Source organism: Adiantum capillus-veneris, chromosome 9 (genome assembly GCF_014529385.1).
Source record: "Adiantum capillus-veneris isolate H3 chromosome 9, ASM1452938v2, whole genome shotgun sequence".
In the NCBI taxonomy this organism is placed as follows: domain Eukaryota; kingdom Viridiplantae; phylum Streptophyta; class Polypodiopsida; order Polypodiales; family Pteridaceae; genus Adiantum; species Adiantum capillus-veneris.
The window spans coordinates 18,103,253-18,247,431 of NC_140939.1; the positions used below are offsets into that span (position 1 = coordinate 18,103,253).

Consider the following 144,179-nt stretch of genomic DNA (forward strand, 5'->3'; position numbering starts at 1 on the left):
TGTGTCTCTGATACGCCTTCGGGCCCTCTAAGTCACATAACAGTTTAAAATTTAGGGTATAGAAATTACTATGCATTGTCTGATTTTATATCTTACTCCCATAGTAATCTAGAAAAAATTAGAAAACGTTCTCTTGTTCTGATATGCTTTGCAACACTCTTACTTGAGTCAATGTTCTAGGAATTTAGATAACACCGTACATTGTTTTGATATGCTTGTCGGCACTCATACTTTGTACAGTGTTTTAGGAGACCGTTAGATAACACGTGCATTTGTTTGATTGTCTCACGACACTCTTACTTTGTACGATGCTTTAGGTAAAATAAGCTCCAATGAAATGTGAGCTTACAAAAAATCATACTTCTTCCTACGTCTGAGCCTTGGTTCTTACAACGAAAGAAGTTACTCGTGTATTTGTATGACTTCATCACATTTCTATTGATAGCATCTCGTACATGCGAGGTTTTTGATTCAAAAAATCATAACATATTTTTTAATGATATGAAAAATCATAATTAACATCATGCATAATTGTGTGAACGTTCTTGTGTATGTTAATCATAAATTACATTCATGTGGACCTGTGGTTTAGGGTTTAGGGTGGTTGCTTCATGGTTGTGTTGCGTATATAGGTTGTAAAGAATGACTAGAATGTGTTGCATTACATGTCACTTATACTGATGAGAAGTTATGGATTTTTTTTTCTTCGTTTTAGCTTCTATGCACATCATGGGTACTATAGGCAAGATAACGAAAGTTGAGCGCAAATATGTCGAAGAATTCGTATGCACATCTTTATGGATTACGAAGTGATCGCCTCCAGGAAGTCTTGCAAGAGACCTCGTACAAATCATTTTTGGATGAGTTATGTAGTGCTACATATGCAACACTAGTTGCAAAATTTTGTAGTGGTTCAGGTGGGATTGAAGTCCTTACAGGTGGTCAGTTGGCCCACGACGTGACTCAAATCATAGGACAAGTTTGCAGAGTTGCAGAAACCCTTGACAGAAAAATTAAGGGGAAGTCTAGCTTCATGGACCACATGAAGGAAGTAGAGGTCCTCTATAGAAGCATGAAGCAACAGGGAAAGAGACCACGCGTAGAAGAGCCCAAGGATGTACTCGAAGTGCCTGCTGCTTTGGAAGTACCAATCTCTAGCAAACCTCGTCATCATGCGCATGGCTTGCATTGAATTTCCACAAAATTGTAAGCATTGGAGAAGGTAGATAGGGCATGGTCATGAAGGTGAAAGTCAATCATGAGACCTTCACATATGAATTTTACATCGGCAAGCTAGTCAAGGGTGATGGCCAGAAGAGTGCCAATGACATAGCGTTGCATGAGGCCACAATTATGAATATCACTCATAGTGGAATCATTGCTGCTTTGGGATTGGCAAGACACGCCACGCGAGCTCCCACCCTCATCTTCAAGATGTGGAATGGTGGAAACCTTGACCATTGGCTAGAGAGACTCCAAAAGGAGGGGAAGAATGTGGCCATGAGCAAGGGTTTCAAAGACGTTGAGGGGACCGTTGAAGCCGTCAAGCAGAATAAATTTCCTATCATTAATGGATTGCTCCGAACCTTCATCTTTTTGCACGCGAATAACATCACTCACAATGATGTCCATGGAAGTAATATCTTGTTACATTTTGGTTGGGCTAGAGTATATGTGGGCGTATGTGATTGGGGTACTGCAACCTTGTTCCCCACAGAGAACACATTTTTGAAGTTGCCAGATCTTCTCACATCAACAAGTGAAACCTGGAGCAAGCAATATTGGTGGGTGGCTCCTGAATGTATATCCACAAATCCTCCAGTCTACATGCGCAGCCAAGATATCTACTCCCTTTGTAAATTCATTCAAGAACTCCTTAAATATTTACTTAAGGACGATGACACTAATTATATTGCTTTCCTCATACGCTTTCAGGTCGTCCTGCGCACTTGCGTATCTCCCAATCCCACCCAGCGCAAGTCCTCACATGACCTCCTCAGCATGTTACAAGGCATTCAGCGTGTTGGTTGCACGCTCCCAGACAGTGCAAGCTTAAGGCCATCCAATGATTGAAATCATAGCTTGTAATTTGAGAATGTGTCTATACTTTGCAATGAAACAGTTTTGTCTTGTCTCATGTCCATTGTCTTGAAATTTCATGCTATTTTATTACATTGGTGTTGCCAAATTGATGAGAGAGATGTGAATTTTAAAATTGTGTATATTGAACATCGATTGTAGTTTTTTAATCAATGTGTATCTATCGTTTCGATTTAATATTTTATTATTGTGTGATTCGACAGGAAATGGCATCCACATACGCTCCTCCCAATGTTGACGGTGAGCTCGACCACGAGGAGTCTCAACGCATCCTCAGAGAGGAGAGCCTGCGTTACGGGGCTCAAGACCTCTCCTTATTCTTTGTCGAGGCTGTGGAGCGCGAGGGTTTGGAGGGCGAACCAATGAAATTGGAGGACGTACGCAAGTGTTGTCCCTCTTTTTTTGTGAAAGACATACTGTTCAGGAGGTCAGGTCGTGCCAAGGCAACGACACCATTGAAAATCTCATATTTGTAACACAAAGGGCTCCCGCATGTGTTGCTTCTAGGATTCATCCAAAAGGAGCGCACTCTACCTAATAATAATCAAGTTGCCATGTACTTCATCCAGCAAGTCTTCGTGCAAGATATAATGAAGAAGCGCGTCCTTTGGACAGACCGTCCTTTCAATGCTAGTGTCGGACTTGGAAGAGCTAAAGGAAAGTCACAAGCGTGTCGTGGGGAGGTAGATCCACCTGCACGAAAGAGGCCGGTGGTGCTCCTACCACATGAGCATGAACAAATTGTTAATATCGTGTCTCAGGGGGCTATACTAGCCAGCCAAGGAGAGAGCGTTCTCTCGTTGTAAGAGAAGTTGGCAGCCAAAGAAGCAAAAGTAGTAGTTTTGTCGCAAAAACTTGCCAGATACGAAGCGCGATATGGTCCTCTCTCTCCCCTGCCTGAGGAGGCAGGACCAAGTCATGAGGCAGATATTCACGAACTGTGGATATGCTTGAGGAAGCATTGAACACAAATCTTAAAGAAGCGGTGGATATCACAGTTCTTAAAGACATTGTAGAATGTAGTTGGAAATTTTAATGGCAAATTACCCCGTCCTTTTTTGAGACGCATTGTATTCTCTCTATGTTTATGGCAATGAATTCATTTTGCAATATTTAATTGATAACTTTGTTGAGAATTTGGTTTATAGATGTCATTTTGTTTAGGATGTGTTAATGTTATTTTATTTGGTTGCCACATCATGTCCTCGATACTTATGTTTATGCTACAGTGAGATAGAGTAGATACATTATCATGAAAAGATGTTTACATTTTGCCATCTATCACCACAGACACCAGGTCATCAACCTCCTCATTGCCTGAACATTCTGAAGCCACTTTCCACTCCATCTCATTGTCGCTACACCTCTGTTCCGCCACCATTTCATGACTCTAAAGCACTCCAAAGTGTACTTTGGTCACTCGTGTGGGTGCATGAATGAGAGGCATGTTACAAAAGATGTACACAAGGTCTGCGGCGGCACGAGCATGACTTAAGCGATTTTTATGCTTTGAGTGCACAAAGTCATAAGAAGACCAATTGCGCTCACAGCTACCACTGGATGCCACGACCGAAAGAATCCTGGTCGCCACGTGTTGTAACTCAACTACGGCTCCTCCATATTCTTTCCACCATACTAGGCCTGAAAACCTTTTTATGCTATTAAGAACCCAGGGATCTCTGAAAGTTCCTTCCCTATTGGCATAATCCACTTTGCTGGAATGCATCCATCCCATCGTCGCCTGGTAGCAATTGCGAGCAGACGTTTCTAAAGTCTCTCATTACCTCTTTGTTGGAATCTTGTCCGTTCAAACCCTGAATCCAAGACACATGCAGCACCATGCAATGGTGTGTGCATTTGAGCCCATCATTTCTCCACAAGTTGCACGATCTATATTCTCCCCCTTGCACTGTAGTGGTTGTATTCTTTGGTTTGACGCAGTGCCTCAGACATGATTCAATAAATCTTACCAATGATAAACTTATCTGTGTCGACAACACTTAGTAGTTCCACACATGACTTACTAACCCCAACAAGTTTGTCAATGTTCCGCCAAAAGAGAGGAGATTGCACCAAGGACATACATTTTTGAGCTGCTTCGTGGTGGCTTGGATACTCGCTGAGCCAAGCCTCCCAAAGGCAATCTGCAACAGTTTCTGTAAGAGCCGCTCGTACTTCAATGAGATTATTCAAAACATAGTATGCTGTAGAGAATTGTGTGGCACATAAAATTTGAAGTGCTCTATTCGGAGACTTGGAGTGAAATAAAGCATATGTAAATTGATGTTCCCATATAAACTTGACTACTGATTGGCGTCAATAAGGACGTGTTTTATAAATGATAATCTGCCTATATCCTTTAGGAGTAAATTTAGGGTGTGTGTTGCACATCCAAGCCATGTAATTTTTGAGTACTTTTCCATAATGGCTAAACCCGCTCCTTTGTAGTTGGAAGGATTATCTGTAACAATAGCTGTCACATTCTTTGGTCCACCCAGTCGAGCGATAGCTCACTCATATACCTTTGTCAAGTAGAGAGATGTCTTCTATTTCATTGAGGTATCAATGGCCTCCAAAAACATTGCACCTTTGGACAAATTACCACGACATTAATCAATGGTTTTTTCTGACGGTTGGTCCATCCGTCGAGCGCTATGGTACAGCCAAACACTGGAACAAAGTCAACCACCATTCGCTTAAGGATCGCTTATGTATTGCTCTTGACTTTGTCCACATACTCTACTCGCATTCTATTATAATCAGGATAGATGAATCCTTTTTTTGCAGTTTACATTAGTGCATCTTTGAAAATAGGATTTCTTATGACATTAAATGGGATTCCACAAGCCATGAAGTCTTGTGTCCACTTTAGATGCAATTCGAGCATGTCCTGTTGAGTGAATGCTACGTGTAGAGTCCCAGGTGTAGCAGCTCTGCTGGATATCCCGAGACTTGCATCCATCCCTCCCATGGCACCATTTGGAAAAGTGTAAGGACTTTGAGGTGGTCGGCTTGTTCCCATTGAAGGTCCTTGGCTAGCTCGCACGTCCTCTTGATCTACACTCACTTCTTCTATGTTGACAGTTGACCCACCTGTCATACCCTTCTATCTCTTAAGAAGAAGTCCTGCCTGTTTGCATCTCTTTCCATACCCTGCAAAATGGACCCATATGTCTTTAGGTGGTGCTCCACATTCTTTCACATTGGGGCTAGTGCTGACTAAATGTTCCTTGATGCGAGTTGCGTTGCCGTGCCACTTATGCCCACAATGTTTGCATTCCACAAACGAAACTGTTTTGTCTTTCTCTGTTTCCTCCACATATGTCCACTCTTTTCCTCGTACCATGCTTTCTGACTTCAACAAAATATATCCTACAATCAATAGATACACTATGATTATAATTTTTTACCATAATCGTACAATGAGAAAGATAAAAGGTTATAGATATGATTTGCTAAATTAAGATGATGAATGAATAGTGTTAAGGCAATATTTTAAGGAAAATCACCAATGAATATGACATTCCTGGCTACTACGAGGTAAAGAGCGTTTGCTCCAGACAACCTAAATGAGCGATGGAGTCATCTCACATTCCACTATGTATGTTTCTTGGAGGTAGGGGCTATTGCTCAAACACAACCAATCGACCCTAAAATAACTGAGGTCTCTAATTTTTATATCAACATAGAGGTAAGAGCATGAGCTCGATAACATCCATGTGACTCCTAATACTATGCATGACTAATATTCACTAGGAGGTAAGAGCTTTTGCTCGATCACAACCTAGTGAATTCTATAGGTGATCCACCATATTCACTTAGAGGTAAGAGCATAAGCTCAATAACAACCAAGTGAATCCTGCTTCATACCTTAAACCTCACTTGGAAGTAAGAGAATCATCTCATAAGAACCAAGAGGCAGTAAGTGGACCTATTCCATATCTATATGGAGGTAATAACATTTTTTCATGACAACCAATAGACCCTACATGTATGTGTATATCTTATCCATACTTAGAAGTAGGAGACCTTGCTCAAACAACCAAGTTTAGAAGTATTACAATTTAAATAACCTTTGGTAATCGTTTAATTGCACATAGAAATGTTTATTTTAATCTTCTAAATCAATGTCTTATTTACCTAGTGAATGATATGTTCCAAAATGTATGAATTAACACTACATCTATCACATATTATAGCTATGATAGATTTTAACCATCAAATATCACTTTTAGTATCCATTCTAAAACAAATAGAGCTAAGAGTATAGCCTCAAATATTTGGAATAATACATTCACACCAAGACACTATAGCTTTAAAAATAGCCTCTAATGCTTAGAATTATTTATTTATATATTCTAAAATAAATAGAGCTAAGAGTATAACCTCTAATGTTTAGAATTATATATTCGCACTAAGACACTAAAGCTGAAAGGATAGCCTCTAGTGCTTAAATTATTTAATTATACTACAACAATAGAGTTAAAGAGTAACTTCTATTGCTTAGAATTATAGATGATTCAAATCTATCCATTTTTTATTTTTTAATGTCCTAATATTAAAAATAATCTATTTTCTTAAAAAATCAAAGGATTTTTTAAGTTGACAATTCAACCTTTCTATGTCAGGGTCAACCGGACACTTTGGTGAAGGGAATTGTGCTTGAAACACGCAAATCTAGGTTTTTTATACTTGTCAGAATCAATCGATACCTATCGCCATTAATAGTCTTTCGATCGATACAATATCGATCGATAGTTTTTTCATCGATATGTAAGCAATAAAACGTTATTTTAAATAAAGCTGACGTGGCAACGAATAATACGCGCGAATAAATTTTTGAAACGTATTAATCGACCATTATTCACGAATAAAACGAATGTCGAATAACGAATCATGCAACCCTAAGAAAGAAAGTGGTTGTTTCCATTGGTAAAAGGAAAGACTCAAACAAGTGGTATAGGACCATCAACGTCGTACTTGACCGAATTGTGCTAACCAGAATATGGACAATTTTTCGCCTCTTGTTGAAGCCATGTAGCTTATCAATGTATTACGGGATCCCTCAAGGCTAGACACGAGCTTGATGCTTCTTTGTAAATTTATTTTGGAGAAATCAATACATCCACTGAATGGCACACAAAAAGAGAGTTTGCAATTTTAAATGGTTAAAAAAACATTGAAGATTGGTTTTCAATAAACACATATACACAAATTTGTCGAGTTTTTACTTCAAAATGTGAAGTATTTGTGGTTTTTCTTCAAGGAAAGCTTTGAAATCTAGCCAAGTGTTTAGAATTTAAAAAAAAAATTATATAAAAAAAGAGATTGGTTTTTAGCAAACACGAGAGGGGGTGAAATTGTGTGTGTGTGTGTGTGTGTGTGTGTGTGTGTGTGTGTGTGAGAGAGAGAGAGAGAGAGAGAGAGAGAGAGTGCTCCTCCTTCCTCGAGGTTTAGCACATTGGTTCGGATATGATCACATTTAATACACACTTCGCACAGTTAGTGGGATACAATGAGTGGCTTCTAGTGTACCAAGAGAGCGTTACAGATTCTTTCTCATGCACTCGATTCGCACTCAAAAAAATTTCAGTATAAGGCAAAAACGCCTTACATGGCACTATGCACCTCCCCTATGTTGCATCTTACATTCCTCATATATGCCATCGTGATGTACCGATAGCTCGTGCACATTGGCCTTTCTCGATATGATACACTTACACGAGCTCTCTCCACTTGGAATAGAACTTCTTTCCAAAAAAAACAAATATAAGAGAGAGAGAGAGAGAGAGAGAGAGAGAGAGAGAGATGGCGAGGGGTGTGGGTACCAAAAGAGTTTAACATTGTCTGCAGGTTTACAATCATGTTGAGCTATTCTTGCTCCGTACTACCTTTGACCTCTCTCTCTCTCTCTCTCTCTCTCTCTCTCTCTCTCTCTCTCCAAACACCACAAACTAAAAACATAAGAGTTTTGGTGACATGGGTACCACCCAATACTTTAGGTTGCTACAATAGGCCATTGATGCACTTCAAGTGACTGCTATCATCCATGCGTGCACTACGCAATGTACAAGATGAGGTCCAATAAGGCCTACAACCCATGCATAGACATGAAGTGGCACTGGCCTAGAAAAAAATGTACAACCAAGTGTGCCTACACTCAAGGTCTCATGAAGCCATTAATACATGAGTTTTTTTCTCAAAACAAATTAGAATGGCCCTCACACATTCCCCCCACGCCCCCAACCCCTCTCTCTCTCTCTCACACAAAGATGGTTGCTGGTAGCACCACAGAGCTCGCAACCCAACAATGCTTTGGAAAAACCTAGAATTATAGTCTTATAAAACCTACAACTAAAAATGGAAGTAGATTTTTCTATATTTCCTTAATTCAAAAAAGTAGAAAACATACGTTAAGTTCATCCCAAATTTTGGGGTTTCAAAAACCTAAAACTCTTAACTATACACTTAACTTTTCAAAAACAAGGTGAAAGTTCACTATGACCTACATAAGGTATGAGAAGAATTTAATAATAAAAACTCTGAACCCATGGTTTGTGGGTTCAAATCCCCCATTGGGTCACCCTAGAGGGACACCTTGTGCTCACTTGGTGTTGACATTGTTAGGGCTCTTGCCCTTGGACACCCGAGGAGAAGGTTCCTAGCAAGTTGCTACGAGTTCTCTCCGTCATTCCTAGCACGTAGTGCATCAATTAGGTGGCCATGGTGATGACTATGCATGGCTCTTGCCCGATGGTATGCAGCTCTTGCCCTGTTTCATGGCTAATATTTGGAAGGGATAAGCACCTTCCCCTTTGGGCTGCCACATGGCTTTACCAACATAGTCCGATGCAACCCATGCGACTACTATGATCAAACAATTCTGAAGGCTCCCAAGCTCTATGGTGCTCGCCTGTGGACAAGAAACGCATCCACACTCTCCCATAGCCCAAACAACCCTCACAAGCACTGAAAAATCCACCTAATTCTCAAACAACCTATGATGTGTTGAGGGGCGTTGACACAACAGGAATACACGATGACTTTGAAGATAAACCCTCAGACTCACAAACTCCATCTTCAAAGTAATAGACTCTCACGAATGCTCTTCAAGTAGGCGCTAGATTAAGAGTAACCATAGTTGGGTTGGGTTCGATCATAGTCGTCAACCTCTATGTTGGCAGTAGAGGAGGCAATAGAACCGTGGGGGATACCCCTTAAGGTATCAATTAACACATCGGATTGAAGAAAAATGGGAATTTTGAGCGACACAAGCTTGCCAAAAATGCTAGCATTGATCAAATTGAAGCAGCACCAAAAATTAATCAGCAGGTGCTACTGGCGATACAGAGGCTGTATTGTGTGGCAAATGGGACTTCCATTTTTGCTCAAAACAGCTCTTACAGCTACAAAATTTCCTGAAGAACAAAGAGCCCTTCATTGCTAATTCAGCAGGAGTGAAAGCCTGCTCTGCTATAATAATTGCTGTGGAACAAGGCCTGCTGCATTAAATGCTGGAGAAACCAATTGAGGCCTGTCCTTCTACTCATTTTACATTTGTGGCATGCACATTGCCTTATCCTGGTTGACAGATCTAGGCTACCACAAGCAAACCTGTCACCTTCGGTGATCACCACACGGGCAACCAGAAAACCGCAAGATACAATATGTTACAAATCAAACAGCATACGATTTACGGTAGCCTTCACACTTGCACTGCTGACACCTTCTTTTTCCGGCCCAGCTTGTTGGGCTTCTCCGAGTCATCACTATCCGGATCTGCAGATGATCTCTTGTACTTGATGGCCGCATCCAGAGAGTAGATCCTCAGCGCCAACGAGCACAGAGTTTTGATTCCAAATCCAGCCGACAGGGATGTCCAGTTACACCATGACTCTTTCAAAGAACTTGCTTTAACCATCTGCTCCAGCAACACGATCGATTGCACCAACTGCAAGTGAACATCAAGCATAAATTTATTTGAATTGAACCATCTAATCGAACACATAAACCGACTAACAGCGCCATGATAAAAAATAACCCCTTTCGGTAGATTCCCCTTCACTGTGGAAAATTGGTTTTACATTTCAATTCACATCAAAGTTTGAAAACAGAACACCATCTTCTACTCAATTTATCTTGGGTCTTTTGTTTCTAAGCTAAGCATGATGAACCCCATACCTAGCTAACATTAATCGTGATACACTTATCTCAAGGCTCTATGCACATTCCACATCATCTGGGTAATGGCATCTGTAAACCTAGCGGTAACGTGCCTAGGTAGGTCCAACAGAGCCAACTTCCCCTTATATAACCCTGCTTGATAAAATTTCAATGAGGAAACGTACTTAGGGAGAGTCCAACCGAGCCATCTTCCCCTTATTTACACCCCCGGTTGATGAAATGTCAACGTCCTAGAGCTGTCTTATGCATGGGCCAAAGGTTCTTATAGTGGGAAAGTGGCGAAGTACATCTACCCAATATGCATTGCAGAATGCTAAATTCTTGCATTTAATAGGAATAACGTGTGTATATTTTAGGGTTAAAAAGTATGCTTTTTGCCCAAGAAGAGCTCCCCATACTAGAACAATCCTCTCAAGGAACAAGGTGAGGTCTCACGATGGCCTTCAAAAACGAGGAGAGAGATAGAGGTACTGTCAATTGGCAGAAGAAACAACATTAGCCCTCCACATTAGTCCTTTGAAGAAGCGGTTGGGACAAAATGAACAAGTCGTTCCTCTTGAGGAAATCCCAAGTTTGGAGGATAGCACACGTTACATGCCACTTAACCCAAATTGGTTCTTGATCAAAGGGTCAAACATGAATCCACTGCTACTTGGGCATTCGTACGATCATTGAAGAACCATTTCCCTGGTTACGTAGCCGAGGATATTGATGACAACAATTAAAAATAAGGGGGAAGGTGTTACCCTCCCAGACATCACGATGGGCACCTGAGCTATGTCCGGCCAAGTGTGAACATGGCCACATATTAGGTGAATCTTATAAATAGCACAAAGCTCTCGTGAGACATCTTGTGTGATCACCACACTTGGACTCTAGGCATTTGGCACCTCTACCTGCACACCCGTATTGATGTGGGCTTGGTGGTATGAATAATGAGACACCCATATTGGCTCTATGTCTCAGAAGTGAGCCTGGTGTCTGCTCTCTACACTTGTTTATGCGTGAGTATGGCTTGTCATGTCACAATTGCAAGATGGATCCTGTCACAAGACCATGACAAACACTAACTTTATTTGTTGTCCTCGTTCCCTTGATTTTTATCTGATTTTTGGGACCCTCTCTTTGAAATCACAAATGCTCGGACATTGCATGGCTAGTGTGAAACGGCCGTTTGCTGAGAGTTTTACCCGCAGGAGTCAAGGTCAGGCAACCACGAGATGGTTGGGCCGATTGGCACTGAGAACTGACTAGTAGAGAAGTGGCTAGGCTAAGTTAAAGTCTTTTAGGCCCTACAGCAAGACTTCATAAGTTGGAGGGGGGTTAGGAATTCAACCATATGGAGCAAACGGGACTCTTGTCAGCAGGAGAGCTACCTACTGGTCAACACACACTTCCGAAGTCTCTTCCCCGCTAGGGGCCCCCAAATATGAGTGTGGAGGCTGATTTTCAGTATTGTAAGTGGATTTTCAGGTTTGAAGCTTCAATGGGAAGCTTGCCTTCTTCCCTTGTCTCATGTAGCGCAATGATTTGCTCTCCCATTCTCATCTACCACTAGTCCCCCCTCATGTTCTTCACCTTCTCAGAGGCCACTCTGATAGATGGTTGTACAAGTGGAATGTTTTGTGTCAGATACTCGGCTTGATGTGAAGCACTTTCTTCCTCATTGTTGACAAGGCTTATCTGTTTTTGCTTCTTCCTAGATACTGTAATATTATCCCCTTCAACTGTTGGGTGTTGATAGAGAGGAATATCTCCAATTTGATCCTCAATCTCTCTGGCATTAGTTGCAGGTGTTATTCTGCTCGACAAGAAAACTTTTCTACAAAAGGACCAACACCATGGTATCTCCTCAAATGACCGTGTATAGTTTTGTGGGTTTTATGCATGTTTGCCAAGAGCCTTCTGAATAGGAACCAGATTAGCTAATTGCTAAACCCCCACAGGTACGCACAGTTCCATCGCGACAAATAGTTGGAGAAGAGTAAGAGCCTTTGTCTTGTCTTAAAAACCACTGCACGTGTCAAACTTCACAACTGCACCACCTTCCTTCTATGGTTTCAGCTTATCAAGCACTGTCAAATTATCATAGGGAAGTGTCTACAACATGGGTACAGTGGTTGGGATCATCTCTGCTCTTTGGCCACTAGCATTTTGACTTCCTGATGCCATATTTGCTTGCTGGTTGGCAAAACCAGCCATACCAAAATTGCCATATGGCACCCCAAACTAGCCTTGAGTACTCTGAAACCCTAACTGTATGCCGATATTACCATACATGGGGTTAGGCATCATGCCTTGCATACCCCCAAACAATGTTCCTAGCATGTACAACTAATTTCCAAGCGCATAACCAACAATGCTTTGAAACACAGATCCACCTATAAAATACCCAAGATATACCGTAGGTGGTGGAAATACCTAATGCATAGCCTGGAAGGTAGTTCCCGGACCATTTAGACCAACATTTGGACGTTCAAAGGTGGCTGGATGAAATGATATAGCTTGATAAATTGGCATCCTAGCCACCTGTTCATGGACAAAAAAGGTTTGCCTTGGAGCCTCAAGTGACTCTGTAACATGCCAATGGTCCCTGTCCTACTGAGTAGCATTTGGGGCCCGCCCTTGAGCCTCAACAGACTCAACTAGATGAGAATGTTGCCTTGCTTGCTGTGACTCTAGTGGAGCTTGCAAAAACTCCATAAACCTGGGAGTCTACATCAACCGAGTAAACACATTCAGAGCAGCTATCAATTGTGTCCTGAACACATCCTCATCTAGTTGCCCAATCATTATCCCTTGAGTTTGTGGCGCATTCACATCAATAAAAGGTACAGACAGTGGTGGCCCTGAACTTTCGCCAACCTTATGCTCTGTGGGAATAGCATGTCTATCCTTTGAAGAGGATCCCTCTTCTCTAGTGTCATCAATCATGTGAGCCATAGTGGAATTCCAAGTATATGTGCTTTGTTTCTTCGCCCAAAACAGACCAAGGCTTACTTCTTGAGGAAAAAGTGATGCAGTCCGGGCCACGGAACCATGAAACCGGCTTGTAGTTTTCCTCAAGGGCGGTAAACTTTAGCATTCACCCGTAAATAATTCATCAAACTTTCTCTGCACCTTAGGACACAAAGAAACTTTACAATTGAACCTGCAACTGGAATTCACCACTTCAAACAATCTACGACTTGGTAGCTAGAGTGCTCCCAAGTAGACAATGACACCCTGTTGGCCTCAAAGGTTGGCACCCCTTTCGGTATTTCTTTAATCTTCTTGCACCTGAGAAAACCTGTAAACTTCTACAAGCTGTACCACTAAGATTCCCTACTTTAGCCCAATTTCAGCAGCATAAAAGCAGTAGAAGTCTCCATGGACAAAAACCCAATTAAACGGTGATTTTCCACGCACTTCAGAACACTTTCATAAATCTGGCAAGAAACTACAGCACGCTGAATTCACTTTTTTTGGCCACTAAAATACATCAAAACACTTGTATGGCAGTTCCCTAGCTTCCCCAAAGCTCCGGGGACATTTAGGCATGAATAGTGACCCAAACCCTAAACCTTTAAAAAAAATTACAGCACACTGTAATTCTCTGTTTAGGGCTCCGATTTGCGTCTCGGTCGCTATTGTGGGTAGCCCTCGAGCTCCAGCACCTATAGTTACTTGACCTTTGATTTAAAGGAGATTTCTTGCGAGAAACCTCTCTTAATCGTCTTGTTACTGCGTGTACCTACTTGAATCGGTGATTAGCTGATTCAATCCTATGCAAGAGGCTCTTGCCTCGGCAATCAAGCATAATATCCCCACATTTGTACATGACAAATGGATAGCCATTGAGCTGGGCATCACGAATATATATGCAAAGGAGGGGAGAGATGCATGAGAGCGGAATCATGGTGCTACATAAGACAGAGGAGAAGGCAAGCTTTCCATTAAAGCACATACAATGTACAGCACAATGAAGCTTCAATTCAGCCCCAAATCGATCTTGGGCGACCCTCTTGCTGAGGTATCTTGCAAATGACTCTCTAGTTGCCAAGTGTCCACTTTGCCCATTTGGTTTAATTTCTTAATACCCACCAACTTAAGAAGTCTCGATGAGGGGCCTAAATGATTTTAACCAAGCCTAACAATTCTTTTACTAGTCAGATTTTAGTGCCGATCGGCCCAACCATCTCGTGGCTGCCTAGCCTCCTACGGGTGAAACTCTCGGGCATCGGCCCGACATGCAATGTCTGGGCATTTGTGATTTCAAAAAGAGGATCCCCAGGTTGACAGACAATCCACTATCACGAACAAATGTATGCAGAGCATCCAAATGACGTTGCATCCCCTGTGAAGAGTCAAAAATCAGCACAATATCATCAGCATATAGTAACAACAAAATCCATTTCCCTGCTACTTGAGCCTCCCTGTCTCCCTGGCACTCTACATAGTCCGAAAACTCATCCACATACATCCCAAAAAGAGTCCGGGGATAGGGGGCATCCCTACTTTACTCCAACAGTGGAGTGGACCATGTCAGACATTCCTTCAGTGGTGCATGCCCGCCCCATCACTGTCCTATATAGAGCCAGAATACCCCATATCAGCTCTGTAGGCACATCCATGTCATGGAGTCTGCGTATAAGTCTGGCTCTCGGCACTGTGTCAAAAGCTTTGCAGAAATCCACAAAGCTACAATAGATCCTCTTGCCATGGTGTCTACCCTCCTCAATAATAGCTGTAAGTGTCAGGATCTCGTCAAGAGTGGAGAAACCTCTCCTGAAACCTGCTTGCCCTGGTGCTCTTATGCCCTCTCGCTCTGCCCATCTACTCAGCTCCTGCTCAAGAACGGATGCATACAGCCTAGCTAATGTGTGACCAACCATGATGGTGCAATAATTCCCGGGAATCATGGGATCTCCTGACTTGAAAATAGGCACAATCGTAGCCATACTCCAAGTCTCAGGGAAGCCTTTATGCATGGCTCGATTAAACATCATAGCCAGGAGCTCTGCAAGCATATCTCTAGCATGGATAAAGTGCTCTGCTACCAGACCATCATGATCATGTGCTCTCCTTGTCTTCATCCTGTCAATGGCTTTCCTTACCCTCTCGGCAGTAAAGAAAGAACATGTCTTCGGGCATGTCTCTAGTGGGAGAGCACGGGGGAGCAGAGACAGGGGCAGCGGGAGCAGCAATGCGGGGGGGGGGGGGGGGGGGGGGGGGGGGGGGGGGGCGTGCAGGAGCAAGGGCAGCAGGAGCACGGCGTGAGAGAGAGGGGAGCAGGGGGCCGGGGCAGCGGGACAGAGGGAGCAGGGGCAGCGGGAGAGAGAGGGAGCAGGGGCAGCGGGACAGAGGGAGCAAGGGGGCAGAGGCAGCGGGAACGAGGGAGCAGGGGCAGGGGCACCGGGATAGAGAGAGCAGGGGAGCGGAGAGAGAGAGAGAGAGAGAGAGAGAGAGAGAGAGAGAGAGTACCTTGAGGAGTTGTATTTGGTGTTAGCTCAAACATATCCGAGGGTCATTCAATTTCCATATCGAAGTCCGCCTTATATGTGTCTCTCACGTACATGCCCAACGTCAAGTTGTCCTTGTGCGCGACTTACCGCGTTTATTCCAAGTGGTAATATCTTCATTAATTGCATCGCTATATTTCCCAATTCAAAGTTGTGTACGTGTATTTTGAGGTCACTCCTATAGAAATCCCTATGTTGCTGTTGTAGCAACTATGCCTCAATTTGCCCTTACACACACGTAATGTCAGAATAGGTAGCGGAAGATGCAATGAAGACGAGAACTAGCCTCCGATCCGGTGGACACATCGTCTTTGATATGGCTCGACTCCTACAAGATCCTCTGAGACTAGAGTACACCTGCAATGCCACATACATGAACAAGGCAATTGTGGAGAAGAGAGATGACTGAGGTAGAAAGAGACTGGACATCTGAGAATGAGAGAGAGAGAGAGAGAGAGAGAGAGAGAGAAATGAAATGAAATGTTATATTAACGTCTTCAAAAGGCCAAAGTGACCTATGAGACCAAAAAGTTACAATGCGGTGTATCTGATACAAAGTCAGATTAACAAAATAAATTAATCTAGGATACCAAAATATAAATACTGCGGAAACCTAAACTAAGCTGACAAGTGTGAAAGGTGAAAGGCGTGAAATGTGTGAACTAAGCAGTACAATGTGTATACAATATGGGAGGGAAGTGGAGATCCATCTTCATAGAGATCCATCTTCATCTGTACTCTAGACGACGAAAAAGTATGGCTCGAATCCTTTGTTGAAGCCTCCTTCGGAACTGTGTAGCTCCTCCTCCATCGGGGTTGTCTAGATCTTCCTAGTTCCAATGCTCGGTCTATGAGAATGCCAGTAGTGCGGGCAGACCTCTCCACTGTTGGCTGCTCCTCTGTCTGTTCTTCTGGGTGTACAATATCTAGTGTAAAGAAATCTGTGATCTGTCTCTGGGGTTGTCTCTCTTTAGCTCTCCTCAGTAAAGTTTCTCTATGCCTGTGTAACTCAAGTAGATATAGCCCAAGACATCTTTGGTCCTCATAACTCATGACCCTAGATAGAGGCCCAAAACCTTCTCTGAATAGACAATGAAAACGGCCTCGTATCTCATAGTACACTGTGCAATGACATATGTAATGTACCTGTCTCTGGCTCTAGATGGCATAAGCGGCATATCCTGCTATCTGTTGGTGTCCCTCTGAATCTGCCAGTCTCAATCTCAAGCTGATGTGAGGACGTGCGTATCTGGCCAATGGCACAACGCAAACCATGAGAAAGATGCGTGTCCATATAGCTAGGTCGAATCACAAACCCATCCCCCGTGAGGTGGAGAAGATGTTCTCTGTAGAAAGCCATCTTTGTTCCCAACTCCTATATCGGCTCTATCCATGTCCTCCTCGTGTCCAGCTGGATCAGATCCTGACGAATGAGTCTATTCATCTCTACCCGCATCAGAGACCTCAAGGGTGCTTGTAGAGAGTATTGAAAAGGAGGTACCCTGTCCATGGTGAAACCATGTGTCTGAAACCATGATGCCATTTGTGCATACCAGCATGATGTATCCCCATTAAGAGCTAATTGTTTGGAGGACTCTAGAGCCACCCTGGCATATCTGTCTCTGGTAGTATCCCACAGACTGTGTACAAAGGAGAGTGATCTAGTAAGCGCCTCAATCTCCATTAGGGGGGCAGCTAATTCCGCTCGAATGATATCATGCGGTACGGAAGCCTTGGCTCTAATTAGCCGAGAGATCATAGATACCAGGGGCTTCTCCATACGCCTCCAACCATCCTGGCCTACAGAAGGTCCCCAAACCTGCACCCCATATAACATAGTAGAGGCGACCAAAGTATCAAAGAGCCATAACTTTGTCTTAGGTTCCTGGAACTGAACCTGCGAACACATCCTCTCCATTCCTCCCAGAGCCGCACCAGCTCTAGTTAGTCTAGTCTCTGTTGCTCTTCTCAAAGAAAATCTCGGCCCAGTAAAGACTACCCCCAGGTAAGTGTATGCATCTGTATACTCCACAATCTCCTGACCATATTTGAAAGTAAGTATTGATCTCCTGACCCATTGCGGCGTGGTGTTAAACACCATAACCTTGGTTTTACCTAGGTTTACACACAATCCACTATCCTCTGCAAAACTACGTAGTGCATCCAAATGTCGTTGCATACCTTCTCGTGAGTCAGATATCAGCACAATATCATCAGCATATAGCAACAATGGGATCCACGTCCCTGCCAGTTGGGTGCCCCTGTCACCCTCTCTCTCAATGTAATCAGATATCTCATCAACATACATACCAAATAGAGTAGGAGACAATGGGCAGCCCTGTTTTACTCCAATAGTAGAGTGAACTAAATCAGATGCCCCTTCTGGAGTGTGTACATGTCCCATCACTGATCTGTACAGAGCCATAATCCCCCAAATCACCTCTATGGGCACCCCCATCTCCTGTAGTATGCGCATCAATTGAGCTCTTGGTACCATGTCAAATGCTTTGCAAAAATCCACAAAGCTGCAATAGATCCGTCTCCCATGTGCTCTGCCCTCCTCAATGACGGCCCTGAGTGTCAGAATATGATCAAGAGTGGAGAAACCCCTCCTGAAGCCGGCCTGACCCTTTGCTCGTACCCCCTCGCCCTCTGCCCAATTACTCAAGTGTTGCTCTAGAATAGATACATACAACCGTGCCAATGTGTGTCCAACCATAATAGTGCGGTAGTTCCCAGGCTCTATAGGGTCACCCGCCTTGAAGATGGGCACAATGTTAGACAACCTCCAAGTCTCAGGTAATCCCTCACACATGGCACGATTGAACAACACTGCGAGAACCTCCATCAGCATATCCCTGGCATGTATAAAGTGCTCCGCTACTAGACCGTCATGATCATATGCCTTCCCGGTCCTCATCCTGTCGATGGCCCTTTGTACCATCTCAGGTGTAAAGAAAGTGCTCGTAGCTGGGCAAGGCTTGGTAGGGTCTGGAAGGGGTTCTTGTCCAGGAACCGTACATAATGATGTCGCATATTGGCCCCACACATCAGGTGAAGTAATCACTAGGGGAGGGGAGTGCTCATGGAAGAGTCGCCATGCCTCTCCTGAGTCCCTACTCAAGAACATCTGATATAAGTCTCGCTCCATCTGAGCTAGGACATCATCCAACCACTACCCCCGAAAAACGTTTGGGAAGTAAATGTTGTCATGTCACGTGCACATCTAACCCTGTGTGCATGTGGACAATCTGTAACTTCTAGAGCTTGTAGGCAGGATGTGCAAGCACTTTAAAGTAGCTACAACATGAGCACAGCCAATGTCTACTAGGTATACACACTGGGAGTGTTCCCATATAGAACCATTAGTACCAAGCCAAGGTGCTAACTGCATACGAAGCACCTCTTACTGATAGGTTTTCACTTGTTAATTACTGACATATTAGCATCCCTTTTAACAGTCGTGGGCCTCTAGTTCATACTGCTCAACCCAACTTGTTTTACCTATTTAGATGACCTTGGGGTCACCTCTCAGCTCACATCCAGTACCTACAGTACAAGTACCAGCAGCACAAGCACCCTCTAGCGTTTTTTCACCCATCAGCAGCCCCAGGCGTTTTCTCAAGCAATTGCAGATTTCAGCCTCTACACCTCCAAACACTTAGCGTTTTCAGCTATCCGTCCTCAAGCACCTCAAGCGACAGCAAATCAGCCTTCCAACCTAACGTTTTTTCTACAGATCAGCCCCACACAGTTCAGCCACCAATTTTTGTTTCAACGCATCCTCGACATCGGCGTGCCAGATCAGCCCATAGCCTCGTCGAGTTTGCAAATTCCCTTCAGCATCCCTAGTGTTTTGCATTTTCAGCCTAGCCTCACAGATCCAAGCACCTACCACAAGATCCCATCAGCATCTGCATCCAGATCCATTGTATCAGCATTTGTGCAATCTAAAGCAAATATGTATCTACCAATAGAGAGGGGGGCCCTTGGAGGGGGATTGGGGACCCCATCTGTTGTTAGTCTTCTCTCTCTCCACTCACACTCTTCTCTCTCTAGTCTTTTGCACATCTATCTAATGAAGTAAAAGGAACCTTGAGTACGCATCGAGCACTAGTCTTGAGTTATCACCATAAATCACTTCCACTGGTATCAAAGCTCTTTGGCAATGTTCGGTATGTTGCCAACAAGACCGCATAACAATATGAAATATATTGGGATAAATAAAATTTATCACTTAATACTGAAGCCACTGGATATAGAGAGAAATATATATATATATATATATAGATAGATAGATAGATAGATAGAGAGAGAGAGAGAGAGAGAGAGTATTGGGGACCAGAAGTCCCCCCCCCCCCCCCCCCCCCCCCCCCCCCCCCCCCGCCTCCCCCCACGTAAAAGTATTTTTATTAATGGGAAGAAGTCTATACAAGCACTTGAACCAACGTATTACCACGTTCGTTCTAGAATAAGACTTGATAGTACGCAAAAGTCTCAGCTTCCAATTCCTAGGGCAAGACCCTATTCCAAGTAACTTCTGTTCCTTATTCCAAATCCTCGAGAACCAAGGTTCTCGCCTTTGGATCTCACCTTCCAGACTCAGGGCATGGTATTTCTGCAACTCTTTTCCAACTATGTTCCCAAAGTCCTTTTACTACAGAATAACTATGCTTTCTTGGGCGCGACGTCCTTCCTTGGAAATCTCAACTTCCGGATCCCATCTCGAGAGTTTACTGCTCTCAGATCTGTGGATCTACTCCCAAACTCAGAGTGTGAAACCTAATCTCGCTCTAGTTCCCCAGAGCGCTTTTCTCCTACAAAGGCTGATGCCTTTCTCTGTTCTTACTCCCTTGCGAAGAGGAAGTACACCTGCAAACAAAAACTCAGAGACCATAACATGAAAAACATTACCTTCAAAGTCTTGACGCTCAGAATGCAACTCGGTTCTCGAAAAGCAGCTTTCCTGAAGGGATCTCTACACAGAGAATCCTCTCTTCCAATCCTACACAGAAGAGATGAGCTCTCAGGTTCATTCTCGTAAATCAGCCCGTCTACGACATTTATGGGCAGAAAAACAGAGGAAAACAACAGCTTGTCACGGTGGAAACACTTTCCATAAGCACTTGTTCACGATGGAACTCGCCTACATGGTCTTGGCGTCATGTGGTACACTCAAGGCAGCCAAGGGCATCACCCACGGTGTCGACTTCGCGGCTGAAATCTGCAGCAGCATCTCGTTGTGGTTAGCGCTGGCCTTTTTTTGTGTCTGAGAGAGGGGAAGAGTTTGCTTTTTGTAGCTCATGGCAGCTGGCAGGAATAGAAGAGTCCCTCCCGGCAGAAATAGGGCAGTTTGGGGGCGCCTAAGACAGAAGAGAGAGAAAATCGCTTTTGCTTCTGCCAGAAAGAGGGAGAGTGGGGGCACTGGGATTTCTTGCTTTTTTTATCAGATGGCTGCCCACTTATCAAGTGGGAGCCCGGTCACTTTTAAAAATGATCTGAACTTGCTAAAAACTCAATAAAACCTTAAACAATGCATACACAATCACAACCCAAGCATCCCTCGATGCAGTCTCACCCACAGATGCAATGCTAACATAGACCTCTTTATGGAAAAGCATTTGGTTTCTCGAAAAGAAACCCGCTTTCTCAGAAAGCATCTTGTTTTGTCTCAAAGTTTCCTCTAAACCCATCTTCATTCAAGTGCTTGCTCATCATTGTGCACAATTCCAACACAATTCAGAATTTCCTCTCGACTATGGATATCCCCTTTCCGATGCACCCGTCACCCACCTTGTGACGCATCAGGAATACCCATCACCAAGTCCTTTCCTACCGAACATATGGTACAATCTCCTTCGCGATGCTCTATGTCACCCATCCTATGACACATCAGAGCTGTCCGTTCCTGAATGGTCCAATGCTTCTTCGTGATGCTCCCTGTCACCCATCCGATGTGATGCATGAGAAGTACCCGTTCCTGGTGGCCTTACAGATATTCCCGTTCACATTGCTCAAGTCATTACTTTGAATGACACATTAGAAATATCTGTACTCGGATGTCTCCAGAGAGAGAAACCCTCTCACATATATATCCCATAATTCTATTAGAATTATTTTTATGTCAGATAAAGCCAATTTAACAACACCAGATAAAGAACCTAAGAACCACCATAAATTCTTTCACTTGTTTGAGATCGCACGTAACCGAAGATCATGTGGGCGTGTCAATCTCTCTAATCTGTGTTTTTGCAGAGTGGCAGGTAACCCAATAAAAGAAGGGCTTGTCCAGCCTCCCCTTGTTTCCCTTTTGCCATTCATTGAGAGCGACCTTGCACATTGTACCGGGCCAATCAACATGAGGTGGAAAAAGCACCCCTGGGGTGAGCGCGTGGCCACCAAGGGGCGCACCTGTAGGAAGGAATTAAGATTGGGTAAGGGAAAAGCAAGAACCAAGAACCCCAAGTACCAAAGTATCCCAATATCTGTACCCCAAGAGCCCAAGTACCTCAGTACTCAGTGCATAGTCATCACCTGAAGCGGAATGGATACTTCGTGTGAAGGTGATGAGTCTGAAGTTGGAGAAGATGTCCTTGCACCAAGAGGACCATTAAATCCTCCTCAATCTCCATCTACACTACGGATTGCACCAAATTTTATGGAGGATTTGGTAAAGTCCACACAGGAGATGATGCTACAGCAAGAGGCTCAACAGGCTGAAGTCGAACTACAAAAGGAGGCTCGACAGGCCGAAGCCAAAAGGGCAAAGAAGGCTCAATGAGTTACAGTTGAAAGGGAAAACCATACATGGGACTTCGTTGATTTGCCTAAAGGGCACAAGGCTCTGCCATGTAAATGGGTTTACAAGACCAAGGTCACATCTGATGCTTCTTCTAAGTACAAGGCACGTTTGGTTGCTAAAGGGTACAAGCAAAAGCATGGTGTTGATTTTGATGAGATTTTTTCTCCTGTTGTAAAGCTTGCCACATTACGCCTTGTTTTAGGCCTGGTTGCTTCTGAAGATATGGAGTTAAAGCAAATGGATGTCAAAACAGCGTTTTTGCATGGCGATTTGCTTGAGATGATCTATATGATGCAGCCAGAAGGTTTTGTGTCAAAGGGGCAAGAGAAGAAAGTATGTAGACTCTTAAAGAGCTTGTATGGTTTGAAACAATCTCCCCGTGCATGGTATCACAAGTTTGATACATTCATGAGGTCTCAAGGATACAAAAGAAGTAATTCTGATCACTGTTTGTATATCAAAACGGCAAGTGATGGATCTCTTCTATTGCTGATTTTGTATGTTGATGACATGCTTATTGCGGGTAAAAATGTCACGGAGTTGGATGCATTACAGCAAAGCTTAAAAAATCGCTTTGACATGAAGGATCTTGGTGATGCTAATCATATTTTGGGCATGCGTATCTCTCGAGATAGACTTCACAGGCGTCTGTATCTATCTCAACGAGATTATCTTAATAAGATGCTACATCGTTTTCATATGGATGGGGGAAAGGCACTTGGTACTCCGCTGCCTCCATATGTAAAACTGACTGCACATGACTGCCCAAACACAGATGATATGCGGGCTAAAATGGCCAAGATTCCTTATGCATCAGCCGTTGGCAGTTTGATGTATGCTATGGTTGCTACACGTCCGGACATTGCATTTGCGGTGGGAGTGGTAAGCAGGTACATGAGCAATCCTGGCAAAAAGCATTGGGAAGCAGTGAAGTGTATCTTGAGATACTTGAAAGGCACTAAAGACTTGTGCATTTGTTTTGGGAAGAGTGAGACATCTGTGCATGGCTTTACAGATGCAGATTTTGCTGGACATCCAGATTGCAGGAAGTCTACCTCTGGATATGTGTTTACATTCACAGGAGGTACAGTTTCTTGGATTTCTAGACTGCAAAAATGTGTTGCTTTGTCTACCACTGAGGCTGAGTATGTGGCTGCCACTGAGGCATGCAAAGAAGCTTTGTGGCTCATGCGTTTGGTAGAAGAGCTTGGCATTAAGTCACCGGTTCCTGTGCTACACTGTGATAGTCAGAGTGCTATTATGCTTGCAAGGAATCCTGTTTTTCATGCCAAGACAAAGCACATAGAGGTGAAGTATCATTTTATCAGGAGTGTGCTTGATGACAAGAGCATTACACTTGTCAAGGTGCACACAGATGACAATCCTGCGGATCTTTTGACCAAGAGTCTTCCAGCAGAGCGGTTTGCATATTGCCGTCAGATGATGAGTGTTGGATGAGTAAGTGCATGATCAGCTGATGTATCATAGTTAGTTGATTCTTTGATCTCCCAAGGTACATTGCCTTTAGGTGGGAGGTTGTTAGGGAATAAAGGCCTAAGTGCCTTGTATTTACTAACTTATAAGTTAAAAGACTTATAAGTGAGGGGGCCCAAGTGTGAATGGCCCCCTAGTCACTTACTCATATACTCAAATGTGAAGCCCAAAAATACACTAGCGTGGTTTTTTCCCAAATCCAACGAGCTCTCTCTCTCTCTCTCTCACGTTTTCTCTGCGTGAGCATCCTCAGCGCCACTCTCCTCTTCTCCTTCACTCTCATTGCATAGGATAGCAAGTGGGCTCTCTCTCCTGCTCCCCCACAAGTATGATACTATGAGTGAAGGTTTTGTGAGTGATAGAGAGATCGGATGGGATCCCAATCTCCCCTCCAAGGGCACCCCTCTCTATCGCTAGAGAGGTATTTGCTTTAGAGTGCACAAAAATGTTGATACAATGGTCCTAGACGCTGATAAGCTGATGGGATCTTGCTATTGATGCTTGGATCTGCGAGGCTAAGGGCTGAAATGCAAAACGCTAGTGGAACTCGTGGAATCTGCAATCGTCGACAAGGCTATGGCTGATTTGCTATCGCTGATGTCAAGGGTGGGCTGAAAACTGAAAAAACGCTGGCTGATCTGAGGGCTGAATTTGTAAACGCTGATGGGAATGGCTGGACCTGTAATTGTACGGTGAGGTTATGGCTGAAAACTGAAAACGCTGGAAATGACTGGCTAGATCTGTGACGGTACGGCGAGGTTATGGCTGAAAACTGAAAACATTGGTATTGAGTGGCTAGTTCTGCAAAGGGTACTGCTGCCCATCTGCTGGGTACTGAACTTATCCAAGTGGTGACCCCTTTATATCTAATAAATGCTGGGTCGGGCAAAGCTTATAAAAGCCCCCATGATTCGGTAATTGCTGGTAAGTTAAAATCACTTATAAGAGGTCCTTTACATGCACGTAAACTATCTAGGCCATTTCTAATACTAGACTACAGGAGCACTCATCTAGTGCCTACACCTAGCAGACGCTGGTTGTGCTCGTGCAATCAAAGGGTATGCAACTGCCAGAACACTTCCTAGGTTGTCCTAAACCCTAGAAATAGGAGTAAGCTTGTCCACATGCACATAACGTTAGATTTGCACAAGACATCCCCCCCTTTTCAAAGTGAGGCACTGGTACCGAGTTGCATGGCTTTCGCGTAGTCTGCCAACAACTCCAAGGAATCTGCGAAGAAATCTTCGTCAACGCACTCTGTTGCATGGGTGCTGCGATACTCAAACTTCAAAAAAGATTGATTGTAGTGCTTGCTTCTTTGAGCCACGCCGAAAGCGATGCAGGAAAAACTGCTCGGGCTCCATGTCTGCTACTTCGGGTTCATCCTCTTCAAGAATCTCCTTCGGGGGATCTCCCTCAAACAATGTTAACCAAAAAACACGGAAAATGGCGTGCATTGAACATGAATTAGGCAACCGCAAATTCGTAGACACATCTTTTACCTATCATGGCTGGAAATGGACTATGCTTCCTAAAAAACTACACATGAAATGCACAAAAATGTGACGAAGCGTCGTACTTTCCATAGAGTGCTTGCAAAAATGTGATCTAAACTTGACTTTTCCACCTGAAACTATCGACTTGGGCAAACCACAAAGGGAATATCAATGCTTGATGGACAATCGTGCTAATGCTTGTGTTGTGACTGTGTCTTGCCAAGGAATGAGCATTCAAAACTTATTGGCACGATCTACAATGGCGAAACATTGTGTGTATTCCTTGAATGGAATCTTTCTACCTTTTCTAACATGATCTTCATGCTTCTGTGCTCACTCTGTGTGAACCATATGCATCGTGCAATATGGCTTTCCTATAAGAAGGGAACACATACAAGAGACCGTCACAAATGAGTGTAACGCGACAGGCACCATGTGCTCACCAGTGAGTGGACCATATGCATCGTGCAATATGGCTTTCCTATGAGAAGGGAATACACGAAGATGGTGACGAAAATAGAAAAGACTGTCAAGAATGAGTGTAATGGGACGAGCACCACGTGCCAACTGGAAAAAAAAAGACTGAGATAGACGTTAAGCACTTCAAACAGTTGAACCAAAAGTCAAAGAGATTCCATACGAGACACGGAGTGGGAGAGTTCCACTCCCAGACTACAATGGCCCCAATCGATGGCGCCCCTTTCGATATTTCTTTATATTGCTTTAGGAGCGTACGACTCTGTCGCTCTGCTCTGCTTCTCCACGCAATAGAATGCCAGAGAGAGAGCCCACAACACATATTTAAAGGCCCTTGGCCATCCAAAAGCAGTTACATGAAAAGAAGTATGTTCTGAAAGCATATGGTCCAAAAGCTAGCGCCCAGAGGGTTGTCCGTATAGCGTTGCCACATCATCACTTGTCAACCAAGTCCATACAGCAAGCTACCACGTCATCTTTCTCCTACGCAAGTGAGTTAGAGAGTGTCCCTACTTTATTTTTAGGCCCCTTCGCAAAGGTTCTCCAAGTTGTCAAGCGTTAGGTCCTAATCCAATTTTAATTTGGGCCACTCAACGAGGATTTGTAAGCTGGTGAGTGTTACAAACTGCTAACATGTCAAGCCACTGAAGACCCGAGCCATCTTGAAGATCCCAGCCGAGGGCCCTAAACCCTAGAAGCAGTAGAAAAAGCATAAGTTGTCACCAACTTACAGATCCTTGCCGAGTGGGGACAATTTATTAGAAGAGTTCCAACCAACTTGTGGGACCCCGTCCAATGGAGCGAAGATGTCACAAAGCACTAGCGTAAAAGATGATGACGTGGCAGTTGTACGGATTTTCGTGAAACGCGCTGGCAGCTTTTGGGCATCAACGATTCTCCATGGCATAGATGTTCTCAAACTGTTGCAGGAATGTAAAACTTTCCTTGTGTATCTCCTTTTCCCATAAAGGGGGAAAAAACATACAATCGTTACAAAAGTCGAGACCAAGGCCTTTTACATCTAATCTCCCTAAAGAGGAGAGAACCTCAAGACCTTTCCGGCCCATATGGCAAAGTCTTTTGTGCCAAAGCTCCATTTGAGAATGGGCTTCCGCTACAGCCAAAAACTTGTCGAGTAATGCTTTGCAATACAAATAATATAAAGTCCCCTTCTTGCTACCTTTTACAATTAGCATAGAACCCTTGTATACTTTCCAAGACCCACTACCAAAAGTAGTGAAATAACCTTTCTCCATCCAGCTGTCCCACAGATAGAAAGCTTTTCTTAATACCAGGGACATATCTAACATCTTGCAAAATCAGCTCTTGGCCATTTTCGAGAGACAAATGAATGGTGCCAACACCTCTATCTCACATGCATAGGCCCAAGTAGACCTTGCCTAGGCAACCAGCAATGTAAGAAGAAAACGACTCCAAAGAGGAAGTAATGTGAAAAGAGCCACCGCTATCCACTATCCACGATTGGAACAGCACATCATGAGCAGAAAGTAAAGCACCAATCACTTCCCTTTTGGTGATGTGCATATCACCTGCTGCTGCCATAACATCTCCATTAATGCATGAGGCTACAACAAGCTCTTCTTGAGTGTCAGGAAGCTCTTCCATGACACACTAGATGCAACATTGGCTTTTGCAACTTCTTTTGAGCAAGAACTGTCATCATCTCTCTTGCATCCTTCGTTTTCTTTCCCTGCTGTTTCTTTCTTTCTTGCTCTTTCTTGTAGTATCAGCAATCGGGCTTTTTGTGCCCTTTACGTCCACATTGATAGCAAGTCACATGTTGTTTGCCCTTGCTTCTACTTTTGCTTTTGCTTTTAGTAGCTTCATTCTCCCTCTTTTCGAATCTGCCTCTACTAAGCTAAGACACTGCTTTCACCACTAGACTTCCTCCTAATTTCTTCATTCAGGATAGAGCTCTGAACACCATCACACGTTAAAGCTGTTAGGGAATAAAGGCCTAAGTGCCTTGTATTTACTAACTTATAAGTTAAAAGACTTATAAGTGAGGGGGCCCAAGTGTGAATGGCCCCCTAGTCACTTACTCATATACTCAAATGTGAAGCCCAAAAGATATAGCGTGGCTTTTCCCAAAAATTCAACGAGCTCTCTCTCTCTCTCTCACATTTTTTCCCTGCGCAAGCTTCTTCTGCGCCATTCCTCCCTTCTCCTTCACTCTCATTGCATAGGACAGCAAGTGGGCTCTCTCTCCTGCTCCCCCACACATGGTATCAGAGCTTTAGGGTTTCCAAGAGAGCCATCTTCGCAACACAGATCAGAATTCTGTTTTTGCTCGCTGCGGGAAGGATATTCAACCGTTTTCGATCAACTCTGTCGCGAAGGGATCCTCTCACCGTATAGAATCGACCTCCGGTGACAGTTTCCCCAAAATTAGGGTTTCAAAAACTGGCGAACAACAGCCTATTTCTGCTGAAATTGACCAATTTCGGGGTCAATTTGATGCAATTTCATTAGGGCAAGTCTCACAAGTCAATCTTACAGGTGTTTCCACCAACGAGGTTCTGAAAATTCAGCAAAACAGGTGTTTACAGGTCTGATTTTTGCCCTAAAAAAGGGAATTTCAGCAAGCAAATGATGTATACACCTTGTGGAAACCTTTGGTAAGGGTTTGGCACTGAATGTACGCCGTTTTGGGGTGATTTCGCGTGAAATTTGCTCGCTGTTTTTCTGTAACAGCAAGCTGTTTTTTGCCCGATTGCGCACATTTGGGCGTGTTTAGGTCGGCAAAACAGGGTTTCAGTGTTTGCAATCACTCAGAATGGCTTCTAGCAGTGAAAGTGGCAATTTGTTGCACATTCGCAAGCTTGAAGGTGTCAATAACTTTGCTATATGGAAGAAGCAATGTTATAATGTGTTGTTGCAGAAGAAACAGACGAAACCTATTAAGTTACAGGGTGTGAAACCGGTTGATATGGAGGTTGAAGAATGGGAAGAAGTGGACGAGTTGGCTCGCTCCACGATCATGCTTTCGGTGTCTGACAATTTACTCTTCAATGTAGAGAATGAGCAGACAGCATGGGGCATGTGGAAGCGTTTAGACGAGTTGTATGCACAGCAGAGTGCTGCCAGTAAAGTGTATTGGCTTAAGAAGCTTATGGATCTCCGCATGAAGGAGGGCACGCACATGTCAGTGCACCTCAATGAATTCAACTCTATTTTCAGCCAACTGACAGAGCTGAAATTCACGATTGATGAGGAGTTCAAAGCTACTTTTCTGCTATGCACATTGCCCGAGAGTTGGGATGTATTCCGGACAGCTCTCAGTAACTCAAGTGCTTCACTTAAGCATGCAGATGTAGAGAGTTCTCTCTTGATGGAAGAGATGAACAGGAAGAACACCACAGGTGGGTCTTCTAATGCATTGCACTTGAGAGGCAGGTCTCAACAGAGGGAGAAATCTGACAGTAAGGACAGGGCACGCAGCAAATCTCGTAGGAAAGATGTTGTGTGTCATCATTGTGGAAAGAAAGGGCATTATAAACAGGAATGCTATGAGTGGAAGAAAGAGAAGAACAAGGGTGCTGAAACTGATGCAAAGGACAAGGGAAATGCCAAGAAGAGCACTGTGTTGATTGAGGAAATCAATGTTGCTAGTAGTTGTGACAGTGACAGCAGCACTGATGTACTCAATGCCTCTTCTGTGGATGCACATACCCTTGCTATGGGTTCTGATGTGGACATGCATACTTGGATTCTTGATTCAGGTGCCTCCTTTCATGTAACACCTCATAGGGATTGGTTTACACAGTACTCAGGTGAGGTGCAGGGCACTGTTTATTTGGGAGATAACTATGCATGTGACATTGCAGGTATTGGCAGTGTCCAGTTTTCCTTTGCTGATGGTATGACTTTTGTTTTGCACAAAGTGCGCCATGTGCCACAACTTAAGAAGAGTTTGATTAGTACAGGGCAGCTAGATGATGCAGGCTATCACACCACTTTTGGTGATAGCAAGTGGAAAATTTGTAAAGGGGCCCGGATTGTAGCCAAGGGTTGTAAATCGGACACTTTGTATCCTTTGCATGTATCTAGTGTGCGTGACCATGTTGTCGCCGTAACCGAGCAGCCAAGTGTTTCTTTGTGGCATGGCCGGTTGGGACACATGAGTAAAAGAGGAATGGAAACTCTGTCTCGTTGTGGTTATTTGCCGTGTTTGAGGTATGCTGATTTTTCTCATTGTGAGCACTGTATTTATGGTAAGCACAGTCAAACACCGCACAAAAGGTCTATTTCTTTGAAGTCTGACAGGTTAGACTTAGTGCATTCCGATGTATGTGAAATGCCACAGTTGTCCTTAGGGGGAAAGAAATATTTTGTCTCGTTTATCGATGATGCTACACGTAAGGTGTGGGTGTATCCAATACGTGCTAAAAGCGCTGTTTGGGATACTTTCAAGAACTTTCTTGCGTTTGTTGAGAATCAAACTGACAAGAAGCTTAGGTCTTTGCGCTCAGACAATGGGGGGGAGTATGTATCAAAAGCATTTATTGACTTTTGTGCTACTAAAGGTATTAAAAGAGAGCTCACGGCTCCTTTTAATCCCTCTCAGAATGGAGTTGCAGAGAGGTTGAACCGGACTATCCAAGAGAAAGTTCGGAGTATGCTGTCACATGCTGCATTACCTCATGGTTTTTGGGCAGAAGCTGTGCAAACAGCTATTCACTTGATTAATCGCTCACCTAGCAAGGCTTTGGGTGGAAAGGTGCCTGAGGAGGTGTGGTCTGGCAAGCCACCCTCATATGCACATTTAAGAGTGTTTGGTTGTGAGGCCTATGTTCACATCCGGAGTGAACTGCGCACCAAACTAGAACCAAAGTCTCATAAATGCATTTTCCTAGGATATGGTGAGGATGGTGAAATGGGGTATAGATTATGGGATCCCGCATTACGGAAAATCATACGCAGCAATGATGTCATCTTCAATGAGAATTGCATGCACAAACAGCCCACAAAGGTCGAGGAAGTGCGCCGGGTTGTTTTTCGTGAAGATGTTACATATGGACAGCCACGAAGGCCCAATGTTCAGCAGCCTTTACATGCTGAAAATGGTGCTGAAAATCAGCCATTACCTGCTGAAAATCAGCCCCAACAAGTTGCCATTGATGCACCACACGTAGGGGAACAGGTTGATGCTCCTAGACCGCCCATTGTTGCGATGCAACCGGCTGAACAGCCTGCTGTTTTTGATGGTTTACAGGCTGAAAATCCACCTGTTATGGATCATTGGGTGCGTAGATCTACTCGGGTGACAAGGCCCCCCGATAGATATGAACCGTCTTTAGACTATGTCATGCTTACTGATTGTGGTGAGCCGTCTTGCTATAAAGAGGCTATGCAACGTGAAGACAGTAAGAAATGGTTCAAAGCAATGGTTTCGGAAATGCAGTCTTTGGAGAAAAACCATACATGGGACTTCGTTGATTTGCCTAAAGGGCACAAGGCTCTGCCATGTAAATGGGTTTACAAGACCAAGGTCACATCTGATGCTTCTTCTAAGTACAAGGCACGTTTGGTTGCTAAAGGGTACAAGCAAAAGCATGGTGTTGATTTTGATGAGATTTTTTCTCCTGTTGTAAAGCTTGCCACATTACGTCTTGTTTTAGGCCTGGTTGCTTCTGAAGATATGGAGTTAAAGCAAATGGATGTCAAAACAGCGTTTTTGCATGGCGATTTGCTTGAGATGATCTATATGATGCAGCCAGAAGGTTTTGTGTCAAAGGGGCAAGAGAAGAAAGTATGTAGACTCTTGAAGAGCTTGTATGGTTTGAAACAGTCTCCCCGTGCATGGTATCACAAGTTTGATACATTCATGAGGTCTCAAGGATACAAAAGAAGTAATTCTGATCACTGTTTGTATATCAAAACGACAAGTGATGGATCTCTTCTATTGCTGATTTTGTATGTTGATGACATGCTTATTGCGGGTAACAATGTCACGGAGTTGGATGCACTACAGCAAAGCTTAAAGAATCGCTTTGACATGAAGGATCTTGGTAATGCTAATCATATTTTGGGTATGCGTATCTCTCGAGATAGACTCAACAGGCGTCTGTATCTATCTCAACGAGATTATGTTAATAAGGTGCTACATCGTTTTCATATGGATGGGGGAAAGGCACTTGGTACTCCGCTGTCTCCATATGTAAAACTGACTGCACATGACTGCCCAAACACAGATGATATGCGGGCTAAAATGGCCAAGATTCCTTATGCATCAGCCGTTGGCAGTTTGATGTATGCTATGGTTGCTACACGTCCGGACATTGCATTTGCGGTGGGAGTGGTAAGCAGGTACATGAGCAATCCTGGCAAAAAGCATTGGGAAGCAGTGAAGTGTATCTTGAGATACTTGAAAGGCACTAAAGACTTGTGCATTTGTTTTGGGAAGAGTGAGACATCTGTGCATGGCTTTACAGATGCAGATTTTGCTGGACATCCAGATTGCAGGAAGTATACCTCTAGATATGTGTTTACATTCACAGGAGGTGCAGTTTCTTGGATTTCTAGACTGCAGAAATGTGTTGCTTTGTCTACCACTGAGGCTGAGTATGTGGCTGCCACTGAGGCATGCAAAGAAGCTTTGTGGCTCATGCGTTTGGTAGAAGAGCTTGGCATTAAGTCACCAGTTCCTGTGCTACACTGTGATAGTCAGAGTGCTATTATGCTTGCAAGTAATCCTGTTTTTCATGCCAAGACAAAGCACATAGAGGTGAAGTATCATTTTATCAGGAGTGTGCTTGATGACAAGAGCATTACACTTGCAAGGTGCACACAGATGACAATCCTGCAGATCTTTTGACCAAGAGTCTTCCAGCAGAGCGGTTTGCATATTGCCGTCACATGATGGGTGTTGGATGAGTAAGTGCATGATCAGCTGATGTATCATAGTTAGTTGATTCTTTGATCTCCCAAGGTACATTGCCTTTAGGTGGGAGGTTGTTAGGGAATAAAGGCCTAAGTGCCTTGTATTTACTAACTTATAAGTTAAAAGACTTATAAGTGAGGGGGCCCAAGTGTGAATGGCCCCCTAGTCACTTACTCATATACTCAAATGTGAAGCCCAAAAGATATGGCGTGGCTTTTCCCAAAAATTCAACGAGCTCTCTCTCTCTCTCTCTCACGTTTTTTCCCTGCGCAAGCTTCTTCTACGCCATTCTTCCCTTCTCCTTCACTCTCATTGCATAGGACAGCAAGTGGGCTCTCTCTCCTGCTCCCCCACAAAAGCAGGGTTGTTGCTAAGCAAGGCTTTAGGCCCCTCCCCTAGTGTTCAGTAAGTTGGTTGGGTTAGGATTTTTAATCCTAATCTCTTTTTATATTTAGGCCCCTCTGTAAGTTAGAAAATCTTCTTCTTTTGCTTCTATTTATTAGGGTTTAGGCCTCTCCCTCATCACTCCCCCCGTAAATAGCCTAAAATAATCCGAGCCATGAGATATAGAGGCCTGTTTCAACCAAACGATCCCTAGATCGTAGCCTCCATCATGCATAGGCTCCAAGTACAACTAGACGCTCCCCAGACCGCAACCTGGAATGTGCAAAGGATCCAATAGTACAACTAAACGCTCCCCATACTGCAATCTGCGCGGTTCAAAGGTTCTACAACTAACATGGAATCTCCTCCAAGAAAAGCCGGAGACATGAGATATTCACGCATTATTAAGCACAATTTTCTATTGGATACTCCTCCCAAGAAAGCTCGAGCCATGAATGATCCAAAAGAAAGCATGGAAACCAGCATCAAAATCAGAATCAAAAAATATCCATCGGCACTAAGACAAGTTCAAAACAGATTAATTCTATTTCAAACAAATTGCAAACAATATTGTCAAACAAAATTACAAAGCGAAACTATAATCATTCTGAGTTTGTCTTGGTCAGCCGAACTTTAAGAACGATTGGCTTGTCCTTCTGCAACAAAGTGATGGTACGGTTCTGAATCTGGATGGTAGCATCATTCTTGTCGAGCCAACTTCCAAGGCATGCCCAAAAGAGTGTCGCGGTTGACTAACTTCATGATGTAAAAGTCTGCCTTACCATGGTCCTTCGATGGTGACAAGAAGAGCAGCAATGAAACCATGATATCATCTCCCCATACCAGCATGCTGCATCTCCCTGCATGGCTAACTGTCGAGGACTCAAGTGCAAGGCGGGCATATCTGTCTCTAGGAAGTTCCCACATGTGGTGTATGAAGGAGACTGATCTACTGAGCGCCTCAACCACTAGTGGGGGGTCCGCTAGCTCTGCTCGGACAATGGCACGTGGTACTGAGGCCTTGGCTCTAATGAGCCGCGAGATCATAGAGACGAGAGGTTTCTCCATGCTCCCCATCCATCAGTGCGACCCGACCTCTCGTGATGATCCAATGAAGGTCCCCATATCTCAGCTCCATAGAGCAATGCAGAAGCCACCAAAGTGTCAAAGAGCCAAAGCTTCGTCTGAAGCTCCTGAAATTGAACCTGCGAACAAATCCTCTCCAATCTACCCAATGTTGGTCAATCTGGTCTCTGCTACTCTCCTTAGTGAGAGCGCAGGTCCGCTAAAAACCACTCCAAGGTAAGTGTAAGCATCTGTATACTCCACAGTCTCCTGGCCATATGTGAATGTAGGTGCTGACCTCCTGATCCATTGTGGGGTGGTATTATACACCATAACCTTGGTTTTACCAAGGTTGACAGACAAACCACTTTCGTGAGCAAACCTATGCAAAGCATCCAAGTGACGTTGCATCCCCTCCGAAGATTCGGAGATCAGCACAATATCATCAGCATATAACAAAAGTGGAATCCATGTCCCTGCCAGTTGGGCACCTCTATCACCATCGCTCTCCATGTAGTCAGAAACCTCATCCACATACATACCGAATAGAGTAGGAGAGAGCGGGCAGCCATGCTTCACCCCAATAGTGGAGTGAACCGGTGTAGATAGTCCCTCAGAGGTGCGTACATGCCCTACTACTAATCTGTACAACGCCATGATCCCCCAAATGAGCTTTGTGGGTACTCCCATCTCCTGTAATCTGCGCATCAATCTAGCTCTGGGTACTGTGTCAAAGGCTTTGCGGAAGTCCACAAAGCTACAATAGATCCGTCTCCCATGAGATCTGCCCTCCTTGATGATGGCCCTGAGTGTCAAGATATGGTCAAGAGTAGAGAAGCCTCTCCTGAACCCTGCCTGCCCAGCTGCACGCATTCCTCCCCTCTCTGCCCATCTACTCAATTGCTGCTCAAGGATGGATGCGTACAACCGTGCCAGTGTGTGTCCAATCATGACAATGCGATGATCCCTAGGCTCCATAGGGTCTCCTGACTTGAAGATAGGTACAATCGTAGATAGGCTCCAAGTATCAAGCAAGCCCTCACACATGGCACAATTAAACATAACAGCTAGAAGCTCTGCTAGTAGATCTTTGGCATGCATGAAATGCTCAGCCACTAGGCCATCATGATCATATGGTCTCCCAGTCCTCATCCTGTCAATGGCTTTCTTCACCATCTCAACGGTGAAAAAAGCACATGTATGTGGGCATGGATCGGGGGGGGGGGGGGGGGGGAGAAATGAAATGAAATGAAATGTTATATTAACGTCTTCAAAAGGCCAAAGTGACCTATGGGACCAGAAAGTTACAATGGGGTGTATCTGATACAAAGTTAGAATAACAAGATGACAAAATGACAAAATAAAATACTATGGAATCCTAAACTGCTAGGTGTGAGCTAAGCAGCTAGCTGGGATAGCTAGATCACAAGACCTCCAGCATCGGCCGCTGGCGGATCTCATCAATCTCCTGCATGGTCAGTAGTCTGGCCAGGCGTCGTGCGTGTCGGGCCAAGTGATCTGAATCCTTTGATGCAGCCTCCGTCGATGTTGTGTAGTCCTCTGTAGTCGTGGGTGTCTGGATCTCCCCAGCTCGGTCGCTCGGTCAAGCAATGTGCCTCTGGTGTGAGGCGACGAGCTCTGCTATGGTAGTAGCTCCTCCGGGTGTCCAATGCAGCTCTAAAAAAGTCTATGATTTGTCTCTGAGACTAGCTAGCCTCTCCTCTCATCAAGCTCTCTCTGTGTCTACGCAGCTCGAGCAAAAACAGACCCAGGCATCTCTGATCCTCGTACCGCACGACTCTAGAGAGTGGTCCAAAGCCCTCTCTGAACAAGCAATGGAAGCCGCCTCATATCTCGTAGTAGACGGGGCAGTGGCATGTGTAGTGCAACTCTGTCTCAGGCTCGATGTTATACATGGGGGCATATCCTGGCCTCTGCTGGTACTCCGTTGTATCTCCCAGTCTCGATCCGCAGCTGGTGTGAAGATGTGCGTATCTGGCCAATAGCACATCGTATCCCATGAGACAAGTGGGTATCCATGTATCTGGGCCTCGTCACAAAACCGTCCTCCGTAAGCTGGAGACCAAAAAGTTACAACTAGTGAATCTGATACCATGTCTAAGTACGGAAATTACAAAGTTACAAAGAACTAACACTAAAACACTAAGGAGAAAGGAAATAGGGGGGGTGGGGGTTTGGTGGGTTCATATGAAATCTCTCATCGGTCGCTGTCGGATCTCATCGACCTCCTCCATGGTCAGTACTCTGGTTGGACGTCTTGCATGTCGAGCTAAAGTGATATGTATCTTTTGAGAGAGAGAGAGAAATGAAATGAAATGCATACTTGTACCTTCTTTACCATATAATTGGTAAAGAAAGCCATTGACAAGCTGAGTACGAGGAGATTTCAGGACCATGACCGACTAGTTGAAGAGCATTTCATACATGTCACAGACACGGTAGTAGATCTACTAGCTCTCATGTTTAACAGAGCTATGTGTGAGGGATTTCCTAACACTTGGAGTATGTACACGATCAAGCCGATATTCAAGTAAGGTGATCCCAATTCACCGAATAACTATTATGGTTGGTCACTCACTAGCCAAACTCTATGCATCTATCTTGGAACATGAGTCCAGCAGATGGGCAGAGAGAGAGAGAGGGCAGTAGGCAAGGGTTCGGAGGAGATTTTCCACTCTGGATCATACATTCACTCTCAGAGTTATCATTAAGGAGGCAAGAGCACATGGGAAAAGGATATACTGCCGCAAAGCCTTTGACACGGTACCAAGAACCTGCCTGATGCATAGACTGCAGGCTTTATGAGTATCCCATGAACTAATATGGGGTGTTATGGCACTCTGAGACTGTGGTTGGACGAGTACAGACCTCAAAATATTTATCACAGCCAGTGCACTCCAATATAGGGGTGAAATAAGGATGCCCACTCTCACAGTGCATCTTGGTGTCAAAACTTTAACAAGCCTTCTTTACATCCCTAGAAAAAAACTCTCTTTGTTAACTTGGCCTTCGCCCTATACACCCACTGTAGGCAAGATGTGCAGCTTGATGTCAAACTCTTGCCAGTCTTCAACAACCAAGAAGGCTGAAAGATAAGAGGTGCAAGCCGCACAAATGTTGCCAATCCTAATCACCCATGGATGTACAGATATTAGCACTAAATGCAACAAAATTTTCTCACCCTCGTGCAAGAAATAAAGCTACTTTACGTGGGTACACGGCGACACGTACATGCACATCCTCGTACATGCTACCGGAGCATGCGACACGTACAGATAGTTTTTGCACGTTGGCTTTTCTCATAGCACCATACTTCTTTAGGGTGACACGCTCACATGAGCATCCCTAGAGGTCTACTTTTACTCAGCATACAGCTACCCCTTTATCCCAAAGACAAAAAAAAAAAAGCTACTGCTTTCCTAACACAACCTGTGTCAATCTCCACACACACACACACACCCCTGCCCCGCCCCGCCCCCCGATGGTTCATCTTACATTCCTCGTACATGCTACCGGGATGTGCTGATAATTTTTGCACATTGCTTTTCTCATAGCATTGTACCTCTTTTGAGTGACAGGCTCACATGAGCATCCCTAGAGGTCTACTTTCACTCAGCATACAGCTACCCTTTTATCCTTTAAAGAAAGAAAGGAAGCTACAGGCTACAGCTTTCCTGGCACAACCTGGGTCAATCCCCGCCCATTCCCCCCCTTGCCCCCAAGCTTGGCAAAACCCACATCTATTAAATCCAAGTATCAGTTGACACAGTCAGAAAACTAAGCTTTTAGCTTCTAAAGGCTTCTCGAATATCTTCTATCTGCCAGAGCAGTGTGTACGATTGCCTCATCATGCCCTACTATAAACATAGCCTGAACAAAAAAGTACCTCAAGAATAGAAGTTGCTGACTTGACAAAAGACCTCCAAGCTCGTCTCCGATTTGGTTCACTTCTCGAAGTCTCCATGATATCAGTAGACAATAAAGACTCTATGTCAAGCAAGCTGGCTTTGAGTTTCTTGAAAGCCCACATATTTGTCATGAGCAAAGGCTCAGAAGGTGGTAGGAGGGCCAACAGACTGTTGGCTCTGCCTGAAATCAGAGTCTCGTCTGGAATACTTGAACCCGACACATCTCTGTCTTGATCTTGACTAGTACTGAACTTTTTGCCAATATGTGCAGTAGGATCCTCAGATATCCTAATATCTGACACGTGAATATCTGTAGACCCATTGTTCTTCAGCCGCGTAGGTCCATCACTGGACTGAGCTGTATCACCAGCAGTCTGAATCTTATCTTTAATAATGTTGACTGTAACACTACGACGCAGATCTGAGGATATTGAGGCAGTGGCTGCCATATGGAGAGATGGATCCAGCAAAGGAGAGACAGCCGGAGCGGGTACAAATCTCGGACCTTTATCTGCAAGGCATCCAATTTGTGAGACTCTTGTTCGATTGGAGGTATGCACTGTAAATCTTTTGATTATAATAGAGAGGTCTAGAGGCTGGAAATCTTGGCCCTTGTTTTTTGCCTTCTTCGCCTTTGCATGGATTAAGGCTTCACTTTCATCTTCAAATCCCCTCCAACTGCAAGTCCCATTATTATGTCCGTGAAGTTCTGCAACATTGTCATAAGTATGATGACAATACGGACAATGGATCCTTGCTGTCCAGACTAACTCCAAGCAATCGCATCTATAAATTTTCCCATCAACAAGAGACTTTTTCTTCCTGCCCCGTTTGCGAGAAGGTTCCTCTCCGGTTCCTTCTGCTTGGGAGATTGACCCAAACTTCTTCGAAAGTATGGTAGCAGCTTTTGTATTTACTGTGACTGGAGTAGCATATCTCATTTTGGATGTTTGCTGCTTATCTGGTTCTTTCTTATATTTCGAACTCCAGATCATACACCATTTTGTGAGAGCAGATTTCAAAAGTTTCTCTGCTGCAACTGTTGGTTTCAGCCACTTGAGAAGCTGCTCCACACACTCACTATCATTATATCCAGACCATTCTTGCACGTCTGGCTGGCCCATCATGTTGACCTGGTTACAGAAATGAGTATCTGAAATGCTGTCAGCAGAAGAACCTTTTTCTGCTAAAATCCAAGGAAATCTTCCTGCCCAACCAAGGGCCCAATAGGTCCTGCCAACACCATCTCTTCCAAGACACTCTCTCCGAGGAGCCATTTTCATCAGCTCCCCCTCTACTTTCTCTATTTCTGCCTCCAGTATCTCCAACATTGTCTTCCCAGGTGTACTTTGAATATTTTGTAAAGGAGAGGCTTCAATTTCACTGGCATGATGGGTGTCTAAAGGTATCCCTGTAGCTAAACCCTTATCTGTTTGACTTCCAAAATTTAAGCCTTGGGGCATGCTACCAGGACCTTCCTGCTCATCTGCGGCAGGTAACTCCACAGACTGGATAAAGGTGCTGGCAGGTGAAGTGCTGAGAATACCAGGCGCTTCAACAATGCTTCCTGGCAAGCTTTGCACACAGTTTTGTTTTCCCAGACTTTGTGATAGGATGTTTCCATTTTGAATCTGTGCTATATTCTGAACAGGATGCAGATTGATGAGATTCATACTCTGCCGTTCTATCAAGAGAACTCGTAGCCTCTGTTGAAGTTCAGGCAAGGCCTCTATGCTCTGGTCAATATGATCCCTGATAACAGTTGATTCCAAAACTTTGTCGCACAAAAATTTCAACATTCGCACCCTCTAGAAACCAGGGAGACAAAATTAGCACTTCAAAAGTATAGCGCAGAACAACAAAGAAATGCTTTACAATGCAAACCTCTGATCCCGTAAGGTGCCAGTAATCTTTTCCATCCATGCTCCTCACCAATGTAGACAGAATGCTTCCGGCTTCAGACAATCGGCTTTGATGTAACTGTTTAAAAATTGTTCCACTAGGTTCAGCAACAGCAGTACAGCTTGTTGAGCCGCCTTGCACCCCAGCTACACAACCTGGACAATACCAATTTCCCTCGGGTATCATGGAAAGAGGAGGTTCCAGACAGTAAATATGATACTCAGCATCACATCCATCGCATAATAGTGTGCTATCATCATCCTTATCGACTCCACAAATCTTGCACACCCCTTCTTCCCAAGGCGCTTTTTTAAGTTCTTCATCCTCCTCTGTTGAAGACAGTTTGGCTTTATCCTCTGTAGCAACCCCGTTTCCCTCAGTTGCATCTGCCTGATTTGTTTCTTTCAAGCCCACAATTTCCTCTTTACCACTGACCAGCTTGATAACCTGGTGCATTCAGAAATGAGTTATGTTAGCATGAAGGTGGTGATAGATATGCCTTCTCCTTCTCCTCATTACTCACATGAAGCTGGTAACAGATATACCTTCTCCTCGTAAAGAGCTTCGAAGCGCTGCGACATCTCTTCCCCAACTTTAATCAAATCCTCACGATCGTGGAAAATGATAGGAATGTTTTGGAAAAGCTGTGAAAGATCATTACATGTATGACATACTTTAACAGTAGTTCAGAATTTTAAATCTAAGAAGATCCCACCATCTTTAAAACACACCTGTCGCATGTCAGCAGCATAAAATTCATGTGAGTCCCCGTATGACCAAGCTGCCAACCGACAATCTATCATCCTAAAATCAAGGGGGCGTGCAACTAACGGAAGGGGTACTTCCATGTTGTCATCTTCTTTTTCAAAATAACCCAAAACAGTTCCTCCTAGGGAATTACAAAAGATGCGGACCTCATCCAACATTACAAGTTCTCGAAGAATGATACGGCATCTTTTCATTACAAGAGCAGGGGTGGCAGCCATGTACTTGACCACCTTCTTCTCCACTTTTAGCGGGATTACAAACTTTTCATCAGCCACCTTTTCTAAAACCGAGAGAACAGCTCTCTGCATGCACGAAAACAAAAAGCAATTGAGTCAATCTCTCATCAAAAATTGCAAAAATTTATGCATACCAACCTTGACAATACCTTTGTTGGTCCAGAAGCATTTCCCTTATAAACATCTTTACTTATTGACCATTCTAGTGTTTCTCTAGCCCAGTCCGGAGGATTCATCTCAAGCGCCTCTCTTACACAATTTCTAATCCTTGCTCCAACATTTGTGGCCAGCTTACGAACTGGTTCTAGAACAAAGGCCCAAGCAGGTTTCCTTGAGGTTCCACCAGCTAGTGCAGCTTCTGAAGGCTTGCATTCTGACCTTGGCTTAGCTGCAGAATCTGAGTTAGGTTTGTCCTCAGCACCTGGTAGCCAGCGTGAAAGTTGCTTTTCTGCAGTTGCAAGCAACTAAATTGTACAATTTGAAACAAAAAAGAGTTAAACCATATTATGGAAAAATTAATACCAAACCATGCAAAATTAATACATGCTTCCACAATGATATGCACATGCAGTATGATAGGACCAGGCATAATAAGCTCACAAAATCTTGTGAAAAAGCAAGACGACAATAAGAAAGAATAGTCACCAGAGCATCAGCTTCAATGGCTGCAACACCATCCAAAGCACCACACAAAACGCCACCATCTCCTTGTATGCATCTCAATATCTTTCGGCGCTCTTGAACGCTAATGTCAAGGTTCTCTCCACAAGTACTTAATGTTAAGAGACCGATAACATAACGCCTAGCAACTTCTGGCCACGTTAGGTCATTCAAAGGCATAAAATTAGCTGATTTCTTTTTCAAGGACCCTGCAGCTTCCCCCTCCTTCTTTTTTCCACGTTTGGGCTCAAAAGTCAAATCAGAACCCCCTCCTGAAACCATTTGCTGAAGGTCTGATAGAGCAATTTTGAGCAGAGCAATGTTTGATGCAGCCAATGCTGCACTGCAGCAACCTGGAGAACTAAAAGTTTTGCTTCTTGTGAACCTTTTTGTCCCTATTAACTCTTGACTCTGGACTGTGGATGCTACGGCATGATTCTGCAACAGGCTTCCATCTTGACTTGCACTTTGGCTCGTCATAGGCATGGCCCTTTTGTTTTGACTTTTGCGAGCATCCATGTGTGAAGCATCAGCTACAATCTCTTCTAACTCCTCCAAGGAAGGAGGTTCTTTCTGCCCAAGAATATCCGCAAAGCGACACAAAAACTCCCAAATCTACAATGGTTTAAGAGGGACAAACATCTATAAGGAGCACAACAGAAGGACATGTAAACAAATAAGAACTCCATACAAATACCTGAAGCAAATCCCCAACAAAATCAGGGGATACTTTTTCACAGATAGGAGACCCCATAGGAGGTGGAGGACGTGGCAATTCTAGCTTGGCCCTCTGAGCTTCAAGATACTTCTGTATGACTGGAATGTTGAAGCCAAAGCGATCCTGCCCCATCCATTCAGATAGTTTGGTGAAAAAAAACTGTGCATCATGTAATCTTCCTTGAGCAGGACCTTCCAGGCTGTTAAAAACATTGAGCCCTAACGCAGATAGTAGAGAGCTTTCCACATGCTTGCAACCAAGCTGAAATGAACCCCTCTCATACAATATTGCTGCACGACTCACAACCTGCTCAGCAAGTAATCTCCAAGCCCCCCAAGAAGAAGAGCTCTCCACAACTATGTCTCCTATTTCATCCTCTTTAGCTTGTGTAGTTGTGGCACAATTACGAGACTCAGGTTTCACAAACATACCTTCCGCTTGATGCAGGTTTTTAGGTGCAGTTGATCCGGGGCAAACATTCTCATTTTCATCACCTGCTAGAGATACGCGGGCATCCCCATCTAAAAAGCCTGCCAGGGCTGCCTGCAGCATGTTTAGCTCATGATCTTCATCATAGACAGGATTCATATTTGATTCTGACTTTGCCTGTGCTTCTTGGCAGACTTCCATGCTAGATTCCTTCGGATTTTGCAAAAGATCGTCCTTTCGATTGTTGCAAAGATCTGACACATTACAGGAGGTTCTTGTAACTCTGAAAATGGGGGGTGAATGGCCACCATCAATTACTTCTGACGTGCAGATTGATCCTGTTACACCATCATGCCATGAGCAACGGTAACCCACAGGCCAGACGAAATGCTCATTGTAGTACCCAGGTCGTCGATTTGTAACACCCAAAGCCTCCACCCTCAAGTCCATGCTTTGAAAAGGTAGCTGCATTTAGGGTACAAATGCTTTGCTAAAAAATACCGCAGGAAAAAGCCCAAATTCACCTTTATATGAGAAGTGCAACTTACAGACTCAGGATAATCATCCACAAGAATAGTCGTGACTAAATTAAACATCATCCCTACTTTCATCACTAGAGCCCTGTAGTAAGAGAACGTGTGTGTGTGTGTGTGCGCGCGCGCGTGCGTGCGTGTGTGTGTGTGTGTAGACACACAGACACATTTTTTTGGTGAAAAGAAATGTATGCTTCGAAAAACACACACGGACTCACTCACTCAACACAAAGTTCTGTGTGCTGAGCATCTCTCAAGGAGACATTAAATCGCAGTCGAGACGTCATACAAGAGAAGCAAAAGAATAACCTGATGCTCCAGGTTGCTAACATGGTCTTGTGACTCCAAAGAATTAACAGCCTCCATCCTTCTTCGCTTTGTCAACTCCTCATCACTGGGATGAGGTTCTTGCGGCACTTCCCTTTTCCTTCCTCTTCCCACAGAAGAAGAAAATTCTTTTAAACTGGCATCTTCCTTTCTCTGCTCTAAAACACCCAAAAATCTGGCTACTTCAAGCTTAGAACGAAATTTCTGTTTATCAGGAGAAAAGTACATCACATCAAAAGCCTTTTCAGAATGGGCTCGTTTTTTCACACTAACACTCCAATCACCATCTAGCTTTCCACCTTGCTGACCTAAAAAGTCCTTTAACTTTTGCAAATGTTCCTGACCAAGTTTTTCTTCGTCTGAATCTTTGGAAGAAGCCTCCATATCATCATCTAGCTCTTTGCTTAAGGCACTAGCACTTGTAAAAGATGAGTTCTTTTCCCCAGCAGAGACAGAGTCCACTGCATCTGCTCTCCCTGAAATCTGAACTTCTGCATGTGTATCCTCCTTCGCACGACAAAGTGTCTTCAACCTGAAAACACATCATAATTCAAAATAGCTCCCTGCAGCATCTTAAGAACATTGTAATCATAACACAAACAGTCCCTAAACCACCATGACGCACTTGAACAATATCATTTCGGTCGTTTAGGATGAAAGAATACACAGACATGAACAAATTATGGAGATATTTTGGATTGTCGGTACAAAAGATATATGCTGTGTCATGATACCTAACCCGACTCCGAGAGCTTCATGTTTCTTCAAAGAAAGCATGCAAAGATTTGAAATGATCTTTAAAGGCAAAGCGCGCACACAAATACTATAAGATAGCCAAGTCTGGTGGGCACCTCAAAGCAGTTTTCAAATAAACGGTGGATCTTAGTTCTCCACCCACATGCACTGGCCCCTAAGTCAGGCGCCCCACATGCATAGTAGCCACAAAGTTTTGAAACGTTCATATGAAATGAGTTTCAAAAGTTTCAAATTTCACTAGTTTAAGAAACGCCAAAAAAGAAGTTTCGTCAGGCCATTGATACGTATGCTTAAAGCTCACGCTCATGACATATGTACACACAAATCAACATAAAAAGATTGGGAGATTCAAAAACTCACTTGGAAGTTAAAAACTTCCATCAAAGTAACATACGGAAAAGACCAGGTAACTTAGATGCTAGTAGAAAGCATTCGCCATTGAAATGTTCAACAAAAGTTTCAAGAAAAGTTTCGAAACGTTCTAAATTTTTCACAAGTTTCTTTGATACAAGAAGCAAGTTTCTTTGATACAAGAAGCGAGTTTCTTTGATAGAAGAAGCAAGTTTCTTGGCAACTATGCGGGCCACACGATACTTCTTTGTTTCTTTACAATCCCAAATACAAACGTTGGGAAGTAGCTCTACAATCTTGCAAGTTGCAACCATGCACCCATCGCCAAAGTGACCCCTCGGCACTCTTTTAAAACCACGCAGGCCCAAAAAGCAACTGCTATCAAAATTTGAAGCCCCAAAGCCTAGCACCCAAAAAGTCAACGCTTTCAGTGACTAAATCCAGAAACTTGCAGTGTTCACACAAAACCGACCTTCCGTGTATTTTTAACCGGCTAAATTTGTGAAATCCAGGCTAGGTTCTCAGCTTGCCTTGAAAAAAACCAGTAAAATTTTAGAAGATTTAGTGGAAAAACCAATAAATCCTTCAAATTTTGACCTAAAAACCGGAAAAGTTTTTAAGTTTTCCCTTTTTCTCTCTGGTTGGAAAAAAGTTTTGGGTGAGCCGTGGAAAGCAAGTCGTGGATCCATACTGCCACATCAACACCACACTGTCATGCCATGTGAGCAGGGCCGTGATTCGTGCTGCGAACCTCTCCGGGATTCCCACTGCGATTCATGCACGCTTGGACTCAGACTTCGTCCTTTGATCCAGTCCAAGGCTCCCGTGCGACCAGTGCTCTCCTCATCCAATCAGTTCAGCCATATCACGTCATCACTTTGTGATATCCCCCACCCCCTCCCCCTTTCCGCCCTTAAGAGAAGAGTAATCGCCCTTGATTATGTGTGCAAAACAAAAAGTAAACAATAAACCGGCTCAGTAGAGACTGACAGCAGGCAGACATGCATTTGATTGTCGTGCACCAAACAATACTCAAATCATGCACTAGCACAAACAAGTTACAACACTCGTCACTACACAATTTTCTATCATAATGATCACCTTGGCCTTGATCACCCGTCACCATCTCAGAAACGATCGTGATCGTTAGGAATCATTTCCCCATTACATCCAAATCTCACCCATCTCTAACAAATCTCTAGATATACCGAATCTTATCATATTCGTCACTATATCATCTCACAAGTGGATTGACAAAATACTGCACACATTTCACCTCACATACTCCAGCAAAAACACAGTTATCAGAGTTACAGCACTTTGCTGCTTCATCTACGGTTAGGGCATACTTGTATGGCTAATGTGCTCCTGGGCTGGCCACCCACATGCATGGAATTGTAGGTTTTGCACCTGGTCCAAGCCAGGCCACATTGGCCGGCTAGATACTCTTATTTCTTGTACCCTTTTAGAATTTTCCTTTTTTATTCTATTTATGAGATCATGGGACAGTAGGGATGGTTGGCACACTTGAGAGTTCCCCCATATTTTGACAGCCTCTTGCCCCTTGTGGCTCACAGTGTTGAATCTGAGCAAGGGGTCACTTGCACCATGTCCCCTCCTCCCTCTACCGTTTTTGGTCTCTCTCTCTCTCTTCACTTTCCTCTTCCACCCTCACATCTTTGGTGTTTGCGGTTTGCTTTCTAATTCTAGCTGCTAGTGTTATTAGAGACAATGGGTGGCTGAACCCCTGACTACGTTTTGATGGATCTACAGCTTCCTTCCTTGCCCGTCCCTTTATCTCTTTCCATTGCCTCAAAATTTCCATTCGGATGGGATGTTTTCAGCCAGCCCCACCAGTTTTGGTCATAGACAAAAGGGCCTCCTCTCCTATGGTGACATCGAATCTCTGCAACGGAGTTCCTCTTCTCAGCCTCACACCCACAATCGTCGGATCTCATCTTCCCTATTGCATTAGTGGAGTCAGTGAACTTGGAGTGCCTATTCAGACTCAAAGATAGGTTACCAAGCTTTCATCACAGACTCTACGGCAGAGATCGGCATCAAATCGCTTCCAACAACTGTCTACACCAGTTCTACAAATGGTTCGACGACGATGATGGTGATACAGTAATTGCTTTTTTTCTATGCCCTGTTTTTTCTTTTTGTTCAGCCTTCCGCCAATAGTTGTGCACATGGAGATCCGAGCTTGCTGATTTTCACTGGACAGCGGCATTTTCAGCACCTCACAGGCATGTTTTTGGGTGGACAACACGCTCAAAGTTAGACACTTTGTCTCTCCTATGCTTACCCATTGACGACACCATCCGGCGGTGGTGTGTGCCGTCTACCAATGGTTGTTGTAGCTTACAATATCCTTGACATTGGCTTGATCATTTCTTTTGGGCATGAGATCTACAAGGGACCTTTCATTCTAGTCCTAACATCAACGGTTTTGACGCCAAAGGGGATACAATTTGTGGTTTGAATGGTGCATACCATCCGAGAGGACTATGAGAGATATGGTCTTAAACCCCGAAACGTTTCGATCTAAAACGTCGTGTTCCAATGTGAAACGTTTCATGTTTGGCCAACGGTGAAAGAAACGGGGACCGAAAACACCTATTTCAAATATTGCACATTCATAAAAGGTAAAAGCATGTACAAAACAAGGACACAAAACACCTATATGAAATATCATATTGTTAGGTGCAACGAAAGTGATTAAAGGTGATAACTCAAGATGAATGCTCAATGCGACATACTGTCACACGTTTGTGACGTGGCATGCCCAATAAAGACGAGGGCCCTAAGAGGAGGGGGGGGGGGGGGGGGGGGGAGGGGCGCGGTTAAAAAGTTAAACCTAACCCCTTAGAACTCATGGACTCCGGCCAAGGTTCCTAAACCCTAAAATAACAAGACGCAAAGGCTGGCAGGTTGACCTTGAAAACGCGGACCAACTACTGATGTGGCACTCTACTCAGATTTCGCGTCAGCTGCCACATGGCACTCCTGTACGAAAATTCCGCATTTTGGGCTGGTTGATTGTTGGGAGCTTTGCGCATGCTTTTGGGAGCAGATGCTTTTGGATGCAAAAGCTTTTCAAAGCAAGTGCTTTTGGGACTCTCCTTTTGGCAACCCTTGTACTGTTTATAAGAGTCTCTGGGGGCCACTTTTAGAGAGCATCTCGACGCAAAGTCTCGGAGTTGGACCCTCGGGAGGTGTATCTTTGTGATCGGCAATCAATAAAGAAATACCGGAAGGGGCGCCAGTCTTTGGGGCCAGTGCATCTAGGATCAGAACTTTGCGGTTCCGTGTCAACTCTCCTCTTCTCTCTCCCTTTCCATTCAAGCTCAGTTCAGTTATTTGCAATTTTTGTTCGTGTGTTGCTTTTGATTTCTCACTTGGAGTTCCAAGCCTGTAGCAGTGGTATAAGAGCTCAGAAGATTCTTCTTGGACATCTAGAGCGGGCATCTGCAACAGCATTCTTGTTTCCAGAAGTATGTAAAATCTGAAAATGAAAAATAGAAAGAAAATTGGCCCATCCCATCTGCTTTTCTGATAATTTTCTCTATGTGAGAAAGTGGCGAAGACTCTGATGATTTGTCTTAATTACAAAATAAGCTCCTAAAAAGTAATGTTTCATATGGAAAGAGCATGAATTACTGCCATTAGCTTTTTCTCATAGATGGAAGCATGCAATTCTGCATCTTTAAGGCGCCGGCTTTCATAAGCTATGGCGTGACCCTCTTGGTTCAAAACTGCTCCTACACAATCTCCAAATGCATCGCAATACACCTCGAAAGGTTTGCGAAGATCAGGGACGGTGAGGACAGGCCCTTCATTGAGTAAATACTTAAGCTTTTCAAAAGCTTGTTTTTGTCCAGGTCCCCAATGGAATAGAATCCACTTCTTAGTCAAATCATGGAGAGGACCAAATATGGAGGCAAAGGCTCGAATGAAACGCCGATAATAGGAACAAGGCCAAGAAAACTTCAAACTTCATGTATTGTAGTTGGTGTAGGCCATTCTACGATTGCTTGAATCTTGTCAGGGTCCATTTTCACCTAATTGTGAGATACTATATGGCCCAAATAGCGAATTTCTTTTAAAAACGAACTCGCTTTTCTTAGCATTCACAAATAGCTTGTGTTTGCATAATTGTAAGACGTCGTCGAAGAAGACTATTGTAAATCTTCTATATGAATGGAAAATTCTATCCATCATTCTCTTGAAATTTGTTGGTGCATTAGTGAGTCCAAAAGGCATCACTAAGAATTCATACAACCCAAAGGTTGTTCTAAATGAAGTCTTATACACATCCTGAGGAGCAATGCGGATTTGATGATATCCGCTCTTCGAGTCTATACGACTAAAAATACTTGCTCCTTGTAACTTATCAAGAATGTCAATAATCCGAGGGATTGAGATTCTTGACTAAGATCTTGTTTAAAGATATATAATCTATGCACATACGGAAAGCGCCATCCTTTTTCTGTACTAGCAAGATAGGTGAACAATATAGAGAAGTGCTAGGCCTTATTGAACCCTTCTCCAAGAGTTCATTGACCCGCTTGAGTATCTCCTCCTGCTGCATTAAACTGACTCTATAAGAGGGTTAATTTGGAAGAGAACTCCCTGGGATCAAATCAATTGTATGATCATCAGGTCGAGAGGGTCATTTGGAAGTTCATCTGCAAAACAATCTTCAAGTCTTTCTAACAACTTAGTTCTCTTTTGCTCTAAAGAGCGAAAAATTTGTGAAAGGACACATCCCTCTCTCTTGCAAAAATTAAGTACACTAAAAGAAACTTTTTTATTTCCTTTCTAATTGCAATGTGGTTGGCGATGAGAATGTGTCAATCACCTGCATCCGCAGTTACAACAAAATGCTTTCCTTTATAATCAAAGGACAGGGTTTTCTAAACATTATCAGGGATGGGATGCATCTTGTAGTGCCAAGGCATTCCCAAGATTATATCACATCCCTCAAGTGAAGCTAATAAGAAAGATTCTTGATCTTTGTAGTTGTTCTATCTTTAAATTCAGCTTCACTATAATAGGAGTAGAACTAGAGTTTTTAAAAGCAAATGATGCTTGAATAGAGACACCAAGGCAGTTGGGCTGTAAATTGAGGTCTTCAGCAAGCTGCGTAGAGATGAAGTTATCCGTACTGCCTGGATTGAACAATATAAGAGCCCGCTGGTTGTTAAGGCTGCCCCATGCCTTTAGAAGAGATCTTTCTTTACCATCCTTTGTGGTATTCCCCTGCACATCTGGTACTGCATTAGAATTAGGGGGTTGTGGCGTTCTAGTTACAAGTGTGGGACAATCACCCTTCACCTATTCAAACTCTCCACCCTTGAAACATCTCCCGTCACTCATACAGGTTCTCAATTTTGCAGGAGAGAGATATTTCTCTTTCTTAGGCTGATTAGGTTTTGCTTTTGCATGTGCGGCGGTTCTTTTCTTCTTTTGAGAAGAAGAAGTAGAAGTGGGCTGATTGTTAGCAGCTTTCTGCTTGGCATGATAAGCGCTTTGTTCGAGCTTCCTGGGAGTACCTTTCCGGTGTAAAGCGTCAGCTATGCGAGCTAATTCCATAAGTATTTGTAAATTGCTTCGTGGATAAAGCTTCATAGCCTTCTGGATAGGAGAGAGCTTTCTGCAACTCTGTCACCTGCTTCTGGAGGAGAGTGAACTCTATCTCGCGTCCTTCCATTTCTGCAGTCTGCCAAGAGTCATAAATCTCTTAAGAAAGAGAGATGATCCTGCTCCGACATCTTCTTCCTCTCTCTTCACTCTCTATTACGGTTCAATTATTCCAGTTGTTTGAAGTGATTAAGTGTTCCCAAGTTTCACAGATTCGCATTCCCTCCCTCTCTGCCCATCTACTCAGTTGCTGCTCAAGAATGGATGCGTACAACCGTGCCAATGTGTGTCCAATCGTGATAGTGCGATAATTTCCAGGCTCCATAGGGTCTCCTGACTTGAAGATAGGTACGATTGTAGACAAGCTCCAAGTATCGGGCAAGCCCTCACACATGGCACGGTTAAACATAACTGCTAGAAGCTCTGCTAGTAGATCTTTGGCATGCATGAAATGCTCAACCACTAAGCCATCTGTCACGTGACACATCCAACCCTATGTGTCCGTGGACAAGCTACAGCATGACAAGGGTTCAGTTCAATCAAGTCAGTCTAGAATGGGAAGTGATCTGGCACTTTTGTGAGTCTGTTCGCAGACCGTGCATGTCCAGACACGTAGATTAGATGCATATCCTCTGGTTGCACACAGCATGATCATCAGATTTCCATCAGAACCCATCAGGAGCATTTTTACAGTGCATAGGCCTATTTTCCCTATTTTTGACATTTTTCACTTATTATTTTTTAATGACTTTTGTTGGAAAGTAGGTAGGGCAATTTTGCTAAGTTGGTATATAAGCAAACCTAGTGCTAGCACTTTCTGGCAGAAGAGGCAGCAGGAGCACCTTGCTCAACAGGCAACTTCTCAGTAGGACACCCCCAGATGGCCTAGCGTTTTTGCATCCCCAGCAACAACCTAGCGTTTTGGACAAGATCAGCCTAGCGTTTTGCTTCTGCATCAGCTTGGCGACCAGACCTCAACAGATCAGCCTAGAGTTTTGCATTGCAAGGCCACCGGTAACAGCAGAAGACAGTTTTGAGCCCTAGCGTTTTTTGCATCAGCATAGCGTTTTGTAGTTTCACCGTGACGGAACACCAAGACTCATCAGCGTTTTCAGTTTTCAGCCCTTAGACATTGCAGAACAAGTCCCGAACCTCGCAGACCTCACCTTCCCACAGTAGATCCTCGCCGCACCGTCAGACTCCGCAAGGTTTACAGATTCAGACCGGAAAACGCAGATTTCAGCATCTGCGTTTTCAGTGCGTCGTCGTCACATCGTCGCCATCGACATCGTCATCGACATAGAGTCAGAATTCAGCAGATAAAGATTTGCAGATTTCAGCCCTTAGCATTTTCAGATTTCAGCCCGTCTCATCGTCGTCGACATCGTCAGCAAGTCCAAGCATTGTAGAGATTTGTGCAATCATAAGTAGACCACTCTCGCCATAGAGAGTGGGGCCTTCGGAGGAGGGTTTTGACAACATTCTGGTGTCGTATTCTTCTCTCTCTATCTCTCAGTCTCATGCACTTTCACGCACAGTGTCCATTCACTTTGTTTGTGTCCATTGCACTCTCTCATTAAGAACGGAAGGCTCTCCCTTCCATAAGAACAAAAGGAACCTTGAGCACAGTTCAAAGCACTCATCTTGAGCAAACTTCAACATTCATTCCGCTGCACCTTACACCATCATGATCATATGCTCTCCCAGTCCTCATCCTGTCAATGGCCTTCTTCACCATCTCAACGGTGAAAAAGGCACATGTGTGTGGGCATGGATCGGGGGGTTGAGAAGGGGCTGCTGTCCAGAAACTGTGTACAAAGATGATGCATGCTGACCCCAAGTCTCTGTACATGTAATGGCAGGGGGGAAAGACTGCTCATGAAAGAGCCTCCATGCCTCACGCGAGTCCTGACTCGAGAATAGCTGGTATAGATCCTGCTCTAGTCGGGCCAAAAATGCCCTCTTCTTCTACCGCACTAGGCATCGGAAGTCAATCTGTGACTGTCTGTGTGTTATGTCCCCCAAAAGCACTTCCCTCTGAAGTCTAGCTCTAGTCTAACGGCATTCCTCATCATACCAGCTGTTCTGAGGCATGCTCCCAGAACGACGTCTCTGCTCAGGCTGTGTGTGTGGGTATGCCTCTGCTGCTGCATCATGTAATGTCTGTGTCAGTAGGGATCATGGCACTGTACAGATCAGTAGTAGGGCAAGTACGTACCTCAGAGGGTCTATCTACACCGGTTCACTCCACTATTGGGGTGAAGCAGGGATGCCCGCTCTCTCCTACTCTATTTGGTATGTATGTGGATGAGGTTTCTGACTACATTAAGAGAGATGGTGATAGAGGTGCACCGTTGGCAGGGACATGGATTCCGCTATTGTTATATGCTGATGATATTGTGTTGATCTCCGACTCTCCGGAGGGGATGCAACATCACTTGGATGCTTTGCATAGGTTTGCCGATGAGAGTGGCTTGTCTGTCAACCTTGGCAAAACCAAGGTCATGGCATTTAATACCACACCACAGTGGATCAGGAGGTCAGAGCCCGCATTCACATATGGCCAGGAGACAGTGGAATATACACTTACCTTGGAGTGGTTTTTAGTGGACCAACATTTTCTTTGAGGAGAGCAGCAGAGACAAGATTGACCCGAGCCTATTCGGCATTGGGGAAACTAGAGAGGATGTGTTCACAAGTTCAGTTTCAGGAGCCTCGGACGAAGCTCTGGCTCTTTGACACTTTGGTGGCTTCTGTATTGCTCTATGGAGCTGAGATATGGGGGCCTTCATTGGATCATCACGAGAGAACAGGTCATAATGATGGATGGGGGGACATGGAGAAGCCTCTGGTCTCTATGATCTCGCGGCTTATTAGAGCCAAGGCTTCAATACCACGTCCATTATCCGAGCAGAGCTAGCTGCCCCACCACTAGTAGTTGAGGCGCTCACCAGATCTGTTTCCTTCCTACACCGCTTGTGGGAACTACCGAGAGACAGATACGCCTACCTTGCATTTGAGTCCTCTTGACAGTTAGCCAGGCAGGGAGACACAACATGTTGGTATAGGGAGATGACTTCATGGTTCCAGGCACATGGATTCAGTATAGACAGATTGCCCCCCTTCCACTACTCACTAGATGCACCCTCTATGACTCTTACACAGTCCAAGACCACCAGGCTCATCCGCCAAGATCTGATTCAGCTAGACACCAGGAGGACATGGGTACAGCCAGCACGGGAGCTAGGCACGCAGATGGTTTTCTACAGAGAGCATCTTCTCCAGCTTACGGAGGACGGTTTGGTGACGAGGCCCAGATACATGGACACCCACCTTCTCATGGGATACAATGTGCCATTGGCCAGATACGCACATCCTCACACCGACTGTAGATCGAGACTGGGAGATACAGCGGAGTGCCAGTAGAGGCCAGGACATGCACCCTGTGTGAATGGGACCCTGAGACAGTTACACTACACATGTCACTGCCCCGTCTACTATGAGATGCGAGGCCGCTTCCACTGCTTGTTCAGAGAGGGCTTTGGACCACTCTCCAGAGTCATGAGGTACGAGGATCAGAGATGCCTGGGTTTGTTCTTGCTCGAGTTGCGCAAACACGGAGAGGGCCTGATGAGAGGAGAGGCTAGCCAGTCTCAGAGACACATCACAGACTTCTTTAGAGCAGACATTGGACACCCAGAGGAGCTACTACCACAGCAGATCTTGTCGCCTCACACCAGAGGCACATTGATCGATCGAGCGACTGAGCTGGGGAGATCCAGACGCCCACGACTCCGGAGGACTACACAACATCGACGCAGGCTACATCAAAGGATTCGGATTACTTTGGCCCAACATGCACGACCCCCGGTCAGACTACTGTCCATGGAGGAGAATTGATGAGATCCGCCAACGAGACCGATGCTGGATTTCTTGTGACTTGTGATTTAGCTATCCCAGCTAGCTGCTTAACTCAGACCTACAAGTTTAGGATCTCGTAGTACTTTTATTTTATCATTTTGTCATTTCATTTTGTTACTCTGACTTTGTATCAGATTCACCACATTGTAACGCTTTGGTCTCATAGGTCATTTTGGCCTTTTGAAGACGTTAATATAACATTTCATTTCTCTCTCTCTCTCTCTCTCTCTCTCTCTCTCTCTCTCTCTCTCTCTCTCTCTCTCTCTCTCTCTCTCTCTCTCTCTCTCTCTCTCTCTCTCTCTCTCTTTTTTTTTTGGAAAAATCAGGGCTGTATATTACTGAGTACAATAGAATCCCCAACGGATGCCAAAATAGCCTGTCACGTGGGGTGTACAAGCTGAATGTAAGGATGAGAGCCACTATAGTGACAACTCGACTAGTACAATCTCATGGTGGTCTGTGTGATGAGTGGAGGAGAAACCACTGAGGAGGCGCATAATGCCATGTAATCTGTCCACCTGTAAGTGTGAAGAAGAGTGGAGATCTTGCCCAACGCCGAAGGAAATCAAATCGACGAGCCTCGACTGCTCTAGATGTGCCTGAGGAAGAATCCCACTGCCAATTGAGGGTGTGAATGATGTCCAGCCAAATGACAGTGAGGGTATCTTGAAGGAGCTGCGGTGCTGCACTGAGAATATGAAGACAACGAGCTCTCCAAACATTCCAGAGTGCAATGCTGGTGATTACTGAGAAGATTTCATCACGTGTTTGAGGATCTCCTTGCCAAGCAATCTGTGGTAACATAGCCAAAGTCCCTCGTCTGTAACCAGTCGCGGTAAGCATAAGAGCTGGATCTATGTCTGAAACCTCGTAGAAAAGATGCGGTCCGGCATCGGCATCAACCAGGAAACAGATCCCCAAGTGAGAAATCCATGCTGAACTCCAGCTCTGCTAAGTAAAAAACCAACTGCTAGCCAAACTGCATGAGAAGACGAGCATGACCAAAGGCAATGCGCAGGTGACTCAGGTAGGCGCAAAGAACATCGAGTACATAACGGATCGTGACCCATAGAAGCTAACCAAGTCCCAACTGGAAGTCCTGCATGTGCAATCATCCAAAGGAAAAAGGAAATACGACGAGCCACATGTAAATCCCAGATGGCTGACCAAAATTGCCGTAGATAGGCATGTGAGAGACCTAAATGTAACCAGAAACGCATACGAGTGGGCTGCTCTGGGTGCTGTCTCATCAATGCGAATCTTCCAATTCTGACTGTATACTCAAAGAATGATACATGTGCGCCGGTAGGGTGAGAGTGAGGCCAATGCCACTCTCCTGGGTCCCAATAAAGCTGAGATAGGGCACGACCCTCCCACACCCAAAGCCTCCAAAGTGCAGCATCAACGGAAGCGAAATGGGGGTCAACACAACGACGCTTCCCGCGGGAGCCAACTACTCGTATGGCCTCCCAGCGAGCATCGGGGTAGACAAGGTGCGGAGAGGTAGTAGCATAAGTCAGTCTAGCATGCATCCCCGAAGAGTAGTCAGTATCAACTGTGAACAGCATAGTGTCGAAACGAACTAGTAAGAGAGTGCTCTGATAGAAGAGGCCTTCCAAGCCACAATGTGGAGGCATCTGAACTGTACCGCGCATGACTGCGTCCTAGTGTGAAGGAATGGCGGAGCCAATCTCAAGCAGTCTGTCTGTTACCCCGCGACCAATGTCATAATGTTCTGCCACAAAATCTGCATCCAACATACGCGTCTCATGAAACAACCGCATAGAGGCAGCAGGTCCAGTGTCCCAAGCAGCCCAGTCAATGTGAGTCCTCTCTCCAAGCTGACGAGGTGGATTAACCAAAGAATCAAGAACTGCATCATTCCAAATGAGAGGCTGGCGCTCAATCTCCTCACGGCATGAGGGAGGTGAGCGTTTGATAGCACGTCGCATGGATACCCAAATCTGAAGGAGCGAACGAATGAAGGGTGAGAGAGTGCTGGTGCACAAGGGGGCATCCGTGAAGAGAAAACGATACCCTGTTTGCCAAGTATGGCCATCTCTAGTTCCGAGGCGCGGAGTCGCTGTGGAAAGAGCGGCCTGAAGAAGCATCTTCCAAGGTTCTTGGCCGGGAAAAAGACCCCGAACAATAAGCTTGGTAAGAAGGGCGCGACTCTGTAATTCTGGATCAATAATGCCAAGGCCCCCCTCTGATCTAGGACAAATAATCGTGGACCAGCGAACTCGAGCACGAGTATCAGTAGTCCCATCTGTGCCACTCCATAAAAAGTTCCGCACGAGTCTGCGTAGCTGAGCTATCACACCAGAATGTAGCATCCAACAGGAGGCCGTATACCATATTGTAGCCAGAATGACCTGGTTGGCGACCAATGCACGGCCAGCCAACGACAGATGACGTGAAGACCAATGACAAAGCTTCCTGCGAATAGACTGTAGCACAGGTGCAAACTGCTGCTGTGAGGAAACGTCAAATCCAACCTGGAAGCCCAGATATCTGCATGTCTGACCTGGTTGTAGCCATGTGAAACCATCAGTTACCCCCCAAGTAGATATGTCATCACTGCCAACCAATAACCCATAGGATTTATGCTAGTTAATGCATGCACCACTGGCAATGCAAAAAACCTCCAGGGCTCCCCGCATGGCATCAAGAGCTGCTAACTCATAGCGCAACATCAGCATAGTGTCATCAGCAAACTCCTGATCGATAAGGTCCGGAGCTGAAGGTACTGGCATGGTCAAGCCACGAAATGCATGACTCTGAGCACGAAGAAAGTCTTACATAGTCTCGCCCACAAACAGGTACAGATATGCTGCTAAAGGGCATCCCTGACGGACAGATCGAGAGAGCTCAAAACTGCGACTGACACGACCACCAATAGTAATAGCACTACTGGCAGTTCTGAAGAGAGCAGAAATGCCTGAGATCCATCTTGAAGGGAAACCCATCCTAGCCAATGATCCTTCGAGAAACTCCCACTCAACACGCTCGTATGCTTTCTCGAAGTCAAGGATGAAAAAAGCGAGAGGTTCCGAAGATGATCTGGCCCACTCTACTGCCTCTCTCTCTCTCTCTCTCTCTCTCTCTCTCTCTCTCTCTCTCTCTCTCTCTCTCTCTCTCTCTCTCTCTCTCTCTCTCTCTTTCTTTTTGGAAAAAGTCAGGGCTGTATATTACTGAGTACAATATAATCCCCAACGGATGCCAAAATAGCCTATCACGTGGGGTGTACAAGCTGAAGGTAAAGAGGAGAGCCACTATAGTGACAACTCGACTAAAACAATCTCATGGTGGTTGGTGTGACGAGTGGAGGAGAAACCACCGAGGAGGGGCATAATGCCACGTAATCTGTCCACCTGTAAGTGTGAAAAAGAGTGGGGATCGTACCCAACGCCGAAGGAAGGTAAAACGGCGAGCCTCGGCTGCTCGAGATGCACCTGAGGAAGAATCCCACTGCCAAATCAGCGTGTGAATGATATCCAGCCAAATGGTAGTGAGGGTATCCTGAAGGAGCTGTGGAGCCGCACTGAGAATGTGGAGACAACGAGCTCTCCAAACATTCCAAAGTGTAATACTAGTGATGATTGAAAAAACCTCATCACGTGTCTGAGAACCCCCCTGCAAAGCAATCTGTGGTAGCATAGCCAAAGTCCCTCGTTGATAACCAGCCGAGGTAAGCATAAAGGCTGGATCCGTGCAGGAGCCCTTGTAAAAAAGATGGGGGCCGGGCATCGGCATCAACCATGAGACAGATCCCCAACTAAGAAATCCATGCTGAACAACTGCTCTGCTAAGTAGAAAGCAAATTGCAAGCCACACTACATGGGAAGCTGAGCATGACCAAAGACAGTGTGCACGTGACTCAGGGAGTCGTAAAGGACAGCGAGTACATAACGGATCATCACCCATAGTAGCTAGCCAAGTCCCAACTGGAAGTCCCGCATGCACAATCATCCACATGAAAAAAGAAATACGACGAGCCGCATGTAAATCCCAGATGGCGGACCAAAACTGTTGCAGATAGGCATGAGAGAGACCTGAGTGTAACCAGAAACGCATACGAGTGGGCTACTCTGGCTGCTGTCTCATTGATGCTAACCGTCCAATCCTGATAGTGTACTCAAAGAAGGATACAGGTGCACATGTAGGGTTAGAGTGAGGCCAATGCCACTCTCCTGGGTCCCAATATAGCTGAGATAGGGCACGACCCTCCCACACCCAAAGCCTCCAAAGTGCAGCATCAACGGGAGCGAAACGAGGGTCAACACAACGACCCTTCCCGCGGGAGCCAACTACTCTGATTGCCTCCCATCGAACTCCGAGAAGGATTCGTATGTGGAAAGGTGGCATCATATGTCAATCTAGCATGAATCCCCTCAGACTGGGTAGTATCAACTGTGAACAGCATGGTGTCTGAATGAACTAATAAGAGAGTGCTCTGAGCAAAGAGGCCTTCCCAGCCGCAATGGGGAGGCATCTGAACCGTGCCTCTCATGACTGCATCCCACTGCGAAGGAAGGGCGGTGTCAATCTCAAGCAATCTGTCTGCCACCCTGCGACCAATGTGATAATGCTCTGCCACAAAAGCAGCATCTAGCATCCGTGTCTCATGAAACAACCGCATAGAGGGAGCGAGGCCAGCGCCCCACGCAGCCCAATCAATGTGAGTCCGCTCTCCAAGCTGACGGGGTGGATCAACCGAAGAATCAAGAACTCCAGCATTCCAAATGAGAGGCTGGCGCTCAATCTCCTCACGACATGAGGAAGGTGAGCATATGATAGCCCGTCGCATGGAAACTCAAATCTGAAGGAGTGATCGGATAAGGAGGGAGAGGGAAGTGGTGGACAAGGGGGCATCAGTAAAGAGACATCAGTAAAGAGAAAACGATACCCTGTCTTCCAAGTATGACCATCTCTAGTGCCGAGTCGTGGAGTGACTGTGGAAAGAGCGGCCTGAAGAAGCATCTTCAAAGGTTCTTGTCCGGGAAAAAGACCCCGAACAACAAGCTTGGTAAGAAGGGCGCGGCTCTGTAACTCTGGATCGATAATGGCAAGGCCTCTCTCTGACCTAGGACGAATGATCATGGGCCAGCAGACTCGAGCACTGGTATCAATAGTCCCGTCTATGCCACGCCAAAAAAAGTTCCGCACTAGGCGGCGGAGCAGAGCCATCACACGAGAATGTAACATCCAGCAAGAAGCCGTATACCATACTGTAGCCAGAATGACCTGGTTGGCGACCAATGCACGACCAGCCAACGACAGATGGCGTGAAGACCAATGGCATAGCTTCCTACGAATAGACTGTAGCACGGGTGCAAACTGCTGCTGTGCGGTAACATGTAATCCAACCTGAAAGCCAAGATATCTGCATCTCTAACCCGGTCGCAGCCATGTGAAACCATCAGCTACCCCCCAAGTAGGTATGTCATCACTGCCAACCAGTAACCCATAGGATTTATGCCAGTTAATGCGTGCACCACTGGCAATGCAAAAAAACTTTAGGGCCTCCCGCATGGCATCAAGAGCAGCTAGCAAATAGCGTAACGTGAGCATAGTATCATCAGCAAACTCCTGATCGATAAGGTCTCGAGGTGTAGGTATTGGCATGGTCAAGCCACAAAATGCATGACTCTAAGCACGAAGAAAGTCGGACATAGTCTCTCCTACAAACAGATACAGATATGCTGCTAGAGGACATCCCTGACGGTCAGATCGAGAAAGCTCAAAACTGCGACTGACTCGACCACAAATAGTAATAGCACTGCTAGCAGTCCTGAAGAGAGCGGAAATGCCTAAGATCCATCTCGAAGGGAAACCCATCCTGCCTAACGTTCCTTCGAGAAAGTCCCACTCGACACGATCGTAGGATTTCTCGAAGTCAAGGATGAAAAAAGCGAGAGGCTCAAAAGATGATCTAGCCCACTCCACTGCCTCATAAAAAGTGAAGATATTATCCAGGATGCATCGATCCATGACAAAGCCTGTCTGAGAAGTATGAATAATATCGGGTAAGAACGGCCGCAAGCGATGGCTGATCATCAACGCTAATATCTTATAGACCGAAGGGAGTAGGGCAATAGGTCTCCACTGTCGGAGCTGAGTGGTGTCACCCCCCTTCGGAATAAGAGATATGAGACCTGAACAAAGATCCATATGCATATATCCTGATGCAAAGATGTCCTGACAACTGCGAAGCAGTGGTATATGCAATACATCCCAATATGTCAAAAAGAAAGCTCTAGTGAGGCCATCCTCTCGTGGACAGGAGGATGGATCGAGACTCTCTATAGCAGCATGGAGCTCTGCAAGTGTGAAGGGTGCCAACAAGATCTCTGCCATAGTGTCTGTACAACGGTGTCGCGTGTGATGCCAGATTTGCTCACGTGCATGTAAAACCTCAGTAGTGCATACATCAGCAGTGAACAATGTCTCAAAATAATCTGCAGTCATATCAAGTATAACATCAGGATGCATATGTAGTGTCCCCTGAGCATCGCACAGACTCCGAAGGGTGGTGCCAGGAGGGCGCTCTTTATGCGCAGCAAAGAAGTCTTTATTCATCCGATCAACTTTAGCTATCCAATGAGATACTGAAGCATGATGATTGCACTCAGACCTAGCCTCCTGTATGCGACGAATCTCCTTTGTGAGCTCTGTCTGTCTACCAGAAAGATAAGCATCCTGAGGCTACTCCTCGAGTAAGCGCTGAGTGGAACCAAGAGGGATGTGAAGATCAAACTCGCGTACCCTCAACTGACGATGAATAATAGCGGTCTAAGCACGGCAGTAAATACTAGACTGAGTAATGCAATGAGCAAGAAACTCTCCAAGGGGTCCACAATAAGAAGCATCTGTGGACCATAAGTCATGAATCTGCTTCTGTAAAACCGGAGTGGTAAGAACACTGTCAACGATGCGGCAGCCTCTCCTCTGTGCAGAGGATCTAGTGAAGGAGATAAACAATGAGATGGGTAAATGATCTGAGAGGCTGGTCCCTCTCCATATAGTAGTGAATCCGCCTAGAGCTGCCGCCCAAGGGCCAATGTAAAAACGATCAAGACGCTCTAATAATCTCCCCTGCTGTCTCTAAAACCCCCAAGAGTAATGAAGTGTAGCAGGGTGGTGACCAAAAGAGGGTATATGCCAAGCGACGACGCCCTGAATAGCTAGAAGAAATCGATCCCAAGCTGGCTGCTCATCGGGAGAGATGGATGATAGAACTGGAGGTGTGGTGGCTCGCCAATCAGAATCGCTCTCAATGTTGTTGAAGTCGCCTCCAACAACCCAAGAGTCTACAGCGGGTAGATTAGCAGCCAAAGAGGACCAAAATGTAGCCCTCTCCCGAGCAGTAGTGGGTGCGTAGACAGACATAAAACCAATGATAGATTCCTGAATCCGAATAGAAATATAACTGCTCTACCAGTGACGAGGGTGCCATGCTGCTGAACTGAGGCCAAGTAACATGGTCCCACTGAGATGCATACACCACAACTCTGTCCATGAAGGCCAAGAGCAGGCTCCCAAAAAGTGCGAGCGCCCGAGGGCATGAGATTGCCAAAGGGAGTGGCAATCTTATGCTCTTGTACTGCAATATATCCGCAGTGCCCACTACATGAGAGTGTAAATCTCTGCGAAGTAAAAACTTACGGGAACCTTTTACTCGAGAAGTCTGTAAACCATTAGCATTCCAAGAAACTACATGTAAATCCATAGACTGCATGAAAGAGTATGAATAGCATCTGAGTAACTGCACATCTTCTTGGAGGCAACTGGGCATCCAAGGGGTGGGCTTCAGGCGGTAGAAAAGCTACCCGCCAACCCTCTCTAAAATATGTTGTCTCATTGCACCAATTGCGGACCTCAGCTTGTTTACATTGTATTGCAGCTTTGACACCCCATATGCGCATAAACATAGGAAGCACCACATCTGAGGATACATGAATGACCATAGGCAGTGAATAGCAAGCATAAACATCACTCCACTCCATAGCACCAATACATTAAGGGTAGTGAGGAGACAAAACATGAGGAGGGGAAGGAGACACCCATGAATTAAGCTGAGCCATAGTCTGGAGCCATAGTCTGTGAGTGCACAAAATGTAGAACCCGATCCTCGGACCATTCCTTACCAGCGTGGAATGGAAGGAAAAACGAATGGGTAGGCTCAGAGCGACTGCCTACTAAAGAGGGAACACAACCTGTCTTGTGATGCAGAAGATAGAGCTGCACCCGCAATGGTCCTTCCGAGTCACCGCACATCTCAGTCCTATGAGTGCTCCAGGAAAGAGGGCAACAGCTGAGAAAACTGCGTGAGACGTATGTATGAGCTGCTGAGGGAGGAGGAGGACCGGGAGGCGGAGGGGGGAGAGTAAGGGCGAGAGGAAGAGGAGGAGGAGGCAGAGGAAGTAGCGGTGGATGATCCATCTGCATAGGAACAGGAACCTCGGGAAGAGGGGAAGGAGCGGGCGGAGGAACTGCAGGTGAAGGAGGAGCTGCTAGCAGAGCCAAGTGGTCCTGCCGCAAAGAAGAAGAATGGTGAGGAGATGCAGGGGGTAAGGGGGTGGTGGAAACCTGAGAGGGAGCTGGAGAGGTAACAGTGGGAGCTGGCAGTGCTGCTGGTTGTTGACGAGCACGAAAGAAATGATTACGACCCACTGTCTACCATGCTGCCTCAAGTGTGAGCTGAAGCGGAGGGAGGAACAGGAGGGGCTAGAGCTCGAGGAGCGCCTATAGACTGTTGAGGTGCTTGAGTAGTACATGGGTGAGAAGGGGAACCGGCTGTTGACGCTGACCACGTGGCTGAGCATGATTGCCGCGGGGCGACTGTTGCTGCCGCCGCCGATGTCGTGGCTGGGTGGGGCAATCTCGCGCCAAGTGTCCCATCTCGTGATAGCGTAAGCACTGTCCTGGGCGGCCAGTGACTACCATCCGGAGAGAGTAGTCTCGATCGCACACAGCCACAGTAACTCTATCTGGTAATGAAGTATCCCCAAACACCAAGACCTGAATGCGAGGTGGGCCAGACGAGAAGATGCAAGATCCTGGAACTACCGTGCCAAAATGAGCAGCAATCATCTGGAGGAGATGATCATCGATAAAATGGAGAGGCATATCCAAGAAGGAGAGCGTCAGAGGGAATCTGGGAATAAGGTGTCGACTGTCAAACTCCTCGGTGGAAAATTCGGGGTACCACCTCGTCAAGTATAACATCCTGCGATCAGAGAGTATCGGAGAGCAAGCCAGGAGAGCTGAGGCGGTGGCGGGATCTGAAAGACGTACCATGAATATGCCTCTGCCAAGAAGTGTAAGCTCTGAGATCCGTCCCTGAGTAGTGCCCAATGCAGTCTGACACCAATCACGTATAGAAGATCGGGGTGGAGACTATCCAATCATCCGGCCAACTAAGGCATGCTGAGCCAAGTGTTGTACTTTGGAGTCAATGCGTGTCAATAGGTCGCCAGTGCAGTCCACGCGACAGGCAAGTGGTGATGGAGCACCGTGAGGAGCACTCGAGGCCGGCATAGCCGCCATGAAGAATGGGCGAGACTGGCAAATGCTAAAAAACAAGACCCAAATTGTAGCTTGGACTGACAATGGAAAGATGGAGGCCGAGGTTGAAGGGCAGGAGGGAGGCACGCCGAGGAAGAAGGGTCTATGAAGTAATTGCAAGGTGCTGAGAAAACAAGGGAGGGGGACTGGCTGCTCTCAACGAGGAATACTGGCTGCTCTCTCTCTCTCTCTCTCTCTCTCTCTCTCTCTCTCTCTCTCTCTCTCTCTCTCTCTCTCTCTCTCTCTCTCTCTCTATATATATATATATATATATATATATATATATATATATATATATATATATATATATATATATATATATATATATATATATATATATATATATGGGTTAAGGTTTGCTCATCAAAAGGATTGATCTTTGTTGCAGGATGCTATATCCCGCATCGAGAGTCACCTTTTTATTGACACAAACCAACTATCCAAAAATGACCCCTTTGGTAACCTATGCACAGACATTGCAATGTATGCACAAGAGGGAGCAGTTGTCCTTCTTGGGGATTTGAATGCCCGGATTGGAAACACACAGGTACAATTGACAGACCATTCAATGCACCATGCGGATAAGAATGGGGAACTTATACTTGGTTCTATGTGGAATAGATGTGCAAGTGATAACATCATGAATGCACAGGGGTCAGCCATGATAAGTATGATGAACTCAATGCAGCTTGTAGCCATGAATGGTGCGGATAAGTTCGTACACTCCGGATCATACACTTGCTACACGGCAAATCATGGGAGGAGTACAAATGATTATGCCTTGGTGAGATACGATGCATTGGAATTGGTCCATTGTTTTGAAGTGGGTAGCAGGCTACCAACCTCCGACCATACCCCAATTCATATATGCCTACACATGCCCAGTATGCCTATTGTCAACACAATGAATACACCAAATTGGTCATACAAAATGCAACTCACGAAGAAAGAGGACTATGCTAGTCTCTTAGATAGCTTACTGTTTGACCAGAACATGCCTTGTGACATTGAAGAGACGTGGAAGATCTTCCGACATGCAATGGAGGAAGTGGCAAAAATTACTATGGGCAAGTATCAAAATGGTAAACAGACCAGGAAGGGTTTACCTCATAATCCTTGGTTTGATGCAGAATGCAAGGAGGCCAAACGCAAGATGAGAGGCTTAGCACAACACTCAACTGAATGGGAATGGGCTGCTAGAGAATACAATACACTCAAGAGGAAAAAGAGACGCATGTATGAACTCTCAAAAGAACAACTAGACCTCAGCAGGTTCAAGAAAGAGCCAAAGAAGGCTTGGCGTAACATGAAGGGGAAGAAAGGGGATGTGATGGGAGATTTCAGCCTAAATGAAATGTATGCTTATGTACGAACTTTGTATGCCCCGTCGGTGACTCAAGAGGCGATATACACAGGGGCTCAGGCCGAACATCCAAAGCCCATCACCTTCCAGGCAGTCATTAAAGGCCTCAAAAGCCTGGCGAATGGGAAAGCAGCTGACACATTACATCCTACTTCTGAAATGCTGAAATGGTCAGGTATTGAGGCTAAGAAATGGATACACCATATGATGAATCAAGCAATCAACCAATACTTACCCCAAGATTGGCAAGAAAACTGGGTGAAAGCGCTCTTTAAAGGAGGTGACCGCAATTTGCTCACTAATTATCGCACCATCATGGTGAGCTCATGTATGGCAAAACTATTTGGAAGCATTATTGAGAAAGATCTTAGCACATGGGCTGAAAATAACGGGAAACGTGCCATTGGACAAGCAGGATTTAGAGCCCGCCACAGCACGATAGACCACCTTATCACACTCCGGGTCTTGATGAATGAAACCAAGCCAAAAGGCAAAACCCTGTATTGTTGTTTTGTGGACTTCACGAAAGCGTTTGACACAGTACCCCGTCAAGGGCTATGGTCACGTATGGAAACTCTGGGAGTTCCTATGCATCTCAGGGCAGCAGTGGGACGCCTCTACCAAGAGGTCAGATGTAAACTCAAGACAAACACAGGTTTCTCACAAGAGTTCAGGAGCACTATGGGAGTTAAACAAGGATGCCCTCTGTCACCTACGCTTTTTGGACTATGCATAGATGAGCTTGATGATTTCATTAACAAGGCTATGGGAGAGGGGGGAGATCACCCTAGCATTGGTACTTTCACGCTTTTGCTCCTCATATATGCCGACGATGTGGTTCTCTTTGCCTACAAGGCCCTCCTTCTACAGAAACTTTTGGATGCAGTACATGCATTTTGCAATGCAACGGGCTTGTCAATCAATGTAGCCAAAACAAAGGTTATGTCAGTCCACACATGTAGAAATGAGAATCAGCCCATCATCACGTATGACGGGCAAGCACTCCAAGCGGTTGAGAGGTTCAAGTACTTGGGCATCTATGTACCTTCAAACCATGCATGGGGAAGTTGCGCGCAAAACAAAATTGATGCAGGACAAGCGAAATACTATGAATTTGAGAACATGTGCAAGCAAAGTGTCACAAGGCAATGGGAAATCAAGTCTCTAGCATTTGATGTATGCGTGGTCCAAACAATACTTTACGGTGTAGAGGTATGGGGGGGGAGTATCCCCACTAGCACTTGGAATGACATTGAGAAGATACAGAAAAAATTCCTATGTAGACACATGGGGATCAAAACTACCACCCCATACTCAGTGATGCTTTTGGAGACAGGCAAGAGACCCTTGGAAATGCAAGCCTTACAGAGGGTACACAGATACCTCATGAAAGTAAAGATGATGCCGGAGAGCCGTCTACCCCACATGGCATGGCAAGCCAGATGTAAACCGCAAAAGAATTACAAGAGTAAATTTCTCACATCCAGTCTCGTAGAAGACATACGGAAATGGTTCTCTAGATGGAATGTGGGAGACCATGTGGACATGCACATAGAGGAAGGCACTGAACATGAGCATGGGCTGAATTTTGACAGAAGCATACTTGAAGCCCTACACACTAGATGGAGTACAGCAGTACATAGGTCCAAATTTGAATACTACGGCAAACACATCAATACACGATATTGGGAGACCTACAAGACTGGGGACACCCAGATGCATATCACGACACATGTGTCCCACCGGGCAAGATGGGCCATTACTTTGATGCGGACGCGATCACACATGCTCAAGATTGAAACGGGAGGGTGGCTGAATATTAAGGAAAATAGAAGGACATGCACACAATGCAATTTAAACAAAGTGGAAAGTGAGGCCCATGTCACCATCGAGTGCCCAGCATACGCACACATTCGTGCTGATTTCCCACTGCTATTGCAAGGAGATGTCACCTTTGACGAGCTTCTCTCTCGGACACACCCCTCCCCAATACCTTTAGACATCTACTTTGCCAAAGTATTGGATCATCACACAACACTAACACACAAGAAAGCTACTAGCCCACTACCCCCTCTACACACATGAGGGGAGCCTCTTGTAGATTTTATTTTTTTTGTGGTCCCATGGGTCATTTTGGCCCTCCGAGGACGTAAATACAACATCATCATCGTCATCTCTCTCTCTCTCTCTCTCTCTCTCTCTCTCTCTCTCTCTCTCTCTCTCTCTCTCTCTCTCTCTCTCTCTCTCTCTCTCTCTCTCTTGCAAATGTGGTTTCGTGTAGGTTCAGCAACGTGCACAGTTAGGGTTTCGTACAGATTCTGCAGACCCAGCAGCACGCGAAGTTAGGGTGTCATGCAAGTGCAACAACGCACACAGTTAGGGTTCTGCGCAAGCTCGGCAGCGCGCACGCAGTTAGAGTTTTCTCTCTCTCTCTCTCTCTCTCTCTCTCTCTCTCTCTCTCTCTCTCTCTCTCTCTCTCTCTCTCTCTCTCTCTCTCTCTCTCTCTCTCTCTCTCTCTCTCTGGAAAAAGTCAGGACTGTATATTACTGAGTACAATATAATCCCCAGCGGATGCCAAAATAGCCTATCACGTGCGGTGTACAACCTGAATGTACGGAGGAGAGCCACTATAGTGACAACTCGACTAAAACAATCTCATGGTGGTCGGTGTGACGAGTGCAAGAGAAACCACCGAGGAGGCGCATAATGCCACGTAATCTGTCCACTTGTAAGTGTGAAAAAGAATGGGAATCGTGCCCAACGCCGGAGGAAGGTAAAACGGCGAGCCTCGCCTGTTGGAGATGCACCTAGGGAAGAATCCCACTTCCAAATCAGGGTGTGAATGATATCCAGCCAAATGGTAGTGAGGGTATCCTGAAGGAGCTGTGGAGCCGCACAGAGAATGTGGAGACAACGAGCTCTCCAAACATTCCAAAGTGTAATACTAGTGATGACTGAAAAAACCTCATCACCTGTCTGAGAATCCCCCTGCCAAGCAATCTGTGGTAGCATAGGCAAAGTCCCTCGCTGATAACCAACGGCGGTAAGCATAAAGGCTGGATCTGTGTCTCAGCCCTCCTAAAAAAGATGGGGGCCAGGCATCGGCATCAACCATGACACAGATCCCCAAGTAAGAAATCCATGTTGAACACCTGCTCTGCTAAGTAGAAAGCAAACTGCAAGCCACACTACATGGGAAGCTGAGCATGACCAAAGACCGTGTGCAGGTGACTCAAGGAGTCGTAAAGGACAGCGAGTGCATAACGGATCATCACCCATAGTAGCTAGCCAAGTCCCAACCGGAAGTCCCGCATGCGCAATCATCCACATGAAAAAAGAAATACGACGAGCTGCATGTAAATCCCAGATGGCGGACCAAAACTGTTGCAGATAGGCATGAGAGAGACCTGAATGTAACCAGAAACGCATACGAGTGGGCTGCTCTGGCTGCTGTCTCATCAATGCTAACCGTCTAATCCTGACAGTGTACTCAAAGAAGGATACAGGTGCACCTTTAGGGTCAGAGTGAGACCAATGCCACTCTCCTAGGTCCCAATATAGCTGAGATAGGGCACGACCCTCCCACACCCAAAGCCTCCAAAGTACCATCAGCGGAAGCGAAACGAGGGTCAACACAATGACGCTTCCCGCGAGAGCCAACTACTCTGATTGCCTCCCATCGAGCTCCGAGAAGGATAGGATGTGGAAAGGTGGCATCATATGTCAATCTAGCATGAATCCCCTCAGACTGGGCAGTATCAACTGTGAACAACATGGTGTCTGAACGAACTAATAAGAGAGTGCTATGAGCAAAGAGGCCTTCCCAGCCGCAATGGGGAGGCGTCTGAACCGTGCCTTTCAAGACTGCATCCCACTGTGAAGGAAGGGCGGTGTCAATCTCAACCAATCTGTCTGCCACCCCGTGACCAATGTGATAATGCTCTGCCACAAAATCAGCATCTAGCATCCATGTCTCATGAAACAACCGCATAGAAGCAGCGGGGCCAACGTCCCAGGCAGCCCAATCAATGTGAGTCCACTCTCCAAGCAGACGGGGTGGATCAACCGAAGAATCAAGAACTGCAACATTCCAAATGAGAGGCTGGCGCTCAATCTCCTCACAACATGAGGGAGGGGAGCGTATGATAGCCCCTCGCATGGAAACCCAAATCTGAAGGAGTGATCGGATAAAGGGGGAGAGAGAGGTGGTGGACAAGGGGGCATCAGTAAAGAGAAAACGATACCCTGTCTGCCAAGTATGATCGTCTCTAGTGCCGAGTCGTGGAGTGACTGTGCAAAGAGCGGCCTGAAGTAGCATCTCCCAAGGTTCTTGTCCAAGAAAAAGACCCCGAACAATAAGCTTGGTAAGAAGGGCGCGGCTTTGTAACTCTGGATCAATAATGTCAAGGCCTCCCTCTGACCTAGGACGAATGATCGTGGGCCAGCGGACTCGAGCACGGGTATCAATAGTACCGTCTGTGCCACGCCATAAAAAGTTCCGCACTAGGCGGCGGAGCGGGGCCATCACACGAGAATGTAACATCTAGCAAGAAGCCGTATACCATACTGTAGCCAGAATGACCTGGTTGGCGACCAATGCACGACCAGCCAACCACAGATGGCGTGAAGACCAATGGCATAGCTTCCTGCGAATAGACTGTAGCACGGGTGCAAACTGCTGCTGTAGGGAAACATGTAATCCAACCAGATATCTGCATGTATGACCCGATCGCAGCCATGTGAAACCATCAGCAACCCCCCAAGTAGGTATGTCATCACTGCCAACCAGTAACCCATAGGATGTATGCCAGTTAATGCGAGCACCACTGGCAATGCAAAAAACCTCTAGGGCCTCCTCCATGGCATCGAGAGCAGGTAGCAGATAGCGTAACATCAGCATAGTATCATCAGCAAACTCCTGATCGATAAGGTCTGGAGCTGTAGGTATTGGCATGGTCAAGCCACAAAATGCATGACTCTGAGCACGAAGAAAGTCGGGCATAGTCTCTCCTACAAACAGATACAGATATGCTGCTAGAGGACATCCCTGAAGGACAAATCAAGAAAGCTCAAAACTGCGACTGACTCGACCACCAATAGTAATAGCACTGCTGGCAATCCTGAAGAGAGCGGAAATGCTTGAGATCCATCTCAAAGGGAAACCCATCCTGGCTAACGTTCCTTTCAGAAAGTCCCACTCCACACGATCGTGGGCTTTCTCAAAGTCAAGGATGAAAAAAGCGAGACGCTCAGAAGATGATCTGGCCCACTCCACTGCCTCATAAAAAGTGAAGATATTATCCAGGATGCATCGATCCATGACAAAGCCTGTCTGAGAAGTATGAATAATATCGGGTAAGAACGGCCGCAAGCGATGGCTGATCATCAACGCTAATATCTTATAGACCGAAGGGAGTAGGGCAATAGGTCTCCACTGTCGGAGCTGAGTGGTGTCACCCCCCTTCGGAATAAGAGATATGAGACCTGAACAAAGATCCATATGCATATATCCTGATGCAAAGATGTCCTGACAACCGCGAAGCAGTGGTATATGCAATACATCCCAATATGTCAAAAAGAAAGCTCTAGTGAGGCCATCCTCTCATGGACAGGAGGATGGATCGAGACTCTCTATAGCAGCATGGAGCTCTGCAAGTGTGAAGGGTGCCAACAAGATCTCTGCCATAGTGTCTGTACAACGGTGTCGCGTGTGATGCCAAATCTGCTCACGTGCATGTAAAACCTCAGTAGTGCATACATCAGCAGTGAACAATGTCTCAAAATAATCTGCAGTCATATCAAGTATAACATCAGGATGCATATGTAGTGTCCCCTGAGCATCGCACAGACTCCGAAGGGTGGTGCCAGGAGGGCGCTCTTTATGCGCAGCAAAGAAGTCTTTATTCATCCGATCAACTTTAGCTATCCAATGAGATACTGAAGCATGATGATTGCACTCAGACCTAGCCTCCTGTATGCGACGAATCTCCTTTGTGAGCTCTGTCTGTCTACCAGAAAGATAAGCATCCTGAGGCTACTCCTCGAGTAAGCGCTGAGTGGAACCAAGAGGGATGTGAAGATCAAACTCGCGTACCCTCAACTGACGATGAATAATAGCGGTCTAAGCACGGCAGTAAATACTAGACTGAGTAATGCAATGAGCAAGAAACTCTCCAAGGGGTCCACAATAAGAAGCATCTGTGGACCATAAGTCATGAATCTGCTTCTGTAAAACCGGAGTGGTAAGAACACTGTCAACGATGCGGCAGCCTCTCCTCTGTGCAGAGGATCTAGTGAAGGAGATAAACAATGAGATGGGTAAATGATCTGAGAGGCTGGTCCCTCTCCATATAGTAGTGAATCCGCCTAGAGCTGCCGCCCAAGGGCCAATGTAAAAACGATCAAGACGCTCTAATAATCTCCCCTGCTGTCTCTAAAACCCCCAAGAGTAATGAAGTGTAGCAGGGTGGTGACCAAAAGAGGGTATATGCCAAGCGACGACGCCCTGAATAGCTAGAAGAAATCGATCCCAAGCTGGCTGCTCATCGGGAGAGATGGATGATAGAACTGGAGGTGTGGTGGCTCGCCAATCAGAATCGCTCTCAATGTTGTTGAAGTCGCCTCCAACAACCCAAGAGTCTACAGCGGGTAGATTAGCAGCCAAAGAGGACCAAAATGTAGCCCTCTCCCGAGCAGTAGTGGGTGCGTAGACAGACATAAAACCAATGATAGATTCCTGAATCCGAATAGAAATATAACTGCTCTACCAGTGACGAGGGTGCCATGCTGCTGAACTGAGGCCAAGTAACATGGTCCCACTGAGATGCATACACCACAACTCTGTCCATGAAGGCCAAGAGCAGGCTCCCAAAAAGTGCGGGCGCCCGAGGGCATGAGATTGCCAAAGGGAGTGGCAATCTTATGCTCTTGTACTGCAATATATCCGCAGTGCCCACTACATGAGAGTGTAAATCTCTGCGAAGTAAAAACTTACGGGAACCTTTTACCCTAGAAGTCTGTAAACCATTAGCATTCCAAGAAACTACATGTAAATCCATAGACTGCATGAAAGAGTATGAATAGCATCTGAGTAACTGCACATCTTCTTGGAGGCAACTGGGCATCCAAGGGGTGGGCTTCAGGCGGTAGAAAAGCTACCCGCCAACCCTCTCTAAAATATGTTCTCATTGCACCAACTGCGGACCTCAGCTTGTTTACATTGTATTGCATCTTTGACACCCCAAATGCGCATAGACATAGGAAGCACCACATCTGAGGATACATGAATGACCATAGGCAGTCAATAGCAAGCATAAACATCACTCCACTCCATAGCACCAATACAAGAAGGGTAGTGAGGAGACAAAACATCAGGAGCGGAAGGAGACAACCATGATTGAAGCTGAGCCATAGTCTGTGAGTGCACAAAATGTAGAATCCGATCCTCGGACCATTCCTGAGCAGCGTGGAATGGAAGGAAAAAGGAATGGGTAGGCTGAGAGTGACTGCCTACTAGAGAGGGAACACCACCTATCTTGTGATGCAGAAGATAGAGCTGCACCCGCAATGGTCCTTCCGAGTCACCGCACATCTCAGTCCTATGAGTGCTCCAGGAAAGAGGGCAACAGCTGAGAAAACTGCGTGAGACGTATGTATGAGCTGCTGAGGGAGGAGGAGGACCAGGAGGCGGAGAGGGGAGAGTAAGGGCGAGAGGAAGAGGAGGAGGAGGGAGAGGAAGTAGCGGTGGAAGATCCATCTGGATAGGAACAGGGACCTCGGGAAGAGGGGAAGGAGCGGGCGTAGGAACTGCAGGTGAAGGAGGAGCTGCTAGCAGAGGCAAGTGGTCCTGCCGCAAAGAAGAAGAATGGTGAGGAGATGCAAGGGGTAAGGGGGTGGTGGAAACCTGAGAGGGAGTTGGAGAGGTAACACTGGGAGCTAGTTGTGTTGCAGGTTGCTGACGAGAACGAAAGGAATGATTACGACCCACTGTCTTCCATGCTGCCTCAGTGTGAGCTGAAGCGGAGGGAGAAACAGGAGGGGTTGGAGCTCGAGGAGCGCCTGTAGACTGCTGGGTACTTGAGTAGTAGATGGGTGAGAAGGAGAAACCGGCTGTTGACGCTGACCACGTGGCTGAGCATGACTGCCGCGGGCCGGCTATTGCTGTCGCCGATGTCGTGGCTGGGTGGGGCAATCTTGTGCCAAGTGTCCCATCTCGTGACAGCGTAAGCACTGTCCTCGGCGGCGAGTGACTACCATCCGGAGAGAGTAGTCTCGATCGCACACAGCCACAGCAACTCTATCTGGTAATGAAGTATCCCCAAACACCAAGACCTGTATGCGAGGTGGGCCAGACGAGAAGATGCAAGATCCTGCAACTACCGTGCCAAAATGAGTAGCAATCATCTGGAGGAGATGATCATCGATAAAATGGAGAGGCATATCCAAGAAGGAGAGCGTCAGAGGGAATCTGGGAATAAGGTGTCGACTGTCAAACTCCTCGGTGGAAAATTTGGGGTACCACCTCGTCAAGTATAACATCCTGCGATCAGAGAGTATCGGAGAGCGAGCCAGGAGAGCTGAGGCGGTGGCGGGATCTGAAAGACGTACCATGAATATGCTTCTGCCAAGAAGTGTAAGCTCCGAGATCCGTCCCTGAGTAGTGCCCAATGCAGTCTGACACCAATCACGTATAGAAGATCGGGGTGGAGACTGTCCAATCATCCGGCCAACTAAGGCATGCTGAGCCAAGTGTTGTACTTTGGAGTCAATGCGTGTCAATAGGTCGCCAGTGCAGTCAAGTGGTGATGGAGCGCCGTGAGGAGCACTCGAGACCTGCATAGCCGCCATGAAGAATGGGCGAGACTTGCAAATGCTAAAAAACAGGACCCAAAGTGTAGCTTGGACTGACAATGGGAAGATGGAGGCCGAGGTTGAAGGACAGGAGGGAGGCACGTCGAGGAAGAAGGGTCTATGAAGTAATTGCAAGGTGCTGAGAAAACAGGGAAGGGGGACTAGTTGCTCTCAGCGAGGAAAACTTGCTGCTCTCTCTCTCTCTCTCTCTCTCTCTCTCTCTCTCTCTCTCTCTCTCTCTCTCTCTCTCTCTCTCTCTCTCTCTCTCTCTCTCTCTCTCTCTCTCTCTCTCTCTCTCTCTCTCTCTCAAATGCGGTTTCGTGCAGGTTCAGCAGCGCACAGTTAGGGTTTTGTGCATATTCTGCAGGCCCAATAGCGCACGAATTTAGGGTTTCGTGCAGGTGCAACAGAACACGCAGTTAAGGTTCGCGCAGTCTCAGCAACGCGCACGCAATTAGGGTTCGCGCAGGCACGCAGTTAGGGGTTCGTGCAGTGAGGGTTCTCAGTAACGCGCATTACGCAGTTAGGGCTGCACGCAGTTAGGGTTCGCGCAGGCACGCAGTTAGGGTTCGCGCAGTTAGAGTTCTCAGCAGGCTCAGCAACGCGCAAGCCTAATCACTCTCTCTCTCTCTCTCTCTCTCTCTCTCTCTCTCTCTCTCTCTCTCTCTCTCTCTCTCTCTCTCTCTCTCTCTCTCTCTCTCTCTCTCTCTCTCTCTCTCTCTCTCTCTCTCTCTCTCTTTTTGGAAAAATCAGAGCTATATATTACTGAGTACAATATGATCCCCAACGGATGCCAAAATAGCCTGTCACGTGGGGTGTACAAGCTGAATGTAAGGGTGAGAGCCACTATAGTGACAACTCGGCTAGTACAATCTCATGGTGGTCTGTGTGATGAGTGGAGTAGAAACCACTAAGGGGGGGTATAATGCCATATAATCTGACCACCTGTAAGTGTGAAAAAGAGTGGAGCTCGGGCCCAACGCCGAAGAAAGGCAAATCGTCGAGCCTCGGCTGCTCTAGATGTACCTGAGGAAGAATCCCACTGCCAAATCAGGGTGTGAATGATGTCCAGCCAAATGGCAGTAAGGACATCCTAAAGGAGCTGTGGAGCCGCACTGAGAATGTGACGACAACGAGCTCTCCAAATATTCCATAGTGTAATTCTAGTGATGACTGAAAAAACTTCATCGCGTGTCTGAGGATCCCCCTGCCATGCGATCTGTGGTAACATAGCCAAAGTTCCTCGCCGATAACCAATCAAGGTAAGCATAAGAGCTGGATCTGTGTCTGAGCCCTCATAGAAAAGATGCAGTCCGGGCATCGGCATCAACCATGAGACAGAGCCCCAAGTGAGAAATCCATCCTGAACACTTGCTCTGCTAAGTAAAAAGCAAACTGGTAGCCACACTGTATGAGAAGAGGAGCATGACCAAAGACAGTGGGCCGGTGACTCATGTAGTCGCGAAGGACATCGAGTGCATAACGGATCATGACCCATAGTAGCTAGCCAAGTCCCAACTGGAAGTCCTGCATGTGCAATCATCCACATGAAAAAAGAAATACGACGAGCCGCATGTAAATCCCAGATGGCTGACCAAAATTGCTATAGAGAGGCATGGGAGAGACCTGAATGTAACCAGAAACGCATACAAGTGGGCTGCTCTGGGTGCTGTCTCATCAATGCTAATCTTCCAATTCTGACAGTGTACTCAAAAAATGATACATGTGCACCGGTGGAGTTAGAGTGAGGTCAATGCCACTCTCTTGGGTCCCAATAAAGCTGAGATAAGGCACCACCCTCCCACACCCAAAGCCTCCAAAGGGCGGCATCAGCGGATGCGAAACGGGGGTCAACACAACGACGCTTTCCGCGAGAGCCAACTACTCGTATGGCCTCCCATCGAGCACCAGTGTAGACAAGGTGCGGAGAGGTGGGAGCAAATGTCAATCTAGCATGAATCCCCTGAGAGGAGTCTGAATCAACTGTGAACAGCATGGCGTCTAAACGAACTAATAACAGAGTGCTCTGAGCAAAGAGATCTTCCCAGCCACTATGTGGAGGCATCTGAACCGTGCCTCGCATGACTGCGTCCCACTGTGAAGGAATGGCGGAGTTAATCTCAAGAAGTCTGTCTATCACCCCGCGACCAATGTCATAATGTTCTGCTACAAAATCTGCATCCAGCATACGCGTCTCATGAAACAACCGCATAGAGGCAGCAGGGCCAGTGTCCCAAGCAGCCCAATCAATGTGAGTCCTCTCTCCAAGCTGACGGGGTGGGTTAACCGAAGAATCAAGAACTGCATCATTCCAAATGAGAGGCTGGCGCTCAATCTCCTCACGACATGAGGGAGGTGAGCGTATGAGAGCTCGTCTCATGGAAACCCAAATCTGAAGGAGTGATCGGATGAAGGGTGAGAGAGTGCTGGTGGACAAGGGGGCATCCGTAAAGAGGAAACGATACCCTGTACGCCAAGTATGACCATCTCTAGTGCCGAGGCGTGGAGTTGCTCTCTCTCTCTCTCTCTCTCTCTCTCTCTCTCTCTCATATTCTGACACATCATTGAGGAGGGTAGGGCACATGCGAAACGGATCTATTGTAGCTTTGTGGATTTTCGCAAAACCTTTGGCACAGAGCCTAGAGCTAGATTGATATGCAGAGTACACCAAATGGGAGGGCCCAATGAGTTGATTTGGGGGATTGTGGCTCTATACAGATCAGTGATGGGACGTGTACGGCGTACACACTCCATAGCGGATATCTGACTTAGTTCACTCCACTATTGGAGTGAAACAAGGTTGTCCATTGTCCCCTACTCTATTTGATATGTATATAGATGACATTTCGGATTACTGTCACAAAGATCGAAGCCTAAACTAACTTTTAAATGTAATTCCTATACTCAAGAGAACTCAGAACTGAGAGAAAAGTTTCACACAAGGCCAGAACATGGGCTAGTCCCCCCCCCCATAAAGAGAATATCTTTATTACAAAGAGAGGATATTTACAAGCACAGGAACGGAGCAAACGCCCCTCCTCAATTCTTTCTTGTTCTATTTTTGTTTCTCTCTGAAAGAGAGAAAACTACTCTCTAACTGCTAAGAGGATTTTCCCCTCCTGTGCAAGATTTTAAAAGCTCTCTTAAACGAGAGTCTATCTTCCACAAACCTTCTCGGAAGCTTTTGTAGCAGAGAGTCTATCTTCCGCTAACTCGTTTCCTTCATACTTAATCATCCCTACAATGAGCACAAGAGAGAAACACGCAAAATGCACACACACTTGCTGTAATTTTCTACACATAACCTTAAATTCTTACCTGCACACGTTCTAATGCCGAAACGGAGGCCTTTTTCGCGATGGAATTTGCACCAAACTTTGTGCATGCATAGGATAAGTAGAGAGGACTCAAATTCTATGAGTGCTCCCCTGAAAATCGCCCTAATTGAGATGATTAGGGGCTGAAAATAGAAAAATTACAGCCACTACGCTTTAAGAAGAGAGAGTCTACTGCAACTTCTCACGATGAAACTTCTCAAGAAGGTGGCTATGGTTGTGAGAGTTCTTGTTCTAGACAATGGGAGCTCAAAGCTACCACATGTCACCAGGGGCTGCTCTCAAGCTCCAATGGAAAGCTCCACCGCGTAGAGCACGCTCACATTAGGAGACGTAGGAGCACTGCCAACCTCCCAAGAGGAAGGGGTGTTGCCCTTAAATAGACAGGAGGAAGAGGAGGGGACGCTAGGAGATAAGGAAGGATGAGACAGAGAGCTTGCATGGGTAAGCGTGTCACTTGGCACACTTACTTTAAGACCCTTCAACTTTTAAGTTTTTAAAAGTTCACAAGTCACTTAAATAATGTGCAACTAACTCACAAATGTTAACATTAATTCTACCCATGAGAACATTAAAGGTTCCCGACACACTGCCGCACCGACACTGCTCCTGCACTACCTGTTCACACTTGTCCGGCCATTTGCTCGGGCATAAGTAATTAAAGTTTATTTAACTTGCTTATATTCTAAGGACCCCATCTCATTCTTGTGCTCGCACTGACGCGCGTAATTTTTCTTAGCCTAAAATATGAGGCTACTGTCTACCCCTTTTTGAAGGCCCATTTCCCAATCACTAAGGCTTCAGGGTATTTTCTGCTAGGGTCTCCCTCAGGTCTTCTAGCTCACATTTAGGCAAGTTCTATTCTGATATGCGCACAACTAGTTAAATAATTATTTTCTAATATATAAGTTAATTATTTACAAAGACTGACATTGTTACAAATACATTGACAGAAAGGGTGACAGAGGTGCCCAACTAGCAGGGACATTGCTTCCATTGTTGTTATATGCTGATGATATTTTGTTGATCTTTGAGGGTAAGTAGCGACATTTGGAGGACAGTAATTTGTCTGTAAATCTTGGTAAAACCAAGGTTATGTATGGTGTATACGTCAGGTGCAGCGGAATTGAAAAAGGTGAAGATCTAGTTTTACACTCCCACAAAATCCTTTCCTTCTTTCCTTGCGTTAGTAATTGCTTTGTGCTTGAATGATGGTTCTTTTCTTTCCCCTGAAGAGGGGTTGAGAGAATGCAATAGAGATGTGTACAGGGAGAGAGAAAGAGAGCGACACTCGATGGGATCCCAACTAGCCCTCTCAACGGTCCCCACACCATTACCGATGTGGTATTTGCTTTAGATTGCGTAAATGGAATGTATACACAATGCAATACCTCAATGCAAACTCTGTTGACTCGAACGATGGTAATCGCCTCGGTAACTCCTCAAGACGAGGCACCTCCGAGGTTGATTTGATGCACCTTTGGATCCTTCTCGATATGGGGTTGCAGATGGCCACCACAGGTAGATCTAGCATAGTTACCCGGAACCCGGAACCCGGAACGGTGACGGGCCTCCTCGCAGAATAAGGGAACAAGGAGGGGTCCAAAATGGGAACGGTGCGGAACGGGAGGCATAAAAAACACCCAAATAATGCAATTTAGCTTTGTGTGATTGAAAACAAGTAGTATTAGGTCCTTGACTCTTTTGACTCTACTACTCACAAAAACCTTGATTTGAAGACCATTCAACATTACTATGGCGAACGTGGCACGACGTGTGCCGTGTAGACTTGAGAGCTTGAGAGGGAGAGAGGCAGAGAGAAAGAGAGGGAGAGAGAGACAAAGGGAGACCTCGAGAGAGATAGGGAGAGAGCTTGTGCTATGTAGACTTGAGAGCTTGAAAGAGGCTACAGGTTGAGAGCCAAGACTCGAGAGGATAGAGCTTGAGGCTTGGCCCTTGAAAGCTTGAGCCTTGTGTGTATTGTGAAGGCAAGGGGTGGGGGGAGGGGCATTTTATAAGCTAGAGGCTCACAAGATAGAAAACTAAAACCTGAAAATTTGTCTCGCAAGAACAAAATCTGAAAATTTAACCGTTCCGGTGTAAGGTGCAGCGGAGTGAATATTGAACTTTGCTCAAGATAAGTGCTCCGAACTAGGCTCAAGGGTTCCTTTTACTTACGGAAGGGAGAGCCTTCCGTTCCTTTAGTGAGAGAGTGCAAATGATCACAAACAAAGTGAATGACACTGTGAATGAAGGTGCTGAGAGAGAGAGAGAGAGAGAGGAATACGACACCAGACGGCTCCCAAACCCTCCTCCAAGGCCCCCCCCCCTCTCTATGGCGAGAGAGGTCTATGCTATTGATTGCACAAATCTGGTACAATGGTCTAGATGCAATGGACTTGCCGACAATGTCGACGACAATGATGACGACGATGAAGACGGACTGAAATCTGAAAATCTGCTAACTGTTGAATTCTGACACATTGTGAGCGAGACAGAGAGAGAGAGAGAGAGAGAGAGAGAGAGAGAGAGAGAGAGAGAAGAATACGACACCAGACGGTTCCCAAACCCTCCTCCAAGGGCCCCCCTCTTTATGACGAGAGAGGTCTATGCTATTGATTGCACAAATCTGGTACAATGGTCTAGATGCAATGGACTTGCCGACGATGTCAACGACAATGATGACGACGACAAAGACCGGCTGAAATCTGAAAACGCTATGGGCTGAAATCTGAAAATCTACTAACTGTTGAATTTTGACACTGTGTGGGCGAGGACAGCAATGGCGACGACGCGACGACGATGCGCTGAAAACGCAGATGCTGAAATCTGCGGACAGCGGGCTGAATCTGAAAACGCTGGCTGATCTGACGGTGCGGTGAGGGTCTGCTGCGGGTGGGTGAGATCTGCGAGGCTAGGGGCTGATCTTGCGGTGTCTTAGTGTTGAAAACTGAAAACGCTGATGCTAGGGCTTGATCTGTCACCGGGAATCTGCAAAACGCTGATGCTATCAGCAAGGTGCAAAAACGCTAGGCCTGATCTGGGATCTGCAAAACGCCAGGCTGAATCTAGAATCTGCTAACGCCAAGGCTGATCTGGGATCTGCAAAACGCCAAGCTGGACTATTGCCAAAATGCTGGTCTTGATCTGCTATTGGATGGAAACGCTAGGTCACTTGCCGGTCTTGCTGAGAAGGTGTACTGTTAGTTGGTGGACTTTTGTTGCCTCTTCTGCCAGATAGTGCTAGCGCTAGGTTTCTATTATAGAACTTAGCAAATTTGCCCTGTCCAGTTTCCCAACAAACTCACTTATTAATAATAAGTGAAAAATGGATAAAATAGGGAAAATGGGTTCTGTGCACTGTAAAATGCTCATGATGGGTACTAATTGTCATGCTGATGATCATGTTATGTGCAACCAGAGGATATGCAACTACTCTAAGTGCCTGGACATGCACAACCTGCGCACAGGCTCACAAAGGTGCCACAACACTTTCTAAGCTGACATGAACCCTAGACCTGAGATAGCTTGTTCACATGCACATAGTTAGATGTGCACGTGACATCCCCTCCTTTTCAAAGAGAGGTAACGGTATCAAATAGTATGGCGTCGAGAGAGAGCGCCAACAACGTCTGGAATCTTGGGAAGGACTCTTCGCCGGCCCACTTTGATGCGTGGGTCCTGCGATACTTGAACTTCATGAAGGTCTGCAATGCTTGTTTCTTTGGGCCGCGTCGAAAGCGACACAAAGTGATCTATGGCTGCATCAATGTTCCAACCTCGGTTATGGACATTGGTCCTCCTTCTTCAAGAATCTCCGAGGAGGAAAATTCCTGAAACCACTTCCAACACAAAATCATGAACATACCCATTCCATGTAGAGTGACTGGAAAAATATTGGTCGTCCTAAAAGACTGTGCATGCAATGTAGATGAACAAAGTGACAGAGTGCCAAGCAGTTCACCAAACACGCGCAAAAAATGGGGTCGAAACTTGACTTTCTGATCTAAATCTATCAACTCTGGCAAATCAGAATGGAAATGCCGATGATTGATGGTCGATCTTTCTTGTGCTCTTTCTGAGATTGTCATGCCAAGGAAGAGACATGGAATATGAATTCCTTGAATGCAAACTTTTGTTCTTTTCGAGAGTGATCCACATACATCCGTGCTCATTCATGAGTGGATCATGTGCATCGTACAATACGGCATGCCTGTGAAAAGGGAACACGTAAAGACGGTGACGAAAATACAAGAAACCGTCACGAATGAAACACTCGAACAATGCGTGCTGACTAATCATGCGAACACACAATACTTCTTGAGTGGGTTCTTTGGACCTCGACTTGAGAGCCAAGATCGATTCTGCGTGATTGATCGTATCTGCAATGGGGTTAGCTTCACTAGAAAAAGCATCATTTAAACCATCATCCTTGTGAACAATCACACCTCTATCATGCAAAACATGTGTCGTGCTTTGGAAAAGAAATGATTGAGAGTCTCCTTTTCTTGTTCTTTTTCGGGTTCCGTGTCATGTGTCGTTTCTTGTTCTTTGTCATGCAACAAATCATGCTTCTCTAGAATGAGACTACGTGTTTATCCTCGTCCAAAACATGAGAGTGAGATATTAGTAACATAGATGAAATCTTAGTGTCACATTGAAGAACCGCGAGAGCTGCTCCTTCAGCTGCGAGACTAAGAGTGTTTTCTTTCCAACAAACTTGTGGATTATGACCTTTAAACCACTTAATGCCAAAAATCACATCGTATCCTGAGAGAGGAGAAATCACAAACTTTCGACGAAAACAGACATTTTGAATGGACACGGTCACATCAAGACATTCATGCGCAAACGAAGAGTGCATGCCAGGTGTCACGAGGACGTGGCAGTTATTAACCATCTCACAAGGATGTGGCTACTACTAACCTTGGTTGTTGGTTTCTTTCCAATGGGGTTTATTTTATTTGTTTTGAGACCCTCTTTTAGAAGTAGCAAACGGTCGGACATTATGGCCAATGTGAACGGTAGATTCACCCGCAGACGGGAAGTGGTCGGCACTGGAATTCGTATGGTAAGAGGATGTCTAGGCTCAGAGAAAGATCATATAGGCATAGTTACCAGGAACGGGAAACCGGAACGGGAACGGGTAACAAAATGCCATTCCCTGTTACACGCACTCACCTTTGAAACACGCAACAGGGATTCGGAACGGGAACTTGGAATGGGAACGGGAAACGGAGACCTGAAAACGGCCATTCCCTGTTACTATGCATATAGGTCCCCCCGTCGCACTTAGCAAGTTGGTGGATACTAGGAAGTGAACTCAATTAAGGCGTAAAGTCAAGGTGGGACTACCAACAAAAAGTATCCGACAGTTGGGCCACATTGCACTTTTGGATGCGGTCCCAATGAGGATAGATGGTCAGAAGACCAGTGGGAGCCCAACGGAAGCATCTCCTAAAATTTAGGGAACTGCTATTTTGGGCCGTGAAATGTGTTCGCGTCATTACCTCCGGTATGACTAGGGGAACACTTTATAACTCTGCCGCGAAGTCAACTGACACGTCGGTTGGGATATTTTTAAGCGACGAACCCGAAACGGGAAAATGCTTGTAAATGCGCCAAGTGTCACATTTTCATGCACTTGCCTCTTCCAGAAAAATGGGCGCTGAATTTTTAAGCTGGGAAGGCCTCGTTATGCAATCTGTCACACAAGTTAAGAGCTATGGAGTGCTTCCTTTCCCTCTCATGTACAGTGTGGTGCTAGGAGTGATGCCCTGCACACTACACACTGTTCTCTCTCTCCCCTACGTGCAGTTATGTGATGCCCCACAAGAGGGCTCCTCATTTGACTGATGTACAGCTGTGTGGGTTCATGCTTTTGAGCAGAGGCAAGAGCCTCCTTGAGCAGGAACAGGGGTAGCTAGCTGCTACTCCAAAGCAGGCACTGGTGAGGGTCATAACCTCACCATACAGGTGCAAAATCAGCGCTGTGTATGCGCTGTAATTTGACTGTTTTTCAGCCATACGGACGCCAGGACACTTGGGAATCGTGCCCCACTGGCAGAGAACAGCTAGGGGATTGTTTGGGGCTGAAAACAGGGCAAAAACCAGTAAATACAGCGAGCTGAATTTACTGTTTTTGGGCAGGAATCAGAGGGTATACGCCAGTGCAAGTGAGTTCTAGCAGGGGAATTGGTTTTGCGCAAGTTTTGGGGCTGTTATGCTGCCGAAATTTGGCCAAATCAAATGGTATCTAGGTGGATACACGTGAAGGATTCCCAGGAGCTTACCTTGTAATTTACCCTCCTAAAGAATAAAGAAATACCGAAAGGGGCGCCAATTTTGGGGCCTACAGGTTGTCGCTGTCCCCTCGGAGCATTCTAGCTTTCAAGCTGTGTGTATTCAAGTGTTAATTCCCGTCGCAAGTTCTCTTTGCGAAGTGCTCTGTGTGGGTGTCTAAAGTAAAGAATATCGGGTGAAAGCCAACGCCTACCGCCCTACGGGCCGGTTTCATGGTTCCATTGCCGGGATATCAATCACTTTTTCCTCAAAGAGTGAGCCTGGATTGTTCAGGGTAAAGACACACAGTGCAGGAACACGGGGATTACACTATGGCCGACAAGGGGAAGGGAATTATGGAAGAGGGTTCCTCTTCAAAGGACAGGCAGGAGATTCCTATGGTTTTTGAGATTGGCGAGAGCTCACGGCCACGTCAGTCTATACCTCCTGTCAACGTGAATGTCCCTCCAGTAGTACAGGGCTTTATGACAGGGCAACTTGAGGATGATGCGTTCAAGACTCAGTTAGTTGCTGCGGTGAATGTTTTTTCGCAACTGGTGCAGAATCCGAGGTTTATGGAATTCTTGCAAGCGCCACCAGTGCAACAGCAAAATAGGCAACCTACGCCGCGTACGAAGCTTGTTGATGCTCAAGCCCAGGTACTTCATGTGGCGCAGGAGGAAAGGGAACATTCGCATGTTGCGGAGTCGGGGGCTCCAAAGCAGGTTCCTCCCGTGCTTGAACAGGTGGCTAGAACGCCTGTTCCACAGGATATGCCAGTTCAGCCCGCCACCTTTAAGAGCCAGCATGCTGTCTTGAATGGACAGGGAGCTGGATACCAGGCTACGCACTCAGTTTTTCCACCACCCACGGTACATCCTAGGTATTTCGGGGGTGGATCAATGTTCCAAAGTATGGCTGGTTATGCGCCTGGAAGTCAGCCGTACATGCCAGGAACAGTGTTTGGGGGTATGCAAGGCATCATGCCAAACCCCATGTATAGTAGTATCGGCATGCAGCAAGATTTCCACTGCAACCAGGGCCAGTTTGGGGTGCCACAAGATCATTTTGCATGGCTGGTTTTTCTGGACAGCAGCCAGATATCGCACCTCTGACGCAAAATGTGAATGGCCAAGGCGTGCCGATCATGCCTACTACAGTGCCCATGTTGCAGACCATTCCGCATGACAATTTGGGGGCACTAGAGAAGTAAAAGGCTTACAAAGAAGGTGGTGCAGCGGTAAAGTTCGGTACCTTCAGTGGTTTCGAGGATAAGACTAAGGCCCTCACTTTCCTCCGGCAGTTTGATACAGCTTATGCGGGAGGGAATTTTACAGAGGCCTCGAAGGTCAAGAAAGCTGTTACTTTCTTAAAGGACAATGCGCTTACATGGTGGACGACATTGTTAATGCAAGGACAGGCACCCGCCACTTGGGTTTACTTCAAGCAAATGTTTGCATCTGCTTGGCTGTCAAATGAATTTGAAGCCGACGTCCTGACAGATTGGCACCAGCTTACTTCAGCTTCGTGCAAGAGCTTGCTGGAGTACAATAGGAGGTTTTGTAAAGCATTACTCTCAGTGACCTCCTACAGATTTGTGCCACTGACAGAGCAGATAGAGAAGTACTGTTGTGGGCTGCCTAAAGGGCTTCGCGATTACTGTACAAAGAACAGAGTGGCTACCCTTACTCAGCTTATGGAAGTTGCGAACACTGGTCTTGCCTTGTTGAAAGGAGAGGACAATGGATTTCCGAGCAGTGACAAAGGAGGGCAGCAAAAGAAAAATTCAGCGAAGAAGCCCATTGTGAAAACGGCTCCTGATGCGTCACAGGGGTCAAAAAAGGCCACCAAAGACAAGGATTCAGCCGGGACTTCTGGAGCGCGGGCAAAGAAACAGAAAAGGAAGCCTTTTGTGCGCAAGTCGCTCGAGGAAAAGAAGGTCCTAATGGCTGAGAACAAATGCTTTATATGCGAGCAGCCTGGTCACTTTTCTATCAATTGTCCACAAAGGAAAAGGCCAGCTAACTCAGAGGATAAAGAAGACCAGAAAGGCAAGAAGCCAAAACCCACGGCAGGTTTAGTGCCAGACATGGTGGGTGACAAGCCCAGCACAGATGCCGGTGAGTTATGCAGGGCATGGGGTAAAGTTAGGGATCAGACGGCACTCATCTTCTTTGATCCAGGTGCCAAAGCCAACTTTATCTCACCAGAGTTAGCTATGAAGCTGGGCATCAGAGCTAAAGAGATGGGGTACACAGCAGAGACAGGGTTGGCATGTCCTGGCCACTCAGAGTGTGTTACTCCCATCATTGGAAAACTGCGTCTACATATTCAGTCGTATGTGGACACTAAAGAGTTTTACATCATGCCGCTGGAAGGTTGTGACGCCTTGTTGGGGATCCCGTGGATGTTCCGAGTGCATGGAGTCTTGGATGCCTACAACAAAAAGATCATTGTACAGCATAGGGGCAAAACTCACATCTTGGATGTAAAGTTTAAAGCAGAGTCAATCCCTATTGTATCTGCTTTTGCTATCACTTCTGTAATAAAGAATCATCTTTCTGTGTACTTGATTTTTGCACGTGATGTCTCAGATAGTGATCAGTCAAATTTATCTGTGTTAGATAAAGAAAGGTCAGTATTTTTGCAAAAGTTTAGTGACTATTTTTCTGATTCATTACCGTCGCAATTGCCGCCAGAGAGACCTAAGGACCATCGGATAGATTTGGTGCCAGGGTATAGCCCACCAAATAGACCTCCCTACAGGGTTAGTGCGGCGCAGCAGAAAGAGATTATGGGCCAGGTTGAGGAGTTATTAGAGAAGGGGCTGATTCAACCTAGTTCTTCACCCTTTTGCTCCCCAGTGCTCCTAGTGCAGAAGAAGGATGGCTCATGGCGCATGTGTATTGATTACCGTGCGTTGAATAAGAATACCATCAAGAATAGGTTTCCTATTCCTCGCATTGATGATATTCTCGATCGTTTAGAGGGTGCTGCAATTTTCAGCAGGATAGACCTTAAGAGTGGGTACCATCAGATTCGTATAAGGCCAGAGGATGTGCACAAGACTGCATTTAGAACGACATTTGGTCTTTATGAGTTTCTAGTGATGCCGTTTGGGCTAACAAATGCTCCTGCCACGTTCAACAGAATGATGGACCGGATTTTCCGCTCGCATCAACAGTTTGTTGGAACGTTCTTCGATGACATGATAGTGTATTCAAAGAATGAAGAGGAGCATAGGCGTCACTTGACCATTGTGTTTGAAGAGCTGCGCAGTCACAGGTTACTTGTCAATCCTAAGAAAAGTGAATTCTTCCTCGAAGAGATCCACTTTCTGGGCCACATAGTCTCAAAGGATGGTGTTAGAATGGATCCCGCAAAGGTCGAAGCTATCAAGACATGGCCAGACTTGAAGACTGTGCACGATGTCAGAAGCTTCTTGGGATTGTGTTCCTACTATAGAAGGTTTATTAGAAATCGCCTCTTCACGCATTGCAAAAGAAAGAGGTCACTTTCAAATGGACCCAAAAAGAGATTTCAGCTTTTAGTCTCTTAAAGGAAAAGTTGACTTCAGATCCAGTTATTGTTTTGCCAGATTTTAGGAAGTCATTTGTGGTCCAGTGTGACGCGTGTGGCAGTAGCATCGGAGCAGTGCTAATGCAAGACGGACGGGTAGTAGCTTATGAAAGCCGAATTTTGCAAGGGCCAGAGAGGACTATGCAAGTCTATGAGAAAGAGCTCTTGGCCGTGATTCATGCGCTTTCTAGTTGGAAGCACTACCTCTTAGGTGCTGATTTTGTTGTCCAAACAGATCACCAGACCTTGCGATACTTCTTGACACAGTCAAAGTTATCCGAAAAGCATATGCGATGGGCAAACATTCTTTCCATGTTCCACTTCCACATTATGCATGTGGAAGGCAAGAAGAATGTTGTGGCTGATGCGTTATCAAGAAAGCCACAAATTTCAGCTGTGTCAATTCCTTCTCATCATGAGTTAGATGACATGAAGGAACAGTATATTGCTGATGAAGATTTTGCAAGGATCTTTGAACAGTTACAAGAGGGGCAACATCACGAGCACTACCTCCTCAGAGATGGTTTTATGATGATGCATGGCAAACTTTGTGTCACTAGGCCCCTGCGACATAAGGTCATGGAAGAGAGTCATGTCCCACCGTATGCAGGGCATCGTGGCATTGATGCGACAGTTAAAGCGGTAGAGACATTCTTCTATTGGCCTACCTTGAGGAGAGATGTGGATGCCTTTGTGAGAGCATGCATAGTTTGCCAAAAGGTCAAGTTTGACAGGCAAAAGGCACCAGGGTTGTTACAACCACTGCCGATTCCGGATAAGCCATGGGAAAGCATTGCTATGGACTTTATCTTTGATCTTCCAAGGACGCCAACAGGGAATGATGGTATATGGACCATTATCTGCAGGTTCAGCAAACAAGCCCATTTTATCCCTGTCAGGAAGAAGATAAAATCTGATCGGATGGCACGCTTGTTCATGTACAATGTGTTTAAGTACCATGGTATGCCACAATCGATTATCAGTGATCATGATCCTCGCATGACCAGTTTGTTCTGGAGAGGATTGTTTGAGAACATGGGCACTACGCTCAAATTCTCGTCTTCGTTTCATCCACAAACTGATGGACAGTCAGAAGAGGCTAATTCTACTGTCTTAGATCTGCTGAAATGCTATGTGTCAGATAATAAGGGCAAGTGGGAACAATATTTGCCTATGCTTGAGTATGCATACAATAATACAGTGCATTCGTTTACTGGCAAGGCACCTTTTGAGATTGTTGAAGGCGGCAAAAAGGTTCCTCCCATTTTGCATACAAAGGATAAGATCTTTGAGGCAGATCGATATGTTGAGAACATGGATGAGATGTATAAGAAAATTAAAGTTGCCTTGGAGAAGACCCAGGCAAAGCAGAAAAAGGCTGTTGATCGTCACCGTCATGAATTGCTGTTATCACCTGGTGATTGGGTTTTGTTAAGGTTCGAAAAGGCAAGGTTAAAGAAGATGAAGGGCAAGGAACGGCTGTTTCCTAAGCTCAGCATGCGTTACTATGGGCCTTTTCAAGTGCTTGACAAGATCAGCGATGTGGCTTATAGGCTGAAATTGCCTCATGCATGGAAGATTCATAATGCGTTTCACGTGAGTCTTCTAAGGCCCTTGGTGGGTGATGTGCCAGAAGATATGCCAGTTGAGGATCAGCCAGAAGTTGAGGAACTTGATGAGATCCTGGTACCTGAGCAAGTTTTGGCACATAAGGACAGAAAAGTTAAAGGACAAGTTGCAAGATGCTATTTGGTGAAGTTCAAGAACTATCCGCCTATGGATGCAAAGTGGATGGAAGAGCATGAACTGTCAGAGTCACCAAATGTATTGCAGCTTTACCTTGAAGCCTTTGGGTTACAGCCTACTTATGCCCCAACCCAACGTGTGCAAAGGAGGGGTAATGATAGAGCTAGTACATCAAATGTACATATGAATTCAGTGCCATAGATGGAAATGGCAAGAGTATGAAGGTCTCATTAAGTCATTTGTATCTATGTATGTTACGACTTTTCTTACGGATACATGCAATGATAAAAGAGTGTTAATAGCACAGGATCATCAATGGCGTGTATTTATGGTATGCAATCGAGGACGTTTGCGATTTCAAGAGGGGGGTATGTCACGAGGACGTGGCAGTTATTAACCATGTCACAAGGATGTGGCTACTGCTAACCTTGGTTGTTGGTTTCTTTCCAATGGGGTTTATTTTATTTGTTTTGAGACCCTCTTTTTGAAGTAGCAAACGGTCGGACATTGTATGGCCAATGTGAACGGTAGATTCACTCGAAGACGGGAAGTGGTCGGCACTAGAATTCGTATGGTAAGAGGATGTCTATGCTCAGAGAAAGATCATATAGGTCCCCCCGTCGCACTTAGCAAGTTGGTGGATACTAGGAAGTGAACTCAATTAAGGCGTAAAGTCAAGGTGGGACTACCAACAAAAAGTATCCGACAGTTGGGCCACATTGCACTTTTGGATGCGGTCCCAATGAGGATAGATGGTCAGAAGACCAGTGGGAGCCCAACGGAAGCATCTCCTAAAATTTAGGGAACTGCTATTTTGGGCCGTGAAATGTGTTCGCGTCATTACCTCCGGTATGACTAGGGGAACACTTTATAACTCTGCCGCGAAGTCAACTGACACGTCGGTTGGGATATTTTTAAGCGACGAACCCGAAACGGGAAAATGCTTGTAAATGCGCCAAGTGTCACATTTTCATGCACTTGCCTCTTCCAGAAAAATGGGCGCTGAATTTTTAAGCTGGGAAGGCCTCGTTATGCAATCTGTCACACAAGTTAAGAGCTATGGAGTGCTTCCTTTCCCTCTCATGTACAGTGTGGTGCTAGGAGTGATGCCCTGCACACTACACACTGTTCTCTCTCTCCCCTACGTGCAGTTATGTGATGCCCCACAAGAGGGCTCCTCATTTGACTGATGTACAGCTGTGTGGGTTCATGCTTTTGAGCAGAGGCAAGAGCCTCCTTGAGCAGGAACAGGGGTAGCTAGCTGCTACTCCAAAGCAGGCACTGGTGAGGGTCATAACCTCACCATACAGGTGCAAAATCAGCGCTGTGTATGCGCTGTAATTTGACTGTTTTTCAGCCATACGGACGCCAGGACACTTGGGAATCGTGCCCCACTGGCAGAGAACAGCTAGGGGATTGTTTGGGGCTGAAAACAGGGCAAAAACCAGTAAATACAGCGAGCTGAATTTACTGTTTTTGGGCAGGAATCAGAGGGTATACGCCAGTGCAAGTGAGTTCTAGCAGGGGAATTGGTTTTGCGCAAGTTTTGGGGCTGTTATGCTGCCGAAATTTGGCCAAATCAAATGGTATCTAGGTGGATACACGTGAAGGATTCCCAGGAGCTTACCTTGTAATTTACCCTCCTAAAGAATAAAGAAATACCGAAAGGGGCGCCAATTTTGGGGCCTACAGGTTGTCGCTGTCCCCTCGGAGCATTCTAGCTTTCAAGCTGTGTGTATTCAAGTGTTAATTCCCGTCGCAAGTTCTCTTTGCGAAGTGCTCTGTGTGGGTGTCTAAAGTAAAGAATATCGGGTGAAAGCCAACGCCTACCGCCCTACGGGCCGGTTTCACCAGGAGCAAACCAGAGGCCCCAATAGGATCAAAGGGTCGAGCTTCTAAACATGCGCTCTTCACGAGAGAGTCGCTCATCACATCATGCATACTACCAGAATCAAAGACGACCACAATGCGTTGACCATTCACATAACCATAACAATGAATGAGAGATGCATCGTCATGATCGTGAGAAACTTGGGACACACTAGTGTCACGTGACACATCCAACCCTATGTGTCCGTGGACAAGCTACAGCACGACAAGGTTCAATTAGTCCCGTCGATCTAGATTAGAAGTGATCTGGCACTTTTGTGAGTCTATTCGTAGACCGTGCATGCCCAGTCACTTAGTGTAGATGCATATCCTCTGGTTGCACACAACATGACCATAAGCATTCCCATCAGAATCCTTCAGTGGAATTTTCCAGTGCATTTAGCCTATTTTCCCTATTTTTGACATTTTTCACTTATTAATTTAAGTGACTTTCCAACAAAAGTAGGTAGGGCAATTTGGGTAAGAAAATATATAAGCAAACTAGAGCTAGCACTATTTGGCAGAAGAGGCAACAGGAGCCAAGCTCAGCACGCAACTTCTCAACAAGACCTTGGTGGATTCCCTCCAAGCCAGAAGAACCCTTGCACCTAGCGTTTTGCTTCACCGTCAGCCTCCCTTTCCCCCTTGGCGTTTTCCCAACAGATGCAGAATTGAAGAACCCCCTTGAGCCTAGCGTTTTGCAAGATCGCCAGCCTCCAATTTGCCTTGGCGTTTTTCAGCAGGTACCGGACCGCATCCCCTTGGGCTTCTAGCATTTTTCATCATCACTAGCAGGCTGTCCATCTCAACGTTTTCAACAACTACCCGCAGCAGACAAAACAGCGATTTTCAGCACTAAACACAGCAGGAACATCAGTGTTTTTGGCAAGCAAGACCTGCGTTTTCAGCAGTACAAAACAGCCTCGAAATCAGTGTTTTCAATTGCAACAGATTTCAGCCTTGAGCATTTTTGGACAGCAGTCAGAAGCTTCCAGTTTTCAGCCCCGTTGTCGGCCTCGCCATTCCCGTCGTCACCGTCGACATAGCCTAGATTTGCATCAACCACATGCATCAACATTGTACCACTTTGTGCAATCAATAGTAGACCACTCTCGCCGACGAGAGTGGGGCCTTCAGAGGAGGGTTTTACGTCTCTGGTGTCGTATTCTCTTCTCTCTCTATCTCTCAGTCTCATACACTTGCACGCACAGTGTCCGTTCACTTTGGTTTGTGATCATTGCACTATTCATTAAGAACGGAAGGCTCTCCCTTCCATAAGAACAAAAGGAACCTTGAGCACAGTTCGGAGCACTCATCTTGAGCAAAGCGTAAACACCTTGGTGTGTATATGGTAAGAGTCTTCTCCTTGCTTTGGGTGATTGAAGAAGGTTGTTGATGTAATTGAGTCTTCCCCTCTTCAAGACCACCAATTGCGCTACTTGGAAGGAGAGAATGGAAAGAGGCAAGAGAAATTCAAGCTATTAAAAGCTTAGGGGTTATGAGAGAGTGTAATGGGAAGAAGAAGATAAAGTTTTAGGAAGCATTCCGCTGCACCTTACAACTAGTGTGCTCTTTGATTGCATTAATAGAAGATGTGAATTCTGTGGGTTCCTTTGCGGGTTCTTTAGGTTCGTTCTTAGGACAATCTCGCCTTATGTGACCCTTGGTGTGACATTGATAACATCTTCCTTCCTAAGAATAAATGACTTGTTCTTCTGCCGTTATGTATCCTCCTACAATTCCTTATGCGGCTTTTTCATCCGGGGTTAGCTTAGGTTTAGCAGGTGTGTTAGCTTTACCCTTAGATTCATTGTGAGAGTTCTTTTCGGAAGGATTAGTGGAAGATTGGCTAGAAGATTTACCATTCTTACTGTTCTGTGGGTTCTGAGGAGTCTGAAAGGTACTATGAGAAGACTTGTTCTCCTTGAGCTTTCCCTTGTTGTGCTTCATCTCTTGTGCCAGAGCGATCGCTACCGCCTTGTTGAGATTTATTGGATCGAGTACTTCGATATCATACTTGATATACTCGTCCAATCCATAAAGGAATGCCTCTTTGCACTCGTCATCCGATTTGCGTAATTGGGTGCCGAGCTACAAAACACGATTAGAGAAATACATAATTGGCATACCATTTTGCTTGAGACTGCGCCAATCCTCTTTCAACTCTGCTAGGTACTGAGGTTGCATAAACCGCGCCTTGAGCTTGTCTTGGAAGTCGGCCCAATTGAAGGAAAGAGGCGCGCCTTCGTCTGCTTCCTCTAGGTGCACGGTCAACAGTGCCTCTTGCCATGCGTGATACAAATTAATGGCATCACCGGCAAGGTACATGGCTGTTGTCAAAACCTTGCTATTTCTTGTTATCTTAGTTGTCACAAAATAAGCATTAAATTGATGCAACCAAGAATGAATAATAGTAGCATCCATCTTACTATCATACTTACCGAACGTCAACTTCTCCATGACGGTCCGAATCTCTGCTTGTGCTACTTGATAAACTACCAACATCTTTGGCCGCTCGGGCTTCGAGGTGAGTACCTGTAGGACCAACTCTTGCATGCGTTGGTCTCTCTACACCTCGTCTTTCTTCGGTTGCCAAGCGCGCTTGCTCACGCTCACGCTCCAAGGCTACCCTTCTGTCTTCGGCCGCCAAGCGCGCTTGCTCCCACTCACGCTCCAAGGCTAACCATCTTTCTTCGCACTCGCGATCCAATTCTGCGTTTCTTTCCTCGGCCCCAAGCGCGCGTGATCACGCTCGCGATCCAAGGTGGCACAACGTTGTAGCATCATGTCCATCATCGTCTTGACCAAAGCCTCCATAGGATTTGGTACAAAGCGTGGCGTAGATGGGAAAGGGGGAGATCGAAAAAACCTCCTGGTGGGGCAAATTCTTCACCGCCACCGCACAGTATCCATTCCGCTTCGCATGATGACCATACACTGAGATCCTGGGTACTTCAGTCCACGAGGAACTTGGATTCTTGTGGTTCTTGTGGTTCTTGGGTTCTTGAGGTTCTTGAGTCCTTGAGGTTCTTGAGGTCTTCTTTAGAATGCAATCTGGGTTAGAGAAGGCTTTTCTCTTACCCGAGCTCAACTCTTCCCTGCGGGCGCACCCCTTGGCGGCCTTGCGCTCACACCAGGGTTGCTTTTTCCCAACTCACGTCGATTGGCCGACCGCTATGTGCACGGTCCGTTCTCAATGAGTGAACAGAGGAACAAGGGGAGGCTGGACAAGCCCTTCTTTCTTGGGTTACCTGTCGCAACAAGCAAAAAATTTATTGTGGTTCTCTTCTTCAGTGATACAGAACACTACCAAAGCTTTGATACCAATGTAAGGTGCAGCGGAAGTGAATGTTGAACTTTGCTCAAGATGAGTGCTCCGAATTGTGCTCAAGGTAAAAGGAAGGGAGAGCCTTCCGTTCCTTTAGTGAGAGAATGCAAATGATCACAAACAGACACTGTAATGAAGGCGTTGAGACTGGAAGAGAGAGAGAGAGAGAGAGAGAGAGAGAGAGAGAGAGAAGAATACGACACCAGACGGTTCCCAAACCCTCCTCCAAGGGCCCCCCTCTCTATGGCAAGAGAGATCTATGCTATTGATTGCACAAATCTGGTACAATGGTCTAGATGCAATGGACTTGCCGACGATGTCGACGACAATGATGACAACAATGAAGACGGGCTGAAACTTGAAAAGCTATGGGCTGAAATCTGAAAATTTGCTAACTGTTGAATTCTGACACTGTGTCGGCGAGGACGGCGGTGGCGACGACGCGACAACGATGCGCTGAAAACGCAGATGCTGAAATCTGCGGACAGCGGGCTGAATCGGACACTGGCTGATCTGACGGTGCGTCGAGGATCTGCTGCACGTAGGTGAGATCTGCGAGGCTAGGGGCTGCTTTTGCGGTGTCTTAAGTGCTAAAAACTGAAAACGCTGATGCTATCAGCAAGGTGCAAAAACGCTAGGCCTACTCTGGGATTTGCAAAACGCCAGGCTGAATCTGGAATCTGCTAACGCCAGGGCTGATCTAGGATCTGCAAAACGCCTAGCTGGACTGTTGCCAAAATGCTGGTCGTGATCTGCTATCGGCTGGAAACGCTAGGTCACCTGCCAGTCTTGCTGAGAAGCTACACTGTAAGTTGGTGGACTTCTATTGCCTCTTCTACCAGATAGTGCTAGCGCTAGATTTCTTTTGTAGAACTTAGAAAATTTGCCCTACCCATTTTCCCAATAAAGTCACTTATTCATAATAAGTGAAAAATGGATAAAATAGGGGAAATGGATTCTGTGCACTGTAAAATGCTCATGATGGGTACTGACTCTCACGCTGATGATCATGCTGTGTGCAACCAGAGGATATGCAACTACTTTAAGTGCCTGGACATGCACGGCCTGTGCACAGGCTCACAAAGGTGCCAGAACACTTCCTAAGCTAACCTGAACCCTAGACCTGAGATAGCTTGTAGATGTGCACGTCACATCCAGTCCATCCGTTCCGGTATGAACTGCTTGTTCAAAACGGCCAGCCGTTCCGAAATGTTCCCTGGCTTGACTGGATCCCGGAACGCCGTTCCAACATCCCCCCCCCCCCCCCCCCCCCCCCCCCACCCCCTAAATATGCGTTCCCCGGTAACTATGAGCTCTAGAGTTGATTTGCACTCCCGATGTGAGAGGAATGAAGGGTTGAAAGCTTGATGCAAAAACGCAGATCTGCGACGAAAAACGCAGCAGATCTGTCGCGTAAAACAGGGTTGAAAACGCAGATCTTGATGACAGTGATGATGGCCAGCAATGGGGCACTCCATGCCGGCGAGGGAATGGCCGAGGGGAGGCTCGATGGGCTGTCGAAGTACCGGACCACAACAAAATGCCAACGAATGCAGATCCAAACCGTTCTGTCGCGAGAAGGGGCTGAATTCTGAAGGTGAAACTATCGCACATCCGCCCACACGGGAATCCGATCGACGCGGGGAATGGCTCGTTGGATTCCTCTAACCTAAAACTACATGCACATCATGCCAAATGCCCACCGTAGTGTAATGACATTTGTCAAAACGCATGTACAAACCATTTATGCAAGAGGGTTCCAAAACTGGAAAACCTAATCTAATGGATTTGCCCGAACATGCAAGCCTTGCGAACACGCTCACAAAAATGCCGGTACTAATCCTCCTAAAATTATGGACACTTCTATCTAGCAAGAAGGAGAAAAGTGGCTCTAAAAGTCGATGAAGCATGTCCATGTGGCACACAGAGCCACGTGCACGTGACATCCCCTCCTCCTTAAGGTGAGGTACTAGTACCAAACTCCATGCATGCCATAAGATGGTCTTGGATGAAGTTCCTTCTAGATGATGTCCTCCACAGTGACTTTTGTGAGATAGGCTCCCCAGGGTGATGTGGAAATGTCCAAAACACAAGGATGGTGATGATACATCTACTCGCAAACAATGGATTGCCTCTTGGATCAACGATGCCCTTGTTGGTTACCGGCCAACACTAACCTTTGCTGCCCCAACTCGGATGGTGTGAACCAAACTGCAAACCGGATGGATGATCGTAGAGCGAATGGCTGGATATGCAAACGCCGATCTCCACGAAGGTTACTGGCTAGCCTATGCTGCCTGTAAGCAAGAAGATTGGCAAGAGCCAATCCCTCGCCGCATCATGTGCTCCCACTGTTGTCCATCATTGGCTCCATCATCATCTGTATTTTCAGCCCTGCTTTACGCGACAATTCTACTCCGTTTTTGCAGCCAGCTTTAAGCCCTTGATTCCTCTCACATCGGGAGCGCAAATCAGCCCCAGATCTACCCTTGGTAGCTATCAGCAACTGTCACCAGGAGGTGTATTTTTCCTGTTGCCTTCCGTAAATAAGTATTAGATATATTTATTTAATTTTTACTTGTTTGTCCCAAAACCCTTGAAAAGGTGCAAGTGGACATTGCATGGCCAGTGTGAAACGACTACAGCCAAATGGGTTTCTCACATCGGGGATCTAGGTCGGTCAGACAGGGACTGCCCGGGCCAGTTAGCACTGTATTCTGATGAGTATGGAAGCTCGTGTGCGCCAAACTGGAATTTGGGCCACTCGTCAAGTCACTGCAACTTTATAAGTTGAAACTTGAAAGGGGCCAGTAACTTAACCCACATTGTAGATGAGTAACTTAACCCACATTGTAGATGTTGGTCAAATGGTAGTCTTCAATGATGGTCAGGAGACCGATAGGGACGCCATGGAAGCATCTCCTAAAATTTAGGGAACTGCTATTTTTGACCGGAAAATGTGTTCGCGTCATTAGCTCTGGAATGACAAGGGGAACATTTTATTGCTCTGCTGCCAAGTCAACTGACGCACCAGTTGAGATATTTTTAGCAGGGAAAGCCCAAACTCGAAAACTGGGCGACGTGTCAGCCTGTGAGCGATTCTGCCACTCTGGGAGGCAAAAACGAGCTGCATATCAACAAAGGGGGCACCATTTTCAGCCTGAGGTGGATTGTAGCAAGTACAGAAGCTATGGAATGCTTACCTTGCCCTCTATGCACAGTATGGTGACGGGAGTGATGCCCCGCACGCTACATACTGCTCTCTTTCTCCCCTACGTACAGTATGTTATGCCCCACTAGTGGGCTTCTCATTTGACCTATGTACAGTTCTGGGGGTTTATGCGCGTTTGCCAAGGCAAGAGCCTTCTGAACAGGAACCGGATTAGCTAATTGCTAATCCCCCACAGGTACGCACAATTCCATCATGAAAGATTGCGAGTTTGGAGAGTTTTCTCGCGTGAAAACTCGTCCAATTCACAGGGGAACTGTCCCATTGCGTGCGGGAGCCCTTGGGACACGCGTAGGCGTGTTCGCTCCGCTAAAAACGATCCGAAACAGGGAATTACAGCCTGCTGTGTTTTTCTGCAGGTTTAGGGTTTCGCACCTAAACTGCAAGGGAACATCGGGGGATCCTCGTGAGAGCCTTGGGATGCGTGTACATTCTTTTGGGCTCCCGGCAGTGAAAAACAGAGAATTACAGCCCGCTGAATTTCTGTGACAGCTTACCAGAAAGCTTCCAGATATCGAGGGAATCCGTCCTAGACAGGTGTTTTTGACCTACAGGGGTTTTTGTGCCGTTATGCAGTCGAAATCCGGTCGAAAACCTGCGTTTTCAGCCCTCGCCAGGTTTGGACAGCTTTGTGAAAGCTTGTGCTAAGTGGTCGGATCGTCTACCTTAATTTGAATAAAGAAATACCGAAAAGGGCGCCAGTCTTTGGGGCCTACAGGGTGTCGGTCTCGTGTGCGCAGTGACATTCTAGTCGCTGGACGCAACTGTGTTCTCTTCCCTTCTCAGTGCTCTGTGTAAAGTTAACAGGTAATTGAAATAGTACCGCCCTCTACGTTGTACCGGCCGGTTATAGCAACCCCTCATCGAGACGAATCCAAAGGCGCATCAAATCAGCCCCGGAGGTGCTTCATTTTAAAAGGTTACCGTGGCGACATTCCCCATTCGAGTCAGTAGAGTCTGCGTTGAGGTGTTGCAAGTGTGCACATTCCATTTACGCAGTCAAAAGCAAATACCACATCGGCAACGGTGTGGAGGCCCTTGAGAGGGTTGATTGGAACTCTCTCTCTCTCTCTCTCTCTCTCTCTCCCTCTCCCCGTTGGATAGATCTTTCAGGTCTCTTGGGATAGTTTCCTACGACGTTAAAATACTCTTCTTCTCCGGTGTGTGTTGTGAGAGTGAGCAATAGAAAGAGTGTGAGCCACACGCGCCGAAAACGCTGGAGAGAGAGAGAGAGAGAGAACACAAGTGCTCTGCAAATGATGCTCTCAATACACAATCTTAATGACTACAAGACCCTAAGCATTCTATTTATAGAATCTTAGGTTGAGGTAGGGCAAAATGTGTAACTGGTGCAAAAAGCATAAAAGCCCAAAAATGGCTAAAAATGTGTGCACCCAGCCAGGCTCAGAAAATGATCGGCCGGACACATGCTAAAGTGTCTGCCCATGCAATCTACATGATGTGCGATGGGTGGCCAACCAGGGACAATCACTAGCCGTACAAAATGGCGAAGCAACGGTGGAGTAACTCTAACACCCCCTCTCAGCACCGGATGTTGAGACAACACAGAGTCGTCGAAGGTGAGAAGCCAAAGTCCAGTGAGGTATAGCCTTCGCGAAGATGTCTGTTGCATTGTCCGCTGTAGGAACATACTCCAAATGAAGATCTCTAGCCAAAACCTGCTCTCGAGCATAGTGGTATTGCACCTCAATGTGCTTTGTCCGAGCGTGAAAGATAGGGTTCTTGGCAATAGCAATGCAACTCTGATTGTCGTACAAAAGATGAGTCGTAGCAGTCCGGGGAAAACACAACTCTCCCAGTAATCTCTGTAGCCATATGGCCTCACAAGCAGCATAGCAATCTGCTCTGTACTCCACCTCTGTAGAAGATAGCGCAACAGTGGGTTGCCGCTTACTGCTCCATGAAATGGGTCCCAAGCCGAGTGTGAAAACTACTCTTGTAGTAGAGCGCCAAGTATCTCGATTTCCTACCCAATGTGAATCGCACCAACCAAGTAAGGTGCAACCCTTGGAGTGACCATAGAACACACCATGGTCAAGGTGCTGCTGATGTACCGCAAAGTAAGTTGGGTACATTGCCAATGTCGTTGAAGAGGTCGGGTATTGAAGGAACTGAGGACAGAAACTGTGTAACAAATGTCTGGTCGGGAATAAGTCAGCCATACGAGGCAGCCAACAACATTCCTGTACTGCTTCAAATCAATCCGTGGGGAAGGATCGTGAAGCGATGCGTTCTCTCCGGGCTCAAGAGGAGTGCCAATCGGTCTGCAACCTGTCATCTGGAATCTCTCCAGGATAGCCTTTGCATACTTCCACTGAGAAAAGAAGATGCTGTCTAGTGTTTGAAAAATCTTGAATCTAAGAAAATAGTGAAGAAGCCCAAGATCAGTCATCTCAAAACACGTCTCCGTAGCTTTTATGATCGACTTGATCCTGCTAGTCCATGAGCCGGTGAAAATGAGATCGTCCACATAGACAATCACTATCACAACCAAAGAGCCATCAGAGACAACATAAAATTGGAATCTGATGAGGTACGTTGTAACCCCAGCTTCCCGAGAAACTAGTCAAGTGTGAGGTACCACTGTCGTCCAGCCTGCTTCAGTCCATACAATGCTTTCCACAATTGATAGACCCAATCCTCCTTGCCTGGTATACAAAACCCAGGAGGTTGCTCCACATAAACTTCTTTATCCAAATCTCCATTCAAAAAACGCACTTTTGACATCCATCTAGAAGATAGGCCAACCAAAGTTGGCTGAGAGAGCAAACACTGTGGGTATGGTAGTCGTGCGAGCGGTGGGAGCAAAGGTCTCGTCAAAGTCCACGCCTGGTCGTTGTGTGAAACCCCGAGCAACAAGTCTCACCTTGTGTTTGTCGAGAGAACCATTGGCCTTACACTTTGTCTTGGGAAATCCATTTCGTAGAAACCACCTTTCGCTTGTTGGGCCTGGGAACCAAAGTCCAGGTTTTATTCCACTTGATAGCCTCCATCTCTGTCTGCATGGCACGTTTCCAGCAATCGTGTTGGAATGCTTCCTCCTTCGAAGAAGACTCAACTGGTGAAGCTTGAATCTAAGACATGAGTGCAAAGTTCACGAACTTTGCGCCATCATAAACTTGCCTTTGCTTGAGGCGTGCACAACGTCGAGGCTGTCCAGGGTCTGATGAGTCTAGTAACTTCGTGACTCCAAAGGAAGAAACCATAGAGTAGAGCTAGAGCCAACCAAGAACTAACTTCTCCTTGCGAGGTGGGACCGCCTCCACCGAAGGAGAAACATCATCTATATCAAAATCGGAATCTGACATGACATGATCGGGTGAAGTAATTGGCTGCGGTGTAGAGGGAACAAGAACAAGGGTAGGATCAGGTGTAGGAGGTGGACGAGGAGGAGGTAGGGAAGGTATAGGCTTAGATGCTACCCCCTCTGCAGGTGTGCTGAAGAGCTCCATGAAAGTCACATCACGGCTAGATGTGGTGGTCTTGCGTCAGGACGGTCATAAAGGCGGCATCCGTCAAACTCTCGTGAATAGCCAACTTCTTCGCCTTGAAGTCTAACTTCTGTCACTTCTCCTTTGGCACATGGACAAAGGCCGAACACCCAAAAACTCGAAAGTGTGAGACGGAGGGCTTGCGCCCGTAGTAAGCCTGATAAGGAGTCATGTCCTGCAAAGCATGGGTAGGAGAACGGTTATGGATGTAAACCACCGTGTTGCACGCCTCTGCCCAGTAAACCCGGGGCAAAGAAGCATGCGCAAGCATCGCACGAGCCATCTCCATGATAGTCGATTCTTCCGCTCAACAACTCTGTTCTGGGAAGGAGTGTAAGGAGTAGTCAGCTGGCGTTGGATACCCTCTGACTTGCACCACTGTGCAAAGTCCTTCGAGGTGAACTCACCCCCTCTGTCTGAGGGAATACATTTGACGTGCAAGTCCTCCTTTTCAATCATCGTCTTCCAATTTCAAACGAGACTAAAAGCCTCCGACTTGAGCTGTAAGAACAAAGCCCAAGTGTACCTGCTGAAATCATCCACAAGCACAAGCAAAAACTGTGAGCCAGAAAATGAAGGAGTGCTCATCGGGCCACATAGATCAATGTGGACCAATGCAAGTGGTGTCGAAGCTCTATTGGATGCCTGTTTCGGAAAGGCAACCCTGTGTTGCTTGCCCATCTGGCAAGCCTCGCATAGGCCTGATGGGGAGCGCATCGCTGGTAAACCCTCCACCATAGAGGTCCTAGCATCCTGTTGTGTTGAAGTTGCTGATAACATAGATGTGCATATCGTGCATGCCATAGAGAAGAAGACTCCGTGGTCCTAGACAGAAGAGCAGTAAGGCGGTATAGGGAACCATCACGCTCACCGCGTGCAAGGATAGTACCTGTCGTAGAATCAGAAATGGTGATTGTGTCACTCCCAAAGTGTATGTCAACTCCCTGAGTCCAAACTCGACACAAAGAGAAGGTTGAAGACCATGTTCGGAACGTAAAGCGCCTCCACTGAACTGAACTTCTGGTCAATCTAGCCTGTGCCAGACACTAGAATCTCATGGTTGTCACCCATAGTGACGGTCTACCCATGAGTCTCCCAGAGAGAGCTAAACCATGACTGTTGGGGAGTCATGTGAGTAGTGGCTCCACTGTCAACAACCCAAGTACCTGACTGCAATGTAGCAAGAGCGTGGTTCGTCGTCGCGACAAGAGTGGTCCCCGCCGTCTCGTGAGAGGCTACAACTGCCGTCGAGGTTGTCTATTTCTCCCTGTTGGCCTCGTCTCGCTTCTTCTTTCTGCATTATGATTCTCTATGCCCTTTCTTGTGGCAATGGTAACATTCGATGTTCTTGTTCTTCTTCTTCTTCTTACCTTTACCTTTCTTGTTACCTCCTTGAGCTGTCAAAGCTCCTTCTGCATCAACAGCACCTCCGGCTCTAAATGCAGAGTGCCCCTCAGGGAAGGGAGAATCTAGTCCCCAAGTGGGAGAAGAGGTACGTCCAAATGTGAGCAAACTATAAAAGTAGGGATCAAAGTGTGGGGGAGGCTTGAATAGTAAGAGGCCAGCCATCCGTGCCGAGGTGATGTCGCCTCCAACAGAGACAAGGTCGTCCCAGAGTTCTCGCATACGGCGGGTCAACCCATCGAGTGAGTTGAAATCCTTGAACTGGAGGTTGTACAACTCCCATTCAAGTGTGATCTGTCTGGCAAACGAGGTCTCCTCAAACTGGTCAAGAATCCGTCTCCACAATGAATGTGCATGCTCCTCTTTGGAAACTTCCTTCGTGATGCGGTCCGAGAGGTTCATCATAAAAAAGGTGAAGACCAGAGTTACCGGGGAACGCCATCCCATGGGCAGGGAATGCCGGAACGGCGTTCCGGGGGGGTTACATGGCCCGGAACGGCTGGGAATGGGCAGATTTTCAGATTTTGGTGATTTGTCTTGTGAGCCTTCCCCTTGTTAAATGTCCCTTCCCCCACCCCTTACCTTCACTATGCACACAAGCTTTCAAGGGCCAAAGCTAAAGCTCTACCCTCTCGACTCTCGACTCTCAAGCTATAGCCTCTTTCAAGCTTTGAAGTCTAGACTCTAGAGTCTACAAGGCTAAAAGCTCTCCCCCTCTCTCTCAAGCTCCCTCCCTCTCTCTCTCAACTTTAAGCTCTCTCTCGAGTCTCTCCCCCCTTCCCTCTCTCCCCCTCTCAAGCTTTCAAGTCTACACGACACACGTTTGTCATAGTAAGACTGAATGGTCTTCAAATCAAGTGTTTTGTGAGTGTTAAGAGTCAAAGGACTCTGATACTACTTCTATTCAATCACAAAGAGCTTGAAATTGCATTATTTGGGTGTTTTTATGCCTCCTGTTCCGCGTCGTTCCCGTTCCGGGCCCCTCCCCGTTCCCCCGTTCCGCGGGGGATCCCGTCGCCGTTCCCGTTCCGCGTTCCGGGTAACTATGGTGAAGACTCGTATGTCCCGATCCACCCACTCGTCGATCTGGGCTTGAGTGGCGGTGGGAAGGGAAGGCTGAGTAGCCGAATGGGTGAAATCATTCAACCATTCCCAGAGTCGATGGTAGGCAATGATTGTGCGGACTCGTGTCCTCCACATACAATAGTTGTGTAAATCCAACTTCTTCTCCTCAGCAAACTGGGTGAGGGCAAAATTGTTGGATGTAGCGTTGACAGATGCGGACGTAGTCGCAGAAGTGGAAGTGGCCGTAGTCACAGAAGACGTAGTGGCCCCCTTCAAGGACTGTTGTTGTTTTCCCTTCTGCTTCGGAGTCGACATGTCGCGTGCTCAAGAGAGTAGTCCCAGAGGTAGATCGAGAAGATCGCAAGTCACCGATGAAGGTACCGTCTCCAATGCGGTAGCAGTCCATAATAACCGCACAGACAACCACCAGATGGTGTCCTGAAGAGGAAGGAGGTGATTAACCGCACAAAGGGTAAAAACTCAGCGTACTGTCCGCCCTAAAAAACAATGCTGAGGGTGTTAAAACGTTGCTGTAATATAGATTACAGCGTGCCTGTACGCCACCGATCGACGGGAACGTCACAGAGTGTCAGAGGAGGGGGTTCTCGCACTTTTCAACCATCGAGGCGCTGAAAACAGAGAAAAAACAGCAAGTATTGAATACCAAAATGGTGCCGATTAGGTGTAGATATCTGTCCAAAGTGTAGATCTGCAAGTGCCTGTTGGTGGAAGGGTCTCCCGTGCAAGTCTTGGCCGCTCCCAATCGTGCAAGAGGCTTAGCGTTTGCAGAAAACATAGCAACCTCAGAAAACGCAGCAAGTACACAAAAACCGCAGCAAGATCTGAAAACGCATATCTATCCACAAAACGCAACCTGGTCTAGAAAACGAAGGCTGATCTGATGCCGTTTGGGGTGCGTTTTTGCTGCAGAAGGGAAGCGCTAGAGAGGGAGTTTGCATATCAGGCTAGCCGCTATGGATGCAAAAACGCTAGGGCTGAAAAACGCTGATCAGCGTTTTTTGAGTTTTGCCGCGATGGAAGTGCTAGTGCTAGCCTCAGGAGGAAGGATCGATGCAAATTCTCCGCGTCTTGGCGACCGACACCATGTGAGAGTGAGCAGCGGAAAGAGTGTGAGCCACGCGCGCCGAAAACGCTAGAGAGAGAGAGAGAGAGAGAGAGAGAGAGAGAGAGAGAGAGAGAGAGAGAGAGAGAACACAAGTGCTCTGCAAATGATGCTCTCAATACACAATTTGAATGACTACAAGACCCTAAGCATTCTATTTATAGAATCTTAGGTTGAGGTAGGGCAAAATGTGTAACTGGTGCAAAAAACATAAAAGCCCAAAAATGTGTGCACGTCAGAAAATGACCGGCCGGACACATGCTAAAGTGTCCGTCCATGCAATCTACATGATGTGCGACGGGTGGCCAACCAAGGACAATCACTAGCCGTACAACGAAGCAACGGTGGTGTAACTCTAACATGTGTGTAGGGGTGTGTGTGTGTGCGCTAATAAAAAGAGGAAAATGGTACAACCTTTCCTTCACCCAAGTGTGGTAGATTGGTTATGCCATTTCCCTCTTGAATAACAGGTCTTGAGTTCAACTCTCCTCGTCGGATAGATCTTTAAGGTCTCTTGGGATAGTTCCTACAACGTTAAAATACTCTCTTCTTCTCTCTCTCTCTCTCTCTCTCTCTCTCTCTCTCTCTCTCTCTCGGAGTGAGGTCGTGGGAATAAATTTTCTAGAGTCCTCTTTTTGCCAATCACTATCTCATGTAGTAAAGGAGGTAAATAAATTAGAGACATCAAAAGTTTCCGGGGAGAGGAAGGCAAAGAAAGGAAAGACAGCTTTAGGACTTGTGTCGGATCTTTTAGGGATGTAGCGTGGTGAGGAGCCTTTAGTGCTCTATAGATTGTGTGGATCAGGACTGAGGGCAAGATGAGGAGGCACTACTTGAGAGAGAGAGAGAGAGAGAGTAGGAGTAGAGCACGAATGTCCTTTTATTCCCACAATTTTGCAGGTCGCCAACTGATTATAAGAGAGGAGGAGACAAAATGCATTGAGATTGCTGAGTACACTCAGAGAGAAGGCGACAGCCGCTCAGCTAGGCTTGTACTATATGCAAATGACATTCTATCAATAGCCGAGTCATTTTGATGCATTCTGCTCGTTTACACAACAAAATAATTTGTAAGTTAACCTTAGGAAAACAAAGGTGATACCGTTTCAGAACAGAAAAGGAGATACAAAATCCTAATAGGGATTCTCATGCATTCCTTGATTACACAAGACCCAAACAGTTAAGGCTGATTATCATTGCAGTTATGGTTCCCAACAGAAGTACAAACTTGATCATGCATGTACAGCTCTACTGAAAAATGATCATGACTGGTCAGACAAGTATAATCACTTGAAATGAGTAAGCATCGAGCTTTCTGAAACCGAAACACGTGTGCTGAAAAAAAGAAAACATGCCTTGTCACACGTGTTCTTGGTTCATCCAAGATGTTGGAGCTGGGAAACTTCCTTGGCAGGGCAGCATCACTTTCCATATCCTCATCCTTGCCTTTTTTCTGTCGCTTGAAATTCTCCTTGTGACTTGAGCCCAAATTCAGACCACATTCAACCTCGAGAAAATTCTCATTGCCACCCATTACATTGTTATGAGGCTGCGGAGGACTCATTTCCAAACCACCACTAGCCCCAACCTCAGTTGCTTGACCTGAAAATAGATTACCATTGCTACTTTCAACTCCTGGGTGAAACTCTTGTTTCACGTTAATTCTCCCCAAGCGCCAATTTTGTTTACCCTGAATTGCGGTGCATGGCAGGCACACCCACTCATCTAGGGCTGAAGCCTGGCTCTCTCGCAGTTTCAAACATCTTAAGTGAAAACTCTGCCCGCATACATCACAAATCAATGTTTTTTTTCGGGTTTCAGGCTTGCCACAGCAAGCACAAGCTACAAGACTTCCATTTTTTAAGGGGTTCCCTGCTTCACCAGAAAATTCTGCTGCTGCTCCAACATGATTTGTGCGAAGTCGATAAGCTATGGCAATCTGCATGGTGTCTGGCCCCGAATTACTCATGATGGGTGGAGCCTGTGTAGTTGAACTAGTAAGTGAAACACTTTGTGAGGCATGCATGCTTTCTGGCACAAATTGGGCACTTTCAAGTTCTCCAGATGTATCACCTTGCTGGTTCAAATCAATCAACAAGCCTCCTCTACCCCCCATGAGAATGTTAGCTTCTCTGAGCTTACATAAACTCTTTAAACCTGTGAAAGCCACGCCGATGAGGCAAAAGACCAAAAAATGCAAGCCTGTTTCCCAGTGACCCTTGGTTATGGAGCTTCCATAAATCTGGCAACCCTTGAGACAGATCTGTCTGTGGCTTTGGATACAGAGATGAGCCCAGAAACGATGTCGGGCGCTGCCGGTTCACATCCGCGCTTCGCCCCTCCCACCTGCTCGCTCGTTCGTCGAATGTGGAAACCTGGCCTTGTTTTTTCCACTCGTATTTTTAGCATGAGGGTTCGACACAACGTCAAGCGTTCAAACCCGTAGGGTTACAAGTTCCGTGTATGACGCTACTTTTCTAGAAAAGCTCATATCTCCTCGTTTTATTGAAGGGGCTTATCAAAAATAAACTAGAGTGCTCCATTAGCCTGCATGACTGCAAGTGGATACAAGCTGGTGGAACCTGCGAACTGCTTGTGGAGAAGATCGAATTGCTGCTGAGAGAAAAAGATGCTACTAGCTTCATAGCCTTCTCTCTCTCTCTCTCTCTCTCTCTCAAACAGTGGCCAGAGACAAACCTGCAGACAAAGCTCCGAGCTGCTTCTGGAACTTGCGAACTGCTTGTGGAGAAGATCGAACTGCTGCTAAGAGCAACGCAGAATGCTTTTTTTTTTTTATTCACTCAGGAATTGGCAGCTTTTGATGGCGTAGTTTTTTTTAGAGCTTTTTATCGCAGCCACGTGGGTTAATGAGAGTGCAGGATGCTTTTTTTATTTTATTCACTCAGGAGTTGGTAGCTTTTGATGGCTTAGTTTTTTTTAGAGCTTTTTATCGCAGCCACGTGGGTTAATGAGAGCACAGGATTGAGATTTTGGCTCCTACGCTAACGAAGTAACTAGAGTGCTTCGTTAGCCGCATTTGTATTGAATTGAAGTGAGTCCGAGGGTAAGAGAAAGAAAGAACCTAAAAGAGAAAATCTTAGAGAGAGAGAGAGAGAGAGAGAAAGAGAGAGCTTTTGCTTTGTTTTCCACAAATCGTATTACCTTCAGTTGACATGGTCCTATGTTTACAACACCATGATCTTCATGTCCCAATTTTGATATGTCTAAACATGTCCTTAGCTTTTAAATTGTATTAATTCTTTGATTTAATCTCTCTCTATTGCGTGCATTCTCATCATTTGTATAAGTGTGGTTGTGTCATTTGAAGATTCAATAAGAGTATATATCCCTAGAGAAGAAAATGGAGAGAGAGAGAGAGAGATATACCTTAGAAAGTTTTCTTGTTCCTTAATTAGTATCGTCTCTAGTATATTACGATCATGATGCCCCAATTTTGAGTCGTGTACCTCGCAAAAGAACCATAAGAAGGGTTAGAATTTATATAAAGCGATGATATAGATCATTTGAAATATATTCACTTTTAGATGTTGTTCCTTTTTTTATGTTTGGAAGAAAAAAAAAGCATGCAAGTCTCCTTGCATGGGGGAGTTTGCACACTCCTCCCCAATTTTTATGATACGAGGGAACGTGCCATTCCCACGACACCGTAGTGTATTCATTTCACTGTGTTCTTAGCGATCAAGAGTAGAATGTGGTAGTTCTTACTCACCCTACACTCAAATATCTTGTGTATGTAAATGTACAATACTTGTGTCCAGGCTTAAGGCAAGCACAATGCTATTTCGCAACAAAGCTTCGTCATTTTTCATAACGACTAAAATGGCAAGAGCAAAACTCTGACTCTGTATCAGAGCAAGCTTGCAACAACGACTTGTGTGGCTGTTTGTGGTGTATGAGATCAATAGTCTATAACTCAGTCAACAACCTGTTCACCACAGGATTGGGTGAAAAAACTAGCCAATGATCTGTCATGCCAAGTTGGGCATAGCCTATGATCAACGCATTCCCGGGGGGGCAGCATTTTAGGGAGGATGCCCAACAAGAACTTTTCATCCTTTCACGGCGGCACGACATTTGGCATACATATTATAGCACTTTCCTTCCTTGCCACAGCCATGTTGGTCATTTCCTGCAAACAAAAACATCTCGGAGAGGAAGCACATCCAGAGCTTCCCTGTTACACAACCATGTTGCACATATTTTGCAATCAACTCGTCCTTGGCTAGCCGTTTCTTGGCATATCTCCCATAAACGCACTCCAAGATACTTCGTCTAGTGAGAAATCCTCACGTCACATCTTGTGATAGCTCATAGCTTGCCTGCAACAGTCATGTTGGCGTATGTTGCAATCAACACACTCCAAGAGACGACAATTTACATAGAAAGCTCATCAAGAAACTTATGTTCAATTATGCTTTCATAAGGGCACCACATTTGGCATACATATTGAGCAAAGCATTGCCAAGCACAACTTGTTTCTCCTTCTCTTCACGTCTGGTAAAAAGAGCCCAGAGCCTCCTTGCCACAACCATGTTGGACATATCCTGTAATAAGCACATCTCCAAGTGATGACATCCTAGAGAGGATGCTCATCGGGACTTTTTGTGCATGCAATGAAAATAGCGCAATGCTTCCTTGTCGCAACCATGTTGGGCATATCTTGCAATCATCACATTCAAACAGATGATAGTTCGGACAAAAAGGTCATCATAAAAATTATGTGCTTTTGTAAGGGCACCACACTTGGCATTCATATCAATTGAAGTATTCCCAAGCACTACATCTTTCATGTAAGGTCACAAGCCTTCAAGGTGCAAGCATAGGTGAACGTATTTGGAGAAAAGCCTTCCCTTTGCATCTGGTTAAAATAGCCCAGAGCTTCCTTGCCACAACCATGATGCGAAACACCACATTTTCCATACAAGTTGTCGGCAAGCATGATATATTTCTCCAACAGTCCCTGACTAGCAACCTCATCCTGAAATTTCTCTCCCATGTCAACGTATTGCGTAAGGCCAATGGCCTTCGAGGTGCAAGCATAGGTGATTGCATCTGGAGAGAGGCCCTCCCTTTGCATCTGTTTAAAACAGCCCACGGCTTTCTTGCATGAGCAATAATGGACATATCCTACAATGAGCACATTCTAAGTGAGAACATCTCGGGCGAGGGTACAACATTTGGCATACACATTCACCAATGTGCAGCTCCTGAAATATGTGCATCTTTGAAGTAACCCATTGTTGTGGAGCTCATTGTGTATTCTATTGACTTGACACATATCCTTATTCTAAGCACAGACCTTAGTCCGGTTAGAAATGAAAAACTTGATGCTTCTGACTCGGTTCCATGTTAATGGGCATATCCTACAATCAAGCGCTCCAAGAGACAACATCATATAGAGTCTTTTCTTTCTGAAAGGTTTGAAAGCCTTGGAGCAACACGAAGCTCAGCTTGGAGATGAAGAATAGCTTGCAGCAATGCACTTTGACAAAGATCCGCTTGCAGCAACGTGAAGACCAGCTTGGAGATGGCAAAGCTTCCCAATAGACCTGAGTGACTAAAATACATTGAGCGCACTAAGAGAATTGCTTGCAGGTGGAGAGGTACCCTCATGTTGTATCTAACCAAAATATTTTAGAGGTTGATCGAGCAACCCTTGTTCGGCACATCTAACTATAAAATCACTCCAAGTGATTTCATATGGTGAGAAAACCTCACTTCAAATCTGGTTAGCCCACGGCTTCAGCCATGTTGGGCATATCCTCCAATGATAAGCTCCAAGAGAAAGAATCCATGAGAGGATGCTGATCAAGAAATTTTTGGATTTTCGTAAGGGCACCACATTAGGCATACATATTGATCAAAATGCCATTAAGCATGACATTCCAGCCCGTGACTAGCAATTTTACATGGATTCTCAAAACCATTTGAAGGTCTTGCGTAAGGTGACCAAATTTCAAAGTGCAAGCATGGGTGAATGCATTTGGAAAAGGCCTTCCCTTTGCATCTGGTTAAAATAGCCCAGAGCTTCACCAACAGACCTAAGTGACTACATGCATTGAGCACACTAAGAAAAGTGCTTGCAGTTGGGGGGGTACCCTCAAGTTGCATCTAACCAAAACAGTTCAGAGGTTGATGGAGCAGCCCTTGTTTGGCACATCCTCCTATAAAAGCACTCGGAGATATTTTGTATGGTGAGAAACCCTCACTTTGCATCTAGTTAAAACATCCCACGGCTTTCGTGCCATAGCCATGTTGGGCATATCCTCCAATCAATGCTGTCACAAAATTCTAATATCTAACCAACCCCAATGATTTTCTCATATTAAACTGATCATTTAATGTGGGAGAATAAACGGGAACAAGGGTTAGGATATAGACATGTGCTTATGGATCTATCTCAACATGGGGCCAAGGTAAAAGGGTCCAAATGAGAGATGGTTTGCTAAAGAGAAATGCTACCTAATGGAGCTTAAAGACCGTAGGGTTAGCTTCATTAAAGACCTCCAAAAGTTACTGTTAAAAAGTCCTTTGACCTTAGGCATGATAGGGCTAACCTTGATGTGGGAATCCTACCCAAGCATGAGGTGCTTGTCGTGCTTGTTGACTAAGGTACTTAAGGTGTTTGTGGGAACCTTTCCCAAGTTTGAGGTGATTCTCATGCTTAAATGACTAAGGTGCTTGAAATGTTCAATTCAAACATGATCTCTTAAGAGGCATAAACGATTTTCATGCTTAAATGACTAAGGTGCTACAAGTGTTCAATTCAAACATGATCTCTTAAGAAGCATAAAAGACACATGTCAAGATCCTCCCCATTTGGCCCTCATGATGCGCTTGAATCCTATTGGATAGGCTTTACAGGGGTCCAATGAGAATTTAGATGCATAAAAACAAATAATTAAGCTCTTTCTCTCAAAGAGAAAAAAAGGACACATGTCCAAATTATATAATTAAATAATACAAAAGAGAGAGAGAGGGGGGGGGGGGGGGGTGGACCAAGCATGAGAGGGGGGCTATACTCTCCCACACACACACACACACCTTCATTGTGTGAAGTGCAAAGTGCAAGAGCTCCATCTCCTTCTCCAAGCTTGTTGAGAAGTTTAGAGCCTACACCAACACTCTTGGCTATGGAATGCAAATCCAACCAAGAGCCATGCTTCAATGCTTAAGCTTTCCATCTTCTTCATCTTCATTATTATGCTATTATGCTATGCTAAGCAAGAAGAGTGATGATAAGCGAGGAACTATTTCTTTCTCTTATGAATAATTCTTCTTCCTCTTCCCTACCCTCATCCCCCGCTAGCTCTCTCCACCTTCGAAGGTGTTTGAGGCCTTGGGACTGAGGCCGGGGATGGTTAATGCTTTTACAAAGTAAATGTTATGCTCATGATGCATGAAGCTTTCCATCTTCATAGCATCACCAAGGTCACAAGGAACACAAAGATTGTATTGTACCAAGTCTCTCTTGATGGGGGAATCTATAATACAAAAGCCTTTTGGAGGGGGGACCGGCTCCAAGTAAATCCGGTTCTCAACTGTTGTCATGTTCTCAAATACTCTCTCTCTCTTGTAAAATATTGTTCATGCCAAGTTAATTAAGTATAACGATTATGTTGCTACCGCTAATTAAGCTCACCCTTTATGTTCTCAAAGTACTCTCATGAAAATGCTCACTCTAATTCTCTTAATTCCGCTATTCTCCAAATGCATAGGCCATTTCCATTACAAATGCGCTCCAAGAGAAGGCATCCATGAGAGGAAGTTGATTAAAAAAAAAAGGATTTTCATGAGGGCACCACATTCGGTATACATATTGATCAAAACACCATCAAGCATGATGTCCCCCTCCAACGGCCCATGACTAGCAATTTTATCATGAATTCTCAAACCCATGTGAAGGTCTTGCAAAGGCTACCAAATTTCAAGGTGCAAGCATGGGTGAATGTATTTGGAATAAGGACTTTCCTTTGCATATGGTTAAAACAGCTCAGAGTTTCCTTGCCACTCCCATGTTGGGAGTATCCTGATTGCAGTTGGAGAGGTGCCCTCAACTTTCCTTTGCCCATGAAAGAGGGTTGTTGTTGCAGGTGCTTGCAATTGTAAACACACCTTCTCGAGAGCGCAATGCATCGTGAATTGAAAGATGTTCATGCCCAATGATAGTTGATCATACTTTTGGATCATTTTTTACATTCCTTGGAGTCTAGGGGCTTCGTCTTACTGTCAATGAGGGGGCCCTAATGCTGACAAGACATGTATCTGAAGGTGCATGTCCAATGTTCAATAACTCCCATCCGCCACATGCCTGCATATGATTAGAGTCAATGACATAGCGAGGCTCTGTGGAATTTCTATGCACAGGTTCTGGTGTTAATGGTGCCTGCCACTGTTTTGTTCGTTTCCACTGCCTTTTGCAGTTCCCTCGTGCTCACACTCGGTACAGAATAGCGCGGTTTTGTTCCCAAAAGCATCGTGGCCAAAAATTTGAGAAAAGGACTTGTGTGTCTCACTTCTGTGAGTGGAGGAGTTGAAAGGGTGAATCTTCTAAGATGTTGATAGGAGGAATGGCACATGAGATCGTGTTGTGATCAATTACAGCATGAAGGGTGTTGAGTTTGGCATTGCATTCGAACAATGAGATGAGAAGGAAGATCAAGGAGCAAAGAGAGATGAGAAGCATGGACGACGGAGGTGGGCTGCACGGAGGCGGAAGCAGAGAGAACAAAGTTTTGTGCGTTGGCTTCAGAGGCGCGGGAGTGGGAGCAAGGGAGTCTAAAGGACTATTTTTCTTTCTTATGTAAAGTTCAACATAGTAAGCACATATACATGGCTGGTCAAGTGGTGTAAATCACCCTTGAATTTGTCAAATCTCATCATTGCATGACTTTAGACTTGATGAGCAACTTTTGAAAGGGAGAGTTCCTTAAATGACATTGGTGAATTGGAATCTCTAGAAGATTCTACCTAATAAGTTGACGAGGGAGCCAAATAGTATTTACTAGTATCAAATACCGTGTCAAATAAAAACCCTTACAAGTGTTCACTATAGACAAAGAGCACTAAAGTGATGAACAAGGCATTGTTGTTTGTGTTTGTAAGTCAAAAAATGCGACTTTAGTTGTTACGTGTGACGATATGCACACAACACGACTACTCATAGAAATTGATTGCAAAGACACAGAGAGCACAAGAAGCAATACACACAGATTGGGTCCAATCTACCCCCATGCACAAAGTGAGCTCCTCCCTCATGCACGTATTTTCTCATATTAATTAAACTCAAAAAAGTTAGCTTAAAAGGAGAGGTACATTTCACTTCGGGTAAAAAGTACTCGCTTCATTGAAAATAGAGTTTGGGTTCGGGTAAAGGCCTTATGGTCACCCGGACACCCCCTACCCTCATTAACTGACTAACCCTTAAATTCCTTCTATAACATAAAGAATAAAGGATACACACAATAACTTCTTGACTGTGTGTTTCCCCCAAAAGGGTTGCTCTCTCTCTTCTCCTTCTTCTCCTTCCCCATCCTGATTTCAAGAACATTTTACCTATAAATGAACTACTCTTGGATGGACACCGTTCGTTTGATGACTATCCATAGAAACTCGTTAAAGCATGGAAAACTTCTACGACTGACTATGAACGACATCCATACTATTCTCTATTGGCTAACAAAGTCTTAAAACTCTGACTAGAGTGTAATCCTCCCTGTTAACATTGTCACTTATAGCTCCAATGAGACTCATGGAGTTTTTGATATAATACAGCTCTTTGTATTCTCATCAACTTGATGAGGCAGTAGACCCAAAATGGGCCTACTGCCGACTCATTGAGTATGGTGCATGGGTTAAGGTGGGAACACACACACACACACACATAGAGATGTCATTTTCATATGTGGATTATTCTTCTCAGAATTGATACTTGCTAATATTCAACACTACATGGATGGTAGATATAAGTTAAAAAGGTTTTAAGTAGGACATGAATAACAACTAATAGGTTTGTTTTGACACCTGTAATACGTATTCAAGGCTAGCAAATATGTTGTCTTGTTTACATGGATGCAGGTGAGGACTCTATCTTTACTTAGGATTGTTAACCTTCACGGCTCACGTACACCCTATCACCTACGAGACGGACGTTGTAACCTACGGTGGACATTGTATTATTTATTTGGTAGAGTCAGGTACCGGGCTTGTCGGTCCAATAGGAAAAGGGTAAGAGTGATCGCCGATGAGAGGCGCACTCTAACTAGGACATTCAAGGGATTAGTTGGCTAAGCATGGGCGCCCAAGTGTGAATGGGGTGAGCTCATATAAAAGCCAACTAAACCTAAAATTCACTCATTCTCTCATTTGTGCAATGCAAGAAGAGTGCTCTTGCTCCATCTCCTTCTCCATCTCCTTGTGTACTAGTGTGTGTGTGTGTGTGTGTACTTGAGAGAGAGAGAGAGAGAGTGTGTGTATGTGATCGAGCATTGCGGCGGCACGACGGCGGTGAAGCGGTTGAGCGCGACGTAGCGGCGTCTCCTTCTTCTTCGCGGCGAGGAATCCTCCACGGCAGGAGCATAGAGCGGTGAGTGACACACCATTGCCCTCTTTTGAGCTTACTAGTTAAGCTAGTTGTGTGCTTGGAGCCGTCTGTGGCTCGCACACAGTGTTGGGCAAGTCCCTTACTTCGACAGTGCGGCAAGGAGCGCACATTTTTGGCGCCGCTGCCGGGGAATCGCCCTGCACTAAGCCCAAGAGGCACTTTGTGCTTCTTCTATGAGTTGTTTGTAGTAGGAAAGAAGAGGAAGAGGAAGAGAAATGAGTTATTTTTATGCAAGTTGTTAATTTGTGTATTGTCTGCAAGTTCTGTGATTCCTGCATAATCTTGTGTTTTCTGTTTGCACACAATCTTTGCACAATTAGTAGTCGTTAGCTTGTTCGCAGTGAATGAGTAATTAGGTAGACAGTTAGCAATTTCTGTTTGCACACAGTCTGTACACAGTTTTCTCTTAAGGTTTGCCTGCACACAGTCTTTGCACAATAAGGTAGTGAGAGAGGAAGTAGGTAGACAGTTAGCTCACTGTCAGTAAGCAGTTAGCAGAGTGGTTAACAGATTAGTTAGTAGATTAGTTAGTGGTTAGCAGCACTGTTAGTAAGCAGATAAGGTAGTGAGTTGTGAGCTGTTGACAGAGAGGTTAGGTAGGCGTTGACAGTGTGTGTGGCCAAGAAAGGGTCACCTAAACCGCGCGCGGTCGTCGTCTTAAAAATAAAAAATAAAAAATATATAAAAAATCCAAAAATATTTAAGCGTGAGTGATTGGGGGACTACACTAAAATTTTGGTCGGGATCGTTTCCCCAACCCCAACCCCAACCCCAACCCCAGGCCTCAGCCCTCAGTCTTATGATATATACTAGACTCACTCTTATATATATACCCTACCCCTTCAAGAGGGAAGGAGAGCATGTGGGGCAAGTCCTTCACTCTCCTCCCTTCTCTTCTCACTTGCACCCTTAGACTTTATAATTTGGGCCTAGTTCCCTACTAGAAATTGACGGTTTTAGGGATTCCGAGGGCATAAAGTGACCAAACGGAGGGCTGTAAAGCACGACACGTCCATCTGATCGAGACGCTTGTTTTGAGCTATCATACGTTCTATTCTATAGCTGGGTCAGAAAAAAAAAGACCAAAAAATCAACAAAAAAAAAGACGGATTGCGAAACACCCAAAAATACTAGGTGAGCAGCCTTCACGGGCACTCACTGACACTTCTAGGGGATCAAAGTCATATGAACCTATGCTCTGGACGAGTGTTAGAGCACGAGCATATTGGTAGTCCCTCCATTTACGCGGGCACCCATTATTCCTCCACCCTAGGTTCTGGACCTTCGGCCGGGACTCAAGGTAGCGCGACCCAAGATCCTCATATCGCGTCTAGTGATTCTTCCTCTGACTACGAAGTCATGGAGGGGTATCCTACACCAAACCCTGATAGTTCAAGTCAAGACATGCATGCCATGGACCCACGGCCCGGGTCCAGCGTGTTTAGCCGCTTAAAAGAGACCCTTAGTAGAGCTACTCGCTCCGAACATGCGGTTAATGAAATAAATGAAGGGAGTGGAGAAGTAAATTCGTCATTCATGCCTAAAATAGACCCTATGCTTCTTGAGAGTGTGAATGTGAATGTTCCATCCACTGCACCTCCTGATCCTTTAGGACTATCTCCCTCCGAGGTTTTACTACCCGATGGTAGGAGTCTTGCCGAAGTACAAGAGATTGAACACTATATGCAAGCAACAAGGGAGAGGGAAATTGAGAACCTACGAAGGCTAGAACAAAGTCGAGCCCTGAAAGCAAAGGCTCCTATGACAACAATCATGCCAACCGAGCAACCGAGTGCTCCCAAGGTAGCAGTCACGGAGGGGCAAGCGATGGGGAGCAGTAATGCTTCCACTTCGAGGGAAACCTCCAGCACGCCAGGCCTAGATGGGATATTCCTAAACGAAAATTGGGAGTATGACCTACAAGCAGAAGCTTGAACTGATCAGTACACTGGACACACCTATCATGTCGGTTGGTTAGATGTTCTACAATCCACATCGGGTGCTACTAGCATAGATGAGCAACAACAGAAAGTCTGTGATGTCCTCCATAGGATTGTCGAGTTAGAAAGACAGAACACAGGGATCAACATGCCTTCAACATGCCTAATGATATTCTTGGATACGGGAAAGGCCAACCAACCAACCCTATCACAAATGGAGACTCCCTTAGTGATCCCCATTGATCCTCCATCTGTTGTTTCGTCGGGAGTCTCAGTACAATCTGAGCCCACAAGTGGCAGTTTTACCTTCCCAGATCTAGCTCATCTTTCTCTTAATGACACTACGGCTACCATGCATATCCCAGTGGTGAGCATGACAAGAAGTACACCATGGAGTTCATTTGTTAATACTACGCCGATGCCTAGTAGCACAGTGCCCCCAACTATACCTACATGTATGTATCAATCATGTGCACCTGTCGTACCTCAGCCTCATGTAGCTCCTACACCTCCGATTATTCCAAGAGCTTACAATCCACAATGGCATTATCCAAGCTCTTATACAAGTGGAGCCATGCCATTTAATAATAACATGCCATATCAGGCACCCCCTATGCCTAGGGCCATGCCTGTAAACTTTGGACCACCGTCTAGTACACCACCATACGAATATATGGGACCCAAGAGCCGCGCGTATGCCAAGGCCAAGGCCAACTCCCATCTCACATGTGGTTCCAGGAGCACATACACCCATTATACCTGCTCAAATAGGAGATTTGGCAGCATTTTCTCAAACTATCGGTCGCTCTATTGCGGAAAACATGCGTAGTGCACCTGATAGAGAGCCTAGGAGCAAGGCAGTTCAAGTAGCTAAGCTCACACAGAAATTCAATGGAGACGGAGATGCTAGAAAGCATATGGAAGTCTTTGAACATGTGTGCGATTCCTTGGAAGAGCACAATGAGCTACATAAGTGTAAGGCTTTGAGTTTGACCCTAAGCGGAAAGGCCGGAGATTGGTATAGAACCTTAAGAGTAGAAGAGAAAACGATCTACTCTACTCTTAGGAGATTGTTCTTGAAAGAGCACATACGAGAGGGAGTACTTTGGGGTGTAGCCTCTCAGCTCCAGAAAGCCCAACGAGAAGAAGGTGAATCCGTGAGAGACTTCATTAGTCGCCTAAAGAATTTGAATTCTCGATGCAATCCAAACGAGCGATTCAACAACAACCAATTGCTCGATAGATTCATTAGGGGACTACGACATGAAAGTATCTATAATGGCCTAGTCATTAGAGGTATCACTACTTGGGAAGCAGTCACCATGAATGCAATCCAATTGGAGGATAATTTAATGATTGTAGGAGAAAGAGTGTCTGTCGAGCCGAAGTCTAGTAGCTCGCAAGCGTCAGGGCATGAGCCAATGAAGATAAAGCCAATCGTGAAAGAGCAAACGATATCTGAGATGACTTTGGCAGATCTCACCAAGGCCATCCAAGAAAGCCTTAGGGGTAATCGTGCTCCACAAAACACTCATATGTATCCAAGAAGGGAGCAACAATGGTGCTCAATTTGCTTGGGCCCACACACTACGAGTGAATGCCCTACTTTCAGAGTAAAGTTTAACGGGACTTGTAACGCGTGTGGTAGGTATGGCCATCAAGCGAAGGATTGCCTAATGCTTAAACGCATCATGGAAAATAGATCGCCTATAGCTTGGGCAGATTCACCTCGAGTTCCTGCATTGATGCCTACCCCACCCATGGAGCAACAGTTGCCATTATAGCACATGGTCCCTAGAACCCAAAATGTGGTCCAAACCACACCGTTGCCACCTCTAGTGCTAGGACCGCAACCCCCTCATCCAAGAGTTACACCCATGAACCAAATAGGTTGCGAGTCATCTAGTACTTATGTAGATTGCGAAGAGGACATAGACTCTAGTATCACCTATGGAGTCGACATGCTTGAGGAGTGTCCCATGTACTATATGGAAGACCATTGGGGACAAATCAAACCGGTATATCAAGCTACTGCGCTAGGAGCAAGAGGCCAAAACATTAATAGTTTTGCCAGGAGACCACCTCTTCAGTGCTACGAATGTGGTGGACCACATTGAGTAGCTGAGTGCCCCATTAGAATGCAAAAGAATGCTGCACTAATGCAAACAAGTCAAGGGAGTGCATTGGCAATGCCAATACTCACTTGTAATCGTTGTGGCATAGATCATTTGATCGCACAGTGTCCTAACAATCCAAACGCACCGAAAATCACACCATTGAACTTAATAGAGATTGTTGATGGGACACCACCAACTATAAACATAGTACCAGTAAACGCACTCACACGATCGATGCTCCAAAAACAAAATTATATTATTGAGGAAAGAGACACGGCATCAATTGCCCAATCTCAGAAAAAGAAGAAAACACGAAGAAAGAGATCGCAAAAAGTAGCGAAGTCAGACCCCAGCTCAAAGACCAACATAGGGACTGGTGATGACCCGTATATATGAACGACGCTGAAGAAGATTCTGATTCAGGTGAAACCATGGAGACCAAAACGACCACTAACATAGAAATCAACAAGGAAGATCTTCATGAGCCACAATGGCCAGGATCCAAAAAGAAGATAGGAACTTACCCAAACCCTACAGAGGAGATTGAGCGAGTCAAGCAATTAAGGAGTTTGGTAGAAGATACCCAAAGGGATCTAGAACCAGCACCTAGGAAGATCCAAATTACAGACACCGTGTTCCCTACGCAACAACAACCTCACCAAGTCCATAGACCCTTGGACATACCTAGTGTCATCCAAGAAGAAAGTGACTTAAAGTCATGGGAAAGTGGGCGTACTCACTTCTTGATGGAAAGAATGTTTACAGAGGGACTACCTGATCCTATCGAAGAAATGGAGATCCCATCTTCCCCACGTCAAGGGAATGAAGTCCAAAAGGTGCCGTTAAACATTGCGAAATTGATGGATTTCATGTCTTGAGAAGTTAGAACCACCATCATGTCCAAACTATATAAAGATCCTGAGCTAGTCTCAGCTCTTCGAGCCTTCCTCAATGGAGAACTAAATTTTGGGCTACCACAATTTGCACAGATGGATGGAGCTGCGGAGATGCCAATAGAGAAGGAACACATAGATCCACAACCCAACCTAGATGAGAACCTTGTTATAGAAATACTTGTTAACAAGTTGGGGCAATACTTTGAAGGTGATGAATCTAATGCTACTCTACCAATCACTACTAAAGGATTAACTGTAAAGGGGGTCCTTGACGGTGGTGCGGGAGTCAGCATGGTGACAAAGAGTTGTTGGGAGTCTATGGGGAGACCTCACCTTGAAGCCACAAGCGTAGTGGTAAAAATGGCTAATGGATCTATTGTTACGCCTATTGGAATGCTAAAGGATCTCAGGATTAAGGTCTTGGGACACAAGGTAAGGCAGACTTTCATTGTTATGGATTTTTCCAAGCATCCCATGTCATTTGAGATGATCTTAGGGCGTCCATTCATGAGGGAAGCAAAAATGGTGCATGACTGGTCCAAAAACCACGTCTACTTACAGTTCCAAGACTCTGTCATTCGAGTTGATCTTTTAAGTGGTCGAATGCATCCTCTAGGAAATAAATTCATCATTGATAATCGATTAGACACAACAATTCACTCAGCTCACAGTATTGTTACACGTGTAACGAAGACACGGATATTGGGGAGAACTCTCCTTATATGGATATCCTACCCGGAATGGTTGAGTCAGACAATGTCGATTGGGTACACCTAGCAGCAACTATAGATACATGGGGAGCTAGAGGAACAACCTGGGTAACACCAGATGGGGAAGAGATACCACACATTGCACCAGTAAACATGTTAGGTGTAGCGCATGTAACATCCGATGATAAGAAAGAGGCACACCTACCTGAGAGTGAAACTGATGATTCCTCAAAGGCTTCAGGCCAATACACATCAGAAACGGAATCTCAGGGAGAAATGGATTCATAACTTGAGGAAACATCAAGTGAACCAAGTATAGAAACTAAACGCTCAAGGCCTAGTACGACCGTCTATGGTAATTTATATGAGAGTGAAGAAGATACAAGCGAAGACCTATCAGGCGAGTCGAGTTCAAACATTTACCAAAATCAAAACCTTAACAAGAAACAAAGGTCATATAAGAGACGACAATATCGAGCAAATGTGAGAGCTAGGATAAACAAGGAAAGATCTACTGCAAAATGGCTTAGCTATCTAGGGGCATGTGATGCTCATCGAAATTTAGTAGACAATTGGGGTGAACATCTCCAGAGTGTCATGTGGTGCAGCCCGCGACCCATTGACCTCGCTCAATTGGAGGTTACAGAGCCGAAATTGAGTCGAACTATAAGAAGACGTCAAAACCGAGAGTTAGCACAACAACAAAAGGAGGCAGAACTAAAAGAAAGGTCTCTGTCAGGACAAGAGCCTGCTGACTTACATACGGCTCGTGAACATTTTAAATCTTATACCACGGGGGAGCGAAAGATTGTGTATGCCAAAGCCCAACGAATACCTACCAATGGAAGCAGTGGAGTCTATGATGGTCCAGCGGTAGTTAAAGAGTCTAAACCAGTCTTTATTGCTCGAGACCTTATCGAAACTAAAGAGGCTTTACTTAAGGAGCTCCTCAAGGAATACAAGGATATCTTTGCTTGGACATATCATGACATGAAGGGCGTTCCACCTTCTGTGGTGCAACATACAATTCCCATGATCAACATTGCTAAACCCGTCCAGCAACGACCCTATCCAATGAATCCTAAGTACGCCAAAATTGTACAAGAGGAGATTGAAAAACTTATCCAATGTGGATTCATATACCCTATTGAGCACTCAGAATGGGTTTCTCCAATAGTCATTGAGCCAAAAAAGAATGGGAAACTAAGAGTGTGCGTGGACCTCAAGAAAGTTAATGCAGCTACTAGGAGAGATCATTATCCCTTGCCATATTCAGAACATGTGCTTGAAAGAGTTGCGGGCAAGGAAGCTTATAGCTTTTTAGATGGGTACTCTGGTTACAATCAAATCACAATTGCATTAGAGGACCAAGCTAAAACTGCTTTTATCACAAGTTTGGAGTGTTTGCATTTCGTGTTATGGCTTTTGGCTTAACAAATGCCCCTGCTACATTCCAACGATTAATAAACACTGCGTTTAAAGAATTTCTAAGGGAGTTTTGTGAAGCTTTCCTAGATGACCTTTGTGTTTATTCTTCTTGGGAGAAGCATTTGTTATATCTACGAAAAATATTTGAAAGGTGCAGATTTTATCGCATCTCATTGAACCCTTTCAAATGCCAATTTTGGGTTAAGCATGGAGTCATTCTAGGGCATATAGTGTCCAAGAACGGGATATCCATAGATGAAAGTAAGATTAAAGCCATTGCCGATTTGCCACCACCTACGAACTATAAAGGAGTTCAAAGATTTATGGGCCATGTTGGTTATTATCGAAGGTTTATTTTAAACTTTGCCGAGATAGCGCGTCCATTGTACAAGCTTCTTATCGAGTTTCACTGGACGGAAGAATGTCATCAATCTTATGAGTTATTAAAGAAGGCCCTAACAAGTGCTCCAATCCTACGAACACCTGATTGGAATGTACCTTTTCATGTGCATATTGATGCATCAAACTTTGCTATTGGGTGTGTTCTAACTCAACCAGGAGAACATAAATTGGACTACCCTATTAGCTTTGCAAGTCGCCAATTAAACGATGCCGAGATAAACTACACTACTACAGAGCGCGAAGGTCTAGCTATGATTTATGCAGTAAAGAAATTTCTCTATTACCTTCTTGCTACCAAGTTTGTGTTTTATGTTGATCATCAAGCATTGCTATATTTGGTAAACAAGCCGTGTTCCACAGGTCGAATTACACGATGGTTGTTAATTCTTCTTGAGTTTGACTTCACCGTTGTTGTGAGGCCTGGGAGGAAACATGTCATGGCGGATCATTTATCTCGTATCCCTAATGGAGAAGCTCCTATGGGGGTTGATGATGAATTGCCTGATACTCCTTTGTTCATTGTTGAGACAATGCCTGAATGGAGTGAAAAGATTGTTAACTTCTTAGTTAATGGTTTTCCACCCAAAGAGCTGCGAAAAGATATAGCTCGAAAATTAATCAAGGAATGCGAACCCTATTGCTTACTGGCTGGAACTCTCTATAAGAGAGGAAAAGATGATGTTCTTAGACGTTGTGCCCGCGAGGATGAGTATTTATATATTCTACAAGAGGCACATATGGGCGTAGCTGGTGGTCACTTTTCAGGAAAGTTGACTGCCCGAAAGATCTTACAGTCCGGGCTATTGGTGGCCCACTCTGTTTAAGGATGCATCACTTTTTGCAAAGGGATGTGATGAATGCCAACGCTTCAAGAAGCCATAAAGAAGGGATAGGATGCCTCTACATCCCATCAAGGTAACCCAACCATTTGAAAAGTGGGGCTTAGACTTTGTAGGACCGATTAGTCCGGCTGCACGTAACACGCAATCAGGATATATCATTGTGGCTACCGACTATGTAACCAAATGGGCTGAAGCAAAAGCAACACGGAAGGCGGATGCAAAAACAACAGCTAAGTTCCTCTTTGAGAACATTATCACACGTTTTGGATGCCCCTTTGAACTTGTGAGTGACAATGGAACTCATTTTATAAATGAAGTAATAAAAGAACTCACATCAAACTTCATGATATCTCACCACAAGTCTACACCCTATTATCCCCAAGAAAATGGCCAAGCTGAGAGTACAAACAAAACTCTCATCTCCATTTTGACAAAGACAGTTGAGGCTCATCGCACTGATTGGGACCTAAAGCTTACATCAGCTTTATGGGCTTATCATACTGCGTATAAAGTTGCTATTAATTGCACACCGTTTAAGATGGTGTATGGCCAAGAAGCAGTTATGCCATGGGAGTTTGTCATTCCTAGTCTTCGAGTAGCTTCTCAAGAAGGTTGGGATGGTAACCCCTTAGTGGAGCGATTATATATCCTGGAAAGGCTAGATGAAGAGAGGCAATTAGCTGTGCGAAATGCTCTAGTGGAGAAGGATAGGAGAAAGAAGTGGTTTGATAGCCATTTAAAGGATAAAGACATCAAGGTTGGTGATAAAGTTCTTATGTACGGGGTATGTAATGAAAAGAAGAAATTGAAATACGCTGGTAAGGGACCATATCGAGTGTGTGAAATTACCCCGCAAGGTACCATTCGTGTGGAGACTCTAGATGGAGTTGAAACCATTGGATTCCTTAATGGGAGTAAATTCAAAAGATATTATGATCCTCTAAGCCAGGAAGAGTTGCAAGCCATCCATCAAAAGAAGGCTGCCAAGGAACAAGCAGAGCTTCGAAAAATCCAAGCAAGAGTTGAGGCTCGAGAACGACAACAACGTCTTAGATGCCAACGAGAGGCTAATCTGGGAATCACGCAAGCATTTTTCAAGGACACAGATGACAACTCATTAGAATCTGAGCCACCCCTACGATACCCAATTGAGCTAAATAGCCCCTATGGGAAAGTACTATACAATGCCTTATTAGATACGGGAGCTAAACACAATTTGTTATCCTATGGAGTTTGGTGTCAATTAGGGAAATCGACCCTATCCCCGAGTACGATGCAAGTCAAGGGCATTAATAAAAAGAAAACTGCTATTCATAGCGCTAAAATCGAATCTTTGTGTAGTAAATCGGGGTAGCCAGCTGAGCAGAGCATCAACATTTTTTTTTTGGTGAACATTGAAGCTCTTGAACAAGAGTATGTTCACACACAGTGCACACCCCCCCACCTACTCGAAATTTCACCTGCACAATGCAACCTCACATAATAAAAAATTGTCATGCTCGATATTGCCTTGGTTGACAAAGAGGACAAATGCACTGTTGAAGTGACGACGAGTGAGCTCAGGCATTCCTTGGCATTGCCTCAACACAACACCATCAATGTCACTGATATTCTCAACCATTTTTCCTCAACAATGGCGCTTCCGTAGAGGTATGCTCTTGTGAACAACATCTCACCATCGGCGCCCTTATTATGGACGGACGATTTCCTATGGAAGATTGCATCCTTGACATACTCAGGTGAGGTAGAGGAGTGACTCCCGACATCCTTCAATGACATCGACTAGTGTGCTTTCATACTCACACACTATGTTTTGGCTTCGAGCATCGGCGTTTTTCAACCCTTCTGTTCAATGACAGAAGACGACAATAGATTTTAGCCTACATTGACATCCAGGTTGTCTCACAGCAAGTTTATAGGGAGGATTTTGAGCCCGCATACACCTATATCTCCACACATAGGTACTGTTCCTTTACAGGCACTCTTTGCAGTTGTTTTGGCGGGATGCTATGCATTGGCAGATGCGTATTTTTCTGAGCACACACATTGCTATTGAGATCTTTTGAGAGCAGACTTCCTCACAGTTTTGACAGCAAATATCCCCGCAGGGATTTTGTCTTAGTAATTTTTTTGGTGCCTGTTTGTGCATGATTTCATACTCATGTACGTTGAATTGCGGATACTAGCCACTGTACACCGTGCGGAGCCATTCTTTGGCGTATTTTGACAGTTTTTAAACCGTTTCTGAGACTTAAACCAGAAGAGCCCTTTCTAAGATTGTGGCTAGTCTTCGTGTCTATTTAGACTTTTGGAGGGTCCTGCATGAGGTTTTATTAAGTTGGGGTGTTCTCGAATTTTGAGATATCTTCGGTGATATTGGTTGTTGGAGTTCCCTATTACGGTATCCTTACAATAGGTTATGTATATGATCAGATATTTTGCTTGAGCCACGTATGGCAATTGTTTGTCAGTGACAATTGATAGTTTATGCCCAGATTTACTCTCTTAAGTTGATTTTATGCGTTTTATGTGTCGCTTGGTTTGAGTTTCCATTCTCTAAACAAAGGAGACTGCATACTTTTTTTCCACGAGCCTGTCTATGCGTTTTTTGTCTTGAGATTTTATCCTCGTTAAAAAGAAGTTTCCGTCAAAATCTCACCAGGTTTTCTCGGTATAACTTTTGGTCTTATCCCCATAGTGCTCAAGTCTTGCAAAAATGGCCTCTTTTACTAAGAAGGAAATTTACAATATCAGAAAGTTCAATGGAACAATTTTCTCTATGTGCCAAATCCAAGATGTACTGACCCAAAAATGTCAATTAGGGCTGATCTTTGAACATGCAGAGGGAGATGGCTATGCAGAAGAGCAATGGAAGATGCATGATCCGAAAGCCAGGTCCACTATTCGCTTACACTTAGTCGAGTCTATGTATTTCACCATAGTGGGTGAAGCTACTGTTAAATCCTTGTGGGATAAGCTATGCAACACATATGAGATCAAAAGTGCAAGTAACAAAGTGTACTTGATGAAGAAGATTTTTGAGCTTCGCATGAAAGAAGGTGAAATGGTTTTCGAGCACTTGAATGCGTTCAATGTACTATTCAATCAATTGACATCACAAGGACTAGAATTTGATGATGAAGTGTGGTCCATCTTCTTATTGTTCTCTTTACCCTCTTCATGGGACATATTTTGCACGGCTATCAACTTTGTGCCTAAGGGGAAGTTGGCCTACGATGTCGTAGTCTACTCAGTGAAGAGATACGCACGAAGTCAACGGAGCCTGCAAAAGCAAGGTGATGCATATGTTGCCAGTAGTAGCAAAGGTTAGAGAGGTCGCACTCATAATCGTGTCAAGGATTAGGGGAATTCTCAAAGTAAATCTAGAGGTTCTTTGCACAATGTTGAGTGCTACCATTTCCATAAGAAAGGACACTTGAAGAAAGATTGTCATACATGGTAGAGAGACAAGAAAAAGTTTCAAGAGAACAAGAAATTTGACAATAACGGCAAGGGCAAAGCTAAGATTGAAGGAGCTCAATGTGATAGAGACTCTTAAGATTCCAGATGTGCCTGAGGTCCATAGTTCATTAGATGTTCTTGTCTTTACAACAGATCTTAGTTCAAATGCTCTTATTGCACAAGATGCTAGCTTTGATCAGAATTGAATCATAGAGAATGGAGCCAATTCCATGTGACACCTCATAGAGAACAATTCTCTATGTATGAACATACTTGTGGCAAAGTAGATCTCGGTGATGCCTTTGAGCTTGAGATACATGGTGTTGGAGACATCATGCTAGTCATGCAAAATGGCATGGAATTCATAGTCAAGAACGTCAGACATGTTCCCAAGTTAGCGAAAAGATTGATATACACGACCACCTTTGGGAATGGTTCATGGTCAATCATGAAGGGAAACCTTGTGATTCTTAGGAGTCAAAAACATGGAACATTTTACTTTATGTTTGTTTTGTCTATAAAAGAGGATTGTATATTCATAGCCAAGGAGTCGTCTATTGAGTTGTGGCATGGCCGATTAGGGCATATGAGCCAAAAGAGAATGAAAACAATAGCTCATTTTGGTTACTTGCATGTGTTAATTTATTTTGACTTTTCTACGTGTGAGCATTGCATTTATGGTAAACAAACTAGGAGCACCTTGTCGCCATTGAATAGGAAGCATTTGTAGCCACTAGAGTTTATTCATAGTAGCGACGTTTGCGGTCCCATGCCGACCAAGTCTCTAGGGGGAGCTATCTATCTTGTGACTTTCGTAGACGATTCCACAGGAATAAGTGGGTTTATCCTTTGTGATATAAGGATCAAGCCTTCTCTAGTTTATTCTTTGCACAGGTAGAAAATCAGTATGGCAAGAAGATCAAAATCTTGAGGACTGATAATGCTAAAGAATATGTCTCCAAGGAGTTCAAGAATTTTTGTTGCAAGAGAGGTAATAAGATACAACTTACTTTAATGAGTCAAAGATGCACAAGAAACCTATCAAGAGGCTGAGTATAGAAAAGTCACATATGAGGACAATCCCTCAGAATCTGTGAAAACTCAAAAGCCTAGTGATGTGCCTTCCACTAGTAGTTATCCAATTGACAAGGTAGAGAGATATAGTTTGTCTTTGAGATGATCTACTAGATCCTCACATCCACATGAGAAATTTTAGCCAGGGTTGGACTATATCATGCCAAGACTGACTGCAATGAGCCATCTTGTTACAAAGAAGCCATGCAAATTGATGACAAGGTCAAGTAGGAGCAAGCCATGCAATCTGAGTACAACTTGATTTTCAGTAGTGAGACATGGGACTTGGTTGAATTGCCCAGAAGGCAAGCAATCCTTAACTTGCAAATGGGTTTATAAGAAAATGTTTACATGTGATGATCCACAGCCTAAGTATAAGACTCAATTGGTTGCTAAGGGATTCAAGTAGTAGAAGGGAGTTGATTTTGACAAAATCTTCTTGCCCATGATCAAGATGACTACACTGCATACCGTACTTAGCCTAGTGGCCATTGAGGACATGGAACTTGTCCAAATGGATGTGAAGATAGTTTTTCTTTACAGGGATATAGAAGAGGATGTTTACATGAAGCACCTAAAGGTTTTGAACAACGTCACATGGACGGCTCGTATGCAAACTCAAGAAAGCACTTTATGGATTATAGTAGGGTTCAGTGCACTAGTATCAAAATTTTGATGCCTTTATGCAGTCCTAAGGCTTTAGAAGGAGTGAAGAGGATCACTACTTGTATACAAAGAAACTCGATGATGGTTCCTTAGTCATTCTCATTTTATATGTAGATGACATGTTCATAGTGGGAAAGTCGCGTGAGGAGCTTGACAAATAAAAGAAAATGTTGAACAAAAACTTTGCTATGAAGGATAATTTGGGCGAAGCAAATCATTTTCTTGGTATGTGCATCAAGACAGACACAAAAACAGGCATTCTTGAGTTATCTCAGGAATCTGTTACAATATACATGCCGTAGTGATGTGCGTGAACACACTTAGGACCGATGGGGCATTTTTTCCTTCACTATAATTTTTTTTCCTTGTGCATTGTATATACGCACGTCTCTGGAGGGCTATTATATCTTTCCATTGCACACTAAGTAATACAATGTCTCTTGTGTGCCTTGAGCTTTCTTCATCTTCTCCAAGCTGTGTGTGTTTCCCTGCAACCCTATTTCCAACAATTGGTATCAGAGGAGGTTGCGTCCTCCGGAGCTTAGTCGTCAGCATCGCCAACACATGCCTACTCACTTTCTCAAATTTTGGTGAGCTTTGGTGAGAATCAGCAGCAACAGGTCGAAAAATACTTTGGGACAGCTCGTAGAGCCTAGTCTGCTTAGATTTTCCATTCGGGCTCATTTTGGCCTCCGTTTCCAATATAAGCAGTATTGTGCATGCAATTTTATCATTTTGTGCAAATTTTTTGTCAATTCCATTTTTTGCATAATAGGTCCCTTATAGACTTCTACTAGTTGTGCTATGTTGCACGTGTTGGTCTCGCTTTGTTTCTCCTGTTTTCGGGTAGTTCTCACATCAAGTGCAGGCATTCACCATGGCTAACAACAACACATATGTGTTCAAGATGTTTATTGTTGAGGATAAATTGGATTGGTACAATTGCCCAATGTGGGCTTACATGATGCAACATGTTCTTGTGCCAAGGGCATTTGGAATGTTGTGCAGGGCATTGATGTACGTCTTGGTTCTATATTAATAAGAAACTTATTTCTCCAAGCAAAGTCATTTCTGACAGTTCCCTCGTGCAGACTGTTCTTGATGCTTTGCCAAATTCTTACCAGACTTTTGCTAGTACTTGTAGACTTATGACCCAAGAAAATCATGAACTTGTCAAGTTTGATGCATTATGCACATTGCTGTTTCAAGAGTCACTTTCAAGAAAAAACAGGCTAAACAACATGTCGTTGAATAGGATTTTATTGCTGCTGAGGAAAAGTGGAATAGCAATATAGCCACTTCTCATGGTTCTTCAACGAGTGGCAAATCACTTATTTCCAATGCTTCTCCTGGCAACACCTCATCTCGAAATTCTGGTGAAAAGGGCAGAAAGAAGATGCGTTGCCATTATTGTAAAGCTAATGATCACTTGATCAAGCAATGTCCAAAATTGAAGGCAAAAGAGGCCAAGAAGAAAGAAGTTGGTTCCACTACAAGTACAACTATTGTAGAATCTTCTGTGAAGGGAGATTGTGATGTTAATATAGATGTAGAGTGGGTATTTAGTACGGAATGCACTTATGATCTGTCTGTCCATGATGCATGTATGTCAATTATTGCATATTCACATGTCTGGTATTTTGAAAGTGGTGCTACACAGCACATTACATCACATCATGACTTGTTTACCTCTCTCGAGGATGTCCCTCATGGGAATTCAATCACTTGTGCCAACAATGCCTCTTATTTAGTCAAGGGAGTTGGAAAGATTGTGCTGACTGTTATGAATGGTAGCTCTTTCACACTTGTTGATGCACTTTATGTACTTGGGATAAAAAAGAACCTTTTGTCTGTATCTGCACTTGCTAGACTTGTACAGTTCATGATCTTAGTTTTGGTGATGAAATTTTTGCATCGGGCATTTTACGCCGTGGGCTATATAAAAGCACTTTGTATGACAAGTGTGGGAATAATTTTGCAAGCATAAATGTGGATTCAGAGGTTGTTTCAGATGCAAAACTTTGGCATGCACATTTTGGGCATCTGAATTTTACCAGTTTGCAGAAATCTAATATGGTTGCTTCTTTGCCGCCTCTTGAAGCACTTGTGAAGAATTTTTGTGAAGGTGGTATTTTGGGTAAGATGTAGCATTCAAAGTTTCCAAAGGATGATTTAGTAAGGGCTACATGCAGGTTGCAGCTTGTGCATAGTGATGTTTGTGGCCCTATGCAAACTCCTTCATTAGGCAATTACCTGTACTTCATGACTTTCGTTGATAATTATTCTAGGCATGCATGGGTGTATCCATTTAAAGAAAAGTTTGAAGTGCTCATGTGCTTCAAGCAATTTCTAACTATGGCTGAAAATGTCTCTAGATATACCATGGGAACCCTCCGTTCAGATAGAGGGGGGGAGTATGTGTCTCATGAATTCAATGCATTTTTTACTAGTCGTGGATAAAACACCAATGTACAGTGTCGTATACACCTCAACAAAATGGTGTTGCTGAAAGGAAAAATAGGTCGCTTATGGAGATGGCATGATGTATGGTCAAGAGTCAAGCTTTACCACATGCGTTTTGGCTTGATGTTGTCATGCGTGCTACTTATGTACTTAATGGGGTGTCCTATGAAAGCTTTACAGTCTATGACTCCACATGAAGCATGGCATGATAGAAAGTCATCTACTGATCACATGCACGTCTTTGGTTGTTCGACTTATGCTTTGGTGCCACAAACCTAGCGATGAAAATTGAATGATAAGGCTGTCAAATGCATCTTTGTTGGTTATAGTACTGAAAGCAAAGGTTACAGGTTGTACCATACGCAAACAAAGTGTATTTTGGTTTCACGTGATGTTGTGTTTGTGAAAGATTCTGTTCAGCTTTTGTTTTCATGTACGTGTTGTAAGCTCAAGGGACATTTATGACATTTGGTTGCCTCTTTTTAGTGGTGGAAGTTTGAATGTAAATTCAAATGAGAGAATATATAGCCTATGGGGGTTTCAAAAAATGCTATGGATCAACCCATTACTGATGCAGATGTACATGATGTACTTGATGTGGAAAGGTTGAGAATGAGCAGACTAGAGGTATGCCAATATGGCTGGTGCATACTTTGCGTGACAGTAAGTTGGATGAACCTTTGTCTAGTCGTACTCGTTCAGGTTCTCACCATGCATCATATGCATTCGATTGTTATGCTTTGGCTGTTTCTAGCTTATGTGATGTAGAAGAACCTCTATCTTTTGATGAAGCATAAATTCTAAAAACTAGATGGTTTCCATGCAATCAAAATATGATGCACTTATAGAAATTGACACATGGACTTTATGTGATTTGCCTCATGGGAAAAAGGCCATTGGTACAAAGTGGGTTAAAACGTTGAAATGCAAGCCGGATGGTGAGATTGATCACTATAAGGCTCAACTTGTTGCAAAAGGCTATGCATAGCAAAAAGGCATAGATTATGAAGAAACTTTTGCTCCCACTTGTTGTATGAGTACCGTGAATTTTCTATGTGCATTGGCAGCTCATTTTGAATGGGATGTACATCAATCAGGCATTGTTACTGCTTGCTTGAATGGTGACATATTTGAGGAAGTTTATGTAATGCAGCCTCGCGGTTTTGTCAAGAAAGAACAAGAGATAAAGTGTGCAAATGTAAGAAAGCTTTGTATGGGTTGAAGTAGTGTCCTCGTGCTTGGTATGAGAAAGTAGACACTTATTTGGTCAAACGAGGCTTTCGTAATAGTCCAACAGAAAGCACTTTGTATACTTCTCATTGTTGTTCTATATGTGAATGATTTTTTGATCACTGGTCCGAATGAGGCACATATTGTTGAATTTAAGACTGATTTGAATGCTACTTTCAAGATGAAAGATTTGGGATTGTGATGGTGGCATTGCCTTGTGTCAAACAAGTTACATAGATACATTGTTATGTAAGTTTGTACTTGACTCTTGTCAGTATATTTGGTTGCATGGTTGTGGTGAGCAATTCAAAAGTGCATGCCAGTTATTTTGGTTGTACAGATGGCACCATAGCAACACATCAGAGGGTATGATCACATCGAGTAGCTCTATTGAGAGCGAGATCACACAGTTTCAGATGATGGTGATACTCTCACAAACTACTGATAGAGGGAGATGATTTTGCAATTATTGCTGAGGAGGGGAATGCAGAGGGAGTTGACTACTATATTCTTAGATGCACCAAGGCAATGCTTGTGCTTTAGGAATCCACCGTGGATGATTATGGTGAGGCATATGATTCTCACAGTATGGTTGTTTCAGGGTACTATTTTTAGCAGATGCACGGACGTGGGTGTTACATCCATTTTGTACAGTATGAGTTGTTGAAGATGGCCATACACTACTCCCATCTTGTCCTTGTTGTGAAGCTTTGGCTAGAGAGGATTGTCAACAAGAAGAAAGACAGCATCCCTGTTGGCGTTTGGATCCGGATGATCATGAGAGCATCATGGAGACAATGCGTAGTAGAGCAAGAGCTACAATCCTTGTGGATGACATTGTTGCTCATTCCAAAGATGATAGATGTTATGATGAGTGCTAGCAATGACCCCTTCATTTGTGTTATTTATCATTCCACCTTTTTTCCCTTTCAGTTATTTCCATTCTTATATACTCTGGTTTATGGATCTCCTATATTATGATGTTCTACCTTCTCTTGTTCATATGTGGTTCATTTCTAAACTTACCATTAATATGTTTTTATTTAGGGTTACCATTGATATAATTTTATTAAAGGCTCATGGTCTTTCGTTGTCCTCTTGACCGTCATTAGCGAGACGAACGTCAATTTGTTATTGTTCAGCCGCCCTGAATTGTTGAGACGGATTGCGATGGCCAAGAAACTTTGCAAGGATAGGTATTAGTGTGCTCTCCCTAACCTTGCAAAGTTTCATGGACATACTCTCTCGTCTTATTGGTCCAAGGTCGCACGATTGCCAATTTTTTGGCTTTGGGCTCGCCAAAGGCCATACGGCCAAAAGTTGGCGGTTGTGCGGCCCTGGACCTCGAGACGGATTGTGATGGCCATGAAAATTTGCATGGGTAGGGATTAGAGTTCCCCCCTACCCGTGCAAAGTTTCATGGCCATTTGATCCCATCTCATTGGTCCACGATGGTAGAATCGCCATTTTTTTTGGCTTTGGGATCGCCAAGGGCCCAACGACCAAAAGTTGGCGGTTGTGCCGCCCTAAACCGTCGAGACGGATTGTGATGCCCATGAAACTTTGCAATGGTGGAAATAAGTGTGCTTTCTCTACCCTGCAAAGTTTCATGGCCAACCGCTCCCGTCTTGTTGGTCCAGGATGGCACAATCGCCAAATTTTTGGCTTTGGCATCATCAAGGACCCTACGACCAAAAGTTCGCCATTGTACCACCCTGGACCATTGAGACAGATTGTGATGGCCATGAAACTTTGCAAGGGTAGGTATTAATGTGGTTTCCCTACCCTTGCAAAGTTTCATGGCTATTTTCACTTGTCTCATTGGTCCAGGGTGGCACAACGCCCAATTTTTTGGCTTTGGGGTCGCCAAGGTCCTACGGACAAAAGTTGGTGATTATGCCGCCTTGGATCGTCGAGATTGATTGTGATGGCAATGGAACTTTTCAAGGGTAGGGATTAGTGTGCTCCCCATTTTGCTGCAAATTTTCATGGCCATCCTCTCCCATCTCGTCCGCCGTCTAGGACAACACAATTGACAAATTTTTGGCTTTGGGCTCGCCAAGGGCCCTACTACCAAATGTTGGCAGTTGTGTCGCCCTGGACTATCAAGACGGATTTTGATGGCCATAAAACTTTTCAAGGGAAAATATTAGTGTGGTTCCCCTACCCTCACAAAGTTTCATGGCCATCTACTCCTGTCTCATTGGTCTGGGTGACACAACCGCCAATTTTTTGGTTTTGGGGTCGCCAAGGGCCCTATGGCTAAAAGTTGGCGATTACCTTTGTGAAAAGATCTACAAGGTTGTCTTGTGTTGGCACATAAGCCAAGCTGATCTCTCCTGCTGAGAGCCTCTCCCTGACATAGTGGTAATGCACCTCAATGTGCTTTGTGCGAGCATGAAAAACTGGGTTCCTCGCAACTGCCAATGTGCTCTGACTGTCGGTGTAGATAGTGTTGGCAGTGTCCTGTCCAACACCCAAATCAGCCATAAGGCATCTGAGCCATACACACTCAAACGTAGCTATGAAGACTACCCTGTACTCAGCTTCACAACTCGAAGTGGCCACAGTAGGTCGCTTCTTGCTCAACCATGATATACGTGAACTGCCAAGCATGAAACAAAAACCACTTGTTGACACTCGCGTGTCAAAACAACCAGCCCAATCTGAGTCCGAAAAAGCATGTAAATATGGCGGCAATGATCCCCCCTTGGGATAAAAGAAGCCAAGATGTAAAGTGCCACTAAGGTAGCAAAAAATCCTCTTGACAGCCTACCAATGCTTAGACCCTGGGCTATGCATAAATCTTCTACCTGTGAGACTGCAAACTGAATATCTGGCCTCGTGTTGCATACATAAATGAGGCAGCCAACAGTACTTTGGTAAAGAGTGACATCAGCAGGATCGTCAGCATCATGTAGACTCAACTTCAAACCTGTTTCCATGGGAGTGGCAATAGAGGTTTGCAATCCTCAAGTCCAAACTTACATAGCAATGTCTCTATGTAGCTTTTCTGACACAAGGAAATACCACCATCACACTGCTTAAACTTGTTGGAATTAGGGTTGCAGAGAAACACACACAGCTTGGAGAAGACAAAGGAAGCTCAAGGCACACAATAGAGAGTGTTTTACTTAGTGTGCAATGGAAAGATAGCCCTAGAGTGATGGGCGTATATACAATGCTCGGGGGAAAAAACCTCCTAAAGATGGAAAAAATGCCCCGATGGTCCTAGTGTGTTCACACACATCACAACCACATGTATATGGTAACATATCCTCCCTGGAGTGATGCGGTGAACGAGAGCTGGCACATGAGTAAAGGGAAGTGCCATGCCCTGAGGACATGATCAGTCCACAAAGGGTGTTAATTTTTGAAAAATTGAGCATGCATGCATTCACTTATGCTTGATCAAGTGTGCAATTTGAGCATTGCAGTGTGAAATTGATGGATTAATCGCATATAATTTCAGCCTAAATTTGGCTGTGTGCCAATTAATGGCGTGTGCGATCCAATGTGTGAATAAATAATTGGTATTTATTGCCAGTTATGGTGATGGATTGGCCAAATAATTGATGTATGTAGCACAAATTGGCTTAAAGATTGAGTCAGATCACTCAATCAATGCTCAATTGTGAAGAATTTTTGTATTGCCACGCTGATGATTGATCAATGTTATGAACATGGCAATGTTGCATTGATGTGTGTGCACAATTGTACCCAAAAGTCATGTGTGTGTAGATAAAAAATGAATAATCCGATTGGATTTGGATGATCAGGGCTTTGAGATATGAGCAATTAAATTTTCAATGAATAACAATTGGGTTTGATTTTACCAATGTTTTGTGTCAATTTTGTATGCATAATTGTGGATATCAAATATGAGCAATTGAGTTGCAATTATTAATAAGTGGGATTGAGTTAGCAATTGAGGGAAAAATTGTGCAATAATAAAGCTGTGCATCTCCCAACAATTGATTGTAAATTGATTCAAATTTTTTCACAAATGGAAAGTTGTTATGCATGAATCGATTGACCTAATTTTTCATGTGTGTAATTCCATTCCTTTTAAACAAAGATAAGGTTTTATGATTATTCAATCATGCTCAAAAATTGAGATCAATTTCACAATGTGTTGGAACCTAATTTTTTGTAAATCGAGTTTGGCATTGTGAAAATTTTACGCTCAATTCCATGTGTGTATAACACAAGCTTCATGATTTTTTGATCGGCTTAATTGAAATTGAACAATTACACAATCAAGGTTGGAATTTAATGATTTATCAACAAAGATATGAAAGAGTGTTTGGTGGAAGTTTGCTAGAAGATGTTAATGAACAAGAAGTTATGCCGATTCTCAAGACAATATTTGTATACCTTAGTGCTTGGGTGCTCCATAATTATTACTATAGATGCATGAAATGAATGAATATGTTTGTATCCATTGCCATTCTTTCGTGACTTCATGGGAACACCCCCTTGAGAAGTTCATTAAAATCAAAACAAAAAAAGAAACAAAGAAAAAGAAACCTTCCACTCACTACATACTCGCACTGACATCCTCATCCAAATTCCACCTACACATAGTCGTAGGGTAGGCCCGCTAGTATCGTGACTCGTGCAACAAGCTTGGCCCGCCACTTTTGGCTCAACACACACACACACACACACACACACACACACACACACACACACACACACACACAGACACACACACACACACACACACACGATCGTGGGTCCCGAGAACCCCTCTCTCACAAACTGTCACCAACAACATTGACAACGATTTTGTCTTCTGCCACCTTTGGCCCGAGACAGGTAGTGCCCCGCTTTTTGACCCACTTGCCCTGCCGGTCTTGATTGGTGCTTCTTCAAGACCTCGCACAACACTCTCATTCGGCCATTTGATCTTGTTGTCATGCTCATGGCCCACCACAAAACCTTATTTGGTGTCGTCTGAGTCTCTGGCTGCTTTCGGCGTTGCAATGCTACACGCCAAGGCTCAAAATTCCCTAAGAATACCAGGTCGATTTGCACCTACTTTTCTCACCCCACTCTCAATGACCTACACTCCAAGTCTGAGCCTCTGCTTCAAAGCAAGTGTGAATTCTCACTCTCGCATCTCTTGCTTCTTTTGGCTGCTAAGCTGTGCGTAGCATCCTGCCATAAACACACACACACACACACACACACACACACACACACACACACACACACACACACACACAAACACAATTCTACAAGCCTCACATAGGCCATACTCCTCTCTCCCACACTCGCTCTCTGTCGCACACACATATGCCGTCGATGCCAGGACATCAAAGGAAAATAAGAGTAACAAAACAAAAGCAAAAATAAAATGGAGGCTGGTTCCCACCATGGGCACTCCACAGGTAAACAAATACCCATGCTCACAAACTCACCCACCACACACAAAACCCACTCCTTTCTCTCGTTCTCTGTGACTCTCAAACTACCACTATTGACTCAGACAAGCGAAACAGAAGCTTATAAAACTAGAAAAAAATTGACCTTTTTTGAGAAAAGAAAAAGAATAGAAATTTCCATCACCTCGAGCTCAAATTTTGTTCCCAACTCTGGTTGAACCAATTTATCATTGAGCGCAAAACAATAATGCAAAGCATGTACTTGAAGGGATTCATTTCATGAAAAATATGAATGAACTATTCAGTTTTCATATGTGGTCAATGAGTTGGATCATGTCTTTCGATGCAAAACATGGGACTTATGCTTGATTTTTGCATTTATTAGTGCTTGTCTTCATTAATAAATGCTTTTATCAAGCTTTGAATGCAAAATATCGTGCATGTTTCTTAGGTCATAAAGGGTAAATGCTAATGCAATTTTAAATTTTGGCAAGTTTGGCATGCACTGTAAAATTCATTTGAGAGTTACATTGATGATATGTTCATGCTTGGTCGAGATATGTTATCAGTGCTTGGACTTGACTTTCTTGTTATATTTTAGTGCTTGAATTGAATGGAAAATCATTGCAAAGCACTAAAATGAAGCTTGTTTGATCGCCAAAAGAGAGCATTAAACTTTTGGGGTTATGGTCGATCATTTTTGCTTGTGTTGGATATGCTTAAAAACACTAATGATTGAGCTTATTTTGAAGGGTTGTGGGGAAAAGTTGAATCTTCATTGATCCATGATAGGTGTTGGCATTGCAATGTATTGCAAAATCTGGCTATCTAGAGCCATCCCATATCATTTGATTAAAGTTGTACTCACTAGCTCATAGCGTGCTCTAAATTGTAAAATTTCATGTGAGCTAGTTGTTAGCCAACTTTTTTGGAGAGGTTTAGAAATGTAAAATTTGGCTTTCAAGATCCACTTCATCTCATCAAAGTTGTATTATTTCTAACTCTTGGCTTGTTTTAAATTGCACATTTCATTTGAGCTAGAAATTAATCAACTTTTTATCATGCTTGAGAGGTTTAAACATTGCAATATGTGCTTATGTAGAAGCATTATCTCTCTCAGTTTTGTTGTGTATGCATAGATTTGCTACTAAAGAGCATCACGTGCATAACCAAAGGTGTTTTTTTCCGTAGGGTTTTTTCCTTTGGCATATTTGGGTATTTGAGACCCTAGCATTAGGATTTCAATAATGTTTTGTGTGTTTTTTGTTTTCAATTATTGGCTTTTGGAGCTTGGGTTTGTTATCACTTAGCTTCAAGAAGCTGTAAATAAAAGGAATCAAGAGACTTCTCTAGAAAAGAGTGGATTCTTTGCTCAAGGATTCTCAAAAGATCATAAATATGTGAAATCCTTCCATGAGATTGCTATTTTGTTTATCTCTCCATTCCCCATGCTTGGATTAAGTAATTTTGCTTCTAAGCTATGGTTATGTCATTTTAAAAAACTAAGCATACTAAAGTTTCAACACTTTGCTTTGTGAATATTAAACTCATTAATTGGCCTTGACCTTAGGCTAATGTAGGATCATTTCTTATTAGTCTAGACTCTTAGTGATTGTTTTAATACTCCATTCATTTTAACAACATGACCTAGGGTTATGATTAGGTTTTTAGTCCCTTAGTCCATTTTCCATAAATACTCTCATGAGGGAAGCAATAAAAAAAGTGCTAAAAAATGAAACAATGTAGCAAACAAAGTGTCCAAAAAGAGTAGCACAAATATTACTAGACATATGAAGAGAAAATTTCTATGTTATGTTGTGTCTTGTGTTGCCTAGCGCCTTATTGGTACTTGGCGGCAGGTGAGGAGAATCACCTTGGCTTGCTTGGTCAAGGCCAAAACTGATGCTCTGGGTTGATAGGGGTTAGCCGTCGCTTTGGTAGGCTAGTAGATTCTTGGAACACCTCCTTGAGGGTTCAAGGAGCCGAGAGTCGTAGATAGACTTGCCTTGGGGTGGTAGACTTGTGTTTTGCTTTACTTTTTTCAATGAAATGTTCTTTAAAAAACTTCCATGAGCTTCAAAAAGTTGTGACAATGTACTAACAGATTAGGAGCTTTTTAATAGCCCGTAGACATGATAGACGTGGATGCTTTATTCAGATTGGTCATATAGTTTTTAGGCTAGTAGGTTTATGACCTTGCATTAGCCTAGGGTCTTAACTGATTGCTTTCGTTTCATGCATAAAACTGAAATTTCAAGTGGTTTAATCCTCATGATAGTTTATGTGTTTTTTTGCTTTATGTTGTTTAGTTTTTGACTATGATTGACCCATCTTTTAGAAGCAAAAAATTCACTTTGCATGATTGTTCACTGTACTCATGTTTTATTTATCTTTGTTGGCCTTTAGTAGTCATGACTTTTTCTTATGTTTTGTAGATCAACATTCTTCCATGGACGTGCTTTCTACCATGTCTCCGTGCTTTGCTTCAGCGGCACACGAGGACGTGCGCCAAATTACGAGGGGGGGAATGTTAGCAGCGACTAACACATGCTACACCGATTATGCATCAAGCTAGGGATGTGCTATGGATGTTTACAACATTTCTTATTCACATTGTATAAAGTCTTGGGCTCATTTGGGAGTTCCAAATTGTATATGCTAGAGGGCTCAACTTAATCCCATAGTAGAAAGGCTTGTTGTGCATGCCTTTATAAGAAAGCCTATTATGCAAAGAGGGTTCATTTTTGAGGATCCATTATTGAGTAGTCATTCTTGAGAGTTCTCTCTTAAGTGGTCTTGGATGGCCTAGCCTTGAGCTTAATGCCCATGCTTAGAAGGCTAATCCTTTGTGATTAGAGAAGCATTTCTTAAAAATCTAATCTCTACTTTTTTCATTAGTCTTAATTCTTCTATATTCCATCATGTCATGGAGTAGTTTCACCTTGTCATTATTCTAGATTTGAGTGTGTGGTGATGACTTCTTGCTTATTGGCCACTCCTATCTCTAATTAGGTTGATTAATTGTATTCTTAGTCTTGTGACTAGAGTATGTACCCTATTGTTTGCTCATGGGTGGATGGGTTTAATGAGACTCAAGTACCATTCACCCTTGTGTGTGCAGCTTTTGATTAAGTACCTTGATTGGCATGTGGTGATTGGAGAGGCCAACACCAATGCAATTAGTGTGTGCTTCTCAAGAGAGTGCTTTGAGACTCAAGTCTATGGCAAGTTGGACTTTGGTGAGCTTAATGTGTGTAGGTGATGCTTGATTGATGACTATGGTGTGATTAGAGCTAGTGATTCATGGCTAATCTCTAAAAGCATTCTCTTGAATTCTCGCATTCAATACATCCAATGATGCTCATGCTTCCATGCTCTAACCGGGTTGATGATCCCAGGATTGATAATTTTGTTGGTCTTGGGTTGTGGGATAAGGTGATGCTACGACGACCCCCTGCTCTCTCTCTCTCTCTCTCTCTCTCTCTCTCTCTCTCCCCCCCCCCTCAAGTGCAACCATTTTTTGACCTAGTAGATAGCAATTCACTCTTTTGATCATAACTTCTTCATCTGAACTTCGACTTGGGTGATCTATAGCGTCAATTGAAGAGCATGAATCCTCTACACATTGATGTAAAGACAAAAAATTTCAAAGTTATGGAAGGCGTTTCTATAGCAGCATTTCTAAAGTGAACACATTCAAAAAAGTTGACTCTCATATCTTATTTTACATACAATGTCTTTCGGCGCTCGGAAGGGTTCTTCTTCTTCAACAAGGTTCACAACCATTGTGGAACAAGATCCAAAGTCTCCTAAAGTGTGGAGATAGCAACACAACTACCCAACCAACGACATCGAAAATCATGATCATGACATACTTGGTATCGTTGCAAGAGAATGGCACACTAAGGGGGTACTTGTGGCCGAGAATGAGAATCTCAAGAGGACACTTGACATGCAAGAAACATGTTTGATGCAACTTGAAGAGGAAGTCAAGGAATGTAAACTCTCTCTTGTGGATTTGAATGCTTTGAAGGAGCGCATAAGCAAAGTAGAGCATGACCACGTATTGAAAGAGAAGAATTTTGACACCATGAGCCGAGATGTATGCGACATGAAAAATATATGCACAAACAAGTCTTGGGCTGGTGTATGTGGTAACAATGTCGTTCCTAATTTCTCACTCATGCAAGCTATGGTTCAAACAAAGAATGTTGAGAATGTGGATGTGGAGGAGTTGAAGGAACGGGAACGACGTTCCAAGAGCATTGTTATTAGTGGAATTCTCAAAGAGAAGTTAGAGACACCTTCTTCTCTTGCCGTTGTTATTGAAGATTTCTTCAAAACCCACTTTGGCATGTACGGAGTTATGGTCCATGGAGCACATAGAGTGGGTAAGCAAGGAGCTCCTTGCTTGGGAGAACGACCAATTGTATGCAACACCATGCCCAAGGAGGAGGCAATTCCCTCAAGCAAATAGGGATGCTTGACCTATGAGACCGAGTTACGATTGAAAATATACTTTTGGAATTGTAATGGATACCCATGCAATACGGGGGTTGGCATTGGTGAACTAATAAGCAAAGCCGATTTTGTACTTCTTATTGAAACTTGGGAGCATGATACACAAAGGATTAACGGCTTGGAGGATTACAATGTACATTCATTGATGTGGTCAAAGGATCTCAAGCAATAAAGAGGGTAAGGAGGGGTAGCATGTATCGTTAAGAAAGGATTAAAAGATTTTGTATCAATTGTGAAAGATGACAAGTACAAACGTTATGTATGGCTGAAAATTATGACACCAAAAAGAGCACCCACTTTTGTAGCCGGTTGCTACATTTCTCATCATGATTCCCCCTTTTATGCTTACATGGATAGAGATCATCCATTTTTTGATTTAGAAGAAGACATCGCTTATTTTAAAGGGGAAGGTGATGTTATTGTATTTGGGGATATGAATGCTCGCACAAAAACATTTCAACATGATACTCAACAATTTGATATGCCATACATTTCAAGGGAGTTGGAGAAAGTTCACTTGTATGATCGTACTTAAATGGTTGAGAAAGAGCCGGATCACTATGGAAAGTTACTTTTACACATGTGTAATAACACGGGTATGCTCATAGCCAATGGTGTATCTTTATAGAGTGAAACCAATAGATGTACATGTAGGAAAAATAATGGGGATAGTGTGATTGACTATATGGTACTCTTCTAAGCCATCATGTACCACATAAAGAGTTTTATGTTTGGTTAATGGACCCCGGAATCCAACCATCGGACCTTGTGTATTGACCTTTCATGTGGAGAAGCAACTAAGCATGATAATCTCAGCCAAAGGGAAGAGAAATTATCACTATGTATGGATTTCAAACGGGCACCAATTTACATTAAAATGGTTGAGCAAAACTTATGGATGACAATGCTTCAATACGACGTACCATTGGAAACTAAATGGAAAGTTTTCAAAAAAGTTATTTGTTCTTGTGCCTAAGAATGCTTTGCCATAAAGCATCTCCATGGTATCAACAAAGATAGATCACGCAAAAGGTGGTTTGATAAAGAATGTCAAGATACTCAAAAGTCCTTGATAAAGATTGATGCGACTATGGACAAAGACAACTATCAAAATCATTTGCATACATACAAGGCATTGATTCAAAAGAAGAGAAGAAGATGGGAAGTAAAGCAACAGCTTTTTTAAGTTCAAGAAAAGGCACATGCATGTGGAAGATTTTGGAGAAACTTGAGGGGCAAGCGGGCTGAGAATTTTGGTAACTTGAGTCTTGTGGATATGTACACACATTTTAGGCAATTATATGAGCAAGCAAATGCTGAAAAAATACCATTTTAAGGTTCACTCCCATGTATGGTTCATTCCCATGTATGTGTAAGGCTCCAATTAAGACGTATAATAATTGATTGCATTCATAATTAATATATTAAATTAACACGCTAATTAAAAATAACGTAAGCAATCTAAATATAAAATAACACAAGTAGGTAGGTTGATTGATGTGCATATTTGTACAATGAGTTGTGTGCTTATATAGCACTTATGAGAGTGTAGCCTTAAGCCACATGTCCTAATACA

General features: G+C 44.8%; 1 protein-coding gene and 1 pseudogene across 1 annotated transcript; both read right to left on the reverse strand.

Moving 5' to 3' along the window:
• Positions 1-3,364: 3,364 nt before the first annotated feature.
• On the reverse strand, positions 3,365-4,792 carry LOC147450179 (uncharacterized; annotated as a pseudogene).
• A 4,584-nt stretch (positions 4,793-9,376) lies between these two features.
• MBD9 (methyl-CPG-binding domain 9) lies at positions 9,377-107,234 on the reverse strand. Its single transcript, XM_086519473.1, has 10 exons — positions 106,194-107,234; positions 43,892-44,441; positions 42,600-43,514; positions 41,888-42,517; positions 41,392-41,706; positions 40,970-41,308; positions 40,784-40,882; positions 40,221-40,685; positions 38,315-40,144; positions 9,377-10,051 (listed from the first exon to the last, which is right to left on the reverse strand). Exons 1-10 carry the CDS (start codon positions 106,952-106,954, stop codon positions 9,806-9,808), a joined length of 6,150 nt encoding a protein of 2,049 aa, XP_086375599.1. The 5' UTR covers positions 106,955-107,234; the 3' UTR covers positions 9,377-9,805.
• Positions 107,235-144,179: the final 36,945 nt, after the last annotated feature.

What these genes read in the sequence shown, in the direction of transcription:
- MBD9 (XM_086519473.1), bottom strand. Translation starts at nt 106,954, where the DNA reads ATGGGGGGTAGAGGAGGCTTGTTGATTGATTTGAACCAGCAAGGTGAT. An exon ending in CCATTGAAGCTGATGCTCTG is followed by an intron (nt 41,707 to 41,887) that starts GTGACTATTCTT and finishes TGTACAATTTAG; the next exon opens with TTGCTTGCAACTGCAGAAAA. An exon ending in AAGCTCTTTACGAGGAGAAG is followed by an intron (nt 40,686 to 40,783) that starts GTATATCTGTTA and finishes TGAATGCACCAG; the next exon opens with GTTATCAAGCTGGTCAGTGG.